We start from the raw sequence: 144,179 nt of genomic DNA, 5'->3' as shown, positions 1-144,179 counted from the left end.
ATAAGGAGCTTTTCTTCATTATTAATGGAAAGTTACATCCACTTAAAGGACTTAAAGTTTTGAATGTATCGTTTGGGAGCACTTTAATGAGTAGGAATGTCTTACTCATTCTTTCATGATCTCAGTATTAATAGCTGTAATTCAAGTGCACCATAAAGGTTCAAAGAACGTTGATCCCCCGGGAGTTAAGGTCCTATTTTTCTTATACATTGAAGAGGTTAATTAAGAGGCTAAAGGACATGGGGTAAAGAAACAGAACAGTATTTCAAGTTTTTATTTTGTTATTAACCCACCAATCCTAGCATTCTTAACCTCTTTCCTTATCCTTCGTTATCATTAGTAATTCTGAAGCCTCTGCAGAACATCTCATGGTCTTTTAGGAAGGACCCAATAGGAAGCAAGATGGACTTAATCAAGAGTGGATTTAGAACACCGTCCTTCTTGGGAAGTCTGGTCCATTCTCTGAAGCTCCAGAGAACCTCAGGGCAAGGAGGCAACTGGATCCTTGAGTGTGTTTGAAATCATGATACGTAAATGCTCTTTATACTGAAGGGCCAGTAAGAGAATAAACAGCCCTATAACACATTCCTTGGTAAGAATGTAAAATTAAACAAGACTTCACTCAACAAGTTCTACAGGCCAGGGATCATATAGCCAATGGAGGATAATACAGAACTCCCCGTAAAGGTTGGGAAGAGTCAGCACAATTCAAGGGCCAGATTTTATATTTTCCAGTGCTTAGGTATTCAGTTTGGTTCAGTTCAATAAACTCACTGAAGGCCAGGTATGTGTTAGTGACAGGTGCTGATACAGTACATAAGGCATATGGTTTCTTCCTGCTAAGAGCTTGGCAATCGATCACCCAATGAACTGAATCTTGAATTCTTCCCAACCTGACTATCGGTGCAGCCCTGGGTTCGTGTGGAGTTTTGCTTCCAAAGATAAAACAGATTCAGTTTCTTACCTGCCTCACTATATGTCTTAGTCTTTTATTTGGGTTATTTGTTGGCGGGAGTGGTTATTGAATAGTTATTCTAGATATATGGGTCTCTTTATTGCAATTTCACTTAAGCAAGTTTGCTTTCCATGAGCCTCTTGCCCTTGAGATTTATCCCTGGGTTTTTCCAAGCCATATATTATTAATTTCCTTCTCTCTTTATCCCTGGTCTTGACACATTTCTCTCTCTTTTTGTTAAGAATAAACCAAAGGCAGAAGGCAAAACCTTGCTGCAAAACTAAAATGAAGGCTAAAAAATATTAAAATATTTAACAGGTAACTAGGGACGCCTGGGTGGCTCAGTGTGTTAAACATCTGATTTCGGCTCAGGTCATGATCTCACAGTTTGTGGGTTCAAGCTCCACACCGGGCTCTGTGCTGACAGCTCAGAGCCTGGAGCCTGCTTTCGATTCTCTCTCTCTCTCTGCTTCTCCCTTGCTTACTCTCTCTCTCTCTCCTTCAAAAATAAATAAACTTAAGACACACACACATAAACACACACACACACACACACACACACACACACACACACACACCCCAGTATTTAACAGGTACTACATACAAACTCGATGATGTATTTGGCAAATAGAATGGGAATAAAAGATTATGGTACTTCAACTTCGTGTGTAAGGACTTATCTCGTTAAAAAACTCTGAAGTAACTACTCAGAAAATGTGAGGAGCATGTTTGCTTCAACAGGCAGATCCATTCGTTTTTGCTGTCCTTTGAACGCTGATTTTAGTTTGTAGAATTCACAGGTGAATGCGTGTGCTCGCACCACACACTCATGACTTGACTGTGAGGACAAAGCAAAAACTTCTTGGGTGCCTATGAAATAAAATACAAATTCTTAGTCTTAGAAATTATGGTCATCTGTAACTTTTCTGCCACTTACCTCTCCAATCTTTTTCTCCCTCCCTTCCTTCTGTTTCCATCTTGCTGCTTTCTTACTGCTCCGTGATTTCCTGCCTTCCCACCTGTGTTCACGATCTTTCCCCCCCAGCTGCATGGCCCTGAAGCCTACCTACTCTGCCTTCACTGTCTCTCTCATCATGAACCTCTTAAAACATCTCAGACCTTTGAGAATAACAATAGTAACAATGACATCAACAATAATGTTATTAGAGTCAACGATGTGTGCCTGCTTCGTAGCAGCCAATTGCCATGCTAAGCATTCTGCCCGGTTGGAATTGAAGCCAAGCAGAGAAAAACCATGTACTTTGAGATAATATCTTAAATACAACCTGTGGCATTTTTCTCTGAGTAACTGAGGTTAGTCCCTGGCAGCCTTTCTGCCAAGAAGCCTAAGACCTAAGCCTGATTTTATTACTCAACGGCAGCAGAGGGAAGATCCAGACAAAGAAATTTTTAGACAATAATCATTGTTCTGCTTTGAAGTTCAAAAAGAAAATTTTGAAGTCCGTCACGAGATGACAGTCTGAAAGAAGTCTTTTGATTTGTCAGAGCCTTTCTTTGTGGGAGAGAAAGAGTGTTCTTAGAATTTCCAAAGCTAGGCTTTGAATGTTAAGAGTCATAAACAGGACTATAGCATAAAGTCTTAATATTAAATTATGGAACAAAGAAGGATGTGGTTGTGACATGAAGGCAGTTCCTGTTAGGGAGGAAAAGGAAATCAAAATTCTTTCCAAGTCTAGGGGGAGGAGCTGGGGTGTGTGGGGAGAGAGAGGGTAGAAGAGAGAGCTCATGAACGCAGTGAAATACGAAGAGAGGAGCAGATGGGCCAACTGGGGATCCAGTCCATGCTCCATTGCTGCCTCACCAAGGTAAAGGAGTAGAGGATCTGGTGCCAGGCCTTGTGGTGGAAAAAAACCCAGTTGGTTTGGGAAAATCCCAAAGAAGAGGACTGTTCTTTCTTTCCTATGGCATGGGCCCTCTGAAAAGGCCTGCATTCAGCATAATCCCAGAGCAGAATGACATGCCAAGAATACAGTCATGAACAAAACAGTAATGTCAGTGACAAAGAAGGGGTTTAGGCAGATGGGCCTTCCATGTCCCTCCTGGTTCCCAGAGCCTGTGTGTGGATTGCAAGGTATCCAGGACTTTCAGTATGCCTTGGAAAGGAACACGGAAGTGGTATGAGACCCAGCAGAAGCCAAAGGTCAGGAAACAGAGGCTAAAGAGTGAGGGAACAGCGACACTAGCGGTCATTGCTGAATGATGGAAACTGAAAGAACAGGATGGGCCTAGCTGTGCCACCTGCTGTGGGTGGCAGCCCAAGCACGACGTTAGTGACCAGTGAGATCAACCTAGAGCTCAGAAGCGGCCATGAGGGCAGGGCATGGCGACAGACCAGGTGATCCTTTCCTCTTCACGCAGCAGGGCACAGAGGCTACACGAGACATTACATCACCTCCGGTCAGACAAGCAGAAAGGGAAGACGCAGAGACAGTTGAGGGAGGAGCATAAAATTTATTCTAGGATTTAAACAGGAAAGACATTAATGAATATAAATTGGCAGGCAGAAAAGGCAGAACGGCATGTGGGGTTATCTTCAGACGAGGCAGTTTAGATAATTTACAGAAAAAAAAAGTTTACAGTTTTCTTGGGGCACGTGGGTGGCTCAGTCGGTTAAGCATCCGACTTTGGCTCAGGTCATGATCTCAAGGAGAGTTTGAGACCCGCTTTGGATCCTTTTTCCCACTTTCTGACCCTCCCCCACTCATGTGCATGCATGCTCTCTCTCTCCCCAAAATAAATAAATGCTATAAAAAAAGAAGATTTTAAAAGAAAAATAAGTTTAAAGTTTTCTGAATCTGAGTTAAAGTGCATCCATTCTGATTTCTCCACTGCAGATGATCTCAAATCAACTTTGTACTTTATGGGGTGGTACCCAGATTTGTGTCATTAACAAATGGAGGCTATCTGGTAGCTTCCTATGTTAACTATTTTTTTTCTCAATATGTAGGTGCTAAACTCAGATATTAAATTTCAGAATTAAGAAAACATTGTTTATTAAAAGCCGTGTGCCTTATAAATGTGAATAGCTGGGACAAAGTTCTGGTTGTCCCACCACAATTACACTGACGAAAATAGGGAGCATAAAGAAAAAAAAAAAGGCTTGGGAGGGAAATTTATGAATTCATTATTTAAAAAAATTTTAATGTTTATTTATTTTTGAGACACAAAGAGAGACAGAGCATGAGCCGGGGAGGGGCAGAGAGAGAGGGAGACACAGAATCCGAAGCAGGCTCCAGGCTCTGAGCTGTCAGCACAGAGCCCGACGCGGGGCTCAAACCCACAAACTGCGAGATCATGACCTGAGCTGAAGTCAGACGCTCAAATGACTGAGCCACCCAGGGGCCCGTATGAATTCATTATTTTAACAAAATTTTTATTTTAGAATCATTTTAGATTTACCGAAAATTTGTAAAGATTGCACAGAGGGTTTGCATCTACTCACACTCAGTTTCTCGATTCTTAACCTCTTAGTGTGGTACATTTGTCACAATTCATGATCATATATTTATACATTATTGCTAACTAAAGTCCAGACTTTATTCAGATTTCCTTAGTTTTAATGTCTTTTTTTTTCCTGTTCCAGAATATCTTCCAGATTACTACATTGCATTTAGTTGTTATGTCTCCTTGGGCTCATCTTGTTTGTGATGGTGTCTCAGACTTTTCTTGTTTTTGATGATCTTGTCTGTTTTCAGGAGTACTGGCCAAGTATTTTGTAGAATGTCCCTTGATAGGGATTTGTCTGTTTTTTTTTTTTTTATGATTACACTAGGATTATGCATTTTGGAAAGAAGACCACAGAGAAAAAGTACCATTTTCATCACATCATGTTAAGGGGATGTACTATCAATACTGTGGTTGATCTCGATTATCTGACTGAGGTGTTTTCCAGACTCCTCCACTGTGAAACAATCCTTTTCCCCTCTTTTTCATACTATACTCTTTGTAAGGAAGTCACTGTGCACAGCTCACACTTAAAGGAATGGAGAAATATGCTTCACTCCTTTGAAAGAGAAGTTTGTATAAAAAATGAATTTAAAAAAAAAATTTTTAATCTTTACCTTTGAGAGAGAGACAGCATGTGAGCAGGGAAAGAGCAGAGAGAGAGGAAGATACAGAATCTGAAGCAAGCTCCAGGCTCCGAGCTGTCAGCACAGAGCCCAACGTGGGGCTCGAACTCACAGACTGTGAGATCATGACCTGAGCCGAAGTCGGACGCTTAACCGACTGAGCCACACAGGTGCCCCAAAAATGAATTCAGTTTTGACACACAGAGTTTGGGATGCCATAGAAATAAATAGTGGATACTCTCTGGGTTTTGAAAATGTAAAATTGTAGCTCCATGGAAAAATGATGGTGAGAAAGAGAGAGAAAAAGACATCAGTGTCGTAGAAGGATGATATTCAGCAGATATTCAGAAGATGAGACAGATGGAGGGAGAGAGGGAGAACTAAGAATAATGCACTGGAAGCCAATAGAAAACAGTTTCAAAAGGAGGAAAGATTTTAAACACTGTCAAAAAATACAAGAAGTTTTGGAGGCCTATTAATTAACAGAAACTAGAACATGTTCTTTTGAGTTTATATCATTGTCAACTCAGCCATTCCCACAATTGACATGCCTGCCTCTCCACTAAACTCTGGCCATGTGTTATCTTGGTTTTCCAATGAATTCTTTACTACCGTTATTACAAATTGGCATCCCACAAACCAATGGAAGGCAGGGATTCCTGATGTAACAAAGTGTCATATGCTTTTAGACTACAGTTGGGTATTGTCTTATGAAAGACTTTTCTTGAGTGAGCTTCTTTTAAGTTCAGTGGTAACGAAGAAAACTAAGGGATGAGTAGCCAAATAGTGTTCCAAAATGATACACTGGGAGAACATTCCTTGGGAGTTCAGCATACAAATAGCACCCATGCCATCAGTAAGAGGTGCAGAGGTGCAGTAGGAGAGGCAGGAAATGGAGTGAGGAGAGCTACACAGTATCCTGATCTGCATTTCTCTTCAAGCTGCGTGATGTCACAGGGAGACGACTCCTCTTCTGAGTTGACTTCACCACCTATAAGGTGCACCTGTAAGGTGCAGACTGGGCTTGCTGCACCCTACATGTCTTTCATTACGTTATGTGATCTGAAGTGTACAAGGTTTGGTATTGAATAGACTTGAGATACAAATAAATATTTTATTCTATATATCAGTAAACATCGTCCTCCTAAACTAACTACTTTTAGGCAAAGGAGAAGAGCACATTTATACCTCAGTGACATCCATTTATTTATAAAGTCAATACTATCCAGGGTTGCCTGGGTGGCTGAGTCAGTTAAGCATCTGACTCTTGATTTTGGTTCAGGTCGTGATCTCATGGTTTGTGGGATGGAGCCCCGCATCAGGCTCTGCACTGACAGCATGGAGCCTGCTGGGGAGTCTCTCTCCCCCTCTGCCCCTCCCCTGCTCATGCGCTCTTTCTCTCTCAAAATAAATAAACACTTAAAAAAGTAAAAAAATGAAAATATAAAGTCAATACTCTCCCGACAGCCTCAGGGCTTTGTCAAATATTTCAGTCAGAGCCACATTGGAATTTTTCTCGCTTAGAGCTTACCGTAGAAATGGTCAATTCTAAACCAAATACTTGTGATCCCACATAGATGAAAATCAAAAGGAAATTAAGGCTTTTAGGGCCTTGCTTTTCAAACTCTGCCCTTGAAGTAGTATTTGGTAGATGAAGGGAAGGTTGTTCCTAGAAATCAAAACATTGTTGGGAAGACTAATTCAGGGCTCTAGGATAAAAAATTGTCTAAAAAGACAATTCTGAGGGAAAAAAAGAAGAAAAAGAAGACTATTCTGAGGAATTCTGATAGGGATAATACATGTAAATCACCCAGAACCATCTCTGGCTCATGATAGTAACTCAATATATCTAACTTTTTATAACAAGGCTTAACTGTCATTGGGTGCTCATTAACTGCCTTAGCAATGGGCAGCCAAAGTACTTTTCTTTTTCTCCTAATGCAACATTAAGGCGCTAGTGATTTCCTTTTTTTTTTTTTTTCTTTCAATTTTTGGCTTTCTCAGGAGAGTTATGTATAAATCTTTTATATTTTGAGCCATTTTAAAAATTTACCAGTGAAGATAATACTTATAGGAAACATGACTTTTGAAAATAAACATTTTATTTTTTAGAAATTGGGCTGTGGAGAAAGATTTCCAGGATCTTGTTGGATTTATGCCAACCAACCCCAACTGTGGAAAGATTACCCTGCCTGTTCTGGATGGAAGCCTGATTCCCATTCCATGTACACCAACTTGAAAAGAATTAAGTCCAGATGAATGCTTATCACACTGCTGTACTTATTTATTTTCAGGTCTCTGTCCCTTGAACTAGACCCTGAGCCCTTTGGGAAAACATATTGTGTCTTTGCCTGGCACTTGGTAGAGTACATATGAGGTACTCAGTATATAGTCAAAGGACAGGTGTTTTCTTTAGGCTCCAAAAGTAAGGATAAAACCAGTTCTTCAACCCAAATTTCTGAGATGGTGGTAAGGGGTCACTGGGTCTGAGTGGTGGGTAGAGGTTGCGGTTAAACATTCTCCATAGTCTTTACCACCACCAAAGGTACATTATTAAATAAAGTCAGAGTACAGGTCAACCACGCTTCAAAGAAGATCTGTCTGGTTCTCCTTCCAAGTAGATGGCCTCTAGGCCAAGCTACATAGCAATTTTAGAGCTGATGGTGCTAAGTTATATTTGAGTGCTTTCTGCAACTACAAGTATTCCATTGATGTGAAAATTTTATTCATGAGCTTTGAGAATTTTCCCAGAGCCTAGATTCATTGTGTTTTTCCAAGAACAAATGCACTGGGTTTATTGCATGTTCATCATTTTACACTCCTTCAGAGGTGAGCTCCTTAGAAGTTAGGAAGAGCAATTTTTGCTCTCTTTATAATTTGTCCTTCCATTTTATGGGCTTTATGGCTAGTATGATGCTTTTTTGCATAGTCAAAGCTCAATAACTATTTTTTTTTAGGTGAACCTATATGCAAATCCACCCTAATGGACTTATAACCTCATTGCTTTATAGACAGGTTGTTCACATTGCTCTGGGTTACTCAGTGGCTGATGCCCCCTGTGATCTATGCTTGTACCTGGAGAAGCCTCTGCAAGTAGACATCAATAAAATGTCAAGAACAGTATTCATACTACTACTTTTCACCTTGTCTCAGTGACACACTGTTCTACCAAAATGAATAAATGAATTAATAAGCTCCTAAAGTATTACTGTATCTATTACATTAAGCATCAACTCCATGTAGTAAGCAATCCAGGCATTTCACACCATTATTTCTGGCTGTTTAAACAACTCTTCATTGTTATTTCCCTTCGCAGGTGAAGAAATTGAGGCTCAGAGAAGTTAAATAACTCTCCTTCACATAACAAATGGCAGTCCCAGGTTTGTAATACATTGACTGAAAAATCCTCATTTTTTTGTATTACATAACCAGCTTCCTCAGATCAAGATTGCCTTGGCTTCCCTTGAATACAAATCTAACAATTTCCCCAAAGGATTGTTTAAATAGTGACTCTCTACTCTCACTTTTAGCTTTATAGGGTTTGAGAGAAAAATTGTTTTTATCATTATAACTGTTTTGACACTATTCCAGGTGATAGATTTTTTTCCCTTCCTAGATTAATTTATTCCTTAAAGAAAATTCCCTCAACAGGTATATATATATACCATAGACAAAGCCCTGTTCAAATTGTGCATCTTACTGGAAAAGTACCAGTGTGCTGGAAAGACCTGAAATGTATAAGATGCACCTTTTCATTGAGATTTTAAGGAAATTTTAAGCTAACAAATATAAAAAATAAGACGTAGAATATAACATTTTTATGCATCATGATTGACACCTCATGATTTCAGAGACATGTCATGTTCTGCTCTGCTCCACAACACTTGGCAGGTGTCCATTCATTCTCCTCTGCCTTCCAGAGAACATTCGAGAAACATCGACTTATTCTATTTTCAAAAAAGCAATCCCCTGCCCTTTACAAATTATGTCTCCCACTTTATTTAGACTTTTTTCTTCATATTTTAACATATTTTTTCTTCAGAGACTAGAGTTTTGGATATGTCGATTCTATAGCTTGAAAGGGAAGAAGTGGATTTTAGGGATAGCTTTTCCACTAATGGTCACTGCTGTGCTCTTACTTCACGCTGAGAACCAGATTCAGAAGATACAATGTTTTTTTCATCATCAAGGACTAGGACTCTTTGCATCCTGTGTTGATTTATCACCAACTTGAGTGTCCAGAGATGGGAAAAGTTGATGGGCCCATCTGCATGATTCATCACCAGCATGCCCTAAAACATGTCCATATATATTTTACTCTACACAAGACATCACATAAGTGCTTCAAAAATATTCTATTTTTATTCAAGCAAACCTTATGTGGTAGGTGTTATTATATCCTCCATTTCATAACTAAGGAAACAGAAGTTTTGTAGTTTTAAGTAACTGGTCCATGGCAACATGGCTAGTAAGTTGCTGAGCTTGAATTTGTTTTGGTTACTGGAACCCGGGGCCTGTATTTTTATATTTGTTTATTTTTCCCCATGAGGAGATAATTATTGGCATTTATCATACACCCAGAAATACAAAATTAGAGATTAGTTTATGTACATAAGCATGCACTTACTGATTCTACTGAGGTTGAGAGAGTGGAAGACATACTTTTAACAACTGCCTCAAAGAAGTATTGAAATGTTAGAGTTATAATTGGAGATAAGAGAAATATTCTCTTGGCTGATCAGAATCCAGTGCTAAGGGATGGAAAAGAAGTTGGTGAAAGCCATTGCCTACCTCTTGTTAACATATCTAAAGGATTTGGTTTTTAGATAAGTTGGACACATGCACAATAAGAAAAATCCTTTTCTTCAATGAAGATGGCTTTTTCCCATCATAAACTAAGACATTCTTAAGAGTAGGGTCTGGTGACTGACTAGTTACTCCCAATAGAAGAGCTCAACATCATAACATTAACTTCTGCACACACACACACACACACACACACACACACACACACATTTTGGTATACATATCTAACATTCAAAAACTACAGTTCTCAGTCACTCTTTAGACAAATTAACTGATTCTGTTACTTTGGAGACTTTTGAGGGCAACTCTTCCTGTTGGGGCCATCAGAGTAGAGTATAATTTATACTAGATTTTCTGAAGAATTCATGCTTTATGTCTTTCAGGATTACTGGTACTTCCTGGCATTGAACTTTCTAGATTAAAATCTTTGTCATTATATTTTATGACAGGAGTCAGGAAACTTTCTCTTAAGGGCCAAAAAGGAAATAGTTTAGTTTTTCTTTGGCAGGGAGCTATACAGTTTTGGTCATGACTACTCAACTACTTGCATTGCATCATGAAAATAACCACAGGCAGTACATAAATGAATGAGAATGATCATGTTCCAGTAAAACTTTATTGGTAAAAACTAGTGGTGGGCCAGATTTGTCCCATAGATCATACTTTGCTGATCTCTGTTCTATGATATAGAGTCCTGAGGTTTCTTCCTATGGGTAGCATTGTTTAATACCTTGACAGAATCAGTGCTAATTTGCCCTAATGAAGGGATGCATCTTCTCCAGGCAAATATACTCTTAGTGTTCTTAATTCTTATAATGAAATGTCAACTTTACTTGAATACACAGTGAAGTATGAGAAACACTTAAATTACTAATAAAATATATATTCATTAGTAATTTTTCAAATAACTGTAAAATCTAGAACTTAAGATCTCTTCTTGCAAAAGTGTGTTAAAACACAAATGTTTCCATATGCAATCTATCTGATGTCAAAAATGAATGAGATTGAACGAGATTAAGTACAGAATGAAGTTGAGGGAGAGAGTGTTTCTAGGCATAGCTTCAGTACATGTGAAAATTCTGGGACAGGATACAGCAATGACTTTGGGAGACCAAGAAGAAGCCTAGGGTGGCTTAACCCAAACAGCAAGGCAGAGAGTGATATGAAGCCAACTAGAGAGGCAGGTGTGGATCAGATGACAGAGCACCTGAGAGGAATGGTGAAGGATTCTGGTCTTTATCCAGAAACTTGACCTCTGCTCAGCAAGTATTGCTTCTTGAGATCACACGAGTGCCCTCCTCTTCCTCCCGGTGGTTTTTCTTCTTGTGTGTCCTGTCAGAGATCCCAATTCCCCACACATCGCAGAAAGTAGTCAGCCATGATGGGGGCAGTGGGGGGGTGTCATCCTCCAAGCTCCGTGCAGTGGGTGGATGAGGGTGGAAGGTGGCCTCATGGGGAAGAGTTGAAGTAACTGTGTACAGTGGGGGTTATGGTTTTCATGATTCTTATCTATCCACAGTGTTAGGCCAGAGAGAGTGGAAGACAGACCAGCACAGACAAAAGGAATTTCACTAAGAAAAGCAGGCCAGCCTAGGAGATTTTGACATGCTTTTTCTACATAGATATAGCTAAAAAAGTACAACAGACATTGGGATTTCTCTTTACACACAGATGCTAAAAGAGGTGAGTGGGTGAGATAAGCAGCGAGCTATCAGTATTTCTTGGGGAGGAGAGCTTTTCTTCAAACTCTTCACCACTGGCGAATTAGGTTTGCTAATACTTTGTTAAGGATTTTTCCGTCTGTGTTCATCGGGGATATTGGCCTGTGATTTTCTTTCCTTAGGGCATCCTTGTCTGGTTTTGGTAGTATGCCATTTTCTGTGAGAGAAAATTAATTAAAAAAGAAAAAAAATCAGAGCTGCTAGGTGCAAACTGTTTGCATCACCAATATGCATTTTCTGCCTGTTAACAGCATTTACCATACAATGCACAAGCATTTAGGAAGTGTGTAGTTATATGAAAATACCAACAAAATGCTAGTCTCAGTTGAGGGTTGCTATTAGAGATGTGAGATGTTTTTCAGGTGTGAAAGTATGCAACTGCTTTAGTGAAAAAAAGTTCCTATAAAACACAAGTTAAATATTTATGGATTTTTTAAGCTAGATTTTAGCATCACGTTTTCACGTTATTCATTTTAATCTTTTTTTTTAATGTTTACTGATTTTGAGAGAGAGAGAGAGCACGCACGTGTGGGGGAGGGGTAGAGAGAGAGGGAGACAAAGAATCCCAAGTAGGCTCTGTGCTGTCACCATAGAGCCAGACACGGGGCTCGATCTCACAAAACCTGAAATCATGACTTGAGCCGACATAAAGAGTTGGACTCTTAACTGACTGTGCCACCCAGGCACCCCATACTTTTTTACATTTTAGAAAACTCTGTATAAGGCATTTAAAAAATCTTCCGTGTAAAATACGCGTCATTTAACACAACTTTATGTCCCTGAGGCCAGAATGACTATGCATCTTTAGTAATGAGAAATATTAGCTTTGAATTCCTGAAAATGCATTGGGGTTCGTGAAGTATGGAAAGCAGATGTATCAACTAAATTAGACCTTGCACAGTGGAAAGCTGGCAACATTCTAGGTTTGACATTCCATTTTGTCCAAGGTCCAGATATCATACTTTATTATATACTGTATGTACTTGACCTCAGCAGAACTAGCAGCTCTGTCTTTAATCACCCAGAGGAGCCAGTCCTGGGAAAGGAAGGTTAGATTGTTTTATGCATATTTTCCAAAGCACACTGATCAATAATTTAGAATTTTACAATGTTTGCATTGGCAGTTCTAATTTTTTTGTTTTGTTTTGTTTTCTTAAGATCCAAAAGCACACATTTAGCAAGACTGCTGGTAACAAGAGAACGCGGACACGCAGAGGGGTGTGTTGTAAGTTGTGCCTCAGAGCAGACAGATGCCGCTGCTGTTGACAAAGGCATATTCATGTTGCTTCATGATTGTGGTTTTCTATGGAGGAAGAAACATCTCTTTTGGAAATACAAAGAAAGATTTTTTTTTTTTCATTCTGATACACACAAAATAATAGATAAGAATGCACTGGTAGAATTCTATCAGGTACTTCCCTAGAACTTTACAGAACCCAAATATTGTTACTAATTCTAATTAATCAGATACTTCAAAAGGTGCCATTTACTTTTAACAAGTAAGGAAATGAAAACTCTTTTTTAAAATCATTTTTGCATTAACATGTTATAACAAATTAGGAATTGATCCCAAGAATTTCAGTAAAGAATCTTCAGAGACTCTATCACCACTGGGAATGGAAAACACATCTCCTTTGGCACAGATCCTCTTTATTCCGTTTTCATTTCCTTACAACAGTTCCCTCGCATGATATTTTGGAGGCTGCTGGGTTCATTTGGAAGCTCATAAAGTAATAATGTCGATTAAAAGGATTAAAATCACTCCTCCCTTGGCTCTCATTCCCACATGAATGAGCTGCATATATGAATGTAATCCAGATTTGGAAATGTTGGAAGCCAGAAAAAATAAGAAGCACTGAGAAAGAAGGTGGGAAGAAAAGTAAAGCTTGAATAAGAACTTTAGTTGTGATTTTGCTACAAAAATTTCTACGGGAATATTTGAACCATTGTCAAAAAAATATACAATCTACCTTTGGGGCCCCAATACATACTGACAGGTGTCACTGGGCAACTACCTAAGGTTTTCCTTTGACCTGCAGCAACAGACAGGAGTGGGCAGGAGTTTTCAAGCTATTTTTGTGCATAAATTGCCCTTGGAGAAGTTTCTCAGAGTATTATTTTTAAATATATAAAATAAATAGTATACTAGCTTTCTATTGCTGCCAGAACAAATATCCACACAGTTAGCTGGCTTAAACAGCACAAATAAACTATCTTCAAGTTCTGAGGGTCAGGAGTCTGACAGAGGTCTCAGTGGGCTAAAATGAAGGTGTTGACAGGGCTGCACTTCTTTCTGGAAGATCTAAGGGAGAATCTGTGTTCCTTGTCTTGTCCAGTTTCTAAAGGCCACCCACATGCCGTGGCTGCTGGCTTCCTTTTTCCACCTTCAAAATCTGCGAAGGTTGATCAAGTCCTTTTCACATTCTCCTCTCTGACCACATTGGGAAAGGTTCTCTGCTTTTAAGAATGCTTGTGATTAGGTTGAACTCACCTGGATAATCCAGGATAAGCTCCCCACCTCAAGGGCCTTCACCTTAATTACATCTGCAAAGTTCCTTTTGCCATGTAAGGTAACATATTTACAGATCCTGGGGGTTAGGGTGTGGGCATCCTTGAAGGCCATTATTTTACCTAATTAGGATTATGGATGAAATGGTTATGCAGAAATAAGTAATAAAGATATATTAAAATACAAATGTGCAATATAATAATATATGTTTGCCTTTATTAACACACTAATATCTAGAACAGGTCAAATATTGTCTGTGAATTCAAAATAGTGGTAACCATAAATGACTTTTCTTTTTTTTTTGTTTAATGTTTATTTATTTTTGAGAGAGACAGAGTATGAGCGGGGGAGGCAGAGAGAGAGGGAGACACAGAATCCGAAGCAGGCTCCAGGCCCTGAGCTGTCAGCACAGAGCCTGACGTGGGGCTCAAACCCACAGGCTGCAAGATCAGGACCTGAGCCGAAGTCAACCATCCGACTGACTGAGCCACCCAGGTGCCCCTATAAATGACTTTTCAATATATCAGTAACAACTGCAATGGCTGTAATGAGGTAGGAAAATCTCTGTAATTTTTCTTTAATGGCACTTAAAACTATACTAATTCTACTGATTTATTGTTTGTATTCATAACTGCGGGAATGTTAAATGTCAGCTAGAGATTAAGAAAGAAAAGATGTATTTTTTTTTTCTCATCCAAAACCACAGATCCTTTTTCAGGATAAATAAAAAATATTCTAAAGAGACATCAAGAAATGATACCCTGATGTCGCTCTGATAGTGGCAGAAAGACCACAGAGCCTTATACAGTCAAGTAAAGTATCCTGGAGCATGAGGCACAGTGAAGATAGCGGGTAAGTGGGAGTTTCAATAACGCCAGGAAACCCTATCATGTTCAAGCTCTGCTTTCTCCATAAAGCTGGGAATCAAAGAGCTCATGTCACATTACTAAAATTTTTAACACTTCATTAGGACTGAGTTCAAGTTTCCAGGATTATTCAGTTTCCCCAAGCCGTTTGACAATTTAAATGTCTGAAGATTGAGACTTTCCTGAGAAGGTAAATCGTGACTCTATCACACACTCTCCTAATACAATTTATTCCTTCTTTCAAAAGACTCATTTGAAGTGACAGGCTATCTCCAATCCTAGTCCAGTTCTTTCATGCCCAGATGAAAGAGGGATTAGTTGGTAAGGTCTTCAGAAACTTTTTTATGAAAGCGTGCTGTGAATTTTTCTACAACTTTCTTACAGAACTTTAAGCATCCAGATAACATACCTTAAGCACTCCCTGAACAGACAGGGCAGCAGTGAGTCTCCGAGCAGGACTTTAGTGACTTTTCCTGTAAACTGTTGAGACGGAGTTGCCCCCTTACTTCTGTCTTCTAAAAATCTTAAAATATCCACCCCTTCACCTGCCTCCCATTTTCCTCCCTACCCTGCTCTCCCCACAACCCTGTTCTGTCTTGTCTGTTCCACAGGACTCTCCTCAGGGTGAACCCTTCCCTCCTTCTATCCTAGTCTCTAGGAGATGTAAGGCACAGAGCAGCATGGATGAAGATTGTCAAGAGAACTGGGCTTATATCAAGTTGGCATCTACAAGCAGATACACGTTCAGCTTCAGAAAGAATAAAAACACTTTATTTAGGAGGATTTAGAATTTCCTTAGGATTTATATAGAAGGAAAGGGTTTAGACTCGAATCTGTTCCATCTTTAAGAGATTTTGCTGCCTATCTCTCTGGGACGACATGACTATACTCTGTTAGGTGGTTTCTCCTTATGGCTGTTTTGCTATAATTGAAGAAAAGTTATCATGGACTTTCCCACTACTATATTTCTCTTTTTATGCTTTTCCCTTTACCTTAATTACCCACTTCATTTTATTGGAATAAGGTGCAGCTCAAAGGTCACCACCCCAGGAAAATGTCCTGTCCAGATTCCGTAGTTTGGGGAAAAAAATTATTTTATTTTATTTTATTTTATTTTATTTTATTTTATTTTATCCTATCTTATCTTATCTTATTTTTGAGAGAGACAGAGTGTGAGCGGGGAAGGGGCAGAGAGAGAGGGAGACACAGAATCCGAAGCAGGCTCCAGGCTCTGAGCTGTCAGCACAAAGCCTGATGCAGGACTCGAATCCACTGATGGTGAGATCGTGACCTGAGCCGAAATCAGATGCTCAACCGACTGAGCCACCCCAGGTGCCCTGGGGGAAAAAAAAATTATTAAGTTTCAATAGCAATTCATGACTTTTCTCTTCATGGCACTTAAAACTATGCCTCCAGTTATGTTTACTTGTGCACATCTGCCTCCTTACATAGATTTTAAACTCCTGAGCAGCAGAGACTTCTAATAAAACTTCGTGCTCTTAGGTTACAATAATAGAAAATAAGTTATTTCCTAATTTTCTTTGCTTTTTGGTCCATATAATTTTAAAGATTATTTTCAAAAGGGTTACTACTATCTGATACATAAACATCAATATATACATATATGAGATATATATGATATATAATATTTTATAAACACACACAAAATATATACTTAATGGGATTCTTTATGTTATTCTCTCTGCAGTACTGGTATTTTTCTCAAAAATGATATGAATAAATAATAAAATTAATCTGAGAGTTTTTGCTATAGTAACCTGGAATACATTTTTTCCCAAGCTGCAGACTTACAGGCAGCTTGGGAAAAAATGTATTCTAAGTCACTATAGCAAAAACTCTCAGACTAATTCATTTTGAAAATACATAGAATATCAGGGATTTTTAAAAAGTTTATTTATTGGGGCACCTGGGTGGTTCAGTCAGTTGGGTGTCCGACTTTGGCTCGGGTCACGATCTCACCACTTGTGAGTTCGAGCCCCACGTTGGACTCTGTGTTGACAGCTCAGAGCCTGGAGCCTGCTTCCAATTCTGTGTCCCCCTCTCTTTCTCTGTCCCTCCCCCACTCATGTGCACGCTCTCTCTCTCTCTCTCAAAAATAAATAAACACTAATAATTTTTTTAATGTTTATTTATTTATTTTGAGGAGAGGGAGTGCACACATGAGCAGGGGTAGGGGAGAGAGAGACAGAGAGAGAGAAAGAGAGAGAGAGAGAATTCCAAGCAGGTTCCATGCTGTCAGCGTGGAGCCCAACTCGGGGCTTCAACTCATGAACAGTGAGATCATTACCTGAGCCAAAATCAAGAGTCAGATGCCCAACCAGCTGAGCCACCCAGCTGCCCCTATCATGGGTTGTTTACAAGCAGCATCACAAGACAGTATTAAGAAAATAATCAATAAGTATATATACTCAATAAATATATATACTCATTTATAAATAACTGAACACACCCATTTTATTAAAAAAAATTAAGTTTATTTATTTTGAGAGAGATAGTGAAGTGGGGGAGGGGCAGAGAGAGGGAGACAGAGAATCCCAAGCAGGCTCTGCACTGTCAGCTTGGAGCCCGATGTGGGGCTTGAACTCATGAAGCCATGAGATCATGACCTGAGCCGAAACCAAGAGTTGGAGGCTTAACCGACAGAGCCACCCAGGTGCCCCCACTCCCATCTTAATTCATCACCAAAAGAGGCAGACATGTTTGCAATCTTCACACATATAGAAATAAACTCTCCAATCATGAGAAAAACAGGGTCATAAGGACAAATCTAAGGGTCCAGTATACCAGTCCTATTTTCCTACTGTTCTATCAATTATTGACATGGGTATTAAAATCTCTGATTATAATTGTGGATTTGTTATTTCTCCTTGCAGTTGTATTAGTTTTTGCCTTATGTATTTTGAACTTCTCTTGGTAGAAACATAAACCTTTAGGATTGTTATGTTCTCTTGACTAATTGACCCCTTTATCATTTTGAAATGACTCTCTTTATCCCTGGGGATATTCTTTGCTCTGAAACCTTCGTTGTCAGGTTTTTGCTCACTGGGAATCTTCACATTGGCAGAAGAAAATTCTCTACCCAAAGGAACAGTAATTATTTAGCCGTCCTGATCCTTCGTTTCAATATTTATTCAAAGGGATGTATTGCTGAACTCTTGACATATTGACCTAAGATATTCAGGGGATATTTATTTATGAAATAGGATGGATGTAAGGATTTGAATTTTGAAAACATAATGTAACAATGAATCTAGTTCAATAAGAGGCGATTCGAGGACCGCAGACCTCAAATTTTGTCTACAGAAGTCTAAGAATTATTCAGAAGCATGAAGAATCTTAGATCTTCAGAAGGATGTTAGGTCTCCAGCCCCGCCCCCTCACGCTATCTGTGACAGGATTAATGCTTAGAGGAGGGTCAGGAAAGGCAAAGTCTGTGGTAGAACAGACCATGGCAACAGGGGGACCAGAAACCCAGTTTCCTGTCTCACAAAAGAATACTCTTTACGTTATGTCACCCTATGCCCATGGCTTTATAATTGTCACTCCTTTTTTCAGTTGTTTGTCTTTGGACCAATGGACAGAAGAGAGTATATGTATTGAGGAAAAAAATTCAAATGAGTTCCAACTTCCCCTAAAGTGTTCGGGTTTCAGTGTTCAGTGGCAGTTTCTATCATTTTAAACGTCTGCTTCTTTGTCCATTCACCTGTAAAAATAATTTTTCAGTTACAATTCCCTCACACTAATTATTTTCAATTACAATACAGTCCACGTATTTTTCCCCTATTTTTAATACATGCAGGTTTTTCTGTTAAATAATTCGGATGGCTTGAGCATATTAATCTCTCCAAGAGTATGGATAGACCAAGAACACATAAACTATCTGCAGAGAACATGGATGTTGTTATTCAGATATTATTAGTGTATAAGGATGCTCTGAGGACATCTGTTACCCTTCACGATTTCAACAGATAAAGAACCATGCATTTGAATTAGTAATCAAGACTTTCTGGGTGGCATGGATGAACTCTACCCAATATCCCACTATTCTGATATTACCAAATGAGGATTTTTTAGATAACAATGATTAATGATTTCAGAGTTTTTTGATGCAATTCTTATTATAGTTATATCTCACACTACAATAGCAGGGAACAGTTTTCTGAACATGTTGAACCTTAATTTGATGATTTCAGTATAATTTCTTCACTCAATCATCTATTAATTTTGCCAGTTAGTGGGGGGCCAGGATGGCTCAGTTGGTTAGGTGACCGACTTTAGTCAGGTCATGATCTCGCAGTTTGTGGGTTCGAGCCCCATGTTGGGCTCTGTGCTGACAGCTCAGAGCTTGGAGCCTGCTTCGGATTCTGTGTCTCCCTCTGTCTCTGCCCTCCCCCTGCTCACGTTCTGTCTCTCTGTCTCTCTCAAAAATAAATAAACACTAAGAAAAAAATTTTTTTTTAATTTACAGGTTAGAGATACTTAGTCTGCATCAGGCATCACACAAAGTACTAGGGATTTACAGATTTAAATAGCTCTCACCATTAAGGAGCTTAGCATCTAATGAAAGATTTGTCATAATAAAGCTTAACCTACATGATATACAAAGTGAACAGGTAAATTGCCAAGTTATAGTCAGACGGGTATAGTTAGTTTCATAGAGAAAGTATAGAGGCACGGCACAACAGACACATCTAAATGTCCTTCTTCCTTCTGAAGAAACTCTGAATGTCCCCCATACTGCCGCACAAATACCATATCTGAGGGGTCAGAGCCAAGAACAATTCTATGGGTTACCCAATAAAGCAAGCAATCAATATGGTCGAATGCATATTTGAGCAAAGCCTTTATAGAGATTTGTAGATAAAGACCATTTTCAAAAGTGCAAATTGAGCCACAGATTTTAGAGGAAACTGAGAATTGGAAATCATACTTTCCATCACTTTCAAGATGAAAATATCAATTCTTTGGCAGGACTCTCAGTGCCTTTATCCTTTTGCCCCTGTTTTATTCGGCCTGGGCTGCCATTACTAAATACCACAGACTGGGTGGCTTAAGTGATGAAAATTTATTTTCTCACAGTCTGGAAGCTAGAAGTTCAAGATCAAGGTGTCGTCATGGCTGGTTTCTGGGGAGGTCTCTCTTTTCCAGCTTGTAGATGGCTGCCTACTTGCTGTGTCCTCACATGGCCTCATCTCTGTGTGCATGGAGAGAAAGAGGAAAAGAGAGAAAAAGGGAGAGAGAGAGGGCAGAGGAGAGACACGAGAGAGAGAGAGAGAGAGAGAGAGATATTTGGTGTCTCTTCCTCTTTTCATAAGGACACCAGTCCTATGGGATTTGGGTCCCGCCCCTCATTTCATCTTAATTATCTCCGGAAAGGCCCTATCTCCAAATAGGTCACACTGTGGGGGCGGGGTGTCGGGAGGTGAGGGGGCGCTGGTGGGGGAGGGCTTTAACATACAGTTTGGCGGGACACAATCTAGTCCTTAACACCTCTTCACCTGTGTAATCTCACACTTACAACTCCTGTTCTTGACAGGCGTTCTGCCATAGCAACACTTATTCAAATTCTCCTAATTTCCTACATTTTTTTTCCCCTGATGCTGCTGTGCATGCTTTTATTTTTGCTCACTTCTCCCTGCTTCTCTGCCTGGCATAGCTATAATTCAACCTCTTCTTCGAGACCTTCCCTGATTTTTCCCAGGAAGAATTACTGGGTCTTGTATATAACCTCCAAGGATATAGCATTATCACGTTGAACTTTAATTGACAAAGGATGCTCAATACATATTAATATTTTTGAACATATGGAAGATACTAATATTTTTACAGGATCTCCTAATATCGTTGAACTACAGAGCTAATTCTCTAGAAAGCTCTGTCGTGGACTATTGTTATACAATAATCTCTGCCCACCCCCCCTCTCCAAACTTCAGGGGGTTTCTGAAGAGACAGATGCTCCTGCCTCAGACTTTCAGAGAGAAGTTTGGGGAAATAACTAATTATAAAGATTATTGTTAATTTTATATTGATGTTCATATTCCAATTGCATTTCCTGAAGGTAAAGTCTAATGTATTTTTAGAATAAAAATATTTAAAATAGACATTATATATTTGGAATGAAGATAATAATGCTATTTAAAAAATGGGAAACTCGGGTCTCCCTAGCAATGTGGGACATGCTTTTCAAGAGAATATATTAATCCATTTGTATCCTGGGTATTTTCTCCCTGGACTCAGTCCATTTGCTGCCAGGCCATCGGCTCCAGAGTTTGTGTTCACGTTTTTTATTCACTGCCTAGCACCCCCAGTTAATCGGAACACATAGCCTAGATAACAGAAAAGTCTAGCTGAACACCTCTCACTAATAACAGGAATTGTGACCTTGGTTGTGACCCATGACTTTGATAATATGGGGTTCACTTAGAACATCTCACTACACTTACAATAGTTTAACTGATGATTTACCTAATGGGTGATTTACCTATATGGGTGATACATATTGTCTGAAACAGGTAACCTGAGCTTAGAAACTTTCAGTATTAGCTGTACAGCTTCAGCCACATTTACTGTCTGGTGGCTCAGTTTTCTCACCTATAAAACGGGGATAGTGAATGATAGGACCCCCTCTCAGGATCGCTGGCAGGATTAAATGTATTAATACATTAACATTAATCATTAGTTAATAATTTTAATTATTGATTTTAATTAATTTTAATCATTTTAATTAATGATTATTATATTACTATTATAATCAAAAATAAGTTAATATATTTAATATTTTACATTAATATAATTTTATATTATTTAATTTTATATTAATATAAATTTATATTAAATGTTTAATACAATTAAATAATAAAATATTAATGATTAACATTAATGATATTAATATTATTAATTAGTATTAATGTTAATATTAATTCTAATACTTAGAATAGTGCCTGGTCCCTAGTAAGCACCTAAATGTGAGCTACTATATTTATTATTATAAAGTATTCTTACTTAGAATTACTCCTACTTAAATAGAGTCCAGTGAATGAGGTTTTGGTCTCAGAATTCCATACACACATCAGAGATTATAACCAGGTAAGCATACCTCCACGTGAGGGGTGTCTTAAAATTTTGTGAGCAGTACTGGTGGAGGTTTACTTATGGTCCAAGGTAGATGATCTGCTCCAATTGCTCGGATACATGAAATGATTTTTTTTTTTTTTTTTTTTTTTTTTAATGGGGATGGCTAAAGAAAGCTGTGCAGATAACCAAAACTCTTCAACCCCTTGTCAGTTATCATTTTTTCAGTTGAAGGTATTTATAACGATGCTGCTAATAGGGTGTAAGTTTCTTTAGAAAGAACAGCATATAACCTTTTAGTGCATACACAGTAACCTCAAATTTCTACACATCATATAAATAGGGAGATCAATTCTATGAACACCCTAGGCTGTTAATTTTCAGGACCTGTAACCAGGATTTTTTTCTTGGAGTAATCTTGAAGGCTGAATACTTCCTTGGCCAGGCTAACCATGGGCTCTGTCCTTGGCTTCCAGCTCCAGTTCAGCAGTGATTTGGTGAGATGTCTGTGACAATCACTATAGGCAGAACTTATCTTTTTTCTTCCCCCTCTGTCTGCATTGGCAAACCAATGTTATCGAATAGCTTTACTTGGGATGGTCACCAACATTGTACTTCAGCCTAAACGTCAGCAGAATTTGGCCACTATCCATATTGCTATTAACAACTACTCTTCTAAGTGTTCAGGTTGCAAATTTGGGAGTCAATCTTCACTCCTTCCATGCTCAGATCTCATATCCAGTTTATCAGAAATTCGATGTCTCTACTTAAAGGACAGCCAGAAACCAAAGGCATCTTATTACCTCCACTGCTACCCTTGATGTAAGCCATCATATCTCACCTTCATTATTGCAATACTCTTAACTGCTCTCTCGGCTTCCACGCTTACCCACCCTATGGTCTAGTCTCCACACAGTAGCCAGTACGATCCTCTTAAAAGTTAAGTCACAATCAGGCCACTCTTCTGGTCAAAACCTCTCAGCAGCTCATTTTGTTCAGTCTGGTCTCTTATAAAAAGCCTGTATATGTTCCTAAGCCTGTGGCTCCCTTCGCCAGCCTTTGTCGCTTATACCTTCTGACCTCTTCTGTCTACCTCCCTCTGCTAGGAATGCTCTTCCTCTACCTCCCTCAGGCAGTCACCTCAGTGAGGCCCATCCTATCCTACTTAAACATGAGCATGCATGTCTACACCCATCTAAGCATCTCCTGTCCCATCCTCTTGTTTTCCCCACTGAATTTATCACTAGTACATAAACTCAAGTATGATCCCCAGAACTTTCTGGCAAGTTCCCAGGTGATGCTGATGGCTAGGGGTCCAGGAACCACACACTTTGTGAGCTACTGCTTCAGGAGAATCTCTCTTCTCACGTTCTTATTTGTGATTTGGGTAGGACTGAATTACTGAAAACTTTAGGGACCATCAGACTAAAGTGTTTCTTAACTCAGAATGCTGGGTCCCCACCCTTACAACTTTCTGATTGGATAGGACTGGGGCAGAGCCTAAGATTTGCCATTTCTAACAATTACCCTTTGAAAACCACTAGTTGAATATAAACTTTTTATTAAGTTTGTTTCCTTTCCCTAAGAATATAAACTCTAAGAGGCCGGAATTTTTTTCTTGTTCTCTGCTGTTTTCTCATGCAAAGGACAATACTAGGTACACAATAGCTGCTCAATAAATACACGTTGAGTGACTAAATGAAAATCGCTTATTCTAGCACTACATCAAACAATTTTAACCTTAGTTTGACAGATTTTATATAAAGACATGCAAAGCCAAAAATCTCTCCAGTTCAATCCTCTCAGGTAAGAAAGCACTGCCAGAGACAACTGGGATTTCCTGATATTTGGAAAACAAATTATTAATAATTTACATTATCTTAACATGAACAACAAACATTTATGGTAAGCTACTGGTTGTTGAGCACTTCATGTAAAGTATCTCCTCTAACAAATTCTGAGGAGGCTGGCGATATGGCTTCCATTTTAGAGATAAGGGCTGTTATAACACAGCACACTTGTCAGCGGACTCCGGGGTTTCCACATTATCTTTTCCCCTCAATGTGCTCTCCCAATAGGGAGCAACAAAGTAGGGTGTGAGATGGGAGGTGACAGTTTTCTTTCTGGTATCCACACATGTTAAAATCTGAATTAAACTTCACTGAATTTATTTACTTCTTACAACATTAAAAGATCATCCTAGACACTCTTGTACTACAATAAAGTGCTAGAGAAATGTTTCAGAGCACTGGAGTTCTAGATGCAAACATCAAATTCCACAAATGATATAGGAATTTAGTTGTGAAAGGTATGAAAATGTTTTTCAGGAGGCATGGTTTGTGGGCTTGTTTTTGTAATGATTTACAATAGTTTATTCTGTCTGAGTATTCATTCTATCAAGTGCTATGCAATAGCATTATACTTATGCAAAGAAAAACTGAAAGACGAATGGTTATGAGATAATGATTCATTTTCTTTGGAATAGACTGTTAGAACAGGTTCAGCAAATGTTTTCTTAAAGAGCCAAAGAGTAAATATTTTAGACTTGCAGGCCATGTGATTCTATACTCAGGAAAAGCAACCACAGATTAAACATAAATAATGGGCAAGGTTTTAGTTCAATAAAACTTTATTTACATAACTGGTGGTCTGCCCATTGACCATACATAGTTTGTGGACCCCTACGTTAAATGACTCCAATCTCAGTGGGATGAATGAAATAGACCAGATAAATTTCAGGTAAATTTAGCAAATTTATCTCCCTCTTTTTAAAAATTGTTCGCCTTTTACTTTAGAAACATCCATATTCCTGTAACCAAACATAATGACTTAAAAAAAAAAATGATAACTCTAGCATGCAAATTAAAACAGACATTTGGCTTTGTAGTAAACGGAACGAGTTAAAAGAATCCTTGCATTTATTTTTTACACAGCACAAATGTAGGTGACACACAGTAAGTCCATCACTTCCCACAAAACTTATAAACTGAACAACTGAGAGTCTAAATTCTCATAGTCTTCTGCAGCGCTCAGAGCTATCCACTTTATGGAATCCATTCCATAGCAGCAGAGGAGAACCTTAACTTAAAGCACCAAGTTTCCAGGCATTACTACAAATGTCTTCTTTTCATTCCCTAATACATGCAGTCAAACTGCCTATGAATAAATACCAATTCACTTTAAGCTTCAATGGAGAAGGGAAAGCTGTTGGGAAACCAACATTATTCTTAAGTCTGAAAGTGATTCTACCTCTTTACCTTGGTTTCTTCTGTAACAATTTTCACTTTTAATGTAGTTCTATTAAACATGAACATATTTTAATTTTGAACATAATCCCTTTCAAATTCATCTAACAGTTTAGGATGTTCATATTTGTTTTATAAATCCGGGGGGGGGAGGGGAGGGTGGAAACATGATCTCTAATCTAGAATATTCTGGCAATTTCTATTAAAAGTTAAATTTAGAATTTTATAGCAAAGTAATATAGCCTGTGCGTCCAAATTATAAGATTTTTAAAAGTCTTTAATTTATGTATATTAAGATACAATGTGAATCCCAATACATTTTATAGAAATGTGATTTCATTCTCTGAAGCAGGGTTCAATGGGCATTTCTGGATCTTGCTAACATCAGCCCGATATACCCGGAGATTACTGGATCCACTAAATGGACAATGAAAACTGGTTGAGGCTGCTGCTGAATGCTTCAACAGGAATCTGATACACAGACACAGATTTCATTGTTATAGTCAATGCGACTGAAGTCTTCCTTAAAACTGTGCTCCTGATAGGCTGAAGAGAGAGTAATGGACTGTTAGTTCTTTAAGCCAAAAATGTACGGACGTGTGGTACAAAGGCTTCATTCTCTGCCCGTAGTTAGCAACTTGAGGGCCTTCTGTAGATTCTGCACCGCTGTGCTGACATCCTCATACTGCAGAGCACTGCCAGCATACTTGCAGTATTTCTGAGCTCTGGCAAAGTCCTCTGGTGTTAGACGGACATCCGCTGGAAGACAAACAGAATAATTAAGACTATCCGTAAGAATAGAAACGTATTCTGTTCGGTTCAATGCTTATTACATTTAAAATTATAAAAAAAATATTTAAGGTTATATAAAAACATGAAGGCTTTTTTCAACCCCAGGGTACTTAAATAAGTTTTTTCCATGCTTTTCAAATTTTTTCTTACTCATATAAACTATACACATGCCACTACACAATAACTTATATGAAAAGGTTTTTTTCCCCCAAGTAGTAAACTAGAGGCCCTTGTATTTTGGTAGATTAATTGCAAAAAAAAATTATATTCTGTGTAAAATAAGGACAGTAGTTTAGGTGTTTATGTTAGAATTGCTAAGCCTCTCTTTTCATGGAACAATACACACAGACTAAACCATTGAACCCTCGTTTGAACTAGAATATAAATATAATTCTCAATGACAAAAATAAATAACATTTTTAAAAAATTACATAAGCCATTTGACTTTTATTTTAGCATGAAAATATTTTGTGTTTTTGTGCCATCCGTATATAAAACTCTAAGGTTTAACGAACATACTATCATTGAACTACAAAATTCAACACGTGAACAACTTTTACAATTTATGTCCAAAATTTATTCTTGGCAAGTTTTCCAGTTACATATATGGTTAATATGGGTAGTGCTCAACTAAATAATCTGGGTAAAAAAGAAAACCAAAATGCTAAAAACATTTCATTTAATCTAAAATTTGAATATACCTGAATATATATTTCTAAAGATGGAATTAAAAACTGACTTTATGTCTTGTCTTTTGAAATACCATTTTCTTTAGAATTTTTTATGAGGATTCTAAAAAGAAGTGATAGGAGGCTGAGGCACAGAATATAACGAGCAAATAATATATTTCAAATTCTATTTATAAGTCTGTACTTATACACAGACTATTTTTGTTTAGTTACCTTTAATTTTGCCAAAGATATATGTGCGTATGTTATACATATCTATACATATAGCAACTGCAGGTATCTGGACACTAAGTTCTGATCCAAATTATTGTTTTCTTTAAAATTTTCAAAAGAGTTCTGAAATAATGGATCATAAAGTTTCTAGGGCAGGGTCAGGCACCGATAAGTGCTGAAGAACTTTAATGAATGAATATGTTTCCACTTCATATTATTTCCTACATTTTAAAATGAATCAAGTTCATACAGAATTACATATTAATTTCTGACTTTAAGAGAATATAAATATACACATATCTACATATGGTAACTAGCCAGTGTGCTACATATAAATTCTTCAAATACTTGTTGAATGCTATTAAAGTTATAATGGTTAATCTTACTATTGTAAGAAATTACACATTCCAATTTTGACAGAACTTACTTCAATTTTCTTAAGTTCCAGTCTTGCTTAAAAAGCAAAAAATACAAATCAATAAACTAATAAAATGTAATTATATATTTTAAAAAAAAGTTCTCCAGTAGTACCAAAAGTTTTAGTACTACTGAAAGTACTAAATTCTTTTAGTATTTAGTGACTTGGCATTTGTTACCACTTAAACTTAAAAACCAATTATCCTGCAGCTCTATTGACAATTTAGTCAGGACACTTTAGGTTGTATTTCTTTCTTGAAAATACCTACTAGATTTTTCAAAGTTTTTTCTAGATATATTAAGAGGCTCTGGTCATCTAGAGCTAGACATACTATCTAGGTGTGTGAGACATCTTTGAAAACTGAGTTTACCCCACTCATCATTTTGTACTTTAACAGCCTATCCTCTTATCTCAGGGCAATTTTTAAATATGTAGGGCATCCATCTAGAATTTACTGGACTTGCTGGAAGAAAATCCAATGCACAGAACTAATATTTTTATACCATTAGCCTTAGCACTGTTTTGCTGACATACCACTTACTTATTAATAAGATGTCTGTAGTGGCAAGAACTCTGTGACTATTTTAGTTTTTACAAACTAAACTTATACACCAATGATAAAACTATTTTAAAACACAAATATTCAGAAAATATGAATGGAAGTATTTTAACAGGAAAATGTCATTACAGATACATATGTATCTTATAAACTTGTATGAAATTATGTAACTAGCAGGTAAAATATCATTAGATAATAACCATCTTACACATTCAGATACAAAATGTAACTTACAGATTTATATAGAGATGTTAGATTTATTTTCAACAATTAAAAGAACTTAAAAAGCCATGTCAAATAGTTACTTTTGCTATTCTGTAACACTTCAGGCTTTCCTTCATTTAACAAATATCATCTAAGAGTCATCAATAATAAAAAATGTCATTAAACTTTCAAATTAAAAAAAATAAAATCTGCTTAATTATGATTCTTTTAAATTAGCAGTTGAAAACTGAAGTGGAAAATACATAAGAGAACAAGTGTTCAATTTCAGTATCTGATATTATATTCCAAATTGTAAAAACTTCTTCATGCACCCATATAGAAGCTGTTTTTCCAATTACTAAAATTTACTAGAGGCCATAATCAGACCAGAGAGAGCATATTGTGGACCTAAAAGGTGTTTAAAGGATTAGAGAGGCTGTCTAACAGAATATCTCTTTTCTGAACTCTATGCCTAATATGTTTCCAGTGGCTTTAGGCAAGACAGTCCTCATCACAGGGCTGCTTTTCTCCTTTACAGGGCAGTACGAGAAGGCAGAAGACAGCTAGGGCTATTAGTGAAGTTCCCTATTGCAGCAGAAAGAGCCTGGGTCAGCACTGGATCAAAGATAACATTTTTGGTGTAAAGAGAAAATCTCTGCACACTCAGTTGACAGGATAGAAGAATCCATTTCCAAGGCTGATTTATCTAATGTCATGACAGAGCATAGAATATTTCATTGTAAAAATTTCCAAAATGGGTCTTTAAAGACTCTTTTCTATCTAACTGGGTAATTTTAGAAATTCACGTCAGGGACTTTGGATAATCTGACCCTAGTGGACTCTATAATCCTCTGACTTGAATGGAAAGCACAGGCAGGATCATAGGGGAACCATCTGATACCCAGTAAACCTTAAGGGTAAAGACAAACCTCAGTACTAAACCCTCATATCCAGGCACTGCCAAGATATGTCACTTAAAAATGGCAACAGCAGTAATGATTTGAGGCAGAATTTGACTGCATCGGGCACTGTGCTAAATACTTTTCAGATATTCCATTGAATCTTCCAAAAAAACCTATGAGGTACGTTGTTATTCGCATTCTAATACTATATAAACAAGTTCAAAAGGGAAATGCTCTGCTTCCTGTATCTACCACCTTTCCAATCCCATTCTCTTCTCCACAGTCAGCCACAGACTCACTACAAAAATATTTAATATATTAACACACATATAATATGGGAACTAAAAGGTGATGAGTACTAAGCACTAAAGAGAAAAATGTAGCAGCAAAGGGGTTTAGGGAGTATTAGAGGTGGTGGTGAAGCTAGTGATGGTTATGAGATGACTAGTTGTAGTCTGTGCATTCTCTAGAATTTTTCTATGTACTTAAACACATATGTACATGCGGGAAGATAGAGTTTTAATTTTTTTCCCCAAACAGGGTCATACTATACAGAATGTTCTACAACTTGCTTTTTTAATTCAGTATATGGAGGAGATCTTTCATGTCAGAGTTACTATATTCTTTTTTAATATGTGCTCAGTAGTCCATAGGACAAATGGACCATAATTTTCATTATTATCAAATAATACCATAAGATTATTTTCTACTACTATGATGATGTTGAAATAAAATATCCTTGTAAACATGTTTAGTGTTTATGTCTACGTATTTCTTTAAGACAGATTCCTAAAAGTGGAACATAAAAAATTAGTGACATAATACTGCTACAAAAAACTTTACTAACGTATACTGCCCAGCAACAGCATGCCAAGAGTCATTCCCTAGGTCTTCACTGACACTGTAGATTATCAATCCTTTAAAATATATTTTAATTTTTGTAATTAAAAAAACATTACATTCCACGTTAGTTAGCATATAGTGCAACAACGATTGCAGGAGTAGACTCCTTAATGTCCTTAATTCCTTAATTCCTAATTCCTTCATTTAGCCCATCCCCCTCCCACCACCCCTCCAGTAACCCTGTTTGTTCTCCATATTTAAGAGCCTCTTATGTTCTGTCCCCCTCCCTGTTTTCATATTATTTTTGCTTCCCTTCCCTTGTGTTCATCTGTTCTGTGTCTTAAAGTCCTCATATGACTGAAGTCATGTATTTGTCTTTCTCTAATTCTGCTTAGCATAATACCCTCTAGTTCCATTCACGTTGTTGCAAATGGCAAGATTCCATTCTTTTTGATTGCTGAGTAATACTCCATTGTATATATATACCACATCTTCTTTATCCATGCATCCATAGATGGACATTTGGGCTCTTTCCATACTTTGGCTATTGTTGATAGTGCTGCTATAAACATGGGGGTTGCATGTGCCCCTTTGAAACAGCATAACCTGTATCCCTTGGATAAATACCTAGTAGTGCAATTGCTGGGTTCTAGGGTAATTCCATTTTTAATTTTTTGAGAAACCTCCATACTGTTTTCCAGAGTGGCTGCACCAGTTTTCACTCCCACCAGCAGTGCAAAAGAGATCCTCTTTCTCCGCATCCTTGCCAACATCTATTGTTGCCTGAGTTGTTAATGTCCGCCATTCTGACAGGCGCGAGGTGGTATCTCACTGTGGTTTTGATTTGTGTTTCCCTGGTGATGAGTGATGGTTAGCATTTTTTCATGTGTCGGTTGGCCATCTGGATGTCTTCTTTGATTCATGTCTTTTGCCCATGTCTTCACTGGATTATTTGTTTTTTGGGTGTTGAGTCTGAAAAGTTCTTTATAGATTTTGGATACTAACTCTTTATCTGATATGTCATCTGCAAATTTCCCCCATTCCGTCAGTTGCCTTTTAGTTTTGCTGTTTCCTTTGCTGTACAGAACCTTTTTATTTTGATGAGGTCCCAATAGTTTATTTTTGCTTTTGTTTCCCTTGCCTCTGGAGACATGTTGAGTAAGAAGTTGCTGAGGCCAAGATCAAAGAGGTTTTTGCCTGCTTTCTCTTCGAGGATTTGATGGCTTCCTGTCTTACATTTAGGTGTTCCATCTATTTTGAGTTTATTTTTGTGCATGGTCTAAGAGAGTGGTCCAGGTTCATTCTTTGGTTTTTTGTTTTTTTTGGGTTTTTTTTGGTGAACTGAGTTTTAGTTATTCATCTGTAGAAGCTCTTTATATATGCTCTGGACATTAATTCTTTAAGTTTCAATTCCCTCCTGGTCTATTAGTTGCATTTTAAGAACGTAATGGGGAAGAGGGAATCTTCCGTGGTATGGAATTTATTATTTTTCACTAGTTAAGCCTGTTAAGATGCAACTAAATCAGATATGAGAACTGGGAGACAGAATCTAATATATATTTTTTCCTGATAACCAACTGTTGTAACATCACTTTTGAATATATATTCTCGCAACATTGCTCCAAATGCCACCTTTATCATTAATTTCCATACTGGGTGGCCTGGTTTCCAGATTCCCTACTGTGTCATTGATCTATCTTTTTCAGATATTTTCACAGCAGATTTTAGACAGAGCTTTTAAAATTGAGGGGGATTAGGGGCGCCTGGGTGGCTCAGTCGGTTAAGCGTCCGACTTCGGCTCAGGTCACAATCTCACGGTCCGTGAGTTCGAGCCCCGCGTCGGGCTCTGGGCTGACTGCTCAGAGCCTGGAGCCTGTTTCAGATTCTGTGTCTCCCTCTCTCTGACCCTCCCCCGTTCATGCTCTGTCTCTCTCTGTCTCAAAAATAAATAAACATTTAAAAAAAAAAAAATTAAAAAAAAAAATAAATAAAATTGAGGGGGATTATAGAGGGGAGTCTGGAAACCAAATTTAACAGAGGAATATGGTATTCATTGGGCAGGTGATATGTTTTCCATTATGTTGTTGGGTAATCTGCCAGTTTATTAAAGGTTCTTTTTTGTTTTTATTTTCAATTACAGTCAGTTCTCTTTTCGGATAATCTAATAATTTAATGTAGTAGATAAGGAAGACCATAATCATAACACATGGTAATTCTGAAGTAAAGTCATCTAGTATAAGCTTTCATGATAGCTTTGGCTATATGTTTGTGCCACGATATCCAGCATTATGCAAAAAAAGGAACTGTAAAACTAAAAAAAAAAGGGAATGCCTTCAAAGTTGGGTATTTTGGATAATATGAAATAATCTTGGCTCACTGGAGAATCTAGTGAACACAGCCATTCAAAGAAATGTGTTTCAAATTACCTAGGCATTCAAATATACAACACTCTTAAGGTAAAATTACCAAACAACGCCCAAAGCAGGAGATACAATATATCACAAAAACAGCTGACTTACCCTGGGACACTGTACTGAAAAGTGCAGGATCAATAGCCGGAACAGTCTGGGGAGTAGGCTGGATAGTATTACTTGTTACACCTGCAAATCGGAGAAGCACAAATGGGCATTACAGTTATACCTCTTAATTATACACTAGGAAAGCGTTTAGAGGATCATGAAGGAATTTCATTTCTTAGTTAGTATTTTGGAACCTTATTGAATTATAATTTGACATACTTATTTGATGTTGGAAGCTGCAATGGAAAACATGCAGGAAAATATATTTTGAGTGCTTACATACGTATTTAACGCAAATGGTAATATGTCTGCATACTATACTATTTTGTACATTTTTCACTTAATATATTTTCGCAATTTACCTTATTAATTTACATGGGTACATAAGTGTTCCATTTCATGTATGAGCCACAATTTATAAAGCAGTCCTTTACTGATGGACATGTAGGTTGCTTTCATTCTTTTGCTACTATAGATAACACTACAGTGAATATTCTTATACAGTGTGTACATATACATATGTACAATGTGTATGAATTTATTTATAGGAAAAATTTAAAGAAGTGTAACTGCAAAGTCAGGTTTTAATTTTAAACTGACCAATTTAATGACTATCTTTTGCTTGATTTTGATAATTGCTAACCAAATATATTAAACTATCCACATCTGACATAATTGTTCCCACAAAACTTGTTAACCTTTAAAGGCACATAATAAATAACATTAACAAAAAAAAGGGAATGCAACCTTTGGGAGGGATCTTCAAGACGACCTAATCAAGTGTAGTGTTTTGATGTATCTAAAGCATAGAGACATGACTATATATTTTTCATATTGATGTTAAAAAAACATGAGCAGATCAATCTAGATATCATTGCCATTCCTTGCTAAATAATTTGTGTTTCTATCTAAATTAAGTTCTCCAAACAAATCCCTTTCTCTATGGAGAAGAAATATTTTTATTAATCAGCATCTTGCTATTTAAAAATTTTTAAAAATGTTTATTTATTTTTGAGAGAGAGTGAGCGAGAACGAGTGGGTGAGGGAGAGAGAGAGGGAGACACAGAATCCGAAGCAGGCTCCAGGCTCTGCGCTGTCTGCATAGAGCCCGTTGCGAGGTTCAAACCCACAGACCTCGAGATCATGACCTGAGCCAAACACTTAACCTGGACACTTAACCAACTGAGCCACCCAGATGCCCCAATCAGCATCTTGTTATTAAATTTTAAATGCTTATTTGTACATCTTCACATGACTAACTAGACAATATTAATTAACAAGAACAAAACAGAATTTGCACAGAAATTTAGTTATGTAGTAAAATTTTATTTAAGCAATACTAAAAAAAAATTATGTGGTGTGTATTTTATTAAGAACTTGTGGTCACAGTCGTTCAACCAAGACTTGAACTGACAACACAGGCTGTTCAGCGCCTCACGCAGCAGTAAGAAGATACTGCCTCCATTTGTCCTGATGCATGAGCCAAGGGGTGTCCTTTGGCAGCCATCATGACATGTTCCCAGGGGGACCTAGTGTACAGGCCCAACACAAGCTCATAAATACTTGTTTTGTTTTTTTACATTTTATATATTTTTGATAGAGAGAGAGACAGACAAACAGACAGACAGAGCACAAGTGGGGGAGAGGCAGAGAGAGAGGGAGACACAATCCAAAGCAGGCTCCAGGCTCTGAGCTGTTGGCACAGAGACCGACACAGGGCTCAAACTCACAGACCGTGAGATCATGACCTGAGCCGAAGTCAGGCGCTTAACTGACTGAGCCACCCAGGCGCCCCTCATAAATACTTGTTAAATTTGTAAAAATAGCTTGTGGTTTATGTTACTTTTTTTTTTTTTTTTTCGAGATGCCCAAATCTATTTTTCTTTCTTTCTTTCTCTCTCTCTCTCTCGGGATTTGGAAAGGTCTCGTTTGTCAATTCATAAATGGATCGCAGCCCCCAAGACTGCAATATGCTGGAGTGATGTGACCATAAAAACATTCCTGGGGAAAGCAGAACTGTGTTGGAAATTTCCTTCCTTCTGTTATTTAACAAAAAGAGGTATTAACAAGTAACTTCTGGTTAATTTTTAAGTAGATGGTTACATAGCTTATTAAATGGCATTAATATACATTCAAGAATTAAACATTAAAAAATGTCTAATTAAGTATTGAATTGTTCTACTGCCTACATGATGTGGGGATTCTGAAAAGGGAGAAAAAATAGGTAGTGGTTAGAAAACTAGAAGATTATCCAAAAAGTATAACCCTAAAGAGTAACATTTGGAGAGGCAAAGAAAAGACATGCTATCTACAAGGAACACTGTAAGCAGAGGTAAGAAAATGGGAGGATTGGGTTGAGTAAAACCTCAGTATAATCACGGAAAATAGCATTGACTGAAATGGTTAGGACAAAATATTAACAACTCTGAAAGCTGTATAGGAGAACTCAAATGCAGTGCTGATACTTAAAAGAACAACAATAAAAGCGCTAAGTTTTTGATCTCTGTATGTGCTGAGCTACATTTATCATCAAAAGGCTAGCATTAATTATAAGACAGTTCTAATATTTAATCTATTTAGATTTATTACTGAGCTCTTCTTCCTGAGCACTTACGGGCTGTGTAAAGCGTATGTTTCAAGAGAAAGGAAAAACCATCTGCTCCATCACCTACTTCTGATAGTCCACAGTGGTTAAATACAAGAGGCAAACACTCCCCCTGCTTAAACAAACGTTATCGCTGCCCTCCTTGCACCTCGGTGCGTTTTGTGGAAGAACTAAAAACCGTATATTAGTACATACTATTCTTTTCAGCTATCTTAAGGATTTCCCTTTGATAAAAGTGCATCCTGGATCTTTATATGAGGGAAAGTAAATCAATCTTAAAGTGAGTAAGAGGGGAAACATCTGCTATATTTATAAACTAGAAATGTTATTTCATTTGCTATTAGGCAACTGTGGACTTTCTTTTTTTTTTTTTTAACTGTTTTAAATATAATAGAAAAAAAAATCTGCCAGCTAAGAGGAGATTCCAAAATCTTAAACCAGTATTAAGGGGTAAATTACTATATGGGAAAAGTAGATTTTGATTTAACAGGGTTTTAGTTCCTTGGAGGAAGAGACAGAAAGGAGGTGCCAAAAACAAAATCAGAAAGACACGGGTTCAGTTTCTAGTTCTGTCACTAACAGGTATGCCTGTACATTTGTTTTCATGGGACAATTGCTTAATTTCTTTACAGTATGTAAATAAGAGACAACAATTTCTAATATAGTTGCTGTAAGAATTAACTTATAAAATAGCTATGGCAATTATTTAAATGCTAAGTCTATTTAGAGTGTATATAAAGTAACACAAGAGAACCTCAACCTAAATAAGTTCCAAGGCTTTTGGTTTTATGTGCTCACTCTGAGGAACAAAAGAGAAAACATAAAATAAAATAAATAAGGTTTATGCCAGTTAACTGGATCAAAATTAACTGCTTATGCCAGAAAACTTCCTAACAGAAAACTACCTCGATATCTATGTTTACGTATGTCATGGATATTCTAAGCAGGAGATACTGTTAGTCTGAACGTATGAAACTACTAATATTTGATCACTTTTGTTGTACCAAACCTAATTCAGCCTTCCTACTAGAAATATGCTTTCCCTCTTCTATATATGTACTGTAGAACTATATATTAAATATACAAATATATGCCTATACAGAATTCTGCCCAAAGATATTTTGTCTAAACCAACACCCCTCATGCAACTTTTTTTAAGGTCAATATCCTACCCCCGAAGGTGACACTTCCCTTGATTCACAAAATGGTTTTAAGTGTTCATTAGCTTGCTGCTAAATACCCTGTCTTTGGCACAGAAATAGGAAGGAAGCGAAAAAAAAAAAAAAAGGAAAAGGAAACTAATTTGCTGAACACTGATTTTGTGTTAGGCATAGTAGTAGTGAATTTTCAACCTTTTTCCCCTTTAATAATTAAAATCAGTATGAGAGTATGGTTAATTTCATTTTAGAAAGAGGCAAAACCTAGGTTAGGAGAAGCTGTATGACAGTTGAGTCTGTGCTTTAGCAAGGGGTAGGCACTAATAACCAATACAATTTGACTTCAAAATGCATTTTATTTTCTAAAACTGGTGTGTCTGAGGCTCCTGGTTAGTGTTTAAATTCAGTAGTATAATTAGAATAGTATTAACCTAAAGCAAATACATATAAGTAGTTGGTGGTGTTGCTTATATTGTTCTACCCGAAAATATTGAGTATTTCTAAAAGAAAAGAAAATATTTATAATTCTGTTCCATGATACTTACAGAACAAACTCAAACTGGTGTGCTATTAAAGTCATCATACAGACCATAAAACAAAGTCAGGTTAAAATATGCAGAATGGTGACACAAAAGAGGTCAGTGTTAAAATGACCACATTCATCAATATTCTTCAAGACAAAAATGACAGCAATATTTGCAGGTAATATAAAACTAAAAGTTTTAAAGGTTTTCTTTTTGTTTGTTTGTTTCTTTTATTTATCTGAGAGAGACAGAGGCTCAGGGAGGGGTGGGGACAGAGGATCTGAAGCAGGAAATCCTGACCTGAGCCAAAGTCGGACACTTAACTGACTGAGCCACCAGGTGCCCCTAAAGCTAAAAAAGTTTTAAAATAGGAGGAAAGAAACTAACAATAACTGGTACTACAATGGTCAAGTAGAACACTTTTAGACAGTGGTCAACTCATGCAAAATAACCTAGAATGGTTTGGGTAAACTGAGGCTGAAAATTTAAAAGTCAATGAAGTAATGATGTGTTATTAATGGGACTCAAAGGATGACTTTCCTATCGATCAAATATTCTGAAATGTTTGGGGGCGCCTGGGTGGCTCAGTTGGTTAAAGCGTCTGACCCTTGATCTCAGCTCAGGTCATGATCTCACGGTTCATCTGTGGGACTGAGTCCCATGTCAGGCTCTGTGCTGACAGCAGGGAATCTCTCTCTGCCCCTCCCTTGCTCACACGCATGCTACCAAAAAATAAATAAACATTAAAAAATATATTTTGAAATGTTTGTACAGTTTACTACCATAGATTATGCGGAGATAAAAGAAATATCGTAAGAATAATTTTTGGAAAAAAATCAAGATATTAAATCATGGTTTTAAATGCCCTTCTATTTGAAAAGTAAGGGTGATCTTTTGTCAAAAATGCAAGTACATGTCTGCAATTTTTAAAAGTATCTTTCATTTACTGACATTGACATTACTAGAGACTAGTGTTGTCAGATCTCTTCCATGAAAGCACAGACCTATGATACTGATTTATTCAAGGATAGTAGTTATCACTTCCCTTTTTTTCCTTTAGTCAACTGTTTGTAATATTAAAGGAAACAACCCAAATCCCCTGTTTTCAGTTGTCTGTGATTCCACTGCTATTGAGATTCTGTGCCTCAGTGCCTGCTCCCTCCATCAATAATGTCTATGTTGAGGGCAGAGGTCAGGTCCTAAGGAAATAAAGCAAGAAAAATGAAATCTTGCTCATACAGTGGGACGCTGACCAACACTTCCTGTAATAGACCAGCTCACCTCACTGCTAATCCTGAACAGCACTAAAGGGCAAAAAAAGGGAGAGGAAAAAAAGAAAATATGACTCATGAAAAGCACAGAAGTTCTTAGTAATAAAATACACAAAGTTAATAGTAACATATGTAAATGTTTTATCATTTCTCAAAAGGAAAGACAATTACTATTAAAACTTCAACAAAAAGGATTTAACATTTTTTGTGGGTTCAAATAGAATTTAAAGATCTTGCCATGTTTTATGACCATCACTATGAGGCATAAACATGAGGAAAAGTGCGGTTCTTGTTTACGAAAGGAAGAGTTCAAAACTGGTTAACTTGAACTTCCTACCTGCGCTGGAAGGCACTTCCGCTGGCGTGTTGGCTGGAGCGTGTGCACCGGGGGGGATCTGGATTCCCGTGAAGCTGCTGGACGGCACGCTGCCTGGGTCGTAAGCTGAAGATGAAGGCCGGGGTGGCTGGGTAGGCAGGGGTGCGGCCCCGGCATCTTCATTTTCTTCAACATCTATCATATAACATATATGTAAAGCGAAATTAGGTATTTTGAAGTAAACACGCCAAATATTCTTATCTCGCTATACAGATAAGACAGACCTTCAAAGGCAATTCTATTTAATGTAGTCGATAAGCAGGCTTTCTCTCTTAAAATACTAGTTTTAACTGTTTTCTTTTTTTGAAACACTTAATTGTGCCTGACAATATGATTGTCACTTCTTTCAAGTTAAGACTTTTTACAATTATATAAAATCTTTGCATATAGTATATTTTTCTTAAAAATCAGTTTTCTTTAAACTCACTCTTTAAACTCACGAAAAACAGGATATTTTTGGCAAAACGTCACATTTAATGCTATCCATAAGAACTTTATTTTTCTGACAGCAGCCTTTTACTCAGCATTTGTTGTTTACGCTAGCTATAAAATGATTACCTGTGTGTTTGTTGTTCAAGTATTAGGTTCATCAACAAAAACAAAGAAAATGAAATTTCACACTGAGCTACCTGCACAGAAAGGAGTAGTAAGAGACTTGGTTTGAGAAGTTTTGAGATACAGACTTAAAATATACTATATTATTAGCTGAATTTGATAACTACCTTGGGAAAGTTAAATATTGGCAGTCTATTTAAAAATTACAATTAGTGGGGCGCTTGGATGGCTGAGTCAGTTAAGCAGCTGACTTTGGCTCAGGTCATGATCTCATGGTTCATGGGTTTGAGCCCCATATCAGGCTCTCTCTGCTGTCAGCACAGAGCCTGCTTCAGATCCTCTGTGTCCCTCTCTTTCTGCCCCTCCCACTGCTCATGCTCTCTCCCTCTCTCAAAAATAAACAAACATCAAAAAAAAAAAAAAAAAAATGACAATTAGCCACTTTTGGGAATCTTAGTAATTTGAAATGCAAACTAGAGCAACAGATTTCTGAAATCAATTTATTTCCTATCAACTTTTTAAATAACATTTTTGTCTGATCATAGCCACATTATATATCCAATGCAGATAATTTTAAGCAACCAAAAAACTCTACCTACTCTGAAATATATGTTACTAAGTAACCGTGTACATGTATTTATATTTTATATACACTAAAATAATTTTCTCTTCTATTAGAGAACTGTAACATTAATTCATCCTAAATGAAAGATAGGAAGGAACCTCTCAGTCCAATGTTTAAAGGCACTAGAAAGTGACTAAAAGCCGGAAGAAACCAGGGTGAAGATGGCCCCCAGGAGAAGAAATCTCACCAGGCAAGGTTTGCTTTCATGTGGCTTTTCACCTGCAGCACTCAACAGTCTGAGCAAAAGAAAGAACTGGAGAGAAGTGAGCCTTGAAATATGTGTATGAACCCCAACTAAATGCTGTAGGACCCTGAATTATGCACGCACAGTCCAGAGAGATTCTTGAGGGTCCTGGTAAAGGCAACAGCCTTAAAGGTGAAAGACGGACGGTGTTCGAGTTCAGGCAAGTTAACTGCCATTAGAACAGTAAGCAAGAACTTGCAGGGGAAGATAACAAAATGCAAAGGAGCTACAAGAGGGGATCAGCAATACAAATTAATAGAAATATGGGTGGGAGGGAGGAAGAAAATGTGACCAGAGTCAGGAGAAAAAGAGAGTCTATAGAAATAGACCACAAAGACCCAGATACCAAAATTAGTAAAATAAATAAATAAATAAACACATAAATAAATAATCACTTTAAAGCAGGTATTATAAATATGTTCAGAATCACAGAATAAAATATAGTCATAATGAAAGAAGAAAAACTCACCAGAGAAAAGAAACTGTAAGAGGGACAAAAACAGGACTAACAGAAAACAAATGGTAAAAATAATAGGCTTAAATCTAGCTATAGAAATAATTACATTAAATGGACCAAATATTATTTTGAAGGCTGATGTTGGCCGACACAAAATACAACAACAAAAAACAAACAAACAAAAAAGGGGCGCCTGGGTGGCTCAGTCAGTTAAGTGCCTGACTTCTTGGGTTCAGCTCAGGTCGTGATCTCACAGTTTGTGAGTTTGAGCCCTGAGTCGTGCTCTGCACTATCAGCATGGAGTCCACTCTGGATTCTCTCTCTCCCTCTTTCTCTCCCCCTTCCCTTCTTGCTCTCTCTCTCAAAATAAATAACTTTTTTAAAAAATGAAAAACAAACAAACAAACCCTATATGCTTTAAGACTCAGATATGTTTATACTAAAATGATGAAAATAGATATACTATGTAAATACCAAGTAAAAGCTGAAATGGCTAAATCCAATAATAGACACAATAGGATTCATTTCAAGGAATATTAGTAGAGATACAAGGAGATGTTTCATAATGATAAAAAGGTGAAGTCATTAAAAAAAAAATCAAACAATTATAAAGGTGTACGTGCCTAATAAAAATGAAACGAAAGCTGACAGAACTAGTAAAATCCTCACAGTTGAAACTTTAATATGCTTCTATGACTCACATTCATGGGACACCACACAAATAAATGCAGAATATTTTCTTTTCAAATGCAAGTAGCATATTCACCAAGACAGATCATATTTTGTACCATGAAATAAATCTTAGTAAACTCTGATATATTGAAATCTTGCAAAGTATGTTCCCTGACCAAAGAGAATTGAATTAGAAATCAAAAAGAAAAGTCCCAAATATTTTTAAATTACACAACATATTTCTAAATAATCCATCTCTCAAAGAACAAAGGAAATAAATATTTTGAATTAAATGATATCAAAATTTGTGAGATGTCATTAAATCAGTCCCCACAGGGAAGATAAATGATGCTTTAAGTGCTTTTTCTAATAAAGAAGAAAAGCTTAAAATAAAAAGTCTACATTTTCTCTTAAAAAGCTACAAAATCAAAACTAAAAGAAAATTAAATCTCAAGTACAAAGAAGGAAAAAATAATATAAAAACAAACATAAAGGAAATAGAAAATAAAGATATTAGAACAATTAAAAAAACTGAAAAATAACCAGATTAGAAAAAGGACAGAGAAATGGATAATATAAATATTAGTAATTAAAGAGGCACTATCAATACACATTCTTCAGATATTAAAAGGATAATGAGGAAAGAAAGGAAATATAAAGTCAATGAATTACACAATCTAAGGGAAATGTCATTATCCTTTCAACGTCTGTATGATTATCATCATTATGAAAAATACAGACACAAACTACCAAGACTTACCCAAGAAGAAATGATCTGAATAGTTTGGTATCTATTGAAGAAATTGAACTCACAGCAAAAAAACTTTCTATAAAGAAAATGCCTAGCCTAGATAAAGTGGCAAATTCTATCAAACATTTAAGTAAGAGATAATATCTATCTTATCCAAACACATTCAGGAAACAGGAATAGGAATCACTGTCAACTTATTTATGAGGCTGGTCTAACTCTGATAGCAAACCTCATAAATGTGAACACATATCCAAAGATCCTTAGTGTGAGAACCAAACCTGGCTATATATTGTAAAGACATTACACATCATGACCAAATGGCGTTTACCAAGGAATGCAGAATTGATTTATCATTTGAAAATCAATCAATGTCATTCATATTGACAGAATAAAGAAAGAAAAACCATATGATAATTCAATAAATGCATAAAAAGCACTTGATAAAGTTTAACCTCCCTTTAAAACAAAAGTTTTCAGTTCCCTGGAAGTGGGGCTTGGGGGGGGGGAGGGGACTCCTTAGATGAGACGGGGCCATAAACAAAACAAAACCACACACATAAATATCATTGCTCGTGCAACAGACAAGAAAAAGAAAGAAAAGACATAAAGATTGGAAAGAAAGAAGCAAAACTGTCTCTCCTTACAGATAACATGATTACCTACACAAAAACTCTCAAGGAATCTACAAAGCAACCACAACTAACAAGTAAATTTAGCAAGGTTGTACGATACAACATTATACAAAAATCAACTGTATTTCATATTAGAAGTAAACAAGGGAATGAAAAAACACATTTCTTGGAAATTAACAAAAGAGGTTCAAAATCTATACTCTGAAAAATACAAAATACTGTTGATAAAAATTAATGCAGGCTTAATAAATGGAAAAATGTATCATATTCGTATTAAAGACTCAGCTTTGTTAAGGTATACATTCACTCTAAATTGATGTATAAATTCAATGTAATATCACTCCTAATTCCAGTAGGTTTTGTTTTTTTTTTCTTAACAGAAACTGAAAAAACCTACTTTAAACTTTATGTGGAAACTCAAAGGACACAGAACAGCTAAGAACATGTGGATAAAGGAGATACCAGAACAGGGGGATGACTTCTGCCAGCTGACCTCAAGATTTACTGTAAAAAGATGGAAGGCAGTGTGCTATTAGTATAGACAAAAAAATATACCAATGTAACTGAACAGAGTCCAGAAATAGAATCACACAATTAACTGAATTTCTGACAATGTGTAACAACTGGTGATGAAATAATAGGATACCCTTATGGGGGAAAGAATCCTGAATCCCTACCTCACACCACGTGCACAAAAAAATTTAAGGTCTCTCACAAGCCTAAAAGTAAAAATGCAAACTACAAATCTTCATGATTAAATATATATAAAAGAATTTTTGAGGTAGAAAAAAAGACTGGGCAGGACACAAGAAATAGCCATAAATTTTCTAAAATTATAAATTATACTTATCAGTATTAAAGATTCTTGTACTTAAAAGATAATTAAAAGAACAAGGTAAGCAACAGACTGGGAGTCAATATTGGTAAAACATGTATGTGACAAAGGACTTATGTTCATAATTTATAAAAAAAATCAATACTAGAATGACAGATAATCCATTAAAAACAGGCAAGTATACTAATGTTCATAGCATTATTCACAACAACCAAAATGTGGAAACAATCACAATGTACACCACTAGATGAATAAATACAATGTGTACATGCATACAATGGGATATTATTCAGCTTTTGGAAAGAAATTCTAAAACATCCTATAGCATGGATGAACCTTGGGGTGCCTGGGGTGCTCAGTCAGTTAAACGTCCAACTTCAGCTCAGGTCATGATCTCACGGTTCATGAGTTCAAGCCCCATGTCGGGCTGTGTGTTGACAAGTGTGGAGCCTGGAGCCTGCTTTGGATTCTGTGTCTCCCTCTCCCTCTGTCACCCCTGCCCCCTACTCACACTCTGTCTCTCTCTCTCTCTCTCTCAAAATATTAAACATTAAAAAAAAAAAAAGGATGAACCTTGAATACATTACAATAAATGAAAGAAACCAGTCACAAAAAGTCAGAGACTGTATGATTCCACATGTATGAGGTACCTAGAGTAGTCAAATCCACAGATACAGAAGACAGAATGGTGGTGACCTGGGGCTGGGGATTCCACAGTGGAAAGGGGACTTACAGTTTAATGGGTACAGAGTTTCAATTTAAGAAGATGAAAAATGTTTTGGAGATACATGGTGATGATAAACTGAACAAGATGAATGTATTTAATGCCACTGAACCACACAATTAAATAACTAAATGGTAAATTTTATGTTATGTATATCTTACCACAACAAAAAAGAATAGGCAAAAGATTTAAACAGATGCTTCACCAATAAAGATATAGGAAAAGCTAATAAGTACATTTAACAGAGTTCAATAACATTTAGTCATTGGGAAAATGCAAGTTAAATCACAATGAAGAGTCACTTTACATGGGTCAGAATGGCTAAATTTAAAAATGCTAACAATACCAAGTGTTAGCAATGACATAGAATTACAGAAACTCTAATACATGGCTGATGAAAGTGTAAATGGTACAATGACTTTAAAAATAGTTTGGGAATTCCTTAAAAATTAAACATATATAACCTAGCAATTCTGCTCCAGCTATTGACCCAGAGCAATGGAACACATGCCATGTGTTCACATATAATGTGAAGTATGTCAAAAACCACATGTATTTGCATTTAAATGTCATGTATTTAAGTGTCAAGAAGCTTAATTCTTCATAACCTCAAACTAGAAACAGCTAAAATATTCATTAGCAGATGAACTGATAAATAAATTATTTGTATCCACAAAGTGAACTACTACTCAGCCGTAAAAAAGAATGGATTACTCATACACAAGACATAGATGAATCTCACAGATGTGATGCTGAGAGAAAGAAGCTGGGTGCAAAAGAATATTGTATGACTCCATTTACACAATGCTCCAGGTCAGGTAAAACTAAATTTTGATTAAACAAACAACTAAATCAGTTGCTTCTCAAGGTAGGAATGGACTGGGAAAGAGTATGAGGAATTTTGAGAGGTAATGGAAATATTATTTATTTAGAGGGATATGTGTCAAAAGTCACCGAGTCACTGAACTACTCTAAGTAAACAGGTTAACTTTAATTTCTATCTTTGCTTTTTTACAATGGTACAGATTACCAATTCTGACTCTATCATTTGTTTTCCAGACATGAGTAAATGGATGACTAAACTGAAGCTAATGAAAGCTAGAATACTTAGTGTTGAAGAATGAAAATAATGTGTGTGTGTGTGTGTGTGTGTGTGTGTGTCTCCCTTGCTGTGTTCTGAGAAGGCCTAGAAGCAATGATATATCCGCAGCAATGCAGACACCTAGTGCCTATCATGCCCAGGTTCCCAGGTCTTGGCTTCCATTCTCCAGTAAAAAGGACCAAGGGCTCTTTAAATTTTTTTTTTTTAAACGTTTTTATTTATTTTTGAGACAGAGAGAGACAGAGCATGAACGGGGGAGGGAGACACAGAATCTGAAACAGGCTCCAGGCTCTGAGCTGTCAGCACAGAGCCCGATGCGGCGCTCGAACTCACGGACCGCGAGATCATGACCTGAGCTGAAGTCGGACACTCAACCGATCGAGACACCCAGGTGCCCCCAAGGGCTCTTTAAAGAAAAAGCTGATTCTAGTGCTGGGTCAAAAAAAGAACTAGATGCACTTGTAGCATTCTGATGTGTCAGAAAGCGAGGAAGTGTATACCACCAAGAACGACAGAAACACACAAAAAGGACACAGGAGCCAGACTGAAAAACTCCCACTGTCTGAATCTGGGACAATTCTGACCAACATAAAAAGAGATGATAGTAATGGATTATAATCACTGAATATAAATTCATGAGCCCATACTGACATAAATAATTAAATGAGTAAATACACAGATGAAAGAGATAGGAACACTCTTACAGTATAATGCCAACTTATTAATATAGAAGGAATAATGGTGTTAGAAAATCATCGGTAGATGCTAACGATGGTGGGGTAATATTCCATTAAAAATAGGGTATTTACATAGCCTCAAAGTATCTTCCACAAACAACTTATTTACAAAGGGAAAATTATTTTAAAGTATAATAACCCAGAGGATACCACATTATCTGAGTGATCAGTTAATATCACCATTATTTCACCAATATGTCACAATATTATACACTTCCAATGGGAGGTAAGGAACACAATCTCATTCTAGAGTATTTCTGCTAAAAATGCATAATAGTAATCTAATTATGAGGGACAGTCTATAAGTAACTAGCCTGTGCTCTTCAAAAACATCAGGCCAAGAAACACCTACAAAGGCTAAAGAACCATTCCAGGTGAAAGGGACTAAGGAGACATGAAAAGTAGATGTAATGGGTTGATCCTAGACTGGATCTTGGACACAAAACGCCACCAAGGAGATTACTGAATCAACTGATCAAACTTAATATTTGAAATATTTAGAAGTAAAAGAGTGTATCTCCAATTTATTTTCAAATTCTTCAAAAAATGTGTATTTGTAAAATTATATCCTTTTGTAGAGCCATAAGCCATTTCTGAGAAGATACTGTTAAAGTTATGACATTAACACTAGATTAGGACACTTTAAGATTACATTTTAGATTCATAATGTATTGACTTATTTTATATCTCTCATATTCTTCAACTACAGGTCTTAAGAGCAAATATTTATCGAGGCTAAAAAATGCTGAGGTTAACTGTATCTTATGGTTTGTTGAGAGAGAGTAATTTTAAATCACTAGAAATATGAAATATGTAATTACCTTCTTTAGTTTTTATTGCTGGAGTATAGGTTAACAATGACCAGTCAGAAGTAATACCATTTTGCAGATACTGAATTCAAATGGACATGAAAACCTAGAGTTTGAATGTTAACAGAATTCCCTTCAGTTGAGCCTTTTCCCTAGAATGCTATTTTTGTACTAAGCATGTGGCTTCTTTATGGGCTTAATTCCAAACAGTACTATTTTCAGGAGTAAGTATATTTCTCTTTTTTCTTACTCTAAATTAACTAAGGTGTGGTATCTACTTTTTTTTTAAATGTTTTTACTAGAAATTAAATTCCAGAGAATTAGACTTTTGTTAAATGTAATACTTTTTATGTAAGTCAGGAGTTAATTTAAGAACACTAGAGAATATAATGGTACATTGAGAAAATCACAGTTTAAAGACGACTTTTCTCTTACACATTCAAATTTAAGGACATCCTCTGGTAGAGCCATAAACCACTTCTGAGCATATACTGTTAGAGGTTATGACATTGACACTGATTATGCCACCAGGTTACATTTTAAGTTGTTTTGAAAAAGCATAGAGTGAAAAAAACTCTTCATATTTTAAAGGATTTATTACTGGTATTCTGTAACTCATCATTTTCTACTATCTAGAAGCTCCACAAAAACAGAATAAAAGTAACGAATAGAAATTACAAGCTCCACTTAAGCCAACTTTTGGAAAACACAACAAAAATTATATAGATCTAATATTCTACTAAGGTAGTATTATAGAACCTAAAAGAAACCATTTCAGAACAAAAGTGATCATGATAATAATCAAAATGTAACACTTTCAAGGGCAAAAGTTAAAAATGTTAATATTAGAGAAGTCACTGATACTGAAAGAATGTCTAAAAAATAACACTGATTATTTGTTAGGCATTTTGATGTACCTAAAATTACACATTTGAAATAGTACTGAAAAAATAAGATGTTTAAAACAAAAAAGATATTTTCATGGTATATTTAAGAATATATGTATACCATATACAAGAAGTAAAGTGTCTCCAACCAAATGTTTGAACGTAATGAGAACTAGAACATGAGTAAACTTACTACAAATAATGTGTAAAAGGCACCTTAAATGTAATCAGATAATAGAAGTGGTTCAGCTTCGTTTTCCAATTTAATGTAATTACTGAACGTGAAGAAAGTTTCCATCTCTGGCCTTAGGTCCTAAGCTATCCATTCTCCATGGGTGATCCAACATTTTACTTTGGTTTCATCTCTTGCTTTCAGGCTGACAACTCCAAAGTTCTACCTTTAGCCCAGAACCTTCTCCTGCAATCTTTGGAAGAAGATCTGCCACTTGCGACTTCTCCAAGTAGTAATCACATGACTATCTCAGTGTCTTCTCTTAATTTTCCCCACCAAACCTGCTCATGTTGTATTAGTCATTTCTTTGAAAGGCTGGAAACTTAGGGATCATCTTCCATTTCCTCTGTCACTGAAGTATTCTACGTTCTATTGATTACACTTCCTTCTGTTTATCCTCATGGCCAATATCTCACCCAGGCTTTTCTTATTTATAATTTAGGTCATTAATAGCCCTTGAATTCATCTCACAATATGCAGAATTATCCTTCAACTCACTCCCCAAAATGCTCCTCCCCCCAAACAATACTTACAGTCCAGCCAGTTCTCAACTGGCCTCCCTGCTGCTTTGGAAGATGCTTTTTTCATCCTTTGTTTTTTGTTTACCTGACTTAATTCAACTTCTCTTTGGAGACTCAATAAGCACAATCTCTTTTTTTTTTTTTCAACGTTTTTTATTTATTTTTGGGACAGAGAGAGACAGAGCATGAACGGGGGAGGGGCAGAGAGAGAGGGAGACACAGAATCGGAAACAGGCTCCAGGCTCAGAGCCATCAGCCCAGAGCCTGACGCGGGGCTCGAACTCACGGACCGTGAGATCGTGACCTGGCTGAAGTCGGACGCTTAACCGACTGCGCCACCCAGGCGCCCCAAGCACAATCTCTTACTATCATGTATTTATTATAACTGCTTATTAAACCTATTGCTCCCCATGAGGACGTAAGCTCTTAAGTAAAGGAGCTAAGCTTCTAAGGAGCTCGTAAGCTCCTGAGTAAAGGACCATGTCTCTTATTTATCTCTGGTACGCCCTGGTATCTATCCCTCGTACTATCCCTGGTACTCAGCATTAGCTGATAAATGACTTTTAAAAAATGACATTAAAACAAATTTAAATGACATTTAAAAAAATTTTCTTCAAAAATGAATGAAGAAAATTACATTTAAAAAATCTAAGTACAAAGGTATATCCTGGGAAGTGGGAGTTCATTCCAAATTTAGGGCTCTACATCATGTCTAAAGCACAGAAGTGTTCCTCATAATGTTGGTACTATGCTCTCAAGAGAATGTTAAATTAACAGTTATGTTGACTGGCTGACGTAGAAATTTTCTTGTAACACTCAGTGGGGAAGACAAATATGTATTGTCTTGTTATCTAATGTCAAACTGGTTGAAGGAAAAAATGCATCTGCTTAAATGTATAACAAGAGTACAGACTTCAGAATTAGAAAGATTTGGGTTCCAATACGGAGTTTCATTAACTAGTTATTAGAGCTTGAACAGGGATGTGCAGCTACCTTCAGAAACTCTGAGAACTCAATTATATACATAAAATACTTAGCACAGTGCCTAATACCTAGCAAGTGCCCCATAAATGATAAAAATTAACATAAATTATGAAGATACTTTATTAAATGCTATGTATTTTATAAAGACTTTACAAACATATATAAACAAAATAGCTCTGCAGAAATTCAGATGAAGGAGAAAATATCACAGACAGGATTCAGATAAGTAAAGAAAGATGAGTATTTTAGGAGGGAGAAATGGTAAAGTAGGTTGATGCCACATTGTGGTTACTCTTGCTTTGTAGCCTGAGGATGCTGGCTATTTTCCCATGGACGCTTGTTAACAGTAGGCCTGACATAGAACATTCTGGACTACAGTCGATATTAAAGTAGGAAAGGAAGAATGTAAAAAACACAGGACTCCGAGTAAGTGGGCCAAGGCTCAAGTTCTAGTTCTCCTCTGTGAGGTTCTAAGTCCTTAGGCAGGCCCAAGCCCCTCAACTTCCTCCTTTGTAAAATAGTAGTAACAATTCCTAAGGGATTTCTGAGGGCTTCAGAAATGTGAAAATAATCTGGAAGTTTTAAGGCACTATATGAATGCAAGGTATTTATTACATAAAATAATTACAAGAAGAATTCTATGTGTAAAAGACTATTTAAAACATTAGATAAGGGGGGTGCCAGGGTGGCTCAGTCGGTTGAGTGTCCGACTTTGGCTCAGGTCATGATCTCACGGTTTGTGGGTTCGAGCCCCACGTCTGGCTCTGTGCTGACAGGTCAGAGCCTGGGGTCTGCTTCAGATTTTGTGTCTCCCTCTCTCTCTGCCCCTCCCCTGCTTGTGCTCTATCTCTCTCTCAAAAATAAATAAACATTAAAAAACACTAAAAACAAAACAAAACAAAACAAAACATTAGATTAAGGGCATATCATGAAGAGCGTTTCAGGAATAGATAGCAAGAAATTAACCTGAAATGAAAGCATGAAATGCATGAAAGCTTGCATCTCTAAGATGTGGACTACAAAATCATTTACACAGAGTATTCATATACAAAACCACAGTGTACCTTTCTCACCAAGTGGCATTATAACACTCTAAACAGTCTTCTGAATACTAAATAAATAGAACACAAAGGTTTTCTTTGTCTCCCCCCAACCCCTTTGGTCTTCAAAAGGCAGGTTTAGTGATATATAATTTATATACAGTAAAATTCTTACTTTTTGGGTATACAGTTTTGACGAACTTATATACTGTACAACCACTACATCCCATCATCTCCAAACCTTTCCCGTGTTCCTTTGTAGTAAATCCACTCCCTCACTCTAGGTACTCACTTATCTGATTTCTGTCCCCAGAGCACTGCCTTCTCTGGGATGTTATATCAATACAATCATATAGTATTTAGCCTTTTGTGTTTGGCTTCTTTCACTTAGCATAAGACTTTTGAAATCAGGTGATATGGGCTCTGCTTCAGATTTTCTGTCTTCCTCTCTGCTCCTCCCCCGCTCTTTCTCTCAAAAATAAATAAAAACCTTAAAAAAAAAAGAGGATATATATTCCTATATACTTGTAAATTCATAAAAAATCATATGGAAAGGTACACAAAAAACTGAAAATAATGTTTATTTGGGTTTTAGTAGAATCTGGGCAAATGAGGGATGTGGTGGAAATGAGAAACTCATTTCATATATTTTATATCCTCTATAACTTTTGAACCATGTGAATGTACTATCTTCCCCTCTGCCAAAAAAATCTACCTCAAACAGATATGTAAAAAATAACAGTGTCTTTGTGGTTTGGAAATATTTTATGAATTATAAATGGATTACCTGTTCTATGTTGGAATAAAATCTGATTATAGGTAGGAGAGAGGCAGGCCATTTTGTTGACACAGACATTAGAGCAGTTTGGCCCTAATCTCTCACTGTCCCTAGATTTATGATTTCACACTTAACTTTCACAGATTTTAGAACTAACGCGACAAACAAAAGTGTACAGTTTCTTCCAAAAACTTTGAGTAATAATATTTGGAACAATTATGATTCTGCTAAGTCATTTTGCTTAGATAAATAAATACATACCATTATCTTCTTCAATTCCAACAGGCCCTGCTTGAGGAGTCTCTCCATTCTTTAAACAGTTATGGATATATGTTGCCTTCCACCTTGCATACTTTCTGTGTTTCACATTCTAGAAGGAATATTTTAGTATTAGACTGCAGTAAATAAGTCAAATGAAAATATACATTTGTGATAACCTACACGGTATTTCTCAGATAAAACCCATTTTTGCATGTTGTATCTCTGCAAGAATATGGCAAAGAATCCCCTTTCCCCACTGGATCCTACCAGCTGTCTGGTGCTTGACAGACCATAAAAAGCTATCTTCCTCAAAACACATGCCTAGTTCCCTTTTATGATTTTCTAATTTTAGAAAAGGTCTGCAATGAAAATATGGGAGTGTCCTTCCAGCAAAACTTGTAACTCTAATGGACAGGGGAGAACTAAGCTAAATGGAATTCTAAAATTAAATGTAAAAGATAGTAACAACAGATTCAACTATTTCCACCAAAGAAGAAAAAATTGATCCGTACAAATCTATGAAAACACGTTTATGAAAACAAAAAGAAAAATAAGATGATGCAGTTGTTAAAACAGACACTAGACAGACAGCTAGGCAAATCTGACCTTTTAACTTTTTGACCACCTCCGAATCTCAGTTACCTCAATTCCAAAAAGGGGAAAAGTAATACACCTCATGGGGTTGTTATAAGAACTGAAAATATCAATAAAGAACCTACGAGTTGCCTCCTCTTCCTTCCTGCCTTCAAATTGATGCTTACACACTATAAAATTAAGACAAAAATTTATAAATGTGAAACCTTTTAGAATTTTGGATGGGTTAGTAATTTTTAGTTTATATTCCAACTGACCTTTATGATAATCATGACTGGAGCTTGTTAGAAATGCAGAATCTTTAAGCACCTCCCAGACCTACTGAATTAGAATCCGCACCTTAACAAGATCTCCAGGCGACTTGTATGCGGTTTCATTATGTTGGAAACAATTATAATTTGCCTTTTGCAAAGATCCACTGAGTCGCCAATAAATAGAAATACTGCACACAGCACAGATACTTAGTTTTTTATGCAAAATGATCTAGATACTACTACAGATAAGTATATAGATACCTAAAAAAAAAGTTAACTCCCAGATTACTGAATTCGTACCATATTTAATTTCCCTTTTCTTATCAAACATTCCTCATATATTCTACTAAAAAGTCTTTTGTACAGGGTTTCCATTTTCTTCCAGGTATGATTATAATTTATTCTACTTCACAAAGAAGCTCTTCAAAAGAAGCATCCACATTTAAAGTTTTCATTTCTTCACAGTTACTCTAGAGAAAAAAGTCTCTGTTTCTCTTCTGTTTGGTTCTCATTTTCATCACACAAAAGGTCAGAGTCCAGATAGGACTGGCTCACCTACAGTGTTTTCTCATGCTAGTCTCCCTATCTAAGATGGTTTCCTCTTCTGACAAAAGTCTCCTTAGGCTCAGTTCAAATGTTTACTACCTTATCGGGCTCCCTGAATACCAGCAAGTCAACACATAATTTATCATTTATTCAAGTCAGGCACTATGCTGAGTGCTGGGGATAACGATGAACAAAGTAGGTGTGAACTTTGGAATCCAAAGTGAAAGCTGGGCAATAACTTCCATTACTACACGTGGCACTTGTACTACCCAAAGTCTGTAATATTTCCTTCGCCTTTCTCTCTTAGGATTCTGCAATCCCGTTATTATAAATATGAGGAAATGGCAATACAAAAGTAAATGGTTTACCCAAGGTCACACTATTTTGCAGTGAAGCCAACCACTCGATTCAGGGCTGCCTTAATAAGCTATAATTAGCACAGTGCACTTTGCAACTTAGGAATATATGAAATAAGGGAACACTAGCTTTAAAAGGTCAGCTACCAGGGGCGCCTGGGTGGCTCAGTCGGTTAAGCAGCCGACTTCGGCTCAGGTCATGATCTCACGGTCGGTGAGTTCGAGCCCCGCGTTGGGCTCTGTGCTGATAGCTCAGAGCCTGGAGCCTGTTTCAGATTCTGTGTCTCCCTCTTTCTGACCCTCCCCCGTTCATGCTCTGTTTCTCTCTGTCTCAAAAATAAACGTTAAAAAAAATTAAAAAAAAAAAAAAAAGGTCAGCTACTTAATGCATGTTATATAGGTTGTACTTTGGTATATATAAAGAGGACCCCTTTGAAAGAAAATGAATAAATTGCTTAAGAAAGTTTAATTTGCCTTCTTCAGCTTTAAGAATAGGACAGATTATTCTTGGCATGAAATAATTTAATGCTAAAGACTGAGTTGGGTTAAGTTGTATGGTGTTAACCTCAGGAGGTTCCTTCATTCCTAATATCATAGTACAAATAGTGTAAATATTTAAACCACATTGGGTTCCTTCATTAGTATGTGAAGTTTAAAAATGTTACGCTAACCTAAGATGGCTTCATTTTAGTATATACATTAAAAAAACATTTCCCCAGAGCAGATAAATCCATACAACAGTTTGTTTTTTATTCCGCACTGTTTTCAAAACACCCCTGCAACCTGGAGCTTATAATATATAATACAGAAAATTTTGGCAATTGTTAAAACGAATTTGCTTTTTAATTTTATTTTCTTTAAAATAAAGGATGCTAGATATAAAACAATGTTTTAAGAGGAAATTTTCAAGATGCCAATATTTTTGACATCTTTTAACTCTTTTTGGCTAATTAGACATCCTTTCTGGGAAACAGGAATTACAAAAAGAACTTTTACTTTTGTCCTTGGCCTTTAAGTTCCTGTTTTGTTACAGGATTGATGAGAATCACGGACAACTAAAAATTTGGGCCACTAGAGTCAGCAGTGGTAAGTAGAATTTCCATTTAATTTTTAAATCATTTGCGCTTGTTACACTGAAGAATGGTTAGCAAATACCAAGCACAAGCTACAGCAGAGGTTCTCAAACCTGGTGCATTTAAGAATCCCATGAAAATACAGTAACAAAACTTCTTAGCCTAAACTACGGGAAATCTTATGAAAACATTCTCTATTAGCATACCAAAAAGCCACTTTGAAAAAGAATGCTCCAATTCTTCCTCTTGGATTTTGGTCTTGAGCCCACCCAGTCAAGTTCTTGCTTTTGTCTAGGTTACAGATACTTCTCTCTTGCAAAATCCAGAGTTTAGAGGTCATCTTACTTGACTCCATCAGAGTGAAAAGTTGAGCACTTCCTCCTCTTTGCAACCTCCTTTCACTTGGTTTCTGGGTTATCAAGGTCATCTGGTTTTCTTTGCCTGGCAGGGTGCTCCTGATTCTAGCTCCAGGGTGGGGAAGGCCAGAGGCTTCAGTTCTTGCTTGGACTTCTCATCTTCTCTTCTGACACTTTACCTGAAGGATCTCATCTACTCTTATGGCTTTAAGTACCACCTTAGGCGGCCAACTCCCAAATTCGTATCTTCTGCTCAGTTCTGTCTTGTGAAAGTCAGGACTTATATTCACCGCACATTTCACTTGTATGGCAGAGAGTTGAAAACATTCAAAGTTCAACACCAACTTCTGATCTTTTCCTACTAAATTTGCTCCTCCATATGCCAGTAAATGGCAACTCCATTCCTGCAGTTGTTCAAGCCCAAACCACTGGAGTCATTTTTAGTCCTCAATTTCTCTTACAATCTACCAACGAATCTTTTAGAGTCTGTTAGCTCTCTGTTCAAAATATATCCAGAGTCCAGCCACTTCTCAGCATCTACTACTGCAAATTCTGGTCTGAGACAGTACTACTTCTGGTTTTGATTATTTAGTAATGAACTAATGGGTCTCCCTACTTCCACACTTGACCATTAGAGTGATAGAAATACTTTAAAAATAGCACTTAAATCCTATCAATTCTCACTGAACTCCTCCTTCCCCAGCCTCACCTCCCATTAATCTCTCTCACTCCAGATTCAGCCAGTCTTCACTGCTACTACCTGAACTTGAACAGACCTCCTTTACTATTTCAAAAGGTTTGTACTTTCTCTTGCCTCTTTCTGAACATCTCTGTATTTCATTCCCTTTATCTTTCAAGGCATTGTTAAATGTTGCTAAATGTGAGGCCATCCCCAACCACCTGTTTTAAATAGACCTTCCTATCTCTACCTTGAGTTTCTCCATGGCACTTGCCATCTGACATACTATGTATTTTATTTATTCATTTTTTTCATTGTCTGTCTCCACCAGAGAAATGTGATTCCCACGAGGACAGGGATTTTATTCACTGCTGCATTACTTGTGCCTAGAACCATGTTTGATATATAGTAGAGCTTAATAAATATTTGATGAATGGAAGGATACTAGATTCTGAAATACATGTTTTTTTAAAATCAAATACCCCAAATGATTCTGAAGGTGGCTGTCTTGGAACTATACTACGAAAAACACTAAACTGGAATAAAACATTTTTCACTAAGGAATAAATGTGAATATTACATTCGAGTATACAGTTTGACTTAGGCTTGCAAAGAAGGGTCAGTGGTTAGGGTAGAGGGTGTCTGTGAAACTTGCAGAATTATATGCAAAAATGTGATGCACAAATGCATGGGAGAGAATCCATAGCTTTCATAACATTTCAAAGCACTTAATGATACGAAGGAGAGGAATAATCTCTAACTCTGTGGCAATACCACAGATAATATATTTATACTTAGCCCCTTGATGCTCCCAAATATAGTATAGAAACAAGGGCTCTATTAAATTCCCAGGAACACTGGACAAAATACAATGAGAAATGCTTGAAAAACACACATTCAACAAATTTATTACCACAATGACTCAAACACTGAAGTATTTATAATCACAAATTACATGTACACAATTACATGTATTATTAAGATTTATTTAACATTTTTATACTTTTAGATTTTTCTTTTTTTGAATGTGTATTTATTTTTGAAGCAGAGAGAGACAGAGCACAAGTGGGGGAGGGGTGGAGAGAGAGGGAGACACAGATCCGAAGCAGGCTCCAGGCTCTGAGCTGTCAGCACAGAGCCCCATGAGGGGCTTGCACTCACAAGCCGTGAGACCATGACCTGAGCCAAAATTTTGGAGGCTCAACTGACTGAGCCACCCAGGCGCCCCTACTTATATTTTTCAAAACAACTAGAATTTTATAAAACTGTACCAAAAAATCATACCCATAATACATAAACATTTAAATTTACATGTACTTAATAAATAAATATACAAAACTATAATACACAAATACTTAAATTTAACTATCCTAGTTTTATAATATTTGGAATGTACATTCAAATTAGCCAAAAGATTTTCAAAGAAGGTATGATTATTAACTGTTTAATACTTAATCCACTGGGGTAAGAAAGAACCAAAATTATCTTAAAATACATATATATATAGAGAGAGAGAGAGAGAGAAAGAGAGAGAGAGACACACACACACACACACAGCTTTGTGAAATAATTTTTTATACAACTTCACGAAGCTTAGAAGAAAGTTTTACAAGACACTCTCTCATATACTTTTCATTTAGATGCCCCAATTGTTTACATTTTATCAATCCATTAATATACACATATTTATGCATATATCAATATGCAAAATGCTTATTTATATATATGCATTTTTTTTCTGTACCATTTAGGAATAAGTCAGAAGTCACTGTGCCCCTTACCCTTCCATTGTGCATTTTCTAAGATCAAGGACAATCTTATGCACAACGGTTATTAAAATCAGGACATTTAACACTTATATAAGAATATTCTCTGATCCACAGTTCCAACAAATTCTGTCAATTTTATTAATGCCCCCAGTAGTTATTCCTCTTCTGGGTTTATATCATTTAAGAAGCTTGCATTATTTAGTTGTCATGTCTTTTTAGTCTTTAATCTGGAACCGCCAGCCTTTGTTAGTGTTTGCTTCTCAACCTCAACATTAAAAAACAAAACAAAACAAAACAAAACAGCCTAAGTTGTAAAGCATGTATTTATTAGGATTTGTCTGATATCTCCTTATGATTAGGTTCAGGTTATGCATTTTTAGCAGGATTAGCACTGAAGTGATGTTTGTCTTTTTCACTTTATCTTATTAGAAGGCATATGGTATTGGTTGGTTCCAATACTGGTTGTGTTAGATTTGATAACTTGGTTAAAGTGATGTCACACAGGTTTCTCCATTGAGACTATTTTCTCCTTTAAAATTAGTATGCAGTTTGAGAGGAGACATTTAGAAACTAATAGAAATACCTCACTCTTCATCAAACTTCCCACCCATTCGTTTTAAACCCGATTATTTCTACCTTTATCATTTTTCTACATTTATTAGAATTCTACTGTAAAAGGCCTTCTCTGTTTTTCCATCATTCATTCATTCATTCATTCATTCATTCATGTATTTCATTGTATGTTTCAGTACAGACCCATTGATTCTTATTTTATTCATTGAGTTATCATTAATATCATTCTCATTTTGATTCTCAAATTGTCCCCAGCATGGACAGTGGAAACCCTTTCTAGTTGGTTTCTGGATCCTTTTGACATGTCCCCAAGATCATATAAACATTTTATTTTCTAGCACAAGACAAAGGGCCAGCTTCATCTAGTGTCTTCCCTGACCCAGTCCTAGATTCAGCCTTTCTATAAGAGTCCTGGTTCCTTTTATAGATGAACAGTATTTAGAACCCCAAATCAGACACTGGGGTACTCTCATTGCTATTGGTGCATCATTGCTTCTAGGTCCCTTATAAGAACTATATTTTATGTGCATGCATACACATATCTATGTATGTATGATATATGTATACACACAAATACGTATATTATACATACATTTATAGTATATATACTACCTATACTACTACACAATTACTATACTATATGTATCCATTTTGCTCTATTTATCTAATATATTTAATAAGCACAAATAATATGGACATCTCCAATTCCAACCCAACAGCATAACACAATCTGGTCTTCTCCCATCCTATTGTAACTTCTTTCCCCAGAAGTGAGAAAACTGGCTCTCTCAATGTATTTCTACTCCTATGCTCCATCCTAGATTACAGAATAAGCAATTTTGGAATTGCCAACCTAATACCATTAAGAAAAACCAAACCTATAAATGATAGTTCAATATTTAACTTTTTTTTGCAGTAATAGTGATACACCTTGAGATGCATAAATCTTGTATATGAGTTTTGACAAATAGATATACCTATATAAAACATACTCCTATCAAAATAGAATACTTCTAGTTCCCCAGAAGTTTCCTTTATATCTCTCTCCAGATCAATTTGCCCTTGCACACACATACACAGACACACACCCTAACTTTTTCACTAGAATAAATTTGTATATTGTACTTTATATGAAAGGAATCACAGCTTGCATTCTTTTGAGTCTTCTTTTGCTCAGCATAATCTCTTTAAGATCCATCCGTGTTGCAGGGTATATCGGCAGTACCTTTTTACATCTCAGTAACAGCTGAGATCAATTCACAGGTTGGTAGGCATCTGGGATCTTTCCAGCTTTGGGCTATTATGAATAAAGTTCCTATGAGCTCTCTTGAACAAGTCTTTTTCTGGACATAAGTTTTCATTTCTCTTGGATAAATACCAAGGAGGAATTGCTGGGTAAAAGGGTAGGTGTATATTTAACTTCATAAAAATATGCCAAATCTTTTCCAAAGTGGTTATAACATTTATCATTTTCACCAAGCAATGTATGAAAGCTCTTATTTTTTCTACATTCTAACCAATATTTGGCCAGTCTTTATTAATTTTACTGTTTTTAAACTACTCATTCTAATGATAACTGGGGGTGTTAATATCTGAAAATGTGACTATGAATTTTTCTATATTTCTATTTCTATTAATGTTTGTTTTATGTAGATTACAACTTAGCATGTACACATCTATAACTATAATACCTTGTTGATGAACTGAACCCTTTATTGTTATAAAATGTCCCATTTTACCTCTACTAACACATCTTCTTAAAGTTTGCTTTGTCTAATATTAATATTTCACTAGGAATTTTGTTTATTTAGTATTGGCATTCAGTATTTTTTCTGTCCTTTCATTTTCAAAATATGTTTCTGTACTTAAAAAGTGTCTCTTGTAAACAGTATAAAATTATAGCTTGCTTTTTTACATAGTTTGACAGTCTCTACTTTTAGAGTGTTAGTCCATTTACATTTACAGTATGTATTGATATAGCTGTATTTAGGCCTAAAATTTGCTAAATTGTTTTATATTACTCCCACCTGTTTTTACTTTCCTCTCTTCCCTTTATCTGCCTTCTTTTGGGTTTACCAAATATGTATATATAGTTATAATAATTTTTTACTTAAATAGGCATAGATCTTTTAAAGAAATGAAGGAAAAGAAAAAATATATAGTCTTTTAAATATATTTATTTACATATTATGTCCAGTGTACTTCATTCCTTCCTGGAAATCCAAGCTGCCATCTGGTATCATTTTCCTTCAGGCCAAAGAAAGTTTCTTTCTGCTGTTCTTTAGCTCTTTAGAGCAGATTTGCTAGCTGTGAGCTAACCTGCCTGAAAATGTCCTTTATTTTACCTTCATTTTTTGAAGGATAGCTTTGCTCTATACAGAATTCTACACTGACAGGGTTTTTTTCCTTGCTTTTTCTTCCTTTTTCCTTTCAGTGCTGTGAATATGTGAATTTCATTATCTTTTTGCCACTACTTTTTCAAAAAATGAGAAGTCAACTATCCTTCAAAGCACTGTTACCTTCAAAGCACATTATACCTTGTACAATGTATTATTTCCCAAGACCACTCTCTCAAGATTTTCCCTTCCATCACTGAACTTCACTGGTTTGACCAAAATGTTCTCAGGTATGGTTTTCTTTGTATTTATTTTACTTAGGGTTTACTGACTTTGTTGGATTCATTTTAGAAAATCTATGGTCATTTATTTCTATAAATATTTTTTCTCCTATATTTTCTTTCTACTCTCTTTCTTGGGACTCCAACTGCACATGATGGGTCTCCAAACATAGTGGTAATGATATATAATGCTTACTTATTTCTGTATAATAAGTATTTCTGTATAATAAGGCATAAATTCATCTTAAGTAAATACATAAGATTGAGCAATTTAGGATAGTTTGCATTAAAACTGCCATGTATTTGCTGATGCCCTTTATAAATATAGTACAGTACAACATTATCCATCAAGGAGTGAAAGCAAAAACTAATGTTTTTAAAGCATCTACTATATGCTAGGCACTTTGCTAAAGGCTTTACATGCAGTTTTTCATTTGAAGTCTAGAAAAACTTGAAAGAATAACTATTATAATTTTCTTCACCTTACAAACATAGGAACAGGCTTATATAAATCAAATAACTTACCAAAGTAACACAGTGATGAAGTGCGTATGGAATTGTGAAGCCAATGCCTTAGCATTCTTAGTCACATTGTACTAACACTACATGCAAACATACTCCACTCATTCACAATTAAATGAATATGAGGTGCACACACTTCTTGGCAATTATTACACAGAAACAAATACAAAATATATGGAATTCCTACTCTAGTAAGACATACTACCCTCATTTTTGTTTGTTATTATAATTGCTGAGACCTTCAGTGTACATACAGTAAAAGTATAAAAACCTAAGGTATGGTGTATGTACTGAACGCATGCTTTTGTAATTAGATAAATTATTCCTGATCCACCATGGTTTCTAGGTTAGCAATAAGATGTTGCTTAATTTAGAACCTTCTAGTGCAAATGGATACTTTAGACAGATTATCTCCTTCCCAGCCTGCTATTCATATATATAATCACTGCGGTAAGGTTGCAAAGCTCTGTTTTCTGAGCAGGGAGAGTCAGATCAGGATATAAACAGGATTCCCTGGGGGCTTCAAGAGAAGCCAATGATCAGTGCCGATCAAAAGACACCCAGTACGGGTGTGCAAACTGTTTACCAGTTTGTGACAAGATAGTACAGAAATTCGGAGTACTTAGGAAACTTATAACAAATTAAGCTTGTACTTTATATGTCTTTTTAAAAATTTTTTTGTTTTAATTTTTATTTTAGAGAGAGAGAGAGCTTGTGACTGGGGGAGAAGGGCAGAAGGAGAGAAAAAGAGAATCTCAAGCAGGCACCGTGCTCTGCTCAGCGTGGAGCCCAACATGGGGCTCAAGCCCAGGATCCTGGGATCATGACCTGAGTCAAAATCAAGAGCCCGATGCTCAACTGACTGAGCCATTCAGGTGCCCCTTACACATCTTTTTTAAATTTCACCTTTCTAGCAATTCAATTATTACTTGTATTTTACGAAACTATCAGTCTGCAACATAATGGAAAGTCCAAAGTAAAAAAAAAAAAAAAAAAAAAGAAAAAAAAAGGCTGGATGTTCATCAGAGTTTGAGAATACTGTTCCGGGCCACAGCACCTGGGGACAAAGTACTTATATTTTTCTGACTGGTGTTCTTACTGTAATTCAGAGTCGTAAAAGGTGAAATAAGGTTCATCTAAATTGTGTAAGCACAGTGCCAGGCAAGTGGCGGGAGTGGAATCTCTTCCCTGTACTTTATCATTACTACACCATATATCCTCATAATTAGTTATTTTGCTTCTCTTTTCAAATTAGAACACAAGCTCCGTGAGGGCAAGAAAACATGCCATATTCATTTGATTCCCCCCAAAATTAGCAGAAACTCAATAGATAAGAATAGTATTTTTACCTTTTACCTACGATTTTTATTTTCTTCCTAAACTGCAGTATTAAACCTAAACCAAAGACCATGAAGGAAAAAGGGCAAAATGCTGTCTGCTCCTCAACACTGCAAGAAGTGAAACAAATCTAAAATACAGTAGAAGTCTATCAACAATACTGGTCATGAACAGACTGCACAAGATACCATAGAAGGAAAATAAAGTATTTATGTTTTAAACATCCCTTGCTTTAAAATACAAAATTAAAAATTTTAATATATACTCTGGTGATTCTATTGCTAAAACTGGGACACTGATTTCCATGTAGCTACAGAAAAGCCAGAAGTTTATTTTAACAACAAATTTAAATACTGAGATGGAATTATAGAAGGCACAGTTAAAAGAGTTAAACAGGTACAACTAAAACAGAGATAGCAGAGTTAAGGTACAGAATGGTGGCAGATAAAATATTAAAAAAAAAAAAGTCAAAAACTAAAGAAGATACAGACTTTACTTTTGTGCAACTATGACCTGAATTTAAAATGAAAATTATCAGGGAACAGACCAAGAAAAATGCTGTGAGTAAATGAAATCTATTACATTTTAGAAGAGTTAGGAAAGAAGTTCTGTGTAAACAAGTCTGAACCTTATCTCCATCTATAGATAGTAAAATGAAAAGCTAAACTATAGCAACATCTGAAGTACCAACTAATCACTGTTATGTTAATGGTACAAAAAAGCCACTGTTTTTCACTCTGAGATTTTCCTCAGGGTGGAAATTTACACTTAATGCCAAAGAAGATGTAAGAGTAGAATGAGACAAAGTCCCCCCTGCAAGGCAATATATTATAGAAGACTCAAAATTTTCACATACAAATGTCATACATTAGGCCCCAGTGTTGTTACAACACTCGGATAATGGTCCCTTTCCTCTCCCTTCCTCTTACTAGAAATTTGTACTTTGTGATATTTTCAGTGGGTCTACTTCCCACTTTCACTTATGTAACGATGTAAGTTAGCTTTTCACCCCTCCTTTTGTAGCTTCTAACCTAAAACTATTTTTGCTTTGCTTCTCTCCTTATTTTGTCTGCTTTTTCATCTTTGTTTTTCATTCTCCTTTTCCCAGCACCTCTCCCACACATGGCACATATACTCATAGACTGGTGGAGCTGGCCTCCCAGTTTACAGAAGAAAAACCAAGTCCAAAGAGGTAAAATGACTTCTTGGTTTGGAGTTGAGTGGGGCTTGCGTTTGACAACCACTATCTCTTTACTTTTAAAGTAAATTTTCAGGGCTGATAGAAAAAAAAAAAAAAAAAAAAAAAAAAAAAAAAAAAAAAAAAAAAAAAAAAAAGCAACATTTTAAGAACTTTAAAAAACATTAATTTAAAAACCACCATTCCCTTGTTTGTAAAGATAATAAAGTTAAAAGATAATTTAAAAATACAAAATAAAAAGTATGAGACAATTATAATGCTTTTCTCCTCCCCACTGTGTTGTTACAGATTTTAGCGTTTCTTAAAACAGCATTCTTTGAGAAGCAAGGAAAACAAGTATTTCTGAGGAAAGCTGCAGATTTGTTAAAAAGCTTTGGCATATATCTAGTTAAATGCAGCACTGCATTCACCTTATACATGAACAAATAAGTTACAGAATCCTGAACTATACCTACAGGAGTATATATTAAAAAAAAAAAAAATCTGCCTACCTGAAATCCTTAAACTCATTCTTTTCCCACTTGTTTCCTGCTAGTGTTTTTCAAGTGGATGAAACTAAGTGGAAGTGGAAAGGAGGGAATGAGTTAAAACTGCTAAATGCTTCAAGTAGCCAGTTTATACCCATAGCTTTTGAAACAGTTTTGGTTTTTTTAATTTTTTAAATGTCTTATTCAGTTTTTGAGAGGGACAGAGACAGGGCGTGAGTGGGGGAGGGGCAGACAGAGAGGGAGATACAGAATCTGAAGCCGGCTCCAGGTTCTGAGCTGTCAGCACAGAGTCCGATGCGGGGCTCGAACTCACAGTCTGCGAGATCATGGCCTGAGCTGAAATTGTGATGCTTAACTGACTGAACCACTCAGGCACTCCTAAAATAGCTCATCTTTTTAACAGTTATTTTGAAATAAGAAATGTTATAAGAGTTAGTGTCTTGTTTTAGGCATACTGGGCTTACATCACAAGTAAATAAGTACAAGCCTCAGATTTTCTTAGGACACCCACGAAGACGTAGGGGAGAGGGTTGGTACCAATCACCATCCTGCTCATCTGTACTGGTGACAGCTGGTAAAGTCACAGCCAGAGTGGATTGCTCCCTATTCCACCCAGTGGAGCTTTACCTACAATTATCTGACATTTCAAACCATTATTTGGAAAAACCTAAATCTCAGTAATAATGATGAAGATGCCATTAGCAGACATGGAACATGATGAAACAAAAATCCAACATTAAAAGTAAGAGAAAAGAGAATCTGCAAGTATGCCGATAAACTGGTAGGCCTAGGCATTATGTTAATGGCAGATGGACAGTCAGCCTCACCCTTATTTTACTTTCCTTGTTGGCCGACTCTCTGTATTTAGTTCATGGTCAAAAATCAGTTCACAAGTCATACAAGAGCACTGTATGATAATGAATATGAGAAATGTCAGCACTGTGTGTCAAGCAATTTGTTGATTTTGATATGCACAACTTTCAATGGATGTACAAACTTTGCATGTTATAACATGTGTAAGTCAGTGAAAATATAATTACACATAAATTGTGTGTATACACATTTCCCAATTTAAATGTGCACAACTGGGCACCTGGGTGGCTCAGTCAGTTAAGCATCCGACTTGACTTTGGGTCAGGTCATGATCTCATAGTATGTGGGTTCGAGACCCACATCGGGCCCTGCACTGACAGCGTGGAGCCTGTTTGGGATTCTCTCTCTCTGTCCCTCTCCCGCTGGCACTTTCTCTCTGTCTCTCTAAATAAATAAACTTAAAAAACAAGATTGCTTTTAATCAGTCAATCAATATGCATGATTTACATGGTGAAGGTGAAAGAATAAACCTCACCCCAATCAAGTAACTAGTAACACTTTCTTTTCAGGCTGGCCTTAGAATGCCGAACTTCTTTTCTCTGTACCATCTTAGACCCCTCCAGCTACCTGGATCCTCTAACCACCAACACAGATGCTATTTGAGTCGAGTACCAATGCAAGGCAGAAGAACTTAGGTAGCAGGTTGGGTGGTGAGACAGGGAAAGAAAAGAGCGTCAACATTTTGGGAAAGTGTCTCTTTACTCTGTTGCTACATATATTCTTCAGTATCTTCAGTCTCTAAACAATCTCCCCTAACTCCTTTTGAAGCCCTCCCATTTACCCAAATATTCAGAGTTCCTGCCCTAGTTACTATATTCAAATAACTAAGGAAGCTGTTCTCTGTTAGGGATACCTAAATGTAAACCTAGATTTTTCTTCTGAAATGCAGATGAACCTCATGCTAATTATATGTGCAAGTATCCATGTATCTTTTAAGTTAAACAAAACAAAACAAAACAAAACCTGCATTACTCACTTAGGACTTCTGGACATTTTGTTCTTTTCCCCTGTATTATTACTTTATCTACTATTGGGGATCCTCACAGTTGGCATTTAAAAGTTCAAAGGACTGTGGTCTTTCTTCTGAAACGGGAACAAAAGCAGCTTCCCTAAGTAAGTAGAAGAGGGAGAAGCAAGGCCAGTCCTTTTGGAAGTCTTGGGCAAATTCGATCTGCTTTTCTGCCTTATCATGATCTTCTCTCATATCTTGACTTTCTTCACTTCTCTATTTCTTAATTCACATCTTCCTCTTGCATTTTCAATAGGTGTCTACTAGGATGTTTACTTGACCATCTACTCTTTCAAACTATCTTCTTCCCCTAGTGTTTGTATAATCTAACTTGAACTGTCACCTCTATTTTTGCAGATTTCTTGTCTTTATTCCTTTTTTTTTTTTTTTTTTAACGTTTTATTTTTTGAGAAACAGACAGAGACAGAGCACGAGCAGGGGAGGGGCAGAGAGAGGGAGACACAGAATCCGAAGCAGGCTCCAGGCTCTGAGCTGTCAGCACAGAGCCCAACGCGGGGCTTGAACTCACCAGCCGCAAGATCATGACCTGGGCCGAAGTTGGATGCTCAACCAACTGAACCACCCAGGCGCTCCATCTTGTCTTTATTTCTAAGAGTCTTGTGTTGATTTATTTGTGGATGTCATACCTGCATCTCAAATTTTATAATCTGTCTGAACATATCGTTTTTCCTCAGATAAAAAAACCTACCTTGTACAAAGTTCCACAATAATTATGAACAGTTCTTTCATCAAATGACTTGCAGTTCTTCCTCCCGCTAGTCCATTCTACAGATTCCTAGCATACAAAGCACACCCGAGTATAGTTCTTTATTCAAAAAACCCACTAACTGAAGATTCCAGGCCTTCTATCTTCCTTCTGATCTGTCTTATGACTTACTTGTCTAATCTGAAGCCTCATTATTCTCCGTCACCCACCTGCTACTCTCCAAAACCATACTGAACTATCTAAAGCTTTAAACGTGACTATTCCACCATCATGTTTAAGCCACTTCTGTATCCTCAAGTATCTAGTATGTTGCTGCACACCGGAAAAACAGAAAGAACATCAGATCAGCAATAAAAGATGGGAAAGGGAGCTAAAACAGAGTGGCTCTATAGGGACCTCAGAATACAAAGAAGGGATACCCACTGAGAAGCATTTCAGGTTTCACACTCCAAGTCTGTTTTCTCTTACACTACTTTGTCTCAAGGAGACTCAAAAACACTGACTTACAATGGGCATTGCCCCATACCCTAGGCATTGTTTTGGAAATATCTGGGGGTGGCTTCTGGTTATCTGAATGATTGGGAAATGCTATGTGGGCAAGGCCAGGGATGCTTGATGTTTTGAAATAAAAGAGACAGTACAGTTCCACATAATAAAAAACTGTTCCTTACTGGGCAGAGCCTTGAAACGTCCTGTACATCTCTGCCAATGCAAAAACCTAGCTTACAATCATCAAGCCTAGAGCTTAACTTAATTTTACATATAAACATAAATAATGGTGGGGCGCCTGGGTGGCTCAGTCAGTTGAGCCTCCGATTCGGCTCAGGTCATGATCTCACGGTCAGTGAGTTGGAGCCCCGCGTCAGGCTCCGTGCTGACACCTCAGAGCCTGGAGTGTTCTTTGGATCCTGTGTCTCCCTCTCTCTCTGTCCCTCCCCTGCTCACGCTCTGTTTCTCTCTCTCAAAAATAAACACACGTTAAAAAAAAATTTTTAAACATAAATAATGTTTTACACAGTTTTTCTATTCTGTTTCATGAAAATGCAAATGCAAACATCTCATAAGTAATATTCCATTTTGTTTTGAACTTTATACTATGAGCTGCTCATCATTTGGAAAAAACTCACATCACAGAAAGCAATGTTCTCCATAAATTCCAAATCACTAATACAACATGGCTTTATCAGTCTCATTTGTAGCTGTTTTTTTTTCTGTCTCTAGATTAGTATCTCCCCTCTCAAAAAGCACAATTTCCACGCCAATGGTAAAGTCTGCTACAGTGAAAACAACACTGAACTCACAGCAATAACTTCATCACTTAGCCTCAATTTGCTCATGTATAAAATGAATATATGCTCTACTTACCTTAGAGGTTATGAGAAACAACATGATAAAATGGATATGAAGCATCTCAGAAAATATCAAGTTCTATGGGTACTTTACAATGAGACGAATCATAGTATTTCTGACTAGAAATGAAATAGGAAGAAGGTCCTAAAAGTCTCTGCCCCCAGTATATTGATGAAATAACAGTGTAGAAATTTACTAGTATACAGGATTAATAATATTTAAACACTTAATAAAATCAAACCCTAAACCCGTGATACCCAATACAGTAGCTATGCTTTTGCCAAATTATAAAATACACACTAGATGCAAAGAACATATACTATTAAAAATAAAATATATTATTAAGAAATGTTTCATCTTCTTACTTTTACAAATGTAGCTAGTGGAACATTTTTTGCTTACACTGCATTTCTGATAGGCATGCTGCTGTAACTAAGCAAGGCAATAACAAAACCAAAAAAGCGTGACAATACCGATCTTTAGCTAATAAAACAATAAAGAATGCATACTCACTTCATCAGTGAGTTCTCCAAACACTGTTATGACATCTATTAAAAGACTTGCAGTATAGAAAGACTTGATCATGTTTCTAAACAAGAAGAGAGAGCTGGTTGAGTTAAATGAAAACCATTAAGCTGCAGAATTAGTCAGGTAACTATAAGAAAAAAAATTCTAGTGTTTTACAAAAGCAGTCAAAAATTAATGTTTTAAATAAAATCAGATTTCAAGACCACAACAAAGCTCCTTTTATAATCTGTATTGGGGGAAAGTAACAACACTCATAAGTAAATATACTACAGCAAAGTTTTATAGTCTACTTTTCATTAAAAAATGCAATTATAGTATTATTCAAATCTGTATCAAGCTACGTTCATTTCTTTGCGTTATTATTAAAATAATGACAAATCATTTCACTTGGCAGGTTGTGGTAATTAAAAAAAAATCAGTTTCACTGAAACAGGCTGTTGTTGGCTAAAATCAACTCTTAGATTTTACCAAATGTTAAATAATGGCTATTTGCAGAGTATTCACTGAAAAAATAAATCTGCCGTTGGTATTCTTCCTTCAGCAATTTTCTCCAAAAAGGCAGGATTGCTCTTGTAACTTAAAATGATTCTGAGATTCTACAAGTAATTAAAAAAAAATCTAAATCATTAATCAAGAGGTCTGAAAGCATTCAGTGGAAGACTGGATAATTCCAGTTACACAGTAATTTCAATTTTTAAGTTTAATTTAATTTTTCTGCCTTACTTACTTGTGAAATCGTCCAGCACGATCTTCATTATCTGCATACAAAAACATTTTCAAAGCATAATTCTCCAAGTGGGCAGAACCAACTATTTCTTGAGTAATAGCTTCATTATCACCCAACTGTTTCTTAAGCTAAAATTAAATCAGGTACAAAGCTTAAGATTTGGACTCACAAGAAGTCTACTTAAGTACAAATAATCCTATAATCCTAATAATCATTTTATATTTTAAAAATTACACCCATTTCAGTAGATCTATCAATGAAATCTCATAAAAATTGCTCTCCCTCAGCCCAAGGTTTTTAGAAAATCCAATGTTTACAAAATTTTGAAGAAACATATTTATAATAACCTGAAAGGATAATTTAGCTCTAAAAATCAAAATAAGCAAGAATAAAAAGATAACACATCCAACTATCTATGTAAAGCATCAGACAATATTTCAAGATAATAGTCAATATACTATCAGGTATCCTAAAAACAGAATTGGGAAATTCTTATGATTAGGAATTCCTAATTACAATTTAAAATTTTAATTTATTCCCATTTCAATTTCTTCTATCAAATATAAAAAATGAGATTAGGGAAATCATTACATCCTAAAATAGTATCACTCAGAGGATACTGTGGAAAAAAAAAAAAAAAAGATCTATTTCTACAGTATAAGATCACAAACTGAGACTAGGATTACAGAAGTTTTTAAAATTTAGCCTAATACCTCAAAGTTAAAACACAATTCCCAACTGTAAATTTTCAGTCAGTACATCCCTTTCCCACACATACAATAATTTACAATATCTTAAAATTTATTTATTTTGAAAGAGAGAGAGAGAGAGAGAGAGAGAGAGAGAGAGAGAGGGAGAGGGAGGAAGGGGGAGAAAGTGAGCGGGGGAGGGGCAGAGAGAGGGGGAGAGAATCCCAAGCAGCCTCTACACTGTCAGTGTAGAGTCGATCTTACAATGGTGAGATCGTGACCTGAGCTGAAATCAAGATTCAGATGCTTAACCAACTGAGCCACTCAGGTGTCCCAATAATTTAAAATATTTTAAACACAACAAATTAAGTTCCTACATCTTACCCAGACTGTTCTACTGGAATGAAATGATTTTCTGAAATATTAGATCTGAGTACCACACTACTGTTTAAAAATGGTTTTTCTCAAAGACACCATGAAGTAAAAAATCAAATTTAAAAAAGGCTTCAGGATTTTTCACAAAATCAGGAAAATAAATATCCTTAAAATTACAACAGAATAATTTAAGTTCCAGAAGAGATATAATGTTGGAATTTAAGAATGTTTTCCCTATGCTTATCCTGATCAAAAACAGAAAAAACCCACATCTAACACTAGTTTACTGTATCCATACTATGATATGCTTCAATTCTAGATTTAATTCTAGAAAAATTTAGTGGGAGTATGTCATTTCATCTCATCTTCAACGTGAAAAATCGGCAGCAAAACCATCATACATTCAGTTTACTAACTGCAATCTAAACATTACAGCTCAGTGGTCACTTCGGCAGCACATACACTAAACATTACAGCACAGGCCGATGGGCTCTCACCATGCAATATGCTTATTCTACCTGCTGTGCAATTTAGGTAATAATACACTCCTGCCGAGTCCCTTTATAAATGTGATTTTACACTTCACTTACTATAAAGAACTATCCTGAGTTCTGTCTTATCCGTAAGCTATTATTTTACCTATTATTTTTATACTGTGAAACTAATAAAGAGATATATGCTATATAGTCTATTAGTGACAGGATTTTAAAAATATATTGTTATGTGTGGAACATATTTCTCCTCTCCTAACCCCACCTTCCAAAAAAAGAGTACTCAAATTTTTCCTGTACTTACAGAACCCATGTTAGAAGTAGGACAGACAGACTTCAAGGGCAGCTGGGTTTCCATCAGTGGTGCCACTAGGCTCACCATCAGTGGTTAAAAGTTGCAATGACAGGGATTCCGGGTCAGAAGGCCAGATACCCATATCAAGTTATAACCCTACTGCCCATGGCTATTTAATCTAATAAGGCTTTGATCTGGATAACTTTCAACATTTATAAAAGCTCTGGGCTGACTATTATAAATGTTTTGATTTTTAATATATCTAAATTTTGTCTCTCTAAATAAATAATGCAACTAGTCAAATAAATATTTAGATTTATAATTCTCCTGAGCAGGAGCATATAATTAAATAAGCAAATAAAAAGTTGCAGCTATTAATATAACAGCCTCTGAAGAGATGAAGAGATGAATTAATGAGGAGTAGACCCTGACATTGTTAAAAGAGAAACCAGGACGGCTGGGAGAGGAGGCACAGGGTGGAGCCCTGATTACTAAGAGGGATTACTATGGCTGCCCCTGCCTTCCTGTACTTCAAACCCATTCAATTTTCCCTGGATCGATGCCTCTATATAACCTGTGAAATTATATCATGGTTCAAGAAGGTGACTCATACATTAGTCACCTACCACATTTCTGCTAGCAGGGAAGAATGCCTGGACCATAAAAGTATCTTGTGTCCTGGTACCGAAAGTAAGACAAAGAGACTACAGGCAACTGATACCATTTTCTTCAATGTCCCTTTCACTAAATAAATAGCCTGTTTCATTATTATAAGAGCTATCTAAGAATTCTCAAATCCATCATCCATGTGACTGCATGAAGTAAAGTTAGAAAGGGTCTGTCACCTGTGAAAAATGACTCAAAGGCCATCTATAACATCTATAATAACAAGATATAGTGGTAAATGCAAAGACACTGAAAACTATGCTTACAACTAACTCCTTTAGCAGTAAGATGTAAAAAAAAAAACCAAAAAAAAAAAATTGCGTCTAATTTTTTCTCAGCTGTAAAAACTTTGTGGATTGCTGTCAAGGGGAAGAACAAAAATGGCAAAATACACATACACAAATGCAATAAAATGCCACTTAAAACATTAATCAGAAAATCAATGATCAGTGTTTAACTTACAGCTTCTAACTGATCCATTAGCTTTGATAAAAATTTACGACATTCTGGAGTTTTACTATCAATCTTCATTCCAGTTTGCATTGCATATAAACGACCTACAAAGAAAAATAAGATGGTTTGAACAATCTCATTTTTTAATGTTCCTTTCTATTACTAAATGTTTAAATATTTTAAATGTTTTTATTTGTTTTTGAGAGACACAGAGAGACATAGCATGAGTGGAGGAGGGACAGAGAGAGAGGGAGACACAGAATCTGAAGCAGGCTCCAGGCTATGAGCTGTCAGCACAGAGCCCAATGTGGCGGGATTAGAACTCACGAACTGCAACCGCGAGATTATGACCTGAATTGAAGTCGGACGTTTACCTGGCTGAACCACCCAGGCGCCCCTCTACTACTGAATGTTTAAAATACGTGTTCTAATAAATAATTTAAAGTTTAAGTGAATTTAGAAAGAAAACTTTGATTTACTATAGATCTTATTTACAAAAATAAAGAACACACAAATATTATGCAAAGAATGCAAGAAATTCATAATGATAATAAGCAGTATTTTTTACCAAGACCTTCTTTTTTGGCATTATGATTAAAAACAAACAAACAAACAAAAAAAGACCAGGTCCTAAGCTGACAAAAGGCCTGTAATTTAATTGGCAAGTTAAGGCACTCAGAGAAACAACCACTTACACAAGAGCACTCATCCAAGTGCCAGTTAAGTGATACTGATAGAATATATAATATGGGATAGAATACTGGGAAATGGATCTTGAGCTCAGGCTAACAGGGAGAACTGTTTTAGTCATTTATCTATCTATCTATATATATATATGTATATATGTATACGTGTATATATATATATATATGTGTGTATATATATATACGTGTATATATATATAAAATACACACCCTTTCTTTTTAAAAAGTTAATAAAATTAGAGAAAGGCTAAAGCTAAAAACTTTTGTGACACCATGACCCTAATACCTTTCCCAGTGATGGGAGCTATGAACAGTTCTGTGGTAGTTGTTGTTACCATTGGTGTATACATATACCACCTGTGATTTACTCTTACAGTCTATAAATATGTTCTGGAAATCTGTGATAGTGCTACAGTGCTCCACCCTGTGGACAGACACAACATTCACATTCAGGTAGTTCTTGGATTTTGAGGACTACAGATCATATTGTGCTACTACACCTGCTTGTGATACGTTCAAGAGTTCCCGGAGGCAAATACCAAGAAATGGAATTCCTGGGTCACAGTATATGTATTTTTTTCACTTCTGAGAGCTCTCAGAAGCACTCTCAAGCTGTCCTCCAAAACAGATTACCAATATGCAGTTATATCACCAACATATACAAGCACTCATTTCCCCAAACCCATGAAAATTTGATATTATTAAACTTCCTATCAGTCTCAGGATTTTAAGTGATTTTTCATTTTCATTCCTAAAAAAGTCCTGCATATTTACTGCATAGCTCTATATTCCCCTTTATCAATTAGGAGTAGTTATCAATGAAAGAAAGAAAATCTGTCAAATTCTGTTGTTTGCTTTTTAACAAATTGTCTTGTGGCAGTTCTTTACACAGTATAAAGGAGGAATAAAATGTTTTCCCCTCAAATGGCACCTTGTGAACACCATCCCTCTTCCCTGCTTTACTTTTCTCCTCAGCACGTAATCATATTCTATTTATTTATCCACTATCTCTACTCCAACTCAAATTTAAACCCTGTGGTGATGGCGATTTTCGTCTACTCGGTTTGCTGATGTACCCTTGGCTTGGCATGTAGGATAATGCTTGGCCTTCGATAAACATTTTCTGAATAGATAAGTACATGGACGAAAGAATGGCTCATTCTGCCCCACTGACTGAAATGCCACTTTTAACATTCATTATCATATATTAAGCTTCCGTGGGATAAAAGGGCCCAATTCTGTATACTGTCTGTCCTGTTTCATTTGTCTCCTGGCCTATCACTGCTTTATTTACTACAGCTTTATAACATGGCTTGGTATCTGTTACTCTCAGGATTTCCAATTCAATTATGTCTACTCGATCATGTCTTTTAAAACTATATTAAGATATATATACATATATAATATGCAGTTATTTACTCTCTCTTTTTAATTTTAATAGCTTAATCTGAAGAAACTACTTTTTAATGCTTAGGCTTTTAGTTTATTCCATGTTACATACAGAGTTTGATGTTTATTAATGTATTTATTTTCATATATCAAATTTAAGGGTCTGATCCATCTAGGTTTTTATGCAAGAAAAAAATGGAGTTCCAAAAGTACTGTACAGATTTATACTGCTACACAGTTTAAAAAGCATGGTGTTTTCATTTTCCCTGCACACCAGCCAGCACTGGGTATCACTTTGACCCAAAACCAGGTTCTAATTTGAAAAGCAAAAAACCCGATCATTTTAAACATCCATTGGTCACAAATGTGACCAAATTTTCTTCTTCTTCTCTCTCTTTTAACCAGTCATATTTCTTTAGCATGTTGTCTGTTAGGTTTCAGTCATCTCTCCCTTCCCCCCACACCTTTTAAAACATGGTTGAACACCCTTTCCTTTTAAACCAGTCACATCTCTTTTGAGCTGATCAAGATCTGTGCCTGCCTTAAACTCCTTTTCTTCTTATGACTGTGACTGAACTCCCCAAGACTTCCTCTTTGTGAGCTGTTCAGGTTTTTTCTTCCAGTATTTTTGCTGCATTTTTTCTTCTAAAGTACATCACATGAGCTCTTTGGAAAACAAACATATTGGCTGCAAATATCATGCCGTCTTTCAATTTTTGAATGCTGATTTGAAACACAGAGGCTTGAAATATTTATGTACTCAAAGCTATTATTTGTGATTTTTTTTTTTTCTTGTCAATTCTGTGCTTGGAAAAGTTCTTTTATCTCCAAGGGACTTGACTCATTTACATGATTTTTCTAGTTTTTCCTACATTTTAATTTTTCAACTTTAAACTCTTTTACTTACTTTTCCTCTCCTCCCAAGTTACTAGCACCAATCTCAAATAAACTTAATAAATGATCCTTCCTTTCTCCAATGATCTGTGGTTCCCTCTTTAATATATTTTTATTTTTTAGATTTCCTGGCTATTTGATTTGCTGAAATCACAGATCAAATGCCATCTTTACAAATGACAATATCTGTAACTGGTAATATGCTTTTTCTTCCTCCAAATTTAATCTTGCCATGTTTTACGGTATTGCCAAAATTCTACCAAGAATTTTAAGTATTCTTGCTCTTATTTTTAAGAGGAAGGCTTCTGCTTGGCAGTAGGGATCAATTTCGTGCCAGGCTGTTTATAGTCACACTAACAGAGTCCCTGCCCTATGCTATATTGAAACTGCAGCCTCTGGGACCTACATGATCCCAAGGATTGGCAAGAAAATGAGCTGGAGTGTGGGAAAGAAAATATTAGCATTTCTACTGATAATTTTTATATCATTCTTTATGTTTCTGTGTTTCTGTATCTTTAAAAATACATATAGTGTTTTTATAATACATTAGTACATCAATATGCAAATATAATTTGTAATTTACACAATATAATTAAAGATTAATTAAAAAAAAAACAACTCATGGATAGGTTAAGAATCACTACTCACAGCATCCTTACTCCTCTCAACTATCAACTATATTTTCTTACCCCAACCTACCACTTACGTCTTCCACAGGGCCCCATTCCTTCTACCATATCCCTTGGAGCTACTGCTTTATAATTGGGAAAATCCCCTACATGTCCTCAGATTCCTTCTCCCTGTCTTCACTAAACCTTGATGTCACTTGAAGAAATTCTCTTATAGTCTTCGTATCTCGGGACTGGCAAGTATAATGGTTTTTTTTTCTGTGCATTCCATTGCTACTTACAGTTTTCTCTCCATGTTTCCTGAAAACACGGGTCTAGGGCTCAAGCCCCTCTCTTCCACCTGATCTTGTTAATGCCTGCAACTGCCCAAGGACCTCAAGGTCCTTCTGTGTCCATCATTGAAAATTTTCCTGTTCACGTGGATAATTAATAATTGTGGCAGAGGGGGCGCCTGGGTGGCGCAGTCGGTTAAGCGTCCGACTTCAGCCAGGTCACGATCTCGCGGTCCGTGAGTTCGAGCCCCGCGTCGGGCTCTGGGTTGATGGCTCAGAGCCTGGAGCCTGCTTCCGATTCTGTGTCTCCCTCTCTCTCTGCCCCTCCCCCGTTCATGCTCTGTCTCTCTCTGTCCCAAAAATAAATAAATAAAAAAAAAATGTTGAAAAAAAAAAAATAATTGTGGCAGAGACTGCTAACTGCCTACCCACATTCTTTCTTCCTACCTCCTTTGCTAACGAGACCCCTTTATTATTAAGGGCATTGTAATGTACCTAGCCAAAAGTACATTTCCCAGTATTCCTCAAAGCACGATACGACCAAGTAACTAAAACTGGCACCATATTATCAGAAGTTGTTGGAAGAGAATTCTGGAAGTCACCTTAAAAGGGGGAAATGACAGCTGGGGAAAGGTCTCATTGACCCTTTCCCTCTTCTACTTCTGCTGCCTAAAATAGAAATGGTATGACTGAAACTCTAGTAGATACCTTAGATCACAACGCAACCCTGCAAATGGTAATAATCATGTGCTGGCTTGTAGAGCTGAAATTGGAAAGCACCTTGGTCCCTGCAGACTTCATGGATTTGGCACACACTGGCTACTACCAACATCAGACTTTGTTTTAAATGAGGAAGTCAAGTCCTTCTTTTACTTAACCATTGTTATTCTGGATTTTCAGCAATAAGAAAGCAAATCTAATCTTAAAAATACATAGAACCATCTTCTCAATTCTTATTGACCTGGTCTCCAAAATTTGTACGCACTCTCCCTTATATGCCAGTCACTCCAGAATTAAATTACTACCTCAAACTGCTGTACTTCCAAAATCAGTATATTAAGTACCAAGTCTAAATACAATTTCCCTTTTTTCCAGCTTAAAGCTATGCCTATTAAAACAGGTGTCCAGTTCACGGGTGTCTATTTCTTCATTTACAATCAAGTCTTTTCTCCTTTAACTTCTCTCGGCAACCAGCTTTTATTTTACAACGTATTTTTCTAGAACTTCACTGCCCTATGTCCTTCTATCCCATAATCTTTTTACTATATTCCTCTGGCAAAAGTACACTCATATATAAACTCAACAATCCTCATTCTCTATGCCTATATTTGAGAAATACCACTAGCAGATTAGCACCATTATAATTATTCAAATTATCAACCTCAAATGAGCTTAACACATGCCTTCCCAACCTCCCAAATAACTATTTCAAACATACGTCAATCTGTGTTTTTTTTTATGTTTATTTATTTTTGAGAGGGGGAGAGACAGAGTGTGAGCAGGGGAGGAGCAGAGAGAGGGAGAGACACAGAATCTGAAGCAGGCTCCAGGCTCTGAGCTGTCAACACAGAGCCCGATGTGGGGCTTGAACTCATGAACCGCGAGATCATGACCTGAGCCGAAGTTGGACATTTCACCGACTGAGCCACCCAGGCACCCTTTGGTCAATCTCTTTAAAACAACAACCTCAAAAACATGCACTGAAAATGTAATATACATTAGTTAATTATTCACTACCTATATATACTACTGGCTAACATGATGTCATGAAAATGTGGGGAAATACAATACAGACAGTTTGGTTTTCCTAGGAGGTCTTTCTCCTTACCTTCTTAACATGGTAGTGAACACTATATGAATCCTACAATCCATGGAGTGTAATTAGCTATTTGGTGAACCAACTTTGGGGATAAATGGCTATCCAGCATAGACAGGTTGAAAAAATGAGATGGATTCTTAGGTTTCCAATGGCTTAAGTGGCAGCCATATAGGACTTAACCATTAAGGAAACACGCAGAAATTAATTGAGCAGTTTTCTTTTTACCACGAGAAAATGATTTAAGTGATTTATTCATATGCAAAAAGTACAATTCTCAGGGGGCACTTGGGTGGCCCAGTCAGTTAAGCATCCCACTCTTTTTTTTTTTAATTTTTTTTATTTAAAAAAAATTTTTTTTTTCCAACGTTTTTTATTTATTTTTGGGACAGAGAGAGACAGAGCATGAACGGGGGAGGGGCAGAGAGAGAGAGGGAGACACAGAATCGGAAACAGGCTCCAGGCTCCGAGCCATCAGCCCAGAGCCTGATGCGGGGCTCGAACTCACAGACCGCGAGATCGTGACCTGGCTGAAGTCGGACGCTTAACCGACTGCGCCACCCAGGCGCCCCAAGCATCCCACTCTTTTTTTTTTTTTTTTTTTTTATTTTTATTTTTATTTATTTATTTATTTATTTTTAATTTTTTTATTTTATTTTTATTTTTATTTTTTTTTATTTTTTTAATATATGAAATTTACTGTCAAATTGGTTTCCATACAACACCCAGTGCTCATCCCAAAAGGTGCCCTCCTCAATACCCATCACCCACCCTGCCCTCCCTCCCACCCCCCATCAACCCTCAGTTTGTTCTCAGTTTTTAAGTCTCTTATGCTTTGGCTCTCTCCCACTCTAACCTCTTTTTTTTTTTTTTCCTTCCCCTCCCCCATGGGTTTCTGTTATGTTTCTCAGGATCCACATAAGAGTGAAACCATATGGTATCTGTCTTTCTCTGTATGGCTTATTTCACTTAGCATCACACTCTCCAGTTCCATCCATGTTGCTACAAAAGGCCATATTTCATTTTTTCTCATTGCCACGTAGTATTCCATTGTGTATATAAACCACAATTTCTTTATCCATTCATCAGTTGATGGACATTTAGGCTCTTTCCATAATTTGGCTATTGTTGAGAGTGCCGCTATAAACATTGGGGTACAGGTGCCCCTATGCATCAGTACTCCTGTATCCCTTGGATAAATTCCTAGCAGTGCTATTGCTGGGTCATAGGGTAGGTCTATTTTTAATTTTCTGAGGAACCTCCACACTGCTTTCCAGAGCGGCTGCACCAATTTGCATTCCCACCAACAGTGCAAGAGGGTTCCTGTTTCTCCACATCCTCTCCAGCATCTATAGTCTCCTGATTTCTTCATTTTGGCCACTCTGACTGGCGTGAGGTGGTATCTGAGTGTGGTTTTGATTTGTATTTCCCTGATAAGGAGCGACGTTGAACATCTTTTCATGTGCCTGTTGGCCATCCGGATGTCTTCTTTAGAGAAGTGTCTATTCATGTTTTCTGCCCATTTCTTCACTGGGTTATTTGTTTTTCGGGTGTGGAGTTTGATGAGCTCTTTACAGATTTTGGATACTAGCCCTTTGTCCGATGTGTCATTTGCAAATATCTTTTCCCATTCCGTTGGTTGCCTTTTAGTTTTGTTGGTTGTTTCCTTCCAAGCATCCCACTCTTGATTTCAGCTCAGGTCATGATCTCAGTTTGTGAGATAGAGCACTGAGTCAGGCTCTGTGCTGACAGCGTGGAGCCTGCTAGGGATTCTCTCTTTCTCTGCCCTTCCCCGGCTCGCTCTCTATCTCAAAATAGATAAATAAACCTTAAAAAAAATTTTTTTTTAAAGTACAATTCTCAGTTTCTAATTTGTTATTTTTAACTACCACTGTTCTTTACAATAAAAATGGAGAGTATCTAAATCTTATTTCTTCGGAAGCAAAAAATCAAATTATTCTCAATTCACTATCACCACAACCATTATTATACTCCCTCACAACACAGTATCAGCTCCTGTCCTTTACAAGTTAACCTTAACACAGATGTTTGATACTTGCTATAAGATGTAATGACAATACAGTTCATTGGTTTTGCCTTCATGCATTTTCTTTCTTGGTTTACGTGCATAATTTAGTCTTTGCAAATACAAGTAACACCTTTAATTGAAGAACTGGAAAGAATCATCACAGAATTGGAAATAGGATAAAATTGGCCTGGCTTTAACATTTTTTAATATCTCACATGTTTGATTTCTTAAATATAGAAAATTATCTTGTGATACATTTTTTTAATATTAATAAAAGTGAGAAGACCTTAAATCTACTTGTGAAAATTAATATGTACACAAAAAGATCTTTTTGCCAGAAGGGATGGAAAAGGAATCACTTTCATGTACAGCTCGAGACAAGTAATTCATTGTAGCAGCAGCAGGATGATGAAAAATTAATGTCTAACATGGAAAATTACCTACTAAAACAGAACAAATATGTAGCTAAAATCATGTATAAGAAAATATATTTGATTTATTTCATCAAGGAAATGTGTTTATTTTTATGAATAAATATTATTTGAAGATGAGTAATGAGGCACATTTGCAAAAGGATTAACTACTTTCCAACCTAACTTTAATTTAATGTGAAGCATTTAGGAGATAAACATTTACAAATCCTGAAGGTATGTGTAATTCAAAGTTCCATAAAATCTAAACATTAACATTCTAACACATCCTTGCTTAAACATGAGAAATATAAAACTATGAAATGCATGATATAAATATACAAAAAAGAAAAGATATATAAAAGCAGTTGTGAAGAGTGATGCTTTGATAAGTGAAATAAACATGGCACTCAAATAGGAATCATTATGATTTACACTGATGTTTAAAAGAAGATTTTATTCCAATAAATAGAACTGAATATATTACTCTATTTGTAAGTATATTGTAAATATTTGCTATATGGTTAGTATTAGCTTTTGCGAAGGGACTTCTGAGCCAAAGATTAAAAAGAAAGTATGAATGAGTGTCTACTAATAAAGGGTGTTTACTTTGCTCATTCCTTCATTTAACAATATTTTTAAGCTCCTGTCATAATATAGTAGCTTTAAGAAAAAGTGAACTACTCTTGAATTCTTACTAGAAGATTATGCTGGTATAGAGCAAATACTAAGTGACTATTTGATTACTAAAACGAGACCAGATTCAAATTTTGGCCATGATGGAGTAATGAGACTTGCCATTCACCATAAACATCAAAAAACTAGACAAAATATATGAACCACATTTTCACAAATGGAAACAGATGGGAAGACCATGACACCTGGAGAAAGGAAACAAATGACATGACCACATCAATGATCAGCCCAGCATTCTTCCTGGAGGCACATTTTTCTTTTTAATACAGAGCGCGAGTGGGGGAGGGGCAGAGTGAGAGGGAGACACAGAATCCGAAGCAGGCTCCGGGCTCTGAGCTGTCAGTGCAGGGCTGGATGTGGGGCTTGAGCTCAGGAACCATGAGATCATGACTTGGGCTGAGGTCGGAAGCCTAAGCAACTGAGCCACCCAGGTGCCCCTTTGGAGGCACATTATAAACTAAGGAGTAGGGGGAGACCCAAGCAGAGCATAGTCTAGTAGAGTTGAGAAAACAGACTATAGAGTTCAGGTCTCCGGAAGCAGCTATAAATGGAGGCGCAGAGTTCGGAAGAGTGGAATCCATGCAGAAAAGAACCCCAGAAATCTGACCAAGGATAAACTTGAGGCTAAGCTGAATACTACCAGGTGTAGGTATACAGGGAAACTCCACAAAGTCAAAGAGTGAGCAGAAGCCGTGAGTGGAACCATCGCCAAAGCACATCCCCAAAACTGGGATGCTTTCAAGTTCCAGCCAGGGTGCAGAGCCCTTAATGCTTATCCAAAATATTCAGTAGAGACCCTAAATTTGGGGTATGCTTTAGTACAGGATTATGGTGTCCTCAGAGCTACTTAGACCGGCTGCCAAAACTAATAACAAACAAAATAAGGCACAAACATATCACACTGAACTGCAACGAACTTAACTGTCGGCCAGATCAAATCTGTTCAAAACTATAAACTCTAGATGTTCGAGAACTTAAAATTCACTGTCCTACAACGAATCAAAAATTACTAAGGTGGCGATAAGCAGGAGAATGTGAACAGCCCAATAAGATCAAACACTGACAAAATAACAGAAAGTGACTAAAAATAGCAGTGACATTAAATTACTGGGAAATCATAATGAAGTATTTAATGGAAAACATGAATGAGGAGAGAAACAGAACATATACAACACAAATGGAACTTCTGGAGGTGAAAAATACCTGAAATAAAAAATGTATTGGATAGGGATTAACAGAAGTTTAGACACCATGAGAGAAAGATTAGTGTACTTCAGAACACAGCAATAAAAACTACTCTACGCAGGGAAAAAGGGATTGAAAAGAAAAAGAAAAAGAAAACCAGAGTCTCAGTGAGTTATGAAAAAAAAAAAATGTTCTAATGTATGTGTAACTGGATTCTCCAAAGAGGGTGGGGAGGTGTGGTTAAAAAAAAAAAGGAGAAAGAAAAGAAAAGAAAGAAAAAGAATTGAGTGCTGAAGAAAAATATAAACAAATTAAAATTCTTTATCCAGCAAAAATATCTCAAAAATAGATATGAAATTAAAGTCTGTTTCACACAAGAGAAGCTGAAAGAATTTACCAGCAGCAAGCCTGTGTAAGAAATGATAAAGTTCTTCCACAGGAAAGAAAATGATACGAGATTTAAAAGTGGGATCTAACGAGAGGAGTAACAAGTGCTGAAAATGGTAATTATGTGCGAAAATATTTCAACATCTTATTTCATTTTATAAATTTCTTGTAAAAAATGACAGTTAAAGAAATTGAAATGTATGCTAGGGTTTATGACATATCTACAAGTAAAATGTATGGAAACAAAGGATAGGAGAAGGGAAAAGAAAAGTTCTTACTTGGAATCTGAGGCAGTATGTTATATGATAGTAGACTATGATAAGTTAACATAAACGCTAGAGCAACCACTAAAAAAATAAAACGAGGAGGAATATCTAAGAAGCCCATAGTTGAGGCACAAGGGAATCCAAAGTGCTTCCAAAGAGAAGCAGTAACTGAGGTTAAAAAACATCTAAAAACCAAAAAACCCTGACAAGCCACAGAAAAATAAACAATGAAGTGAACGAAAGCAGGAACTTCACAAGCATTGAAGCCTCTTTCATGTAATAACATGCTGCTCAAAAATAAGTTTTCACCTCGAACGTCAAACATAATTGTCATAAAAAAGGCGCTTTAAACCTGCATGGGTGCCAAAGCAAAACGATGACAGTAAAGGACGAATTACCTGACACCACCCCCCTGGGCCTTCAACCTTAGGGACAGACTGAGAATCTAACAATGAAATGATTTACTTCACTCAAAACTAGGAGGAACTATTACAATGATCATTTTAAAAAAATAAAATTCATGTTTGCAACACATTTCCAAAAACAAAGGTAAATAAATGGGGAATGTTAATGGATAAATCAGCTGTCCAACTTTGCTTTATTATTAACCTGTGATTGCGACAATCATGTAGCCTGAGTCAGCCTGTAATAAAAAATGATAAGTACTCTGACAACAGGACTACAGACTTCAATTAATCACAGAGATTCACAAATCAGTAAGTAAGGGGGAGATCTTTACTGGTCTAGTTAACTTTGTCTCACTGGCTTCAAAAGATCTAATTTCTGTGTGATTAACAACAGAAAAAAAATAATAGGCAACTGGTTATTAATCCTCAAACCCGTCTGATTTAACATATCAATTAAAAACTCCCGTATTGTTTAGCCTTTATTTAAACTAAATTACAATTTTACACCGCATGTTCTGTTACAGCTCAGAACTGAAATGGCCATACCTGTTTACAACTTCCTGAACAACTGTTTTTAATTTTCCTATGATCATAAATGACTCTCCAAGAACATCTACGCTTTCATTAAGTCTGTTAATTGTACACTGTCACCCTCTAGAGGAAACTTTAAAAAACCGAACTTGAAACTATGTTTAGTTACTTAAGCTAATACCAAGGGAAGGACTCTTTATGGGGTTTAGCTTTATCTACAACACCAAATCTGACAGAATCAAAATATTTACCATAAAGAGTCCACATTTAGAGACTCAAATATTTTCTGGCTTCATTAAAGGAAAAAAAAAAAAAGAGAGAGAGAGAGAGACACACACACACACGTTGCTCAAAATTATGTTAATAACATCAAGCCTGTCTTCCATTTCTACCCTTCAGTTATTACAATCTCCCAGATTACACTGCATTGGCTTTTTGCCCCCCTTTCATTTTTCACCAATTAGGATAGTCCCTTTACCCTCACTCACTCTGCAACTGGTTTTCTAATTACCACCTACTATAAACGATTTTTCATACAACTATTTCTCAACTAGCATCTGCCATTCAGGTCCTGGTTCCATCACTTACTAACAGAAGAATCAGGATGATTGTAGGGTTCAAATCAGATATCCTGAAAGAAAGGATTGTTACAAATGCCAAGAGCTACATGAATGTTATTTGTCTGCTTCTTTATCCAGTGACAACTCTATGGCCATAGTTCCCTCTAGGGACCACAGGTTGCCTTACAACCCAAGTCAATTTAACAGACATTTTTGAGCCCTTTTTCTTTACTGTGTCAATATCTCTAGTGGCCTAGCACTAAGTGACACTGTAAATAGATAAAAAGCACCCAGAAGGGTGCTTAAGTTTAAAGCCTAGAAGACACAATAGGCCTCAAGTTTAAAGCCTGGAAGAGACAAAAGAAAATGAAAAGCAGTTAAGGTAAAGCCATACAAAGCACAATGAGGACAAAGAAAAGAAGCACCTTAGGAAGTTTAGGAGAAGGCCTCCCAGAAAAAGTGACATTCAAGTAGTACGTAAGGATAAAGTAGCGTAAGGGTGGTGAAGGAGTAAAGAGTTGTCAGGACAGAGCGAACAAAATGTTGGAAGACTTGAAGAGACAAATGAGAAAGGTTCGGGAAACAATGAAATTCAGCTTGATTAGAACTGCTAAAGACGATTTCAGAGTTCAAATAATTAAGGGCACTTACATATGGAGCTACTATAGGTGGCTTTTATTTAAAAAAAAAAAATTTTTTTAACGTTTATTTATTTTTGAGACAGAGAGACAGAGCATGAATGGGGGAGGGGCAGAGAGAGAGGGAGACACAGAATTGGAAGCAGGCTCCATGCTCTGAGCCATCAGCCCAGAGCCTGACGCGGGGCTCGAACTCACGGACCACGAGATCGTGACCTGAGCTGAAGTCAGATGCTTAACCAACTGAGCCACCCAGGCTCCCCTATAGGGGGCTTTTAAAAAACAACTTGGTTTTAATAAAGCTTTTGCTTTGAAATTTTTTATGGTATGGAATATGTTCACTTACAGAACAGAAAACAAACAACAAAAAATTCAAAAGAAACACTATCTATGAAACTAAAAGCCACAATCTTTTTCTTCAAGTATATACACATTAAAAAGTTCAAATTATGTATGTGTGTGTGTGTATACACACAATTTTATATCCTGCATTTTCATACAAACTTCCTCCCATGTTACAAAAGATGCTTTGTAATTCTTAAATGATTACATTACTTTCCACCCAGTAGATATGCCATAACTTAATTAACCATCTCCACAGTGATCTGTATTTTGGTTATTTCGCATTTTCCACAAATGTGTAAATAATCATCCAGAGAACTCCACATAAAGCCCTCAATATATTTGTGATTATTTCCCAAGCACAAGCTTTCCAAAACTAGAATTACTGAATTACAGATATTTTTGTGATTCAATCCATTTTGCCAAAATGTTTTCCAAAACTTTTGTACCAATTCACACTGCCTTGTCAATGGAGATTTCACTGTATATTCATCTGCACTGTTAAAATTTTACAGCCAAAAAAAGTAAGTGATTTTTTGTTTTAAAAATTTTTTAAGTTTATTTATTTTGAGAGAGAGAGAGAGAGAGAGGGAGAGAGAGGGGGAGCTTGAGTAGGGCAGGGGCAGAGACGGGGGTTGGGGGAGAGAGAATCTCAAGCAGGCTCCGCACCATCAGACTCAGGGCTTAAACCCACGATCCAGGAGATCGTGACCCGAGCCGAAATCAAGAGTCAGACAACTTAACCCACTGAGTTAGTCTCAAAACGTAAGTGATTTTAATTTACATTACTAGTTATGCTGAATTTTATTGATTACCATTCCTTCCTTCAGCAGTTGTATATACATGTTCTTTGTCCATTTCTCTATGGGTATCTTAGGTTTTATAAAATGATTTTATATGAGTGTTTTATATATCACGGATATTGGCCCTTTGTCTCATCTACTGGAAATATTTTTCCTATGCAACGTTTTTAAAATTGTAGTGTGTGTCATACAGAATTTTTGAGTGTTTACAGTTAACTCTATCATTTATTTATTTATTTATTTAAACTAAGCATTTAAAACAGACTACCTGTTCTACTCTAGTGGCTCAAGGGATGACCTGTTTGAAGTAGAAACTTGGAACCTCTGTCAGTAGTTTAGGTGTAAGATAAGGGTATGGCATATACCAAAAGAAAATGAGGAGATAAGTAAAATTTTTAAAATTTAACGACTGATTGATTGTGAAAGATATGAGGGAAGGGAAAAAAGGTTAAGCTTGTAATTTCTAGTTAATAAATTTGCAAATCTGACAGAAATGGAAGATATTTTAGAAAACTTTAATATATCAACACAGGTTCAAGCCAAAAATGTGTATTTTTAAAGTTTACTTATTTATTTTGGGAGAGAGAGAGTGCGAGTGAGGGAGGGATGGAGAGAGAGAGGGAGAGAGAATCCCAAGCAGGCTCCTCACTGTAAGTGCAGAGCCCGATGTGGGGCCTGAACTCACGAACCATGAGATCATGACTTCAGTCCAAGTTGGATGCTTAACTGACTGACCCACCCAGGTACCCCCAAGCCAAAAATATTTTAAATGGAAGAAATTGGTAAATATATAAAATAATTTCCCCCGAAAGAACAAAGTTTTGCTCTACAAGGACTTCTTTAATCAAAAGAGAGAGATAGACCTACTGTGTTTTAGTCCAAGTCAGATAGGAGAACCTTTTCAGCAAATATTTAGGAAACCAGCATGACACTGTTACTAAAATCTGACAACGATAACACTCAAAAAAAAAAAAAAAAAAAAAAAAGAGCTAAATCAATATTATTTAGGAACTCTTCTTGGGGGAGAAAAACAGAAAAAACAGACTAGGACACTAAGAAAAATACACAATAAAGCATACAGATTTGATACCAACAGCATATAAAAAAGGAAAAACTGAAAAACTGGCTAGTAGCAAAATTTAAAACTTTGTGACTCCGTTATGAAGACAAAAGAGAAGCTACAGACTGGGAAAAATATTTGCAAAACACATATCTAAGAACTTACAGTAACTACAATATATAAAGAACTCTCAAAACTAAAGATAAGGGGGGGGAGGGGCAAAAACACATTTTGTTGAAAGGTGATATACAGATAGTAAATAAGCACAAGATGTTAATTTCAGTAGCATGGGGAAATAAAAATTAAAGCCATGACGTTAACATAACTACCAGAATGACTAAAATAAAAATAGTGACACAGGAAGCCTGGGTGGCTCAGCTGGTTGAGCATCTGACTCTTGATCTCATCAGATGCTCTGTGCTGAGCATGGAAGTCTGAGATTCTCTCTCTCTCCCTCTGCCTCTTTCCCCTGCTCACACACACACTCTCTGTAAAAATTAAAAAAAATAAAATAAAAAAAGAGTGACATACCAAATGCCAGCAATAACATAGAGAAACTGGGTCACTCGCCACTCACGTTGCTGACTGGAATGTACAATGGTACAGCCAATCTGGAAAAGTTTTGCTAGTTTCTTATAAAACTAAATACCAAGAAGGGGTAGGGAGCTCTGTGGGATCTCTTTCATAACACATCTCTTTCATGAGGGCTCCATCCTTATGACCTACTCGTCCCCCAAACACCTCATCTACTAATACCATTACTTTTGGGGGGTTAGGATTTCAACATGAATTGGGGAGGAGGGAGGCAAACATTCAGATCATAGCACAACCCAAATGTCCTTCAATGGCTGAACTGTTACACTCTGGTACATTCATACCATGGAATATTACTGAGCATTAAAAAGAAACAAAATATTGATACATGTAACAACTTAGACGAGCTTCCGGGCAATTATTACTTGCTGAGTGAAAAAAAGTCAAGTCTAAAAGGGTATATAATGTATGATTGCATTTATATATTTTTTAAATGATAAAATTTTAGAAATGAAGAATAGGTTAGTGGTTGCTAGGATACAAGGATAGGGTAAGGTTGACAAGAGACAGATGTGGATTTAGAAAAGTAACATGAGGGATCCTTCGTAGGGAACTGTTTTCCTGACTATGGTGATACAGGAACCTGTATCTGATAAACTGCTTGGAACTAAATACACACACACACACACACACACACACACACACACACACACACACAGGAATATACATAAAACTGGGGAAGTCTGAATAAGATTGGTGGATTTTCTCAATGTCAATATTCTGGTCATAGTATTACCGTTTTTTGTTTTTTGTTTTTTTTTTGCAAGACATTACCACTGGAAGACATGGAGTAAAGGGTACAGGATCTTTCTGTATTATTTTTGGGACATGCATGCAGATCTACAATTATCTAAAAAAAAAAGAAAAAAGAAAAAAAAAGGTTAATTAAAAAAAAAACTAATGGGATTCTTTTCAGGAATGGAAGGATGTTTTAAATGAGAACATTTACTATTTTGTTATAACTTACTAAATTAACAAGTTCAAAGAAGTAAGCACAAGCACATTAGCACTTGCACAAATAGTAAAACAAAGGTAATTTGATACATAGCATTCAATATACATTCCTGATTTAAAAAGAAAACATAAGACCAAACAACATAAAAATATAGAAATATTAAGGTCATAATTTAAAAAATGATAAAACACTAGGGTATTCACATTAAGCCCATAGATAAATCGTTTCTGGAAATCATATAATACCAAAATGGAGGAGGCACAATAACTATACCTTATGCTAGATACTACACCTATGACTTCATCTAAAACTCATTATAAACATAGTAAGGTAAGGGGCGCCCAGTGGCTCAGCTGATTAGGCATCTGACTTCAGCTCAGGTCATGATCTTGCAGTTCATGAATTCAAATCCTGAATCGGGCTCTGTGTTGTCAGCTCAGAGCCTGGAACCTGCTTCAGATTCTGTGTTTTCCTCTCTCTCTGACCCTCCCTCACTCTTTCTCTCTCTTGTGTGTGCTCTATCTCTCTCTTAACAAAGGAATAAACATTAAAACATTTTTTAAACATAGTAAGGTAAATTATAAAACAGAGCATTGGAATTCTTTCCATTACATTTCCTTATTGTAGCTAGAGCATGTCAAAAAGCTATAAATTACTCTCTAGTCACTAAAGAGTTCATTTATTCAATCAACACACAAAATTTACACATATCCACCATGTCTTAGGTACTATATTAGGAGTCAGAGAGTCCAAGATTATCAAGTAAGACATACTTCTTGCTCTCATAGAGCTTATGCTCTAGCGAAATGTTAGTAACATTTAGAGAGTTGGCATTCATTAAATATTTATGAATGTCAGTTATGTGCCAGGTGGTGAGAGAAAACAAGATACTTATTCCCTGTCCTTCAGGAGAATCTAGAAGATTAAAAGGTAAAAAGGTGTTTATAACACTATGTAATTAAGATGAGGGGCACACTGGAACAATTTCTAGACTATCCTTTGGAGGTAATGAAAAACAGCCTATAGAATGTAGAATTTGTACTGAATCAGTACTAGTAAGTTAGCCAGGTGAAGAGGAAGTCAGGGGGATGCCAGGCAAAGCCTCACAAGTAAAAGACAACAGGGAGCTTTACTGGTCAGCAAGTACTTCAGCATAATAATCTTCATTTTTTTTCCTCACCAAAAATTCTTTGCTCTAGGAAATTTAGAAAATTGTTTGCACGAAGATTATAGAAATGTATCCCTTCACACACTTTTAAGTTGACATCTATCACTTTTCATCAGATATTTAAGCAAGTATAAAAGATGTAACTTCTGTACATCAAATTCAGACATCTAAAATTATATCATTCTTTCAGCTGTTAAGTATCATTAACAATTTGGTATCATAATCTCTTTTAAAATGGAAAAAGCTCTTTCTTCAAGAGTCAGAAATGATACATTTTGTTATTTCTTTTAACCTACATTTCCATTTACTTATCCTACTGAATTTTATTATAAAAGAATATATTTGTATGCTCAAAAGTCCTAACCTGATTAGCATACTTCTTTGCAAAAAAAAAAAAAAAAGTATCAAAATTGGGGGCATCTGGGTGGTTCCGTCTGTTAAGCATCTCTTGATTTCAGCTCAGGTCACAGTTCATGGAATTGAGCCCCACATCCAGCTAAGGGCTGTCAGTGCTGAGCCTGCTTGGGATTCTTTCTCCCCTCTGCCCCTCCCCTGCTTTCTCTCTCTCTCTCTCAAAATAAACATTTAAAACAATTTTAAAAATGTATAAAAACGGAAATTTAAATTTATCAAAACTTCCTGTGAAATAAGGTGCTAAGCATTAAAGTTTTTCCTCTGGATTTGAGGTTTTTGTGATTATTGTAATGAATAATTGATCAAAACAACATCAATATGCTATACATTTCAATAATAATTAAAAAGAAAAAGTAAAATTTACTGTTAATGTGTCTTACAGTGAGCTAAACTGTGTATCTAGGAATCAGTATGATTTACTGTCATAATGAACCAGAGTAATGTATTGGTTCTATTCCCACTTTTACGAATTTAACATAGGAGAAAGTTCAGAGAAACTTTCTCTTTCAGAGAAAGTTCATTCACATAAAGCAGTAGATGAGAATGGAAGTTTTGTCACAGCAGAATCACAGAATTCTTTTCATTCCTTCTGGGTTACAGGCTAAAAAGCATAAAATCATATATCGTCAAATACTATTTTTAATAATCTCTCTTAGCTGATACTTCATATAGGTCAGCCTCAAAATTTGTTTTAAAACGAGAAAAGGACTTGTCACCCCATCATTAGAGTTATTCATTTTCTCAATTCTGTGAAGCATACCAAAAAATCTTACGAGGATTCATCACGTCCTTTCATTCAAAGGCTTGTTTATTCTAAGACACTGAAACAAGATTGGGAAAACTGAAATGCTGTTCATTTCAACATGCTCTGGCAGAGAAAACAAAAACGTTAGAAAACTCAAACCAATTCAAATGTTTTTATGTTATTACTTGCTTTAAATGTATTTCTGAAAAAACAAAATACCTCAGAGCCGAAAATTAGGCTCATTTAGTTGGAGCATGTCTATCGTGTAACATAAATGGCAAAACCTGCTGCTAATGCCAAACCAGCCTGCCAATGGTGGCTTACTTTTCAGAAAAATACGATTTAATTTTCCAATCAAATAGATGTTAACCCATGTTCCCATTCACCGCATCTCATCTGACTTCCAATTCCAAAATTTCAGTCAGCCACAAATCCTTATGTCACTTGGATGAAACAAGGCACTACCCTTCCCAGCATCTCTCCTTTGCTTTTTGGGGTTTGCTCTTCTATCAGGAATGATATTCTTTCATAATGAATAGAAAATGAAAAGGTGAGGTCATTTCAGGAAGTCTTACATTCTGGGAATTCGGAACACTGCAACTCAGGCCAGGTTTTAATGCGAGGCTTTGCCCTTAAACAGATATATTTATAAACATACGAGACCTCTGAAAGACAGACTTTTCCACTGTGGTCCCTGCATGTCTTTGTCCTCACAGCTAAACCTTTTCACACTCTCTCACACATGACTCTGATCCCAAAATGTCCCTCACCACCCCTCTGGATTAAATCCCAAATGATCAAACAATGGCTACTAATATCTAAGGACAATCCTTTCTCTTCCCCCTCATAAAATGTTCTGCACTCATTCCCCAAATTAGAATGTTGCTTTTGACATCTTTTCTCATGCCCAGCGTTTTCAAATAAAGGCTTATTCTTTGCTCTGATTTTCTTCCATATAAAAAAGGGAAGGGCAGGAAGCTCTCCTTAATACCTTAATTAACAGAAACTCCACTATACAAGTAATTTGAATTGTCCCTTTTTTCCAGACACCCTGGAAGGTTTTCCACCTTCTCCCCCAGGGCAACACACCATAAAAATACTCACGAGGCATGGGAGTATGCCTTTCTTCTTTAAAGTAGGAGAAGGGCAATTGTGAACAGGATGTGGGAAAAGAGAAGCAGCATACTACTTTGCTACCCTGATCAAAGGAGCTTTGTTAGAAAAGAAACACAGAAGTTGAGAACTGGGGATATGATTCCTGTAGAATTATTTGCACCCCAAGGTTTGAAGAACACTGGTTTGGTATGTGTAAAGCACAAATCACAAGTAAAGAGGTCACCACGAGCAGTCTTCTGTTACACAACAGAATCAGACTCACATGTACAGCAGCTACAGGAATGATCAGAACACAAATACAAACAAATATTTATAAACCTTTTAAAGAAATAAGTGTTTAAAAATATAGTAACAAAAGACTATCAGAAACGGCTAGGCCAATTTAAAAACAACAAAAAGAGAACACCCAGAAATAAAAAATGAAAACAGAAATTCAACAAATGGGTTATACAATAGGATATATGGAGGTGAACACAGACTTGCAGAAATTATACACAATGTAGCACAGAGACACAAAGGGATGAAAACATTAAGAGACAAAGGAGAAAAGTGAAGCATGTGTCTCATCAAAATTTCAGTAGAGAACAGAGAAGTAATACTTGAACAGATAATAGAGAATTTTCCAGAATTTATTGAAGACACCCATCTGCAAATCCAGTATGCCAAAGTCCCAAACAAGGTAGATGAAAAGAAATCAAGTCCTGGAAAATTAGAATATAAATCAGGAGAGTGATAAATTGGCTATATTTTAAAATTAAGAACTTTTGAACATCAAAGGACTTCACAGAGTAAAAAAAATCAAACTATGAACTTGGAGAAGACATCTGCAACGCACATATAACAAATGATTAGTATATTATTAAGAAAAGATAAACACTGAAATTAAAAAAAATAGAAGCAATAAATAGGTATTTCAAAAGGGAATCACAAATGGTAATTAACATATGAAAAGACGCTCAACCTCATTAAGACTCAGTGAATTGCAAATTCAGCTTGAATTTCATGCTCTCCAGATTGGACAAAATTTAAAAGTCTAATAACTTCAAGTATGGTGGGTACCTCAGTGTTCATTTTATTATTCCTTAAACCATACACACGTTGTATGTATTCTTTAATATGCATATGTTTCATAACAAAAATATTCTTTAGCTACCACTTTGATTTAGCAATGCAAATGTTTGTTCATGGCCCTGTTGAGAGCAGTTTTGGTGAAATAAAAGGCATGAAAAGCAGACTGCAATGAACTGAAAAGGCTCTGGGAGAAAGGGAGGTAAAGACAATACCCACGACTATTTCAAGCTTACCTTTGAAGTTAGGCAGACAGGACTATAACTTTACAAGACTATCTAGTGGCAGCTTTTCTTTTTTCTTTTTAAATTAAAAAAAAAAAAAAAAAAACTGGGGCAAGTTTAGAAAGAAATAGCAAAAGGGGGAAGATGACGACACAGAAAATAAAAGTCCCTAGGTATTCATTCACAAAGGTATGTAATACAGAACTCATGAACGGGAATTTGTTTTAGACAGGAACAAGGGTTCCTTCATTGTTCCTTCAAGGGTTCCTTGAATTGTTCCTTCAAGGGTTACTTCATTGTTATTAGAAATTACCTCTTTGACCTTATCGCATCATTTTTCTCCTTGCTATAGCCACTCCAGTTACAATGGGCTCCTTGATCCTCCTTCAAACAAGCCCCTGCCTCATGACCTTTGCATATATTATTCCCTCTATATTTTCCAGATGATGCAAAGCCTGTCTTTCTCTTTGTTCAAGTCTTTGCTTGATGTGAACTCAGTGACACATTCCATAACTACCTTGAAAGTGAAATCCCCTCCTTGCTCCCTACCACCCTACTCCTAGTACTCCCTTCTCTTTTCCTTGCTTTGTCTGCATTCAAAACCTTCTACTAGTCCATATAATATGCTCATGTTATTGTTTAATATCCTCTCTTCCTTACTTGTATATATGCTGCATGAATGCAAGAACTGCAACCACAGTGCCTAGTAATGCCTGATACAGGAAGAAGTTCAATAAGTACAAGGTGATTAAATGATTAATAGTCCTTCCTTACTTGTGGAACTGAAAAACAAATATAATGGAAATAACACTGTATGATTTGAATAAAGTGGGAGAGAGCCTAGAGAATAATCAACTTTCTGCCTACAGAAGAGGTGACATTTGGGTTAGATCTTGTATCATGAGGAGTTTGCCAAGCGGAAAAAAAACAGGTAGACATTCCAAGAAACTGAAGAACGTAGAGGTGTGAAAGGGCCTTGAATACTTGAGAAATAGGGGTACTGGAGTTTGACAGGGATGAAAGTAGACCAGATTTTAGTGAACGTTTCAATGTTCACAACAGAGGATACATTATATTGAGCTTTTCAATGCTATAAGTCCTTCACAGAAGATTACAATTGCTTGGTAACATGTTTTATTTGCCATCAAGTTTAAAGTTTACATAAAAAAAACTACTAGACATACTACGAAGCAAAAAATTTGAACAACCTAATTTGTTCTCTATCAACTGTAGATTATAGGTCTCATAATCAACCAAAGTGATAGTATTGCTACCAAATGTCTTGGCCCCAGGTATTATTCAAAGAAGACAAAAAATTCCCACTGGTGGGAAAATGGTCAAATTCAAGTGCTAGTTTCCTAGCAACTCATCTCCATTTCATCATTTATGAGTTTCTGAATGGGCTTTCATGTTGCCATAATTAACCTGCACTTATTACTATGTTTTCAATTAGTCTACCTTCTTCCTTTTGTCCGCATCACTACCGTCTTCGGGACACTCACCTTTGTTTTAGCCCCAACACAATTACTTAACTGTCGAGGTGATTCTGGAGACAGGAGACTTGCTGAGTATACACAGAAAACCTTAAGACAGTGTGTCACTGAGCTCATGAGCCCATGCAGCCAGTTTGGCAATATTTAAGCCCAAGACTGGAGAGGCGACGAAAACCAGGGGTGCTTTTAAGTTTTGTCTCTCTGGGCCTGCGAGGGGGAAAGAGGGGGGAAGGTGGGGAAATCCCAGAGAAGGGCGGGGCCGCACTGTGTTCCCAGGGCAGGCCAGAGGTCAAAGCTCAGGTCTAAAGCTGAAGGGGCGGGGCCTGCCTTAATAACCAAGGGGTGGTGTGTGGGCCCCGGAGGGTAAGGAGAGGCACGGCGACTCGGAAAGACTCACAGTAATAAGCGACCACAGGGTCCCGCTTGTCATGCTCCTGAGCCGTCCTCAGATGATGCTGTATGCTCTTAAACTGGGGGGGGAGTGGGGGCAGCTGAGCAAGCGCGGCCATCTCTATTCCAGGAATCACCACTTCCTACTCGCGCGCTACCGACACTTCCGCTTCCGTCCGGCAGGTCGCGCGCACGAACGCGCAAAAATCCCGCCCACTTTCCGTTGCTCAGCGACAGCAAGTCAACTACGGGCTCCCAGCAGGGACATCCTCAGTGTACCCGGCTCCGGGGGGGGGGGGGGGGGTTAGATACCCGTGTAGGCTAAGCGGCACCAGCGCTCTCTGCTGGCTGTGGATGGGAGGGAAAAGAGTTTTTGTTTTCTTTTACTTTCTCGCGTCCCCCTGGCCTTTTTTTTCTTTACTTTTTTTTTTCTTTTTCTTTTTTTCTTTTCTCTTTAGCGAGACGGAAAGTAGAAAGGGGAAAACAGGAAGAGAATAAAGTTTGTTGATTGGGAGAAAGGGTAAAGTGAATTGTCGTTGACATCATTCAGGAATTATCACTTCCAGTTCCTCAGATTATTTTAATAGCGTCCGTAGAAACCTTTCTGATTGTAGAAACAGTAAATTCAATTATTGCCTGAGATGAGAGATGATGTGTTTAAAATTTTATATTGAATTCTTTTATATTGATACAGTGGATAAAATACCCAGACTTTTTTCCAACTTAAGCACTTAAGCACATAAGCTTAAAGAAAATTGAATTTTCCATCTGAACTGGGTCGGTATCCACTAGCGAATGAATAATCTGGAGGTCATTTATTTCTGGATAATGATGAACAATTTGTCAAGTATTTTAACTCATACCATTGTAGACATCAACTTTTCCTTCTACAACCAATGACTTCAATTCTTTTTCTCTCTTCTCATTCTGTCATCTTCTGGGACTTTACACTTCATTTGCCTCCTCCAGTAACCTTTATCTTTATTGCTTTATTTCCTCAGTTCCCAGTTTTGAAGGTTCATCTTAAAACTAGTTTTCATTGAAATCATACTATCTCCAAAGAAAAAGATCTCAAGCTCTGAAATTTGCCCTGCATGCTGTTTGCTAATCACCAAATCATCCTCCCCTCTCCCTCAACCCCTGCAGAAACTGCCCTGTGTCCTGTGTCCGTATTTTTATCCCTACTTCCCCTCGTTTGTCCCTCTCTGTTGGCAGAGTACATTGCTCTAGGTCTGCCTGTTTTTACCTGACAGAAACTGAGTTATGTATTCTCCCCAATCTCAGTAACACATTCACTGTCACTTGAGAATGTAGGTGCTACAGACTGAATATGTTAAAATTCATTTGTTGAAACCTAATACCCAGTGTGATGGTATTAGGAGATGGAGTCCTTGAGAGGTGATTAGGTGATGAAGGCAGAGCTTTTATAAATGGGATTAATGCCTTCATAAAAGAGACCCCAGAGAGCTAGCTGGCCCTTCCCACTGTGTGAGGATACAGTAAGAGGGCAACAGTCTGCAACCTAGAAGAGCGGTCTCACCAAAACCTGACCATGCTGGAACCCGGATCTTAGACATCCAGCCTTCAGAACTGTGAGAAATAAATTTCTATTGTTTGTAAACCACGCAGTCTGTGGTATTTTGTTATAGCACCCTGAATGGACAAAGACAGTATGGTTTCTCTCTCCTCTTATTCTCACTATTCTAACTTCCAGTCATAAGTTGCTGGATTGGTAGAAACTAAAGCAGAGTGGGATAACCATAAATGTCATCATTCTGTCCTTATGACTTCTCATTTATTATTTTCCTATTCTTCATTCTCAACTGTGCTTATCCTTAAAGTTCACCTAAGAAGTTTGTTCTGTTTTTGTTGTTGTTTTGTTTTGTTTGTTTTAAAGACTTATATCTAGATATCACCCCCAGGCAGTCAGATGTAATTGCTCTTGGTTGGAGCCTAAATATCAGTATTTTTAAAAGGTCTTGGGGAATTTTAATGACACATCTAGAGGTGAGGACTAGTGCCATAACGAATCTTCAACACATAGCTGATGTTTCAAGTCTTCTCCGCTGTCTTTAAGCTAGACCCTCTGCCCTGATTGCCTTGATGGGACACTAAAGTTCCTGCTGTTGAGATTAAGGGCACCAGATAGGAATTGTTTGACCTCGCCTTTGCCACGACAAAGTAATAACAACTAGCTAACACTGGCTGAGCGTCTATCATGAATCATGTATGTTTCTAGGGATTTAACGTCAACTCATTTCATCTTTACAACAACCCTATGAATAAGGTATTATTGTTTTCACTATCTTACAGAAGAGAAAAATGAGACACTTAGAAGTTATGTAACTTGCACCAGATGACAGCCAGTAAATATGAATGTTTGTTATTAAAAATCCATGTGCTTTGGTTTCAGAGCCTGTAAATCTAGTCACTACTACTTGACTTTAATATCTCTAGACCAATATGTTATTGTATTTTATGTTTTTCCTATTGAATGATCCTGTGTCTGAAAATCATGTGTTCCTATTCCTAATGAAGTCTATACCTTCCTGTTATTCTCCTTTTTATTATTAATATCAATATTTAATGTTAATATTTTAAATATTTATTACTTTTAATATATTTAATATTAATATTTTAATATGTAAGTTTTAAATATTTATTTAGTTTTGAGAGACAGAGACAGACAGCGTCAGCAGGGGAGGGGCAGACAGAGAAGGAGACAGAACCCGAACCAGGCTCCAGGCTCTGAGCTTTCAGCACAGAGCCCAACTGGGGCTCGGGCCCACCAACCGTGAGATCATGACCTGAGCCGAAGTCAGACGCTTAAGTGACTGAGCCACCCAGCACCCCTTCCTGTTATTCTCCTGATCTCTCCTTTCAGGACTGGAGGTTGCTCAGGTCTCTTTCTCATTGGCATATGTTCTAGGAAGAAAGGTAATGTAAGCAAGTAAGTGAAGTGGTTAAAATTGGATTTTACTCCATCTGCCAACACATGCTCTCTTCTTTTTAAGTAATGAACTCCCATTAGGAGAGGATAATTGATATGAGGGAGAAAAGTAACAGAGACTGTTAGCTTAACAGCACATTGGAATTATGCTGTGAAACAAAATTAAATCTTAACATGAGGTTGTTTTTTCTTGTTGATGTTTTATAATGAAGTAGTTACTATGAAGACAGACCCAAACTCTCCTCCATCCAGCTCTGAACAGTTGCTCAAGGATCTTACATCACCCTCCAGATTGGGGTTTGAATCTACGCAAGGTAGAGGAGGGCATGGATGGAATTCACCAGCGAAGCTGCCTGGGCCTGGCATTTTCTTTGTGGGAAGGCTTTTGATTTTTAATGTAATTTCTTTAATAAGTATAAAGATAGTCATGTTTTCTGCTTAATTAAGTTTTTAATAATATATGCTTTTCAAGGAATTTGTTCATTTTATATAAGTAGCAAACTTATTGGCATAACATTGTTCATGGTGTTTCCTTAAAATCATTTAAATATTCTGTTGTGATGCCCCTTTTTTTATTTATGATCTGAGTAATTTTCATTTTCTCTTTTATTATCTCAATCTGTCTATGGAGGAATGTATCAGTTTTACTAATCTTTTCAAGAACCACTTTTTGTTCCACTGATTTTTTTCTATTGTCTTTCAGTTTTCTATTTCAAAGTTTTGTGCTTTTTAAAAAAATTTCCCTCCTATTTAATTTATATTTAAACTGTTCTTTTTATAATTTCTTAAGGTGAGAGGCTTAAATCACTTTATAACTCAATTTTTTTTTCCTAACAGAACATTTAGAACTTTTAATGTTCTGTTAACTAGTCTTCTAGCTGTTTTCCATAATTTTTCAGAAATCATGTTTTTCTTAGCATTTGTTTACAATAGTTTTCAATTTTCCACATAATTTCATCTTTAATCTATGGGTTAATAAAATTGTACTGTTAGTTTCTCAAATACTTGGGCATATTAATTCCTAGTTTAATTCCACTGTGATCAGCTTATATACTCTGTGATTTAATTCCTTCAGACTTTCTCATGGCCCAGCAAATAGTCTCCCTTGGTGAATGTTCCATATATGCATGAAAAAAATATATATATAATCTGCTGTGGTTAGGTGATTTCTAAATATCAATTAGTTCAAGTCATCTACTAGTAACGTTTAAGACTCCCATATCCTTTCTGATCTTCTTTCTATCTTCTTGATTAGTGAGAGATGGATGTTGAAATCTTTAATTATAATTGAATTTATTTCTTTTTTGAATTTTGTCAAGTTTTGCTTCGTGTAGTTTGCTACTCTGTAACTGGTGACATTACAGAACTGTTATGATTCCTGGTGATATTACACTTTAATCATTATTAAATGTCTCTTTTATCCCTGTCATTATCCCTTGCCCTGAAATCTACTTGAGTTTTCTTATATTATAGCCACTTTAGCTCTCTAACGCTTTTGCATGATATATCTTTTTCCATTTTTTTAAATCTATTTGTAAAAATATTTGAATGGCCTAAGTACTAAATCTTTAAGTATTCAAAAATATTTAAAGTGGGGTTCTTGTTAATTGTTTGGTCTGGCTTTTAAAAGAGTACATTCGTTTAATCTTTGTTCTTGTTTAGGGTGGTAAGAGCTTTTATACGTATTGCTACTATCGATATTTTTAGGTTTAGGTCAACTGTCTTATCTTGCTTTCTATTTGTCCCATGATTTTTTGTTTCCCTTTTCTCTTTCTGCCACCTTCTGGACTAATTGCTGTTTTATGATTCCATTTAATATACTTTGTTGGCTTTTCAGCCCAAATTTTCTTGTTTTGTTTTATCAGCTTATATGTCATAGTATATATCTAAAGATATATTACCACAATATACTTTAACTGATAATATACAACTTTTATATTGTAAGGACCTGATAATAGTATACTATCACACACAGATTTATCTATTTTATTACTGTTTTCTAGTACCATTTTATATTTGTATTTTATATGTTTTATATGTTTGTTTTCTAATTTATTACTGTACTTTCTTACTTTATCCTTATTAAACTATTTTAACATTTTTCAAAAAAAGTTTATTTGTTTATTTTGAGAGAGAGAGAGGGCAGAGAGAGAAGGAGAGACAGAGAATCCCAAGCAAGCTCCACACTGTCAGGGTGGAGCCCAACACAGGGCTCGAACTCACTAACTGTAAGATCATGACTTGAACTGAAATCAAGAGTCAGAGGCTTAACCAACTGAGCCAACCAGGTGCCCTGAATTATTTTTGTATTTTTTAGTTTTATTTTGGAGTTCTTATTTTTACTTTTTAAATTGCATTTATTATTTCTTTTTAATAAGAAATATATTTTCAGCTGTCAATTTTCTGTGTACTACAGATTTGGTCCCATCTCATGGCTTTTAATATGTAGCATTTGACTGTTCGTTTATAAATACAGAAAAAAAATTCATTTAAAAAAAAATTTTTTTTTTTCAACGTTTATTTATTTTTGGGACAGAGAGAGACAGAGCATGAACGGGGGAGGGGCAGAGAGAGACACGGAGACACAGAATCCGAAACAGGCTCCAGGCTCCGAGCCATCAGCCCAGAGCCTGACGCGGGGCTCGAACTCACGGACCGTGAGATCGTGACCTGGCTGAAGTCGGACGCTTAACCGACTGCGCCACCCAGGCGCCCCGAAAAATTCATTTTAAATTACCTTACTTGGTCCAAGAACTTTTTATGAAATAATTTTAAATGTATTTTCAAATGGTTAAGTATTTGTTTAGCTTTTACATTCTTACTAATTTTTTACTACATTTGCATTTTGGTTAGAAAGTATATTTTTTATAAATATTTTATATTTACTTTATAAATGCCATATTTATATATATCATTTATTATTCATGAGTATATAGCTGTATGCTAAAATCCTGATATAATTACCAATGAAATGAAATCATAACAAAAGTAGAATAGTAAGGAATTAAAGATTGTCCAAGTCAACTCTCTCACTGAATCTGTATCTTTAAACATAATAACGAGTACTGTTTGCTGAAAGGAAGCAGAGGTAAGCAGGGTTTTTATGGTGGCTTAGAAATGCCATTACCTGTCCAGTGAGGAGAGAGAGTACGGGGCGGTGGGCAGGGGTGGGCAAGGAGGCTCGATTTTGCAGGGCAAGCTACCTTAGAGGAGAGAACTGCAAAGCAAGAGAGCTCCATAGATCTGTAAAGGGTCTCCAATGGAGTCCTGATCGGTGTAACATCTTTAAATATCTTTAAAAGAGAAGAACACTTGAAAAGATTGAAAGGAACAATAGTCAAGATTCACACAAGATTGAGACTTGTTGCTTTTCCTGATAGCCAAAGTAGAAAATCTCTCTAAAAAGAGTTAAACTTTGACAATGTCCTGGAGGATGAATCAGAGTATAGATCAGAGTGATTAGTGACACTAAGGGGAAATCTGCTGTGGGTTTTTGGGAAAAAAAAAGAAAAAAACAAAAAACAAAAAATCTTCCCTGAGAAAAATCCTAAGAGGCAAACCAGAAGAAGGTCCTTTGCTCTTCTCCCTTCTTGGGTGCAGCAAAGACTTGCTTCCTATAGTTATAGCAATTTATGTTGCATGCATGAGTGTGATAAGCTGAATGTTTGTGTCCCCTGCAAAATTCATATTTTAGAATCCTAACCCCCAGTGTGATGGTAGGAGGCAGGACCTTTGGGAGGTGATTAGGTCATGAGGGTAGAGCCCTCATGAATGGGATTAGTGCCCTTATAAAAGGAACCGTAGAGTGCCCTCACCTTTTTCTACCGGGACAAGTGTGTATCTCAGAAGAGGGTTCTCACCAGAACTTCACTGTACTGGCACCCTGGTCTCAGACTTCCAGCCTTTAGAACTGAGAAATAAATGTCTGTTGTTTATAAGCCGCCCAGTCTATGTACTTTGTTATAGCAGCCCAAAGGGACTAAGAGGAATGAACCAGTTTGAGGATGGGAAACATAACATTTCCAAAATACTAACGGGTCATCTGATAGAGTACTCAGAAAGGGTTTGCCTTGGTAAAGGGGCAAAATTAGCTCTTCAGTGAGAGCTGCACTAGTCCCATCTAACAAAACTTGAAAGGATGAACTGCAAAGGATCAACCATTTCTGAGCAACTTATCTGCGCCCCATATTACAGTTTAAGTATATTCATGGGAAGACAAAAGTATCCCACATCCAACAACAAGGTAAAACACACAATGTCTGGTATCAAAAATAAACAAACAGCCTTCCAAAGGTGCAGGAAAATGGATCCAAAAGTGTGTTATCTGTAGAGAATCTGGAAATAAGAATAAAGTGGACTAAACATTGTTGCTGTTTATTAGCACATAGGGCCAGGGATTCTTTTTTTTTTTTTTTTTAAAGTTTATTTTGAAAGAGAGAGAAAGCATGAGCAGGGGTTGGGGAGAAAGAGAGAAGAGAGAGAGAGAGAGAGAGAGAGAGAGAGAGAATCGCAAGCAGGCTCTGTGCTGACAGCACAGAGCCTGATGTGGGGCCTGATCCCAGGAGCTGTGAGATCATGACCTGAGCTGAAGTCAGACCCTTAACTGACTGAGCCACCCAGGTGCCCTGCAGTGATTTGAAACAAAGATAGTGAATACATAAATACTTCTTCCCTTCAGGGTGGGCTATTTCCACAGCCCCACTCTTTTGGGATGTCACCGACCACTCACTAAACATTTCATAAAGATAGTAAATCTTGGTTATCTTTGTATGTGAACTCTTTTTTTTTTCTAAGCTTATTTTTTATTTTTGAGAGAGAGAGAGAAAGTGCAAGTTGGACAGGGGCAGAGAGAGAGGGAAAGAGAGAGAATCCCAAGCAGGCTCCACACTGTCAGCGTGGAGTCTGAGGCGGGGCTGGAACCCATGAACCATGAGATCATGACCTGAGCTGAAGTTGGGCGCTTAACCGAGCCACCTGGGTGCCCCAATCTTTGTATATGAACTCTTAATGCAGTACATGCTAACTGACAGATACTTAGCAGCTCTTTGTTGAATGCAAGTGAGTTGGCTTTTCTCCTGTGCTTTTTATGTGGAGGAAGCCTCAATTATTTAAAATCCTTAAGTCGAGAAATTCATGATATTAAGCATAGGCTGAATAATAGTTAAGAAAAATTGAAAACCTCAGTATTTGACTGACTATAGTTTCTTTACTAATGAGGCATCAGTACAAGGCAGTCATACATAAAGATTATAAATGAGGAGCGCCTGGGTGGCTCAGTTGGTTAAGTGTCTGACTCTTGATTTCAGCTCAGCTCATGATCTCACTGTTCTTGAGATCAAGCCCTATGTTGGGCTCTGCGCTGACAGCAAGAGCTGCTTGGTATTCTCTTTCTCCTCTCTCTTACCTCCTCCCCCACTTGCGGTCTCTCTCTGTCCCTGTCTCAAAATAAACTTTAAAAAAAAGATTTCAAATGATATCAAATAGATATGATTATTGGTAAAGATAAAAAGAATACACTGAACTAATATAAATTTCTTTGAAATAATTTTATAACTCTTTAGGAAGTCTAACTTAATATAAATATACTTTTCCATTTCAATAATCTTGGCCATAAAAGCTATCATTATTAGGATATCCGTGAGCACAGAGTTTTTTGTTTTTTGTTGTTTTGTTTTTTCTTCAATAAGAAACAAGGAAACGAGAACACCTGAGTGGCTCAGTCAACTGAGTGTCTAACTTTGGCTCAGGTCATGGTCTCACAGTTCTTGAGTTCAAGTCCCACATAGGGCTTTCTGCTGTCAGGACAGAGCCCACTTCTGATCTTCTGTTTCCCTGTCTCTCTGCGCCTCCCCCCCCCCCCCACTCAAAAATAAATCAACATTAAAAAAAAAAAAAGAAACAAGGAAACCATTCACAATATTTGCCATAGCATTTTTAATTTATTTGGTGGCTATATTACCATATCATTTGATGTTAAAAATTTCAAGAAAACAGTATAATATTAAAAATGTAATTACTCCATTTCTTTAAGTTAGTGATCAAACTATAGAATGACTTTAATAATTAATTTACAACTTTTGCACTTAAGTAAGTTATATTTATATGAATGCAAATATAATTACACCCTCAAAGTTTAGCCAAAAGTGTTCAGCCTTTATATTTAGGGGACCTTAATTCTAATGTGGTTGTATGACTTTGGGCATACATATTACCCCCCTAAGATGCATTTTTCCACTCTGTAAAAGAGATAATAAAACTTCTCTGGCCACAAAATACTGTGATTAAAATGTTATATGTGTGAGAACTCTATACAAGTTCTATTTTTAAAAGAATTAACATTAGTTCTGTATATATTTTCTAATATGTGACAAAATTAAAATAGAATGAAATGTTTGTTCAAGAATACTTGCCTTGGAACTTAGTATTCTATTTTATATTGGACATAAAGTTTAGACACACTGAGATAAGTTTAAAGAATAGATATTTATGTGTGAAATTGAGATAGTCAGTGAATAAGATGAAACTAAATGAACATGACTGATGAAGAATTGTGACATATCGGCAGGTAGTCAACCTTTTGGTCATTGCCTAATTAGAAAGCATAATCTTCTAAATATGATTTCAAAAATTTCAGCAACACATAATACTACTGTAATTACAGTAAATGTATACATTGCAATGAGAAAAATGGTCTTCTCAAAGTGTTCTGGCACCATGCATTTTATAATAGTAAATTTTCCCCCAAAAGATCCAGCATCACACAAGTAGAGAGGTTTAACTTGGAAACCAAAGAGGTGAATCTGAAGCCAAAATGCTATCACCTCTAGACTAATTCTTAATAAAACAGAGAGGATATAAATCACAGTGTAGACAGGCTTTTGAAGAATGCATTCTTGATTGATGCTTTTACATGCAGCATAAAGATGGAAAATAGCGCCAGGAACCAGGACGATCACTAGTTGTAACGCCCAGAACACCTAAAGTATGTCAGAAATATCTTAGTCAAATTAATCCACATGTTACCAAAAACACACTAAAGAGACTGTCTCTCAACAGAAGCAAACTTAAGAATTCTATGTTTCATAAGTCTTGCAAGCAATAAAAATAATATAATGAAGATAGTATTATTGAACATGTTTACTTACTAAGATATTTAAAATGTTAAACATCTTAGTGATTGTGAAAATGTCATATTTTGCTGTCATCATCTACCAATTATTAATTATAATGAAGTACTTTATTTTAGTAGCTACCCAATTTCCATTTTCTAATTACAGGTCTAGAGTATAATTCTAACATCAATAGATAACAGAATTCTGGAGATGGAAGAAACTCTTGACCAACTCATATAAATTCACCTGGATTATACAGCCAGTTAGAGAAAAAGTAATAATTCTACAAACAATGCCTGTTAGGACATTCTTCATCTTATTGTGACATTATTTTACATTTAAAAAGAAACCAATTTTTATCCAGTGTAGAGTAAGGCTTACGTGCCCACAGAAAAACTTACCTGTGGAGTGATTGGCCTGAACTGATTATAACAGAAGAGGTTTATTTCTCTTTTGTCTGGATCACAACTGAAGTGCAAAGCCTCATTCCCATAGACCGCAAAGCCTAACACACCAAGGAAGAACATTCTTACTGATCCAAAGAATAGGGTGTGGAATTGACCAATCACAGTTGGAGGCTTCACCTGTTAGTGATTTTAGGAGAAAAAAATGTTTTGACAACAAACATTAAAGAAGCACATGTTAAAGGATGTGTTTTCTTGATCACATTTAAAAATATTTAACATTCATGAATTTCTGAAGCAAGATATAACTTTAGACATCATTAAGCCCAATACAAATTCTGCATTATGAGATTGCCCAGCCCTTTTAACTCTGAAAATATGAAATGCAACTATCAGGGACACGTTGCTAATCAAATGTATAATTTTGGAAATATTTAAACAGCTCTGAATTCAATGAATATCCTTACCCCCCTAATCCTTCTGCAATAAAATCAAGAGAATCTTAGAATATCTGGGACCTCTTTTAGAAAATTAGATAACAAATCTAACATTAAACTCATTGGTATGCATACTATCTTAACAACCAAATGATGTTTATTTAATTGTCATTACAGCTTATTTTCTACTTCTTAATTATTGAATTGAGAGATAGTGAGCTACTTTAAAACACTAATAGCTAAAAGTACTCCCTGAATTATTCAGGATATAGTTTTAAATTCAACATATTTTGAAATATATGGTTGATATTTATATTATTCTCCATATATGTAGATGTTCTCATTCATCAATACTTATGCAAATCAGATTAAAATACAAGACAAGACTCAATTATTTTTGTTTGTTTTTTGTTTGCATAATACTTACACATCCTTCATAGAAGTTTTTGATGTAATTTAGAGACATGTCTCAGGTGTTGTTATCCTGGCATCCCTGTGGGTTAATTCTTGACCCACATTGCCACTTTGCTTCTGCCAGAATCAAACTCATATTCTCCCATGACTCTTACAGCAGAAAACACTTATCACTGCAAATTTCTCTCCCCTCCTCCTTTTCTGTCTTTTTTTTTTTTTTTTTTCATAGATCTCTGGGGCCCCAGTCAACTTTCCTATCTCTGTCCCAAAACAAAACAAAAACAAAGAAAAGCTGAGGGCATGTGTTCAATCTAATAATCCCTTGACTTACACTGTCAGCATAGCCAGCCAGACAGACGGGCATGCTAGCAAAGCAAGAGGCCAGCTCAACAAGGGCTCTGAACACTCAGTGCCTCTCAGTTACCTGAGAATTGCCTATTGGTAAATCAGTGGACTCTTAAGCTTAGAGTTTTCTCCAAAATGTCAAGTGATTTTCCCCCTCCCCCTCCATTTAGGTGTATCTGAAAAGATAAGCACATAGAAAATATTCCTGATTCTTTCTTGTTTACCTTTATGGAATAGAACTAATTTCTGGGACATTTAAGAAATTGTAACAGATTATGATAGGTGTTACAGCATCGGATATTACTGATGTGTTGCCATATTTATCTTCTTGTCAAACGCTTACCATGGACATAAAAAATCTGTGGTTAGATCTCTATTCTAAGTAAAAGATAGTTTCCTACCAACCAAGATAAAACCGGGATCTGGCACAAATCGTGTGAACAATCCTGCCTTCCTTTCTTTTGTCCTCCAGTAGATACATCATCTGCTAGGCATTATTATGGGTGCTGAGATCAGCAGAGGCCAAAACAGATAAGGAGATGCCTTCCAACTGATACATCTGTATAATATCTTCCGCCCACTGATACTTCCCTACAGCCAATGGTGAATCCGATCTGCTTTCTTTACCTGCATTTCTCATCTTTGTTTTGTTTGTGATCTGCACTCTGTGAGAGCTGTAACTCTAGACAACTGCACTGCTTTCCTCAGCAAGTGAAGAAACAACTGTATAACTAACACATGCAGTTGTAGCCAATGGGCAAGGGGCAGTGGCCTTGTTAAATCGGTGTTGTAGAGGATAGGGAAAAATAAACATGGACAACGTAATGATCCCTCAGAGCTGTTGCATGAGAGTAATTGGTCTATATTCTCATCTTGTTCAGAAAAAGAATTCCAGGTTTGCTGTGTGCCAATTCCTATGAAGAAGCATCCAAAAGCCAAAACAATCTTTTGCATGGGAGGAATCCTTCTTTGATTTCTACCATGTACAGTAATGAATGTGATCATTTAGACCAACATATGCTAGGGTCAGACAGGTAGAAACCATCAAAGTCTTCCTGTGTTTTTTCAGAGATGAGCAAAATTGGCTTGGACCTTAATTGTGTGAAATTGCATGTGTAGATGGGAGAAACACAGTATCATTTTCATTGTTGGGATCCATGTGAGGCCAAATAAATAATACTGCTCTTCCCTTTATAGGTTATGATTCAAATGAGTCATAAGACAAAGGAGTAAAGCAGTTGGAGGCCAGAATAGTGCCCTTATTATACTTATCATCATAAAGATTATGTTGGAGGAGGAACATGGTTTATCTCTTTGGGAAAGTGCGATTCCTAGGCAGACACAGGTGCAGGCCTGGTCAGTGCTGTATCATGGCTGCCTTCCCTGCATGAAGTGCCTCCCTCCCTCTATGAGATTTATGCATGAGAACAGAGTAGAAGTGCTGATCTCTGTGGACAACTGGCTCCCAAGGGGAAAGTCCCAAGAAACGATGAAAGCCTAGTTTTACCTTCCAAATGTAAGATAAACTCACTAGAGAAGACAGTGGCTATAGTGATGCTGGCCCCGTCGTATGCATGGCAATTAGTAGAGCTGTTAATTAAGACGACAACCTGAGCTGCTTTACATGCTAAGACTTGCAGAGTACCAGGAACAGCAAAAATAAATAAATAAATAAATAAATAAATAAATAAATAAGGGCAATCCCCAATGTGCAAGCATCATTTAGTCCTCTGCTTGCTTTAGGTTTGCTAATATTACATTAGGCAAAGCCAACCCAGATTTGAGAAATGGCTACTACCGCTTGAAGGATCTGCAGTCATATTGCTTAGTACCAATATCCGTACCAGTTAAGAATTATTTCATAGCAAGGCACTCTCAAATTTAATGGCCAAATAGCAAACATTCATATAGCTCATGGTTTGAGTGGTTATTTCTCCTGGTCTGGGTGGCTCAGTGATCTCTGCTGGGTTCTTGCATGCGAATGTGGTCAGGCAACAGGTCAGCTGCTATGTGGATTATCCGGGATGACTTAACTCACATGCCTAGAGGTTGGCAGACTTTGGGGAGAGTGATCAGGGTGACTAAAGCACATGTCTGTTTGTCATTCTGGAGACTGGCCCAGACTTCTGCTTGTGGAGAGAGTTACAGAGTTTCCAAAGCAGAAAGAATTGTAAAGGCCAAAGTGCGAGAGCATTTCAAGCCTCTGCTTGCTTCAGAGGTGCTAATGTCCCACTGGCTAAAGCAAGTCTCACAGCAAACTTGGACTCCAGCTCTCAGCAGGAAGATCTGAAGTTACATTCCGATGGCGAAGAATTTGTAGTGATTTTGCAATCAACCCTGAGACTGAAGGGCATTAATTGAGGAAATCTAATATTCAAGAATCATGTCTGTTTCAAAATGCATTTTGGAAATCAAGGATTTGTGCTTTCTTCCTAGAAAAGCCTAGAATCAATTAATGAAAACTACAGTTTGGGGCCATGGGTATATGCTGCCCACTGAGCTCTTTCTTCCTGATGTGAAAGGGACGGGAAAATAACTAGAGCAGATGGGGGAAAAAAAACTGGTCTACAATAAACATCCAGTAACAATGTATTAGCCTATGGAATGGTTTCTATTTGCTATTAAGTATTTAAAACAAATGGTCTCCCTGAATTCTTGCAATCTGTACTCTTACAGGTCTATTCTACAGATAGGGCCTAGAGAGGTTAAGTAACTTATCCCGAGTTACAGTTAGTAAGTGTTGTAAAACCAGGTAGTGAAAGATAGTGAATGAATTGCCTGTTAACTGGTGGGGCTGCAGGCACATGAGAATATTATTAGGCTGATTACTAGGACCCTGAAACATGAGGAATTAAGGGGAAATAAGTCCAGACTTTCTTATTTTCTCCCGGGAAGATCTCAGGGGTTATTGGGATACATAGCAGCTGGATGGTGCTCCAGAGCTTGGCCATTATCCCATGCTCCTGGCCTGACCTCAACAGGAAGAGGAAAAGCCAAGCAGAGAACTAACAAAGTATAACGCGTGCCAGGGGAGCACTTGAGAACCATGAAGGCTTCCACAGAAATTCAGCTAAGTTGCTTTCTCATTTGGTGTCCATGTGAAGAGGAGGAACCATGTGGTATCTAAGGCCATGGGCTCTGGAATGAGAAAAACTATATTTGAACCCTGGTTTCACAACGTGGTTAGATTTGAAATCTCAGGAAAATTATTTACCATCTCTGAATTTCAGTTTCTCCAACTAGGGTTGATGGTAGTATTTACCTCACAGAGTTACTGTATGGGGATTATTAAAGCATTTGGGAGAATATCCCTCCTTTCTTTAAAAAAATTTTAAATTTTCATTCATTTTTGAAAGAGAGAGAGAAAGAGAGGGAGAGTGAGTGGGGGAGGGGCAGAGAGAGAGAAAGAAACACAGAATCCGAAGCAGACTCCAGGCTCCGAGCTGTCAGCACAGAGCCCGATGTGGGGCTCACTCACGAACCGTGAGATCATTACCGGAGCCGAAGTCAGATGCTTAACCAAATGAGCCCCCCAGGTGCCCCAATATTCTTCCTTTCTTTACTGAGATCTGAATCTATTATTTTCTATTAATTTTTCTTTTTTATGCAGATTACATAATGTTAACAAATTAATAATCCTTTTTAAGCAAGGAAGAGTCACTGCTTTCTCTAACGTAAAGAATATTTGTGTTGGCCATAAGAACATTTTAGGAAAGAATGAATAACATGTGCAAATCCCATATCTGTTTTGTTTTTGGTTTTTTTTTTTAACATTTTTGTTGGGGTGTAATTGACATATAACATTATATTGGTTTCAGGTGCACAATGTAAGGATTTGATGTTTGTATACATTGAAAAATGTTTTTTTCTCCAGATAAGAACTTTTAAGATTTACTCTTTCAGTAACATTGAAATATGCATGTCTATTTCCAATGTCTCTCCTCTATCTCTGTTTAATCTTTTTGGGAGGGAGTGTCTCTTTCTTTAGAACCTCCTAAAATGCCAAGATATAGGCTTCTGCTCAGCAAGACTAGTGAGCCTAGCTCCAAAGGTTTTTTAAATGACCAAGTCACTCCCCTCAGTTTCCTAAGTAAATGGTCTAAAATTTGAGGCAGTAGCACTAGCTTGCCTAGAGCTTTTCATTGTAGCAAAGGAGTGAAGAAAGGCCCAGGCATTTTTCTTTTTTTTTTCTTTTTTTTAAATTTTTTAACGTTTATTTATTTTTGAGACAGAGAGAGACAGAGCATGAATGGGGGAGGGGCAGAGAGAGGGAGACACAGAATCTGAAACAGGCTCCAGGCTCTGAGCTGTCAGCACAGAGCCCGACACAGGGCTCGAACTCACGGACCGCGAGATCATGACCTGAGCTGAAGTCGGCCGCTTAACCGACTGAGCCACCCAGGCGCCCCAGGCCCAGGCATTTTTCTACTATGACTACTGCTGCTACTTCTTATACACACACATACACACATGTACACACACATACACAAACTGCTGACATTTATTCATTACTACTGTTTCCAGTAGTGCTCTAAACCATGGGAGTCTCGTATAATCTTTGGCCAGATACTCTTATTTCTGAGATTAAAACCATTTAAGACCTGTGTGGTCTAGACCAGAAAGGGGATAAACCTCTAATTTTGTGCAGAAACCAAGATAGGATTGAATGAAATAAAGGTGTAGAAAAGCACTCGTTATGCTGGCTAACACATATCAACCCATATATATTTTTTATTATTACTACTTACAAGCTACTCTAAACTAACATTTTAAATTTAGTCACATGTTTTGTTTGTCTTTATTTTATTTTATTTTATTTTAATTTAATTTTATTTTTTAGAGAGAAAGAGCACACAAGTGGGGAGACAGACAGAGGGAGAGAGACAGAGAGAGAGAGAGAGAGAGAGAGAGAGAGATTATCTTAAACAGGCTCCACAGTCAGTGTAGAGCCCAATGAGGTGCTTGATCCCATGACCCTGAGATCATGACCTGAGCAGAAATCCAGTCGGACACTCAACCTGAGTTGAGTGCCTGAGCGACCTAGGCACCCCTGCATGTACTGTTTTAGACCTATGCTTTTCTAGAGTTTGTGCTTATTCACCCTTATTTTTTTCATTAACCCAGTAAATATTGAGTACCTACAATGTCAGCTTCTATGTACGTTGTTGAGAATGTGTGAGAATAATACAGACCTTGCTTTCATGGGTCTTATAATAGCATATGTGCTTATATGTATAAGTAAGTATGTATGTATGTACATATGTATAAATATATGTGGTTTATATAATGCTGGTAATTTGCTTAAAATGAAGAATGATTTATGTGCAATCCTTCAGAGTATAGTCACAGACTATCTTGGCTTATTTTACATCTGGAAACAAGGAGAAATAATCTCTTTATAAGTTTCCTCTCTAGCATTCTTTGATTCTCAGAAGTTCTCATTGTGTTACAGTAATTTACCCTCCTCTTCCTGAGATATCCAATGACTTTTGAATGGGATGAAATAGAGATCAATTTAGGTACTCCCAGTAGTAGATTTCACAGAAGGACAGCTGAGATAAGGCAATCTGGACATCTGCCTCAATTCATAAATCACAATCCTTAACCAATTCACATCTCACTGAAATCTCTGACCTGCCAAAATTGGGTTTGTCTTTCTGCATGAATAATTTATGTTCTCTGGAATGGAACTGGGAATGCCTTAGCAGAAAGGGTCAATAGCCAATCATGTTATTTTAGGCAAATGATTTAACTTGCTGGGTTGCATTTCCGGGTCTCCAAAAGGAGTAGGCTGGATGCAACAATCTGTAAATAACTTTACAATATTGTGGTTTTAGGATTCTAAGTCTTGTAAACATTCTTGGAGCTACTGTACTTGCTGTGAGATTGATTGTCAGTAATTTGTATGTTGCCAATAATTGCTTGACCTAATGGTTAAATTGAAGACCTCAGTTTTCTTCTTTATCATGAGTTTATACATTTTAGATATTTCCAATATGCCTACATTGTATGGCTTATAGTTATACAACACATATGATTTCTTTCTTTTTTGGATGCTTTATCTATACAGTCAAGTCCCATAGGAGAATACAGTCTATAAATCCAGAAGACCTGAATTTGTGTCTTTTTTACCATTACTAGTTGTTATTTAAACATTCTGTGTTAACTCTGTAAGTTTTAGTTTTTCTAATTACAAACTCTTACCCAACAGATGACATGATTGAGAGAATAGATGAGGTAATATCTAGCAAAATGCCTGACACATAGTTGATTTCCCAATAAATATTATTTTTGTTCTTGTTATGGAGACTCTACTCATTGTATCAAACCTGAGAAGTATACAGATAGGTATACTTGAATCGGCAAACATAGATTGAATCACAGCTTGTGATAAAAATGCCTAGGTGGAGCACCTGGGGTGGCTCAGTTGACTGAATGTCTGACTTCAGCTCAGGTCATGATCTCACAGCTTGTGAGTTCAAGCCCTGCGTCGGGCTCTGTGCTGAAAGCTTGGAGCCCGGAGCCTGCTTTGGACTCTGTCTCCCTCTCTCTCTCTCTCTCTCTCTCTCTCTCTCTGCCCCTCCCCACTTGTGCTCTATCTCTCTCTCTCTCTCCAAAAATAAATACACATTAAAAAAAAATGTCTAGGGAAAATGAGCTAACAACATTAAACCTCACTTTCCTGGGAGTTGCTTAGCTCTCTGGATCTGTAGATTTGTTTTCAATGAATTTGGGGGGAAAACCAGCCATTATTTCTTCAAATGTTTTTCTGTCCTTTTCCCCTCTTATTCTGGACTCCAATTACATATATGCTAGAATGCTTGATATGGTACCTGATCCTCTCTAAATTCTTCTCTCATTGTGTGAATAGGTATTGTAATGTCAACTGATCTTTTCTTCTACAGGATCTCATCTAAAGTTGATCCTATTCAGGGCATTTTTATCTGTGATATTGTATATTTACCTCTGGGACAAGGGTCAGTAAACTGAAGCCCGTAGATCAGCCACCCCTTTCGTGAAGTAAGGTTTCATTGCAGCATAGCCATGCCAATTCATGTTGTCTGCAGTTGCTTTTGTTCTACAAGGTCAGAGTTGAATAGTTGCAGCAGAGATTATGGCCCATGAACCTAAAATATTTACCATCTGGCTGTTTAAGAAAAAAGCTTGCCAACCTTTCTAGAGCCAATCCTGCTCTAGAAGTTGAATGTGGGTCTTTTTTTAATCTTCTATTTCTCATATCATCTTGTTAATATTTTTCCCTACCCTTTTAAAGGTAAATGGACATTTACCTTTTACAGACATTTTAACAGCTGTCTAATGTCCTTGTGTCTAGTTCCATCATTTCTGTCATTTTTGTGTCATCCTAATGATCGATCTTCCTCATTGTGGGTTATATTTTCTTATTTTTTGTATGCCTGGTAATTTATAACTGGATTCCTAACATTTTGTGGGTTGTTGCATTTTGTTGTTTTCCTTTCAGTGGTGTTAGAATTTTTCCTCACATGCAGGTAGGCTACTCAAATCAGTTGGCTACCTTTCAGTCGTGTTAAGATGGGTTTAGATTAACTTGCAGTAGGGCAAATCTAGGTTCACAACTAAAGTAATATGTATGTATGTTGTGTATTTTACAGGATATACCTTGCATTACAAAGTCTTTCCACTCTGGCTGTGGAGACACAAACTATTATCAATCCAGTTTGTACTTCAACTCTTTGTGGGTGGTTCTTTCTCTGACCCTTGGGAAGTTTCTTCTAGCTCGAGCAGATCAGTACTCAGTCAAAGCCTCAAACGAACCCCCACTGCTGATCTCCAGGGTTCTCTTTGTTTAACTCCTGCCTCTATTGTACTCTGTTCCCCAAATTCTAGCCATCTTTGTCTCTTCAAACACTGATTTCTAATTCCTCAATTCAGTGAGGCCAATGAGCTTTGTTAGGGTTTCCATTTCCTGAACCATGACCTGAGCTGCATGTGGGCTTGCTTGGTTTATTTCCCTTTCCCCAGTGACTTCAGTCCTGTGCTGCTTGTTTTCCAATGGCTGTCTCATATTTTACAATGATCCTTCCTTTTTGGGGTCCAGTTTTCTAGTTGTTTGTAGCAGAAAGCAGAAAGAACATCCAGTCCTCATCACTCTATTTCTACCATAACACAAAAGCCTTTAAAACTAGTTTCATGGTTCTCAACAATGTTCGGAAGACTAAAGGTCGTGGGCACTCTGAATAAATATAATTTCAATTTTGCAGTATGTGTAATACGGTAGATCTTACTTTATACTTAAAATTTAGAAGTCAACAGAATACTACCCAAGTGTCAAGTGGTATAGGGTCAGCAACAAGTCAAGCTGCATTGATAGTTTAGTAAAGTTGCTCAGAATGAAGAAGTCTGAAGTCCTTCATTTCAAGCTGTACAACTCATCAGTTGTGTGATGTTGGAGACGTTTCTTCTTTTTTTCATGGGTTTCAATTTCCTATCTATAACAACAAAATTTGTAATAATCTATATTACAAAAAAGTAATGCCCATCTCATAGGGTTGCTACTGGGATCAAATGAGATAGATTATGTATTTATGGTTTCATGGGTTTCGATTTCCTATCTATAACAACAAAATTTGTAATAATCTATATTACAAAAAAGTAATGCCCATCTCATAGGGTTGCTACTGGGATCAAATGAGATAGATTATGTATTTAACATAATATCTAGCACTGTAAGTACAATATTAACATAGATATTATTGTATTGTTGTTGATATGATTGTTATGGAGAAGGTGGTCATTTATTGTACTGAAAATGAGTCTGTAGGCCTTTAAGTACCCACCGTGCTAGAGTCCCTGGAAATTCTTTGTGCTTTATCATTTGGATGAAAGCAGACCAATTCACTTGGCTGCAACTGACTGGACCAGCTCTTAGGGCACCAGCCAAAGCCATCCATGAACTGACTTAACTCAGAAGGTCAAGCCTAACAAGGTCTTCTTATTTAAATGGGGTTAGCCTGACTGAGTCGTATCTCCCTTCCTTGTGTATTAAAGGCTATGGTATTTTTCCTATATGCTATCCCCCCACCGCTGGGAATATTGGCTGCTGGCCGGGTATGACTACATCCTTCACTGAGCATAGCCCTCTTCTGCAGGGAGACTTCTCACCTGAGCTTGTGTTCCTTCCCAGAGGGTGACACATGGTCAGAAACGTCCTAAAGCAGAGCCGAAAGGCCCACTCCCATTCCATTTCAGAACAACCATGAAGGGCATCTCAGCTCTTGGAATGATGGAGCCTTCAGGTACAGCCACTTTACAGGTGTTTCTTCATGTGCTCAGTCCTGCCTTCCTCATTTCCTTCCAGGGTCAACTCCTGAAAGCACTTCAATAAACCTCCTGCATACATGTTGCCATTTCAGAATTTGTTTCTATGAAACCCAGACTAAGACACTTGGGGAACATGAGAACCTGCATCTTATAGATGTGATTTTGGAGGGCTCTTATCTGAAGTGACCACAAATTGCCATTAGTAAACGAAAACCTTTGACATCCGGATTGGCTATGTGCATATGATTAATATTCTTAATTAGAATTTAACATGATTAACTTCATGATGACTATGAAGGAGTGTGTTAGCATACACCTTCCAACATGTTCAAGTTTTCATGTTATTTCAAATTATTTCGATGCTAAAAGAGTTAGTGAGCATTATGGCGCTGTGACTGGATCCTTTAGATTTATTATCGGAGGTTATTCTCATCTTTCTGAAAAATATTGAATTTTTAAATTTGGGCATGCCCAGTTTTATTTATTTATTTTTCATGAACCAGGTTTCTGTAAAGAGGTACACATCTGATAGCACAAGGTTTTTTTTGTTTTGTTTTGTTTTGCTTTGTTTTAATTATTTCCTGTAAACTCAAACTCAGAAAGCTCATGCCTAATACTACTCTTTGTTGGTGACTTTCCCTTATTTCACACCAATTTTCATCAATATAAGTTCTGTAAATCATCAATTTGTTATAAGTTTTCAATGTTGAACATACTGAGAAATTGTAAATACTCCTGTTGTATGCTTTCATGTGGGGAGAATTTGTGATTCTTTATGTTTGGTAACTGCTGCTTTATTTTACTATATGTTGACTCCTATTTTGTGTTTTTGAAATTCATAGCATTCCTTTAATTTGTGAAATGCTTATAGAATCAAACTTTAGTGCATATATTCAGTCTTATGTGCACAAACTCCAGATTACTGAATTAAAACCCCGTGCTAAATTGTTGGGCTATCATTAGAATTTCCATTCCTTATTCCCTTTGTGACATGTTACCAGGGAAAATTCATTGCTTTGAATAATAATGAGCTGGAGACAAATTTAGCCTTTGAAAGCTGATTAATGCCTTTCTCTGTTTTGAACACCTAATATATAAGCCACCTTTACTTCTTTTTATAAGGAAAATTTAATGGCCATTTTTCTATGAATTCCTACTTATTAAGTATTGGAATGTGCTAATTTATCTTTAAAATGCTAATATAGATCTTGGGATGGAAATGTACTGGAGCTAGTAAAAGATGAAACCATATGTGAGACGACTTTGTTAATCTGCTACTGACTATAATTATTTGAGTTTTATGAGTCACATGAACTAAAACCATCACATATTCTGATAGTTTCAAAAAAATGATTTTTCCAGCTTTATATGTTAGGAGTATAAACTTTTCCAGGTGTATTAAAAGGTCCTGTGAATATCTAGTCACCCTATGATCACCCTGTCTATCACCCTGTGATATCTAGACACTGAAGTGAATGGATACCAATGCCATTTTTTGTTGGTTATCAAGATACAAATAACTTAAGATGAGTGTTGTGCTGTTTCTAATAGCATTTTTTATCTGTAAAATTAATATGGGACTTCTTCACTTATTTTGGGTGAGGTGGCAGGTTTCTAGCAATATTAATCATGATAATGTTAGAGGTTTATTTATTAAAAGCAATTATATTAAGGATGAAGACAATAAATATGGAGTTATTTGGCTAACAGCCATTCAACTTTACGGTAAGTAACAATAAGCTGAAAGATGACTTTGTGCCAACAGATCTGTTAAAAACTTGTAACACTGAATTATGAATACAAACTTAAATGGATAAGAAAATGAAAATTGTTCATTTGTTATCAAATGACCTGAAAAGATCTTGTAAAAAAGCAAGACTCTTTTGGGGTCAATTCCCTGGAGTTGATAGAGCAATTTGGAATTGAATGGTATCACAGACATGATATAGAGCCCTTCCATTGATTGCTGATACGTGAGAACTCAAAAGTATTAACAATCTATTAGGGTTTTGAGACTGTCAGTAGGGGCACCTGGGTGGCTCAGTCAGTTGTGTCTGACTTGGCTCAGGTCATGATCTCATGGTTCATGGTTTGAGCCCCACATGGGGCTCTGGGCTGGTGGTGTGGAGCCTGCTTAGGATTATTTCTCTCCCTCTCTCTGCCCCTTCTCCACTTGTGTGCTCTCTCTCCCTCTCCCTCTTTTTCTGTCTCTCAAAATAAATAAACTTAAAAAAAAAACTATCAGTAGATGTGTGGTTCTATTAGTTTACCTGTGAGTCCTTCGTAAAATATAGAAATCCTTGGTCTTCTCTGTGTCCAAATAAGATTTTAATAACTCTTCACACCCCCCTTGGAGCCAAATATCCTATATATATAGCTTCTTATAGTAACTGTAGGCTGAAGATATATTTTTGTGTAGATGTGGGTATATGTGTTTGGGTAAGGGTGTCTTTTTGTGAGATTAAGAGACTGCAGAGAGCCATGGATATTGAGGTTCTTTCTTTGATTTAACATTTTTATAAAATCACAATTCAAGGTCTTTGGATAGTTTTTCACAACCATTAACCCTATATCAAACCTCAAAAGATCTTAGTGTTTTAACTCGATGTCTGCATGGAAAAATATTAGAATAAGAACTTTAAAAAAAAGCGTTCATAGGAAGAAAGAACAATAATGCATTTCTAGTGATTGATTATCTCTCCCCTCCTCTTCCTCTACTTCTACTAGTGTAGTTCAGGTCTGGTATTAATAGTTTGAGGTTATCTTCTTACTGCCATATTACCTGCTCAAATGCTTCTACACCCAATGTCAGAATAATTGTCCTACATGTGGTTTTGTTGTTTCCCTCCAAAATCCTCTTTGCTCCCCAAATCTTAATCACCAGAGACTACATGCCTTAATTTAGCATTTGGAGTATTCTACAAGTTGGCCTTTTTCAGTCTGTTCTCCCATCCTTCTAGAAAATTCTATGCTTCAGCCACTTCAGACCATGTTATATACCTCAAATGTGGCGCTTTTTTTTTTCCATATGTAGATCCTTTGCATTTTCCAAAAATGTCCTCCTATTTTATCTTCTGTTTTTTATCATACTGTTTATTTTCCTCATTAAAATCTTACCTATTTTTTATGGCTAAATTTAAATTTCTTACATCTATGATTCCATCTCTGATCAACTGAGCAAACAGCAAACTTCTCTCTGAATTTTCAAAACATTTGGAGACATACAGGGCTAATACTAAACAAATTAGAAAAACCCACTTCATCTGGACGGACAGTCCCATAGGCACACAGCACGGTGAGCAGACTGATTAGGAAAAGGACCTCCTAAACCTTGTAGATGAAGCTCCTTGCCAGAATGCGGGGCTTAAAGAACAGAGATTTGCTAGACTTCAGTTCTCTTTTCTGTCACTGTCTGGCTGACCTCAGATATATTATTTTACCTCTCTAGGTTTAGTTTTCTTCCCTGGGAAATGGGGATAATAATATGAAATTCATACTATCGATAAGAATAATATATAAAATAATGAATGTAGATGTCTAGCTGGATATTTGGCATACAAACTCTAATCAGTAAACTGTATTGACCTTCACAATTATTATGTTTTATGCTACCATGGTTAGTTTCAGGGTTAGTCTGTTTTTCTCCTTGAATTAAAGTTTGGGGTATGGGAATTAAATATATTTGTAGACACAGATGCACTTTTGTTTCTTTGACTGAAATGTTTACTGATGATCATTATTAGATCAGTACCTCTTAAATAAATATTAACAAGACTATGTTTCTTGAGCCAAGATGTTATTTTCTTCTGCTGTTGATATTAGCTAGATACATATAGACATATGAGCCTAGAGAGAGAGAAAATAAATATGAGGAAGGTAGTAGTCTTATTAATACCTTGACCTTGATTTAAAGTTACGATAGATTTTGAGAAAGACATTTGTTAGTATGATCAATCATTCCCATTCAACTAATGAGAACATTTTCCATTTTCTGAAAGACAATTTGTGAAAAAATATCAGATTACTGACCACAAAAATGTCAAAACCACCTAGTTATCTGGAAGAAACAGCGATAGAGATGATTCTCCATACAACCCAAAGAAAAAGACCTTAGCCTTGACCCATGGAGATTGCCTTCAAGGCAACAAAGTAATTTATTTTTCCGACCTAAGCTCATTCAAATTCTTGTCTTCTCTGGCAATATTGCTTTAGGTTATATTCAGTGGACCAAATTCATATCAGTCTTTTAACCTCTCCAGAGCATTTTGTAACTGTATATATCGGCTTTGAGTGGAACTTTTCCTATTTCATAATTGAGCTCTTCATGCCAAGAAACCTTTGGGGGATGAGGAGGGGCAGCCAGGAAGATATGAATGTAGGAGGGAATTGGGCCAAAGGAAGATATTTGTTAAACATTCGTATATTTGCTTTGGGAGAGTGTAAGTGACTTCAATATTTTGGCTATGTTTATATTTATAAAATATGAAAGCCTCCCTGTGAAAAGGAAGCATTCAGGTAAAAATTGACAATTCAGGCAAAAATGACAAATATTTGAATGTTTATAGATATTTAGATGCTCCCAAGTTCTGTAATCTGCTTGTTATAAAACTGGATACTGTGGATAAGAAAATAGACAATGTAAGCCTTTGTTTGACTCCTCAGTCCTGGTGTTCTACCTGTACTACAGTAGAAAAAAAATGAGTAGTAATAAATTCACTTAATCAGATATATGGAATTATTTCCTTTTTATTTTATTAATTATTATTTTATGTTATTTTATTTTTTATTATTATCTTATTACTTCAGACAAGATTCACAGGTAGGTGGTGAAAGAACCAGACTTTGTGGGAGGAACTTTTCTTACATGAGATCATTCTGTTTCATAATACTCACCAGCAGTCAGAAGTCAATGAACTTGATACTTAACCACACTGAGTTTTTCATGTGCTTGGTGACTCAGTAGTTGCAGCAAAATAAAAAGTTTGAATTACCAACTATGTTTTTGTTAATGAAATCATCTTATGCTGTGTTTAGTGTGTGAGACTCAGTGTATTTTCAGAACTGAAAAATAAATATGACTTTAGGCTATAAGGCTAACTCCTTTATTTTTGTTTTTAGAAATGAGAAGATAAGAGAAGGGTGTTCCAAACCGTCAAATGCAGGAAAATGCTTTCCAGTGAAATAAAATATTTCAGCTTTTCGAAGTGCTCAATGGAATCTAAAGTATCAGTCTAGCTTGGATCATAAATTCAGCTATGGAATTTTAAAAATTTTTGAAGAAAATAAAAATAAAAGTGAAAATACCATCCCATTGTGGGTTGAATTATATAGCATGTTTTACATTTTTAATGTTTTGTGGCTTGCAAAGATTTCTTTTTTGCATGCATTATTTTAGGTAATTTATATCATAAATCCATGACGTGTGTAAGGTAACTATGACTTAATAATATTTGTTTTTGTCAAGGTAAAGCCTCTATTAATCAAATTAAGTATCATCCTTATATAAATAAAATTTAAAGCTAATTATTTTTCTGACCTCACATTCAAGGTCTGGTTACTGCATCTATACTCAAATAGCACAGATGAAAGGAAAATGCTGGAGATGTAATAATTCTATTGTCATTCTTTTGTTATTTTGATTTGGTTCTTGCATTTACAAGCAGTTGATTTGTAATTGAGATTTACGAAATGTGAGCAGCACTCAGCAGGTGGCGCTAATGAGACACAAAATACTGAATCGTAAACTACAGCCAGAAATGTATTAGTTTAGCAATAAGAATGTTGGGGGTAAAGACAGTCTGATCACATTTTTTCTCATTTGAGGAGTGCTGAGGCCACATAAAATGATTTTAAAGATTTATTCAGCCCCTACTTTATACTGAATTCAAAGATAATGTTTATTCCTTCTTTTCTACTTCGTAATATTTGACAAAAATAAAGCACCTTCTTTCACTGAAAGCTAAACTTTCAGTTTGCTCCTTTGCCCGTATGAACTTTCTTCCATTCATATGCTGGAAAAAACTGAATCACTTTGTGGTTATTCCTTTAAGCACAAAATGTGGAATTCAAAAGAGCTACTAACTCTCAAGAAATTATAATCCTTTTTATCTTTGAGGATTTTTAATCTTAATCTTAGTAGATTATTTACTAGTTTAAGATTTAGGCCAAGTGTTCCAAGGGGGGAAATTCCTTTTGTCTTGTGGCTCTACTAACCATTCAGAATAAAAACCTTTGTACTGTGGCAATTAAACGAACTTTTCAGCATAAGGAAACACTATTTAATTAGAAAAGATAGAAGTATTTGCTCATTTTGTCAATTTAACAAGCTACACAAATAGCATACACTCCTGTGTTATAAAGTGCCTCGGTGGCCCCTGAGCAAGTTATTTGAGCAATATCCCACCAAGAAATAAAGAGTTGCGTTTTAAATGGGGAATTCAGCAGAGTTAGCACAAAAAAACATACTAATACATGTTTTCTGAAGTTACATTTCTACATAGATTAAGTGTCCATGGACATTTTGGTATCCTTAGTTTTTCAAAGTTTAATTTTCTTCCAGTAAGAACCAATATCATCCCAATTCTATGTTCTATTTTGAATAAAGTGGTCAATTTCACATTTTTGTGTATCCTATTTGAAACTAGTGATAGATAAAACTGCTTCAAGGAAGTTCCCTCTAAATGACTAAGGTTAAGAGACTGCTGTATAAAGGATGGTCTAGTTAGCTTTCTTTTTTTTCCCTAAATAACATTGATGATTGGAGACTCATAGAAATCACATTATTATATAACCAGATCAATTTTTTCTCATGAAGAAACATATTTAACTTTGGTTTTTATCAACAAATCAGAGATTATGACTGTTGTATCCATTGCCCTTTCTCAATAGAAATGATCACTTCCTGGTACCAGATTTTGTTGTGCATAGTGGTGTAACCAAAGGCCATACATTAATGAATTCAGGGTACAAATATTTTATGGCCATAGCTATAGATCTTTGATAATTTCATAGGATCAAGTTGAAATGGTTTCTCAACGAAAGGAGTCTGCTAAGACAGCCATTCAACTTTTTGGTAGGATTTTCTGAGAAAATTTTAATGTTTCCTGTCCCCACAAGTTCCCTAATTGGATATGAACTGATTAGTTTAGGTTGTTCTTTTCATTGCTTTAAGATGAAAGGTTAGGGTAGTAAGTTGAGATTTTTCTTTTTTTTACATATAGGTGTTTAGAGCTATAAATTTCTTTCTAAACATTGATTTGGTTGTATTCCTGTAATTTTGGTATGTTGCATCTTTATTTTCATCTTAAAATATTTTCTCATTTCCCTTGTGATTTCTTATTTGACACATTGGTTCCTGAGGAATTTGTTGTCTAATTTCCACACAGTTGTGAATTTCCTACATTTCTTTGTTAATGATTTAGAATTTTATTCCACTGTGGTCAGGAAACATACATTGTATGATTTTAATAATTCTATGTTTATTGAAGATTGTTTTGTGGCCTGGCCTATGATCTATCCTGGAGAATGTCTCATATGTATTGAGAAGAATATGGATTTTTCAGTTGCTGAGCAGATTGTTCTAATGATGTCTGTTGGGTTTAGTCTGTTTATCGCCTTCCAGTTTCTTGTTGCTTCCTTGTAGTCATTATTGAAAGTGAGATATTAATGACTCCAGCTATTACTATTGATTATCAGTTTATCCTTTGTGTTTCACCAATATTTGCTTCATGTATTTTGAGATGTAGTGGTTAGGAACAAATGTGTTTAGAATTGTTAAATATTCTGGATGGACTGACCCTTTTATCATTATAAAATGCACTTTATCTCTAGTACCCTTTTTGTTTTAAAGGCTATTGTTTTAAATGTTTACTTATTTGGAGAGAGAGAGAGAGAGAGAGAGAGAGAGAGAGAGAATGAGCAGGAGAGGGGCAGAGAGAGAGAGGGAGAAGGATTCTTGCCTCCACACTGTCACTGCAGAGCGCAGAGCCCAATGTAGGGCTCAGACTCGTGAACCGTAAGATCATGACCTGAGCCCAAATTGAGTCAGAGGCTTAACCGACTGAGCCACCCAGGCACCCCCATTTTAAACGCGATTTTGTCTGATACTAGTATAGCACTCCAGCTCTCTCATGGCTGCTGTTTGCATATATTTTTCCATTTTTTTCCCTTTCAACCTATGTGTACCTTTGAGTCTAAAGTGTGTCTGCCTCATGCAAATTTAGATCTCTCTCTTTTTTTTTTTACTCCAGTTTGCCAGTCTCTGCTCATGACTTGCATTGTTTAATCCACTCACCTTTTATGTTCTTATTGATACAGTTGGATTTTATGTGAAATTTTTCTTGTTGTTTTTTGCATGTGTCATATCTTTTTTGTTCTTCTGTTCCTCCTTTATTGCTGTCTTTTGTATAAAGTAAATGTTTTCTAGTTTAACATTTTAATGCTTTAAATAGTTGTTTTACTATATGTTTTCTTTCTTTCTTTCTTTTTTAATGTTTATTCATTTTTGAGAGACAGAGAGAGACAGAGCATGAGTGGGGGAGTGGCAGAGACCGAGGGAGACATAGAATCTGAAGCAGGCTCCAGGCTCTGAGCTGTCAGCACAGAGCCCAATGCTGGGCTCGAACTTGTGAACTGAGAGATCACTACCTGAGCTGAAGTTGGATGTTTAACCAACTGAACCACCCAGACACCGCAGTTTTCTGCTTTTTTCTTGGTTTGTCTAGGGCTTATCACATATATCTTATCAGAATCTACTTCGAACTTACACTAAATTAATACCTGTTTATGAGTGTGGTACAAGCCCAACAATACATTGTTATAATTTTTACCTTATATAATTTATTTCTTTTAAAGATGCTGGGAGAGGAAAGAGTGAGTATGTATTTCCTGTTTGTTATAGTACCTTTCCGATTTACCATCCTGGCTCTTTTCATTTGTTTTTGTGGGTTCATTTAGCATATTTTTCTTACTCGTATCTAGGTCTGTTCCTACCCACCTACTTTGTGCATTAATTGTCAAATATTATTATGTTTCTATATATTATGGGCCCAACAATACAATTTTATATGTATTGTTTTATACAACTGCTTTTAAAAATAAGTTAAGAGATACGCTATCCTTTCTAATTAAATTTACCCACATTCTTTAATTTTTCATGTGGATTTGAACTACTGTCAGAGTCACTTTCTTTGTTTCATTGTTTTCAAGACTATCTATTAGCTTGGACTTCCTCATACTCTATTCCTGATATGGTTAGTTCCCTTAGGGAGAGCTTTGGAGCCCTCTGCTTTCACAGCTTATCTCTTCCTTGTGCAGAATCTCTTTGTCATTGAGTGCTGATTTGACTATGATGTACCTTGGTACCATTTTTTTTTAAACCATAGGTAGAGGTTTTATTAAAAAAAGAAAAAGCAAGGGGCGCCTGGGTGGCTCAGTCGGTTAAGCGGCCGACTTCAGCTCAGGTCACGATCTCGCGGTCCGTGAGTTTGAGCCCCGCGTTGGGCTCTGGGCTGATGGCTCAGAGCCTGGAGCCTGCTTCCGATTCTGTGTCTCCCTCTCTCTCTCTGCCCCTCCCCCGTTCATGCTCTGTCTCTCTCTGTCTCAAAAATAAATAAACATAAAAAAAAAAAAAAAGCAAGAACAATCCCCCAAAGACTTCTTTTGACATTAAAATGTAGAACAGATAATTCTACCAGGAGTTCTTATAGACATAAATGTCCAGGTAAAATGCAGCACCTTAGTAACTAAATATGATTTTATCATAGTTATCTTTTTTAAAAAATACTTTATTTTTTAGAGCAATTAAAAAAATTATTTTTAACATTTATTCATTTTTGAGAGACAGAGTGCAAGCAGGGGTGGGGCAGAGAGAGAGACACAGGATCTGAAGCAGGCTCCAGGTTCTGAGCTGTCAGCACAGAGCCCAATACAGGGCTCGAACTCACGAATCAAACCATGAGATCATGACCTGAGCCCAAGTCAGACACTTAACTGACTGAGCTACCCAGGTGCCCCTATTTTTTACAGCAATTTTTAAAGTGGCTTTAAGTTCACAAAACAAGTTGATTGAAAATTACAGATTTTCTATACATTACCTCCCCTCATAGCCTCACTATCAACGTCCTGCAAAGGTTGGTACACTTTTTATACCTAACAAACCAATACTGACAAATCATTATCACCAAGAGTCCATAATTTACATTAGACCTCACCTTTGGAACATCTATGGCTTCTGACAAATGAATGACATATGTCCACCATTATGATATCATATGGAGTAATTTCGCTGCCCCAAAACGTCTCTGTGCATTGCCTCCTTTTCTCTGCATCCTTCCTAAGGTAACCTCTGGCAACTACTGATCCTTTATTGTTTCCATAGATTTGTGTTTTCCAGAATATCATATAGTGGAATCACACAACACGTAGTCTTTTCAGATTGGCTTTTTTCACTTGCAACATGCATTTAAGTTTCCCCAGGTCTTTTCTTGGCTTGATAGCTAATTTTTCAATGCTGAATAATATTCCATTGTCTGTATATACCATAGTTAATATGCCCACTTACTAAAGGACATCTTGTATACTTCCAAGTTTTGGCAATTATGAATTAAATTGCTATAAACTTCCTTAGGGAGGATTTTGTGTGGATTTAAGTTTTCAATTCATTCAAGTCAATACTAAGAAGCACAACTGAAACATTTTCTGATAAGAATATATTTAGTTTTATAAGGAAGTCCAAACTGTCTTCCCAAGTGGCTGTCTCATTTTGCATTTCCAGCTGCAATACATGAGAGTTCTAGTTGCTCCACATCCTCATCAGCATTTGATATCATCAGTATTTTGGATTTCGGGCCATTCTAACAGGCATGTAGTAGCATCTCGTTGTCATTGTTGTTTTGAATTTAAATGCATTTTATTTTTAGACAGCCTACATGACATGTTTCTTCTGCTTAAAAACAATTCCTCTGCTTCAAATAAATCAAGGACAAAATAAATGAAGAACTCAAGATGCTAACGTTCCCTTTGTCTAAGTTCTGGCATTGTGTGGATGAAAAGCAGCAGCCAATTATGGCAACGGGCAGTAACATCCAAAGTAGCAGCCAATTATGTTACCATTTTGTCACATGTGAACCGTCCTTATAGAAAATCATATATGGGGCCACACCATCCTCATGGTAATCCAGCAGAACAACCATGTCATCTGGATTTATGTTGTCTTAAGTAGAGAATTGGTAGTTTTTGAAATTAGCAAGGATGTGCTTGATTTGTTCTACAGCCCCTGTCATAAACAGTTTAACTCTTTCTTGGTCTCTGTTCTTCAAGTTTGCCTTTGATTGATTTTATATAATCTTTGATGTGCTTCTCGTAGCTTTCTGTTGTGATTCTGGTTTCTTGCAAGTGATAGTTCATGACAATATCAACATCAGCAATTAGCATGCTTCCAGTACCTTTGTCCTCAGGGCCTCCAGTGAAAGCAATTCCACTAATGAGTGAGTCATCAGTCTTACTCTCTGTCTTACAGACCTCATGGTTGATGAGGTCCCAGCAGATGATCATGACAATGGCTGCAGAGAGTCAATGGTGGTGCTAGCTTAGCATGAGCCCAGAGCTGGAAGTAAGTGGGATGCAATCAGACGGGCATACTGGAGGAGGGGGAAATGGGTGGAAAAGCTCACTGTTTATTAATTTGTAATTCCCTAATTATGTTGAGCATCTTTTCATTTACTTATTTGCCATCTGTACATGTTCTTTGGTAAGCTGTCCAGATTCTTTTCCCTATTTAATATTGAGTTTTTTGGTTCTTTATTGTTGAGTATTAAGTGTTTGTATTTTTGAATAACATTTACCAGCTATATGATTTAGAAATATTTCTTTTTCCCACTTTGTGATTTGTCTTCTCATTTTCTTGACAGCAGTTTTGCAGTACAGAAGTATGTAATTTTGACTCACAAATTTAGTCAAGCTTACAAATTCTTTCTTTTATGTATCTAAAAAATTGTTGCCATGCTCAAGGTCATTTAGGTTTTCTCCTATGTTATCTTCTAGGAGTTTTATTGTTTTATGTTTTACACCTAGGTTGATGGTTAATTTTGTGTAGGGTATAAGGTCTGTGTCTTGATTCTTTTTTTTTTTTTTTGCATGTGTATGTTCAATCGTTCCAATACCATTTGCTGAAAGACAATCTTTGCTCCATAGTATTATGTATTATCCAAAATATTATCTTTGCTTCTTTGTCAGAGATTAGTTGATTATGTTTACGTGAGTCTATTCTGTGCTCTCTATTCTGTCCTATTGATTTACTTGTTTATTCTTTTGCCAATGCCACATTGTCTTGGTCATTGTAGCTCGATAGTAAGTCTTCAAGTCAGGTAGTGTAAGTTCTCTGACTTTGTTCTGTTTCAATATTATGTTGAATAATCTGGGTCTCTTGCTTTACCATATAGACTTTAGATTCATTTTGTCAATATCCACAAATTAACTTAAGATTTTGATTGACATTGCATTGTAATCAAGGATGGAAGAAGTGACATCTTAAAAATATTGAGTCTTCCTATCCATGAACAAGGATTATCTCTCCATTTATTTATTCCTTTATTCGTAAGATTTCTTTTATCAAGGTTTTATGGTTTTCTTCATATAGATCTTACATATATTTTGTCAGATTTGTGCAAGTATTTTATTTTTGGGGTGCTAGTGTAAATGGTATTGCATTTTTAATTTCAAATTCTACTTATTCATTGCTGGTATATAAAAAAGCAGTCGATTTTTGTATATTAACCTTATACCCTGCAACCTTGCGACTAATCATTTATTAGTTGCAGATTTTTGGTTGTTTTTTTTTTTTTTTTTTGATTTTCTACATAAATGATCGTGCCATTTTTGAATAATGACAGTTTTATTTCCTCCTTCCTAATCAGTGTACCTTTCATTTCCTTTTCTTGTCCTATCACATTGCTAGGACTTTCAGTACAATGTGTAATAAAAGTGGTGAAAGAGGATATCTTTTCCTTGTTCCTAATCTTGGTGGGAAAGCTTCCAGTTTTTCTTCTTAGTAGAATTTTCTTCATCTTTCTTCTGCCTGGGATTTGCTTTCATCAAATTTGGAAAAATATGGGGCCATTATTTGAAATCTTTCTCTCCTGTCCTTCAGGGACCTACTTACAGAAAGGTTAGGCCACTAAATGTTTCCCACAGTGTGTTGATACTCTGTTCATTTTTGTTCAGTTTTTTTTTTTTTTTAGGTCGGTATTTTATTTTGGGTAGCTTCTATTAGTATATTTCAGGTTCACCAATCTTTTCTTCTGCAGTGTTTGGTCTGCTGTTAATCCTGTAATATTTCCCATCACAGACATTGTTTTTTTCCCCTGTGGAAATTTGATATATGTCTTTTTATAGTCATTTCTCTGTTAATGCTAATGTTTTCTTCTCCCTTCTCAAACACATGGTGTAAGGTTTTGGTTACATTTTTAATATCCTTACCTACTTGTTGTAGCCTCTGTATCATTATTAGCTTAGTTTTCATTGACTTCTTTCTTTCTTTTTTTGGTTGTGGTTTACAGCTTATTTGCATGAATTTTAAACAACAAGGAATGTTTACATATACTTCTGAATAGATTTTGTTCAGTTCAGGGAAATGAAATGTATAATATATATTTTATAAACATTGAATACTTCAGTTAAAATGTGTCCTTCAATTATATAGAAATCACATTTTTTCATGCAATTTTATTCTCTTGGTACAAAGAGATACAGTAGACTTTGAAGGCATATATAATAAACGTCAAAATACTGTTTTACCAAAGTTTTTAGAAAATTAAGCAAGTTATCTTACCTTTATGGGTTTTGATTGTCTCATATGTTAAATTAAGACTCAAATATGTACCTCACAGAACACTTACAAACATTAAATTAGATATGACTCTAAGGAACCTAATGTGATGTATAAAGCACTGACTATAATTTAAAAAAATGTCCCTTTGGTAGATGTCTTTCTGAGGTGTATTGATTCTATACAAAAGAGACAATACCCCTACACCTAAATATAAGTTGGTGATATATCCAAATAATAACTTCATAACATTTTAGTAAAATATCAGTAAGGCTATCATTATTAAGTCATTCATTATACTCTCCAATCCCATGAACCTAAGATTTTGAGTTAATACATATGGACTCACTTAAAGTGCAAAAATTTAGTGATCAAGATGCCTCATTTCTACAATATCAGGCAATTAGATATTTATTAATCCAATTTTTAGACTACACATTTTTTTCATCTGAATGCTTAGCATCATACAGACACAATTAGAGGAGAATACAGATATTCATAGAGCAATTTAGAGTATAATATATTTTCATATAAAATAGGTTAAAATGGGATAGTTGCAGGTTGAAAGTGAGAGATTTCATAATGTAGAAGATTGCTTTAGTAGTTAATTTACTTCACATGATAAGGTTGGATGTTAAAAGACAAAATTTAAATAACTTTGAAGATAAAATTCCTAGAGACATGAAATAAGTAATATGAATGGCCTTGATATATGATATATAAAAGTGACTTATAAAAATTGTGATTTATATACATATATCCAAAGTTATTTTATTTAGCCAAACTTAACCTAATAACAAATTATTTCAAGTAATGAAATCCAAGAAGAGTGTAGTAAAGACTTGTAATCGAGTTAAAAAACATACAATTCATTACAGTGCAAATGTTTAACTTGTCTAATGGAACTACGATAATTAAATGCTGTTCTTGATCAGAAACATCTGAAAAAAAATGTGTACATTTTAGAAATGGGTTGGCACATTTCATTAGCTTCTGGCTACATCATTGTAGGTAGTTCTTGACTAATTTTCTTTTTATCACATAATTTTCTTCTTTAATTACCAAGAACCTGCCTAATGTTTTTCCTAATGAAGAGTGTTATTTGGCTCACTTCAGAACTGTGCCACTTCTGAGAAGATTACATTAAACTCAGATAGTGTGAATTTGGAAAGTCATTTTGATTTTAGGAACACCCTATTTAAAGCAACGTTGTCAGTGATGGGGATTAAAGAGTACACTTATTAGGATGAGCACTGACTAACATATGGAATTGTTAAATCATTCTATTGTACACCTGAAACTAAAAAATAGTGTATTACATATATATCAAGTATGTATTTAGGGGAAGCCTTGCCCAATCATAGGCACATGTATGTTCAGCCTTAATAGATATCGTCCAGCAAGTTTCCAGAAGGAAAAAAAAAAGCAGAATTCACTTTGGAAAATTTCCCATTTCTGCTAAAGTTGAACATATTCAATCATTGTGACATCTACATGTAGAAATCTACACGTGGATTCAAATATGCACCAGAAGACAGGCAAAGAGTATTTATGGAAACATTGTCCAAATCAGTTAAAACTATAGAGAATACAAATGTCTTCATTAGAAGGGATAAATACAGTGGGTATATTTATACTGGAATACTATGCAACAATGAAAAAAATGCTACACACAAAATCATGAGTGGGTCTCACAGATGCAATGTTAACTGAAAGAAACTGGACACAAGATTAAACACTTTATGGTTCCATTTATAGGATGCTCAAAAGCAGCAAACTAATCTTAGATGATAAAAGGCAGAATAAATAGTGGTTATTTCAAGAGATAGCAGCTAGATTGTAGGTTCTGAATGGTGATTACATTAAGCTGTACATTTAAGAACTGTGTACTTTATGCATGCTATATTTCAATAAATATGTTTAAAACTAACACGCAGCTGTTGGAAAGAGTTTCCATCTTTGGGGTGAGAAAAATGGATCAGAAAAGAAGAGAGTGTGTGTGTGTGGGGGGGGGGGGTTGCGGAATTCCGTTCATTTATTCCGTCCTTTGTCACTCATTCTCTTTCCTAAATTCAGTGTTACAGTGCCAAGGCCTTGACAGCTCAGCCCCTGAATCCTGAGGATTGCAAATTGGGGCTCCTCCCGCTTGGAGGCGGGTAAGGATGTAACTATGTAGGGGCGCAGAGTGAGCGAGAGAGGACTCAGATCCCCTCCAATTCCGCACATTACGGCAGGCACTGCAGAAACAAGAGCAAAACTGTGCAAAGAGCAAAGTGCCTACCGCCCCCAGGGTTTCACCTGCGGATCGCTGGGCAAGGACAAGGTGACTTCTTCCCCTCCCCGCGAACTGTCCGGCAGGTACTTTTTTTAATTCCGGAGGGAAAAAAATCTTTGTTCACAAAAGGACTGGTTCCTCTGTGAAAGGGAACAAACCGTTGAAGACTGGAACGAAGACGCAATTGCTCTGCTTTTTTTTTTTTTTTTTTTTTTTTTTTTTAATTCGGAGCCAGCAGAAGCCATGTGCCCCTTCCAGAAGTGAAGCCCCGAAGCGTGGGCAGACCTCTCCCCAAAGCCCGATCCTCTTCGGGACGCGGCAGCGTGACTCGCTCTCCCCAGACGGTAAACTTGTCCCCGTGAGAGGGAAACTGATTAAGGCCAAGTGGGTGTTGCACTTTTCAGGGCACCTGGGCGCATGAAAACCCAGCGGACTGTCCTGGAAAGAACATGCCCCCCAAGTCTCTCTACAACCTCTCCCAGACCGCAGGCGCGAATCAGAGCGGCTTCGTTCCCGGGGTGTCCGAGGGGGACTTGCTGGCCGCCGCCGACGGGACGAGCGCCAAGTTCGCGATCCGCTGTGCGATCCCGTCCCTCTACCTGCTCATCATCGCGGTGGGCTTGCTAGGCAACATCATGCTGGTGAAGATCTTCATGAGCAACAGCGCCATGAGGAGCGCCCCCAACATCTTCATCTCTAACCTGGCCGCCGGGGACTTGATGCTGCTGCTCACCTGCGTCCCGGTGGATGCCTCGCGCTACTTCTTTGACGAGTGGATGTTCGGGAAGGTGGGCTGCAAACTGATCCCGGTCATCCAGCTCACCTCGGTGGGGGTTTCCGTGTTCACTCTCACCGCCCTCAGCGCCGACAGGTAAGGGCGCAGGTAGTGGTGGCCTGGAAAAGCGGCGCAGAGGGGCAGGGGTGCCCCTGGTGGGGGGGGGGGGGGGAGGGAGAAAGGAAAGCCCGCAGGTGGGCAGGGAGAGAGGGAGAGAGAGTGTATCTGGGAACTGGAGTAAAAGGAGTTAAAAACGGCCTGAGTTGTGAAGCTTGAAAAAATATATAAGAACAATATTCCTAAATTTAAAAATAATTAACATTGTATTAGTTTGAAAGTAGTTCTAAAATTGCATAGCCTAGTCTCCTTCCTCCCCTGCACACACTCTGAAAATCTTTACTATTTCATAGAAAAGCTATAGAATAATTGGGCAACAGGGCACCTATCACGTAGGAGCTTTCCCTGTGTGCTAAAATCTTACAAGTGCACTTTCCTTGTTCAGTCAATAGGTAAGAATGTCTAACTTAATATTAGGAAAGTGTTTGATGTTGAGTTTTTTTTTTTTTTTTTCAAATATGGGGAAACATCATTTATACTTATTAACCAAGTTCTGTTATTTATTCCAAGTCAAACAACTACAATAGTAAATGCTCTTCAGACAGTTGACTACACATTCTTGCTTTAATACCTCAAGTTAAGTGATCCCCCTCCCCTGCAAACAGGTAGGTACTGAATTTTAGTATCTTAAAATGGTGGTGTAAAAATACAAATTTGATATCAAACCTGCTTTTCACGTATTTTAAAGGTGAGACATGTCTAGTATTTTACCTTGCAGACCAACTAAGTTCAACCATGTCATTTTTAGGTGTTGAGGTAAGATATTGAGGCCCAGGGAAAGTGAATCCTGTTGGCAGGGCAGGCTGGAGAATCCAGGACTGCTGACTGCTGGACCATGCCTCTCCCTCAGTCTCTCTATCATCATGCTTTCCCGCATTTAAGCAGGAGAAATGTCTGCATGGGGGTGCAGACAAAATGTCCTATTAGGCAACTGTGCATGGAGCCCTGGTTTAATTCTCTTCGGGATGGGGTGTTGACTTAAGCTATTTAGATAAACAATTGAACTTGGAAGATTAAGGTGGTGGATGCACTCCTGTTCTTCAATTTACATGTTATGAGTGGAAAATGACTCCATCTAAGTGTCCCGGTATTTGCATTAATACCCTTCCATCACTCTGACATTGAAGAGTTAATCTTTGTTGAAGGAAAGACAACAATCACTGGCGAGTTGAGAGCTTCTGTCTTTTTAAACCAAATATTATTGACTTTTTAGTTTGTGTCATATTCTTTCTAAAACCACATTCCTATAAAAATGGGTGCCTTTGGGGAAATTATATGTACCTCATTTTGCTAAGACGACACTATTTCTGTTACCTTTTATACAGTTTTTTGAACCCTGTAATTAAAATATGACTTTTTAGTTTAGCTGCCCCTCTTTATAGGACCCATTTTAATTAGAAAGTTAAAAGAATACTACTTAATAATTAGAATAAAACATATTGAATAGCTATGAATACAATAGTTAAAGTTACTATCATTGTGCTTTGATTTCTGCTAGCAGCAAGATCCAGGGCTAGAGTTTATTTTATGCCATTTTTCTCAATCTATTGTCATGGAGACCCACAGGTAAATTGGCTGGCTCTGACCAAGGTCTGAGAACATGCTATTACTCATGTATTTACTGACCTTTTTGCTTTGTTATATATATCATGTACTTTGTAAATGCAACGTGGATACTTTAATAATAAGGATAAAGAAAGGTGGGTCGCCTCTTCTGCTTCGTCCACATTCTACGTTGTGTGTTTTGGAAATATAAATTAAGGAACTGGAATCACTGGTGATGGAATTACCCAATACATTCCAATAGTCAATTAAAGTGGTTTGGAAACGTTCTGCTATATATTGTCTACATTTCTATTTTTCTCCCAGAACATAGTGATCAAGTGTTGGTAAGTATTTAATCTCCTCCCATTTTATCTCACCAAATGTTTGGATTTCCTGTGAATTTGGAAACAAGTAGAGGACTAATTGTACTTAGCACTGTGCTTTTCTGTGTGTGAGTTTATTACCCTCGCAATACTATGAAGCAGGCATTATTATTATTACTATTTTAATTTTTTTTTTTCAACGTTTATTTATTTTTGGGACAGAGAGAGACAGAGCATGAACGGGGGAGGGACAGAGAGAGAGGGAGACACAGAATCGGAAACAGGCTCCAGGCTCTGAGCCATCAGCCCAGAGCCTGACGCGGGGCTCGAACTCACGGACCGTGAGATCGTGACCTGGCTGAAGTCGGACGCTTAACCGACTGCGCCACCCAGGCGCCCCTATTATTACTATTTTAAAGTGAAGAAATCTAAGCCTTGAAATTAAGCAACATTTTCACGATCTCACAGTGATGGAGCCAACATTTGAGCTCAATTCAAAGTCCATACTCTTTATCATTAAGCCACAGTATTACTTTTCTGAGCCTAAGAAATTATTAATGATTTTTCCTATTTAATGGTAAATAGACTGAAAAATTCAATCTAAAGCAAAGCACCCAAGAGTACAAAAGGAACAATGATTTTGAAAGCTGATTCATTAGATTCAACAAAAGGAAATAATATCATAAAAATTCAAAATTAAGCAGTGGTAGTGGCAATAGGAAAACTTTTTAAGCAACAAATTCAATTGTTCATTAAACCAAATATCCTATCTTCACTAGATGGCTTCAATGTCTTTCCTTAAGAAAATAGAGTATAGAAGTAGAAATCACTGTAATGTAGAAAAAGAAACAGGAAGATCATTCTATTTCAGAAAGCACATCCCAATGTGAAGCGGACTTCAGTGTTATAGAGCATCAATGACAGCATCACCGGAGAGCAGAGACTGAAATAAGAAATATAATATTTATGAATCAACCTTGGGCTTAAATCACCTTGTTCGATATGACCAAAGTGTTGGGCGGGTGACACTTTTGGTTCTTGAGATTATTATTCCTTGAATTGCCAAGCTTTTTTGAGAAGTTTCAACGGGTACATCCGTAGGAAAGATCTTTTATGTCCACTGTAGATGTGCCTCAGGGGCATTTCATAACCCCAGTGGAGGAGGAGAGACAGGGCCCAATCCGAGTTGGTGAGTCTGGTGATTTTAGTTTATTTTCTACTTTTATCTTGATGATTTTTTTTATATTTTGAAAATGTACTTGTTTGCTTGCTCACATGAAATAGCTGATTAAAGGCATGTGCATATTCTCTGTGGTATTATGTTTTTAACAGTTTTTCATACACACACACACACACACACACACACACACACACACGCTGGGATACTGAGCAGGTGGGATCCCATAAACATACTTTGTTTGTGGTTGGCTTACAGGTATCTCCTTCACTATCTATTACAGTGGCTTCATTTCCAAACTTAGGATATAATTTCTTTGATTCCTGAAGACCATTTGGCTTCTAAAAACCCCTAATTAAAATGCAAATAACTTTTGAGAATGAGTTCTCCTCTTTCCTTTAGAGGAAAAATTTCCCAGATTCCTAGGGCTGAACTATAAACTTAATAATTTTATGTATTTACCAATGTAAAACTAGGCATCAATTCTTCTTATTTTTTAAATACAACTGTTAATTAAAATGCATTTTTATTTTTTATTTAAAAAAATTTTTTTAATGTTTATTTATTTTTGAGACAGAGAGAGACAGAGAGAGACAGAGCATGAATGGGGGAGGGTCAGAGAGAGGGAGACACAGAATCCGAAACAGGCTCCAGTCTCTGAGCTGTCAGCACAGAGCCCGACGTGGGTCTCGAACTCACGGACCATGAAATCATGACCTGAGCCGAAGTCGGCCACTCAACCAACTGAGCCACCCAGGCGCCCCTAAAATGCATTTTTAAATTAAATATTAAAAACCTATAAAATAATAAAAATGCAATTAATATTAATTTAATGTATCAGATTATGTTGTTTTTCTGGTATTGAATAGCCAATGTTGGATTGAATGCAAACATAATTTTTTGCCAAATCTAACTAAAGTGTTAACATATTAATGATTTCAAGCTTTTAGTTGCAAGTTAGGATACTCAGATTTAATTCCATAACTAAGCTAGTTCTGTTAGGTATGATGAACCTTGAATCATTAACATTATTTGGATATTACAACAATGCAAACAGATATTCTCTTCGGTATAATTATTTGTTAAAATATTGAAACAGATCAAATGTACACCGTGGATCTAACAGTCCCAAGGCCTTCAGAAGCATTTTTATGAGTCTTAGTCCAGTGATGGGAGGGAATGCCATAATCTGTTTTCTGGGTTTTCACCAAAACTCCTGAGTGAAGCTCAGGTACTGATTAACCAGCTGGCCCCACTGGGGATGTTTTCTTCTTTGGTCTGGAGCCCTGGATAGTAAGCTGAGAAGCCCTTACTTCTCGGTGCTGAGATTAGCACTTAGAGTGTGTTTCTAAACTCTTCTGGGGAGTTCAGATTGGCCATACCTACCTAAGAGAATACTCCACACTCACCCTACAGATAACCCATTTTACCAGAGCAAGGACTTTTTTTATTTTCAACTTGTTCCAAAAAGAATTTAAGAGAGCTTAAAAACAAAGATACAAACAACACACAACAGATATAAAAAAGGGAGGAAATCCAGGGAGAGGAAAAATAAAAGTTGAAGACTATAAGGTGAGCTATACCGTCACAAATGTGAGTCACGTGTTTGTGAACTTTCTAGCTGCCAGTGCAAAAAGGATAATTTTTCATAAGAAGTGCTCAGCTGTTATTTTTAGGTAGTCATAAAACAGGATAAATTGAAATCTGCACTTAATTTATCAGTTTTTAATCTGAATTTATATGGTTTTTTTTGCTAAATAAAAGTTGCTATCTTTGACTCCAATAACTCAGATATCTTTTATTCATTAGTCTCAAATGCTTCTAGTTTATGTCCTTTCTCCTTCTCTTTAGAAGGAATCTGAGACATTGGAGAGGCTGTATAATTCTCACAATATTCATACTATTGCCATAACTTGTGTACTACTTTATAGTTTTTGAAGATTATTCATGCACCTTGGTCTGAAACTTTTGGGACACACTATAACTAAGGAGGGATGCCCCGGACATGTGGGTGCTAATCCTGTGTCTGTTAGGTTCCAATGTTCTAGTTGGAGATGATAAAATAGTGCAAAACACATGCTCATAAGGGAGTATTTTCTTCATTTGCAAAATAAGAATAATGTCTTCAACTGTAGAGCCAAGGGACTGTAGATAGGATCCTATTATTTCCCTCCCTGAGTATTGAGTGGAGAAAGGACCAAAGAGGAGAAGAGACACTATATTGGTGAGGCAGCTGAATGGTGAGTTCTGTCTCTGGGGCTCTATCACTGTCCTCCACGTTGCAACAAGTCTTTCAGTCACTTACGCTGATTCTATTTGGTCCACTTCTCAGTGGAAACACTCTCTACGGTGTACCTTGTCAGTCTTTTGCCTGCGGTGGTGCATTTAAATAGGGGGCCATCCGCTCCAGTGGAGCCAGGAAGTCAGTGAAGTTCAACACTTTCCCTATTGTTAGCTGTCCCACCAGTACACTTCCTGTTTGTGTGTTTAAAGAACAAACATAAGGATTTACATTGGTCCTTTGGTTGCTGATTCCTCAGGAGGACTGACCGATCTCCAAGGTCTTTAATAGTTTTAATTGCATTTTTATTTTTTCATTCTCAACAAGCTCTTTTTTTAAAAAAACAAAATTAAAATTTGAGTATAGTTGGCAAACAATGTTATATTAGTTTCAGGTGTAGCACATAGTGAGTCAGCTTCTCTATACGTTATGTTATCCTTACCACGAGTGTAGCTATCATCTGTCACTGTGCAATGCTATTACAATACCGTTGACTATATTCCCTATGCTGTTCTTTTTATTCCCGTGACATTCATTGCATAACTGGAAGCCTCTATCTCCCACTCTCCTTATCCATTTTGCTCATCTCCCACCCCTCTTCCCTCTGGCACCCATCAGCTCATTCTTTGTATTTGTAGATCTGATTCTGTTTTTTTTTTTTTTATTCATTTGTTTTGTTTTTTAGAATCCACACATGCATGAAATCATATGGTATTTATTTGTCTTTCTCATATGTCTTATTTCATTTAGTATAATACCTTCTATGTCCATCCATGTTGTCACAAATAGCATGATCTCATTCTTTATGGCTGTGTAATATTCCATTCAATAAGTTCTTACTTAAAGTTTTTTAGTTAGTCCTTACTTTTACTTAGTGCATTTCTAGAAAAGTTGATGCTGATATGGGTTGTAGATGATTCTCTTTTAGAAGGTGTTGATCAAATATTCAGTACGAGATAGTTATATGCTATATTTGTGTATTTACTTTCCATTATTACTTTTACTTGTGAAATAGTATGTAGGTTTTAGATAATATTTATCTAACCAGTAGATTATTGTAAGCTCTATGGAGAACCCACCCACATACCAAATATACCGACAACTTTGGTATTTGGAAAGTTTATTTGTTTATTTTTCTATACAAAAAGATACACGTCTTCATTACATTTCCCTTTTTAATTGTTTGTTGTTTTTATGCCTGTATTCTTATTAGTTTCTGTATGACCAAAGTTATTTTCAGTTTCAGTCCAAGCTCCAAAGTGATGACCGAGCTTAATATTGCTAGGTTCAAGCTTAATGAACTGTCTTTTAACTTATTGTTTTAATTATTGATACAAAATATTCAATGCTATTAGGCTCATAGCCCATCTTTGTGAAAGCCACTGATTTATTGATGTGCCGGGCAGTATTTTCTATTTCCAGTTATTCATGGATCTTCAAGGGGAACAAGAATAAACATTAAACATTTATTTATCCCAAGTCCTTATCTTCATTAATATATGTGCAATTAAGTTTTGATTTTTTTCTTCTGCAGATTTTCATTAAGAATATTTTTTTCAAGGGATTCCTGGGTGGCTCAGTCGGTTGAGCGTCCCACTCTTGATTTTGGCTCAGGTCATCTCACAGTCATGAGATGGAGCCCCACATCTCCATCAGATGGACCTGAGCTTAAGATTCTCTCTTCCCTTTCTGCTCCTCTCCCTGCCCCTCCAACTTACTTGAGTGTGTGAATGTGCTTGCTCACTCTTTTTCTCTCTAAAATAAACAAACAAGAATATTTTTTCAACTTTCAATGTAGAGCTTCTTTACTTTTATCATTTGTGGAAATTTGAGAAGAATATTTTGAAAATGAAATTTTAATAATTGTGATTTAATTTAAGTTAATTTTTGGAAAAGAATCACATTTTAAGAGAAAATGGGTAGAAGAGGTAAAGAATTTAGTTCTTCAGTTGCATTCTCTGTGATGTGCCATAGCTGAAAAAATATAGAATCTGAAGTCACAAGATAGTCTTGTGTGAATTCTAAGTCATCTGCCTACTGGCTCTGTGGTTATTTCAACATCACTTAATCCCATAGTCTCAATGAGCTTTTCTGTAAAATGGGTACACCAATCAATTTTACTACACAGGATTATTTTATCAAATTACATAATTAACATGAACATAATTAACATAATTAATATAAACAGTAGGTTGCTGTGTAACTACTTCTGCTATGTCATCTATGTGTCAGGATGACAAGTGACCCATTAATTCAAAACAATATTTATTCACATATGCAGTTAATTATTAGATAATAGGCAGTAAAGTGGGGTGAAAAATGAGTCTATTGTAAAATTAATGAAGGTGATCTCTCTACCTTCTATAGCCCTTCCCCAATTCCTTTAATCATAGACTGGCTAGTTCCAACCTATTGCCTTCATCAACATGACTTGTCATTGTCATTCCCCTTCTCATGAGACTTTCATGTGTCATTTAAGTCACACACTTTAGTGGGTTAAGAACAAAGTGATTTGGCCAGAGGGTAGATCCCTTTGTGTCAAATGGAATTACTGAGCCCTCTGTAATTGAATCCAGTATTTTTTCATTTTTTCCAAGGTGACATCCCACTTACTACATTATTTTTAAAAGATTATCATTTTAGACATTCTGTTCTATGATCATGAATAGATATTTTAAATAATAAATTTAGTAATTTTATTCAGAATAAATTTTACTGCTGTGAGCTATAAATACTTTTTAAAACATGATGTGACGTATTATAAAGGGCAGGCATCTAGTTCTTAACGCTGAACTTTTGCTGGATTCCGGAAACTCTACTGCTGAACATATGTCCTTTGCACCAGACAAGCTCACAGGGGTCTTGCATAAAGATGCTTACTGCCACAGTCAATCTCCTTGAAAAGTGGTTTCTGAACCTGGTTTATATTCAGAACCATTTGAAAATCTTAGTAAAATGTAGAGCCTCACATTCTATATCTTAGAGAATGTGTAAGTCTGGAGAGAAACCTAAGACTCTATCTTTCTTCAGCTCTCTAGGTGGTTCTGAATATTGATCCAGCTTGGGCATCACTAGACTTTGTCTCCATCCCTGACATCATTTTCATCTCAACCTAATACCCGATGACCATCCCACTCTACCAAAACTGTCTTAATAAGCAATCTCCTTGCTGCTTGGACCACATTTCCCTATTAGTTCAACATTTACTGAGAAATGACTATGGGTCAGTCATTGTTATGCACTTTAGATACAACAATGAGTAAGACATAGACTCCAGTTTCAAAGGAGGTTTTTGGGTTTTTTTTATTTTTAAGGAGCATTTGACACAGAGGTCTACATTTCTTTTTGAAATTTCCTCTTTCTCTTGCTTCTGTGATATCTTTCTCTCCTTGGTCAGAATGTTCACATTTAAACTCTTTGCTGGCCTCTTATAAATGAAGGAATGACAAGCAAAAAAAAAAAAAAAAAAAAGATTATGGATAGTCTAACTAGTATGTGTGCAGAAATGTGTAGAAGGAGATTTTGAGAAATTGAGATGACTTTATATGAGCTAAAATTGATCTAATTTTCATTATATGTATTTTAATACAATGACATTTCATTATCCCTTACATTAAATTTAGACTATATACAGATATGGTAAGTGCAAGATTCAAAACAGAAATTAATGAAGAAGCATACGTATTTATTGATATTTAATACATGAATGGTGATTATGTTTTCTTTAATCCCTTTTGATTCATTATTTTTTAAGTTTTCAATTAGGGATACCTTTCTAAGACTATCTAAAAGAAAACAAACATAACTTTTCACACATATGTATTATGCTACTAAATTTAATGAGATGGTTTTCGTACTGACGGACTGTTTCATTCCTATATTTTTTAAATGTTTATTTATTTATTTTGAGGGGGGGAGGGGCAGAGAGAGAGAAAGAGAGAATCCCAAGCAGGCTCCGCACTGTCAGTGCAGAATCCAATGTGGGACTCAGATCCACAAAATGTGAGACCATGACCTGAGCCAAAACCAAGAGTCAGACGCTTAACCGACTGAGCCACCCAGACACCCCCTCATTCCTATATTTTCATAAATTTTTAAATAAAGGATGATTAAACATGTCCATATTTGCTCTGTATTGTTTTACCTTTTATCCTTTCAAAGATGCACATGAAACACTGGTGTAAACCTTCTTCTCTGACAATTATAAACCATGGTTAAGGACTAATATTGATGCTTCACTAATCTGTTGCTTTAAACTATAATTTCCAGCTTTATAGAATTGTCAGTACTCCCCTTTCTAGCAAATGTATATCATTTAGAAGAAGATCCAAAGTTTATTTCCCTTTCCTGCAGGACATGGCTAAGAACTGTACCTGTCGAAAAGGCCTTCTCTATCCCTTCCTTACACTCCCACTAGGTTTCTTACTTCCCCTAAACCAAGAATCCAAGAGCTGTTGCTACAGCTCTGTTATTACAATGTTAGCAGCATGTTATTGGCAATGTTATTACAATGAAGGAGGTATAACTTCCATTCCTCTTTGCAGTTTCCCCAACATGCTTTCTGTTTATGTGCTTAGAGATAAGGTGGGAATGGGAATAGGGGAGTGATGTTTTCCTCCTTTTTAGTCCACAAAGGAAAGTTCAGAATATTCTTTGAGTTTTCTGACAACATAACAAGGAAGGCTAGTTAATTGATTAATTTTTGGTAACCATCACCCCCAAAACTTCCCTGCTCTTTCTCCATCTCCTCTACGTACAAAAGAATTTGCGATCGGCTTTTTGGCACTTTGATCTTAAATAGGAATTGGGAGGTAGTAGATACCTAACTTTTGAGGAGAAATTCCAGCATAAAGAAGCTAAGCAAACACACCACCAAATAAATATCTTTAAGTGTATTGGTTCATTTTTGGTTTGTTTAAAAATCTGATTTAATTATATTTCCATGAATTCCAATAACATCATTGTAATTAATGCCAAAAAAAAGGGCAAAGAGAGATATCTGAACATGAAAAAAGAAAAAAAATGAATCCACAAGTGAAAATAATGTATATTGGTACTAAAATATAGTTACTTGAATCCATAAAGGGAACGGTTTCTTCTAATTATCTATTCACTTGCAAAACAAGAACTTCTAGAAATTAAATATATGATAGCAGAGGGACCACTGACTGGGTGGCTCAGTCAGTTGATCATCTGACTCTTAGTTTCAGCTCAGGTCATGATCCAGGGTTGTCGAGCCCACCATTGGACTCCACACTAAATGTGGAGCCTGATTGGGATATTCTGTCTCTCAAAATAAAACTGAAAAACACATTTAAAAATCTAATGGTGGAAATAAAAAAAAATTATAAGAATGGACGCTAAGGCTAATAAAGCATCTTAGAAAGTAAAACCAATAAGAAGGTGGAGATGAGCTTGATAAAGTGAAGGAGGAATTAGACTCAAGTACTGAGACTCCAATTATAAAGCAAGATGGTAAAAAAACAGAAAGAAGTAAATTCAGGTACAGGGAAAATTATGCAAAAAAAAGATCAAGTAGCAACTGTAGGTAAATCGAAGACATGTTTAGGAAAGAAAACAATATATTACTTAATTCTACAGTAAGAGATATTTGGTTGGTCATAATAGCAATCTAGTGACTATTTTATAAACATTTAATATAATTTACTGAATTAGGAAGTTGGTAATGGGAGAGATAGAAGTATATAAGAGAGAAAATCTTCAACTTCCGTAATAGGATGTCAAGAGCAAATGTCTACAATATTTAATTCAGGAGATAGTGGCAGAAGGACATTTCTTAGACATGTGGAGGTAATGATATGAAATTTGGTTCAACTCAGGAGCAGGACCTGAAATGAAATCAGGTCCTGCTTTTCTTATTCTTTACAGGCTCTTAGTGTTCTCTGATTAAAAACAAAACAAAACAAACAAAAAACCCCACCTCTTTGAATGTATTAAGCTAATA

The 144,179-nt window shown here is 36.4% G+C and overlaps 3 protein-coding genes across 4 annotated transcripts in view; 1 reads left to right on the top strand and 2 right to left on the bottom strand.

The window, feature by feature from the left end:
- Nucleotides 1–25,544: 25,544 nt before the first annotated feature.
- VTA1 (vesicle trafficking 1) lies at nt 25,545–95,095 on the bottom strand. Of its 2 annotated transcripts, none has more exons than XM_042939964.1 (8): nt 94,942–95,095; nt 71,759–71,853; nt 68,781–68,908; nt 68,039–68,114; nt 51,204–51,312; nt 38,319–38,492; nt 32,425–32,505; nt 25,545–26,044 (listed from the first exon to the last, which is right to left on the bottom strand). In XM_042939964.1, exons 1-8 carry the CDS (start codon nt 95,051–95,053, stop codon nt 25,899–25,901), a joined length of 921 nt encoding a protein of 306 aa, XP_042795898.1. In that variant the 5' UTR covers nt 95,054–95,095; the 3' UTR covers nt 25,545–25,898. The 2 variants fall into 2 exon arrangements, with proteins under 2 accessions (XP_042795898.1, XP_042795899.1); XM_042939965.1 differs by lacking the exon at nt 94,942–95,095 and adding an exon at nt 88,098–88,213.
- Nucleotides 95,096–104,465: 9,370 nt separating this feature from the next.
- GJE1 (gap junction protein epsilon 1) lies at nt 104,466–106,303 on the bottom strand. The gene is made up of 3 exons (XM_042937426.1): nt 106,265–106,303; nt 105,398–105,580; nt 104,466–104,861 (listed from the first exon to the last, which is right to left on the bottom strand). The coding sequence occupies exons 1-3, from the start codon at nt 106,301–106,303 to the stop codon at nt 104,466–104,468; spliced, it is 618 nt and encodes a 205-aa protein (XP_042793360.1).
- Nucleotides 106,304–132,445: 26,142 nt separating this feature from the next.
- The window catches only part of NMBR (neuromedin B receptor), a 17,522-nt gene continuing 5,788 nt past the window's right edge, over nt 132,446–144,179 (top strand). The window contains exon 1 of the mRNA XM_042937425.1: nt 132,446–132,867. Within this exon, the coding sequence (XP_042793359.1) occupies nt 132,446–132,867 (422 nt within the window). The remainder of the gene's footprint in view (nt 132,868–144,179) is intronic.

Source organism: Panthera leo, chromosome B2 (genome assembly GCF_018350215.1).
Source record: "Panthera leo isolate Ple1 chromosome B2, P.leo_Ple1_pat1.1, whole genome shotgun sequence".
Taxonomy (NCBI): domain Eukaryota; kingdom Metazoa; phylum Chordata; class Mammalia; order Carnivora; family Felidae; genus Panthera; species Panthera leo.
This window is presented reverse-complemented; position numbering and strand designations above follow the sequence as displayed.

Bases quoted from the DNA above. Each gene is read 5' to 3' on its own strand.
- VTA1 (XM_042939964.1), bottom strand. From the start codon at position 95,053: ATGGCCGCGCTTGCTCAGCTGCCCCCACTCCCCCCCCAGTTTAAGAGC. The intron at 71,854-94,941 runs GTGAGTCTTTCC...TTTTCTTTGTAG, and splicing joins CCCTGTGGTCGCTTATTACT to GTCGTTTATATGCAATGCAA. The intron at 38,493-51,203 runs GTATGTATTTAT...GTTATATGATAG, and splicing joins TGGAATTGAAGAAGATAATG to ATGTTGAAGAAAATGAAGAT.
- GJE1 (XM_042937426.1), bottom strand. From the start codon at position 106,303: ATGTCTCTAAATTACATCAAAAACTTCTATGAAGGATGT. The intron at 105,581-106,264 runs GTAAGTATTATG...AATCACTAACAG, and splicing joins AAAACTTCTATGAAGGATGT to GTGAAGCCTCCAACTGTGAT. The intron at 104,862-105,397 runs GTAAGTTTTTCT...GACATACTTTAG, and splicing joins TCAGGCCAATCACTCCACAG to GTGTTCTGGGCGTTACAACT.